This window comes from Dysidea avara, chromosome 9, assembly GCF_963678975.1.
Source record: "Dysidea avara chromosome 9, odDysAvar1.4, whole genome shotgun sequence".
NCBI lineage: Eukaryota > Metazoa > Porifera > Demospongiae > Dictyoceratida > Dysideidae > Dysidea > Dysidea avara.
In genome coordinates, this window is record NC_089280.1 from 11,193,983 (window position 1) to 11,310,928 (window position 116,946).

Consider the following 116,946-nt stretch of genomic DNA (forward strand, 5'->3'; position numbering starts at 1 on the left):
TGAGTATAATTGGAATGTTGGTGTATGTGTATAGTGCATATTAGTTGTGGGAAAATGGCAGGGTCCTGGATTTGAAGAACTGGCCCAGACACATACTCAGCTTGAATAACAATATGTACACACATATGCTACACACACACTATACATATTTGACATGTTAGTCTGACTATATGATTACATGTTTTTAGTTAGCTGTGCCTTACCATATGCTGCATCCCTTTCTGTATGTGCAGGGTGGATACTGATGTTGTGACTGTTGGCGGGTGAATTTATGGTCAATGGACAAATCATGCAAATGGTGAATATGCATGTGGTACCAAGACCCCACTACTATATTATGAACTCTTGGTGGACTTCATAGCCAAACACTAGTGTATCTGGCTTCTTGTGCTATTGTAGTCATTGTTTTTTTTATTTTATGGGATCATCATAATGTAAACATTTACTATTAATGCTATCATTAAAGAGTTTCTATAATTGTGGGTGATTGCATGAGGGTCTAACAAGTGCTGTGACTGAAAGGTGATGCGCTGATGCTGGCTTTTAGAGAACACTGAAGTTTCACTGGCACTGAATGGCTGAAGCGGGATTAGAGACGTGCACGGGTAATGTAGCAGTAAATTACTTCAGCTGTATCCCAACACTACAGCGGGTATGAAACAGCTATATGCCAGTACGGCCCTGCATGGGGGAGTAATGCTATAACGAGTCAGTGGAGGCATACCATGGCGAATTTAAAACAAATCAGTGACTGGACTCACAATTAAACCCAGAGTTGACAGCACAGTGTCCATCAAATCAGCCAGCTCACTATGGGTAATGACCTTGCCCACTTCCATGCTGTTTGGGAATTGAGGTGGGTGCCTCACACCTCGGCGTCATGGCGGCAAGTTTGAATCTTCAAAGAGCACAAAAGCGATCTCATAAACTAACAAACAACTTTTAGCGAAATTAATGTACAGATACATAGTGTAAAAAGTCCCTGATAGCCACAGCCTATTTACAATACGACTTCATGGTTGAAAGAAAATCGCCCCAATGGGATGCGATGATGAAGAAAATGAAAAAAAAGAACGATGAAAGTGAAAAACAACAATAATTAACACATCTATAACTCAAAAGTTAGCTATGATACAGCAAGAATTCACATCACTAGTTATGAAAGTACCTCTAAATCCCCCAAATCAACATCTTCATGCAAGTTTAGAGTTAGAATATCTTCATCTCCTTCATATTGTACATTGTACCACTCTTCTGTACCTACAACCTTGCTTAAAAGTTTACCACAATACCACTGTTCAATTCCATTCTCGTTCTGCCACTTATACATCATATTCTTACCAACTAGGGATTCTTGTGCATAGCTAGCCTTTCCTTGCACTGGCCTTTCATCACTTATCAGCTTTGTATGATTTTCAATCAGCTTACCAGCTGAATATACTGTTTTCCATTCTTGGAAAACAAAAACAGGTCTTTGTCAACAAAGCTTTTCTGGTCCAAAACTTGTTTTCTAAAGTTCAGTTGTGTCTTAAGTGCAGTGACCTTGGCCAGGGTTGGCTTTAGCATTCTGGAGGCCCTAAGCAAAGCCAAAGTTAGAGGCCCCTCCTAACAGTCAAAGTATTGCCCATTTGTAGGGCCTATATACATTTATAAGCTTGCTATGCAAAACAGCATGGACTGCACAGTTCTATGTAGTTACGCTAGCTATACGTGTATGTATGGCTGCTGTTTTTGCAGCTTTATTTCTATCCTAGAAGTGTTTTTGTAACTTATTATAATATACAGCTATCTTTCCAGCTCTATAGCACTGTACGGAAATCTTCCAGCCCTTCAACTAGCTGATCTTGAGACCTTTGCAATCGAAGAACCAGTGCTACATCTGAGTCTCACCTGCTCAATCACCTTTATCATGAACAATACTTTACTGTAAACTTAGTGACAATTTCCATCCAGTGTAGCTACTACAGAACCACTCAGTTGCACCAAATCAGAGGTGCCAAACAAAGGATGCGCCAAAGCAGCGCAGTCAAGGAGCGGCAATGGCGAACAGCCAAACTACAACAAACCACAGCTAATACACTGTACACCTTTTCCTAAGTAATGTACAACTCACATGAATTGGTCGCAATAAAAACAGACACTATAAGAAATCCATGTCTCTCCTATACTCCAAACCATCACAGCACTGTCCCTCCATATTTGTTTTTAAATACTTACTATCACGTGAATCAGCTCTGCACGTGAGTAGACCAATAGAGAATGTTCCTGCGTGCTTTTGTTATGACGATGTAAGTACTTGTTCTGTAATGATAATAAGCTGATAGAAGGTTATTCATAGCCTGGGAATACCTAGAATGGCTCTATAAGGGAAAAGTGAATGCAATTGGTTGTATCAAGAGTATATAAGAAGAGTATAAGAGTATATAATTATTATATACTCTTGGCTGCATGAATAGCATTTGATTATAGATGTACATGCAATCTGTAAGCCTGAGGCCCTCTTTTTGGTGCTCAGAGGCCCGAGGCCCTAGGCAGGCTGCCTACCCTACCTAAGGTTAAGGCCGGCTCTGACCTTGGCTGTGTTAGATTTCTGCTTGGCTACCCCACTGGTGATTTCTGCCTTAGTTTGCCACAAACCATAACGAATTATATCTTTTGTTAACTTTTCTTTTCGTTTCAATCCTCTCTTATGGGCAACATCCAAGGCACATGGTTTTTCATAAAGTGCTTTGATAAGTCCTTCCAGAATATCCTGTCTTCATTAATTAAAAAGCTTCTTAAACTCTGGAGCCTTTTTTCTGGCTGTCTGAAGCAGATGCTCTACTTCTTCTTCTGATTTTGAATTAAGCCATTTCATTGTTTTATTACTGGAAAATAACACCTTGCTTCTAAAGACATTGTAGTGGCATTTGGCTTCTCACTTAATAGACGATCAAGCTTGCCAAAATCTCGTTTGCTCACTACATTGGTTTTAGGCACTGACGTAGTCTCAACAGTAAGCTGAGCACTGGGAGCATAATGTACACCACCAGGTAAATGGTCTTGTACTAATCTGGAGGGCAGAGCTGAAAAGGCATGACACAATAGACACAATCCAAAACTACGTAATCGCCATAGCAACAGCTTTCCGCCACTTTGAATGGGGCCAGTATCAATTATTACGATTGCGCTACATTGAAATCCGATGATGAATAAAGCTCGAACTGGGTGGTATTGTCGAACAATTGGCCTGGAAGTCTTCGAGGTTGTAAATTGGTTAGGGGCAGGTGGTTATCAGGGTTGAACAAGGCGCGAAGCATCGACAGCCCAAATTGCCTTGTTGGCCCACACAGGAAGCACTGTGAAGCAAATAGATAGTATTTTAGTATCCATTACTGCGGTAAATTATTTGTGATAGTAACCGTAGTAGCGGCTGACCATCCAGGCGCTCCTTGTACAGGTAAACAAGGGAATTAGTGTCGTCAGCGCTTCGCACCTTGTTCATCACCTGATAATCACCTGCCTTTAGCCAGAACAAAGAATTTGCAGCATTAAAAGCTTTCATGGACTATTGTTTGACAATACCACTTAGTTCGAGCTTTCTTCATCGCTGAATTTCATGCAGTGCAGTTAGTGATTATTGAAATTGGCCTCATTCAAAATGGCGTCCCAAAAGTGGGCGTGGTTTTGGATAGTGTCTATACCTCTAGCACTTCTTGAGTAGTGGAATCATACTCAGTGGGTATTATCAAACGATTCCAAATCTCATCCTTCTTTGGTGGGTAATCTGCGTATAGCTCAGCATGCCCCTGTAACAATACACTCGCATCTTGTGACCATGTATCAAGCTTTGTTATTAAAGTATTGAAGTAAAAGTTTATTTCCAGAATGATCACATTTGAACATTCAAGAATACACCAAAGTGGACCAGTTATAAACCTTGTTAATCAGCCCCAATGCACAACATCCAGCTACAAGTTCAGGATCTTGTATATCACTGTACACAGCCTTAAGCAATTGATTAGGGGTCTGCCACACCTCTTTGAAAAAATATGCAACATATTCAGCAATGTAATATAAAGCTCCAGCATCATAAAATACAATGTTGAAACGATTACCTCAGAAAGAAACCAAAGGATTCTTCTTATTTCCTATTGATGTCAAAAAGGTGGTAAATAGTTGATATACACCGTGCTGTTCACTTGCATGTTTAGAGAGGGCCTTACATGCTGTTCTGACAAGGCAAATAATACCAGATTCAGATCTTCTAAAGGCATTTGAAAGAGCTGCTGCACCAACACTTTCCTCAAAGTATGTTTGCTCCCACTGCAGCAAGGTAGATTATGCTGTATCTGCCATTCCCACAAGCAGATGTAAACCACAAAAGAAGTTGTTCAGTGTGCTAATGCTCTGCTGCTCATCAGTGCTCATTTCAGTCCAGTTATCAATTACACTCGGCAAAACTTCTACACGATACCCTTCCAGCAAAGCATTAAAGTTTTTCTCAACAACGTACCGATCTGACATTGTGTTCTTGATTTTTGACAAGGTGGCATTACCTGACCCTGATTGTGCTACTAATTCCATGTCAGACAAAATTTGCTTAAAAGTACTCAATACCTGAGTAGCTGTTCTGCTGAGCATTTCTGCTAAGCCGAGAGAGTATGTAGTATCTGATGTAGACACTTGAAAGGAATAGTAATGGTGACCAAATTTAGAGGTCCCGTCACTATGGAGAGTGAGATTACCTCCTTTCTGTAAATCTTCACTTAACTGTCGGCAAGCTAATCCTTTCATTTTAGCATACATTTGAGTATGAGTTGAAATCTGCGGCAATTCTTTAATTTCAAAAGCTGTAATATGTTTAAGAACACACCTGATGACAGGGTCATCATTTTTGATCCCAACATTTAGGCTCAGAAGTTCAATGCAACACTGTCTAACATTGTCTAAATATTTCCTCTGGTGTCCTTTTGACTCAAATGTATGAGATTCTAGCTCTTGTAGTCTCTCGAGCAAACAAAAATATTTATTCTCTGAATCATGTAATGACCCTTTGAACATTTCTACCTGTTTATTAAAGTCTTCAGCAACCACCTGTAAATGATCACATTTCTGAGTGATGGTGTCATACTGATTTTTGGCAATAGCTAATCTATTCTGATAAGTTCTAACACGTATTTTAGCCTGATCTAAACTAAGGTGTAGTTTCTCCTGATCTTTAACCTGCTTTTTAATGTGACAATCTTTTCATCTCTGCGTTTCAACTTCTTATTGGTGTTATGCATACTCAACTTGCTTAATTTTACATTGAGATCATCTGTTTTTGTTACTTCCTGCTCTAATTCATTTTGAACTTTCGACAGTTCACAAGCTAGTGCTTTATTAACAGTTGTTAATACCTCGGAATCATACCTGTCATCACATGTCTTCACTTTTGGTAAGATTCTCTGATTGGCGTTAGTAAAGAATTACTGTGAACTTCACCATCTGCTCCAAGAGAGCTATAGGACTCATCATTGTGCTCTGTGGTTGTAATGAATGGCTCATTAGTTAGTAAATTTACATCATCATTATGGTGGTTTCATTTCAGCTGCTTCACTTTACTTTCTATCCTATATATAGATGATTTCATCACTGTTAATGATGGCAAGGTGGATCTTGGACACAACACAGTCATCCAAGCATGGGAATTATTCCAAGAGAAGTTATTACTTTTCTGAAACTGATTCAGCTCAAGTACAACACCTTTAGTAATTCTTCTTTGATCAACAATTGGCATCAATGCAACTGTATCGAGTGCCAGCATCTCCTCATATAGGCCAATCTCTTCACACAGTGGTCCAGGACTGCTGACATCCATGCTGTGAGAAAAAGCATGTAAGCTGCAGTTACACTTACTGTGGTGCTAGCAATAGACAAGCAAATTGCAAAGGCCAGATGCACTAATTAAAGCAATACAGCATTTTCCTACATCACTATCTCACTGATATCTGATATGAGAAGAGTTATAAACACATCTTTTGTATAATCATTACCTTCCATAGCTAAAACATACATAAAAATTACAATATAGCAACGTGGAGTACGTACACATTTTTATCAGGCTTTAAGTGACATGAACAAGTTAAAGACATTCTAATGAATACAAAACTAGCCGAAACATTTAGAATATACCACTGTACATGCCTCATAACACTAAAAAACCGGCACTAACCATACCTTAGATTTTAGGCTTGTACAGTTGCCAGATTCGAAATCAGCAATGTCAGAAACCTATAAAACAGCTAATTCACTCAAACTCCAGCTGTAAAGCTCTGGAAACGCCAATCGCTTCAACATGTGTCAGGTGCCACGACCATAGTACAAAATGTTTCTTATTACTCGAAGCCTAAATTTTATACAGGTAATTTTTAATTCGTATTTTTGAAAACCTGAAATACAAAAAGGAATTACGTGAAATAAACTTTGTTTGATTCAGCGAACATCGTAGTTTAACTGTAGAATATAGACCAGTGAACAGAACAAAATTGGAGCTACACAAGATTACATCTAGGGTATGCTGAAATTAGGAAGTTGGAAATCTCTACTGTTACCTACTGTTACTCACTGTTACCTGTAGTTACCTACTGTTGCCTGCTGTTACCCACTGTTATATACATACTGTTACCCAATGTAACCTACTGTTACTCACTGTTACCCACTGTTGCCTGTAGTTACCTACTGTTGTCTGCTGTTACCCACTATTATCTACAGTTACCCACTGGTACCTATTGTTACCTACTGTTACCCAATGTAACCTACTGTTACCAATGTTGCCTATACTGTTACCTACTATCACTTATAGATGTCTATATGTCTCTATGTGTTATGCTGTCTGTTTTCACTAGGTATAGTACAAGCTTCATCCCAGGGACACTAATATAGCTATGCATTATCATTAATGTACTATTTTTGCATAAAATATAGAGTTTTTGATTCATTAAAATATTGAAAGTCTCTCAGTGGCTGGGGGCTGTGCCCCCAGACTCCTGCTTCTGGTAACTCAATACTGCTGTTGGAGCTCCCCTTTAAAAAATCCTGGCTACCCCCTTGAAAATAGTCACCATACTGTAGTGAGGTCATAAAGTGCACTGTGGCTATGTGTGGGACTCACATGTATACCTCTGTACTTCACATGTTTACTCTTACTACCTCTGTATATCCAATATACAGAGGGTAGTAAGAGATGGCTGTTTAAATGCATACTCTGACTGGTATGCATTTAGAAGTTGCTGAGCTCTTTCCTTAAGCTCCGACTCTCTAGACTCATCCTGTAGTAGACCAATAGATTTTTAACACAAATGGATGCTTGTATATATTGTTTTGTTTAGTAGATCTAAACCAAAACAGCCAAGCTGTAAAAAAAAGAGTGCGGCCCCCAAGATGAAAAAAGATGTGAAATCCAAGGTGGTGGCCAAGAAATGGCTGCGATGGTAGGTTAATGGCAAAAATTTTAATTATGACAATTCAGGTGAATTTGTGTTGCCTCCTCCACTAGGATTCGGCACCAAATTCATCTGAATTGTCATAATTAAAATTTTTGCCATTAACCTACCATCACAGCCATTTCTTGGCTGCCACCTTGGATTTCACATCTTTTTTCACCTTGGGGGCCGCACTCTTTTTTTACAGCTTGGCTGTTTTGGTTTAGATATCACTTCTTTTTGTATTGCAAGTCACAAAGCTGGCCATATGGCTTTGATGCTGCTTCCTTTTAACTTGTAAGGAATTGTGGAAGAAAGGAAGTAATTGTGTGTATAGCTTTTGTCTGATGAAATATTTGTATATTTAACATTGAATGATGATTATCACATACTGTAGTTAATAAGGTGACTTCTTACATAACTGAACTGTAGCTGACACTCTCATTGTTTGTAGCTGAACTGTTTTCAGGGTGATTTGATCCTAGCTGAGCTCTCTACAGGATGATTTGTTTCTAGCTGAACTCTCTACAGGGTGATTTGTTTGCAGCTGAACTCTCTACATGGTGATTTATTTGTAGCTGAACTCTCTGCAAGGTGACTTGTTCAAGCTGAACTCTCTACAGGGTGGCTGAATTCTCTACAGGGTGATTTGTTTGCAACTGAACTCTCTACAAGATGATTTGTTTCTAGCTGATCTCTCTATAGTGTAACTTGATTGTAGCTGAACTCTCTACAGGATGGTTTCTTTGCAGCTGATCTCTCTACAAGGTGACTTGTTTCTAGCTGATCTCTCTACACGGTGACTTGTTTCTAGCTGAATGCTCTATAGGGTTTTCTGTTTGCAATTGAACTTTCTACAGGATGGTTTCTTTGTAGCTGATCTCTCTACAGGGTGACTTGTTTCTAGCTGATCTCTCTACAGGGTGATTTGTTTCTAGCTGATCTCTGGATGACTTGTTTCTAGCTGATCTCTCTACACAGTGACTTGTTTCTAGCTGAACTCTCTATAGGGTTATCTGTTTGTAATTGAACTCTCTACAAGATGGTTTCTTTGTAGCTGCTCTCTCTACGGGTTGACTTGTTTCTAGCTGATCTCTCTACAGGGTGAACTTGTTTCTGGCTGAACTCTCTATAGATGATTTGTTTGCAGCTGAACTCTCTACATGGTGGTTTCTTTGTAGCTGAACTCTCTACAAGGTGATTTCTTCTAGCTGATCTCTCTACAGGTTGATCTGTTCATAGCTGAACTTTCTACAGGGTGATTTGTTTGCAGCTGAACTCTTTATATGATGGTTTCTTTGTAGCTGAGCTCTGTACAAGGAAACTTCTTTTAGCTGATCTCTCTATAGGGTGACTTGTTTGTAGCTGAACTATCTGCAGGGTGATTTGTTTGTAGTTGAACTCTCTACAAGGTGATCCTTCTAGCTGATCCTTCTAGCTGATCTCTCTACAGGATGACTTTTTCTAGCTGAACTCTCTACAGGGTGATCTGTTCATAGCTGAACTCTCTACAGGGTGATATGTTTGCAGCTGAACTCTCTACATGGTGGTTTCTTTGTAACTAAATTCTCTGTAAGGTGATGTCTTGTAGCTGATCTCTCTACTGGATGACTAATTGTTTCTAGCTGATCTCTCTATAGAGTTATAACATGTTTGTATAGCTAAACACTTTACAGGGTGGTTTTTTGATTGGTTGCTGAACTCTCCAGCTACACAGTGACTTGTTTGTACCACAGAGTGACTTGGTTGTAGCTGAACTCTCTACAGAGTGACATACTTGTAGCTGAACATTGCATAAAGTAACTTGTTTGTAGCTGATGTAGATGAACTCTCTACTGGGTAGCTTTTTTGTAGCTGAACCCTTTACGCAGTGACTTGTTTGTAGCTGAATTCTCTACAGAGTGACTTGTTGTCTTTACAAGGTGACTTGTTTATAGCTGAATTCTCTTCAGTGTGACTCATAATGTTCTGAATCTCTACAGCAACATATTTGTAGCTGAACTCTCTACAGGGTGACTTGCTTGTAGCTGAATTGTCTATAAGATTAACTGCTGAACTCCCTACAGAATAACTTGCAATGTAATATAATTCTATAATGGAGTAAGTTATAAACGTAGCTGAATGCTCTATTAGGGTGACTGTTCTATTAGAGTATCTCGATCTCGCATATGCTACACGTAGTTGGCTTTGGAATCAGAACTCAGTGGTTTGTACTCCGATTCTTCTGTACTACTGCAAGAACTTTCTATGATAATTATTCCAGCTACACACCGATTTTCAGCTCACTGCTCTAAGCGGTTTGCCTGGTAGGCGTGAAAACTAACAGTTTTTTATTCATAAAAATCGATCGCATAATTGTGACACAGGTTGGGTTTTGTGTCGTATCTCGATGGCCTTTAACTGGATTCCTTTCAAACTGCAAAAAGGCACTCCTACGATAGTTACTCCATCTACATAGCAATTTTCAGCTCATTCCTTCAAGCGGTTTACCCTGTGGGCGTGACAGACCTTCGACCTTATTTTACACAAATAATCGAGGGCTACATTTCTATGTGAGAGGGCTACAGTTGCCCCTTCTGGGCAATCACAAAAATGAGGTATTTCAACGTATGCAAAGACCAAAAATTCAAAAGTACACATATCTCAATTTTACGTAATTTGTAGGTGTGATTGTCAACAATAATCTCTCCAAGTTATAAATAGATAGAGTATATAGGTCATAAGATATGACATTCTTTAAATCCCATGATTTGTGTGATTACCGAGAAGGGGCAACTGTTGCCCCTCTCATTGACAATGTATTGGAAAATTGCAACTTCAAAATGTCATATCTCCTGACTTATATATGCTATCCTTTTAAAACTTGGAGAGGTGACTTAAGACATTGACACCTACAAATAATGTAAAATTTAGGTTGCTAGGGGCAACGGTTAATTTTTTCATTATTATGAAATTTGTCCATTACTCCTTGTTTACAATTACTGTATCAGATGAAGCCTTCCATGGACAAGTCTAAACAACAACACACATGTACACAATACAGTATAGACCTATCCAACACATATACACATCCTGTAATATTCATAATTTAGGAACAACCAATAGTGACCTGAATATCAAGGTATCCTGATTATCTGTTTGTATGTGAGGTCCTCTAAAAAATTATAGATGGCCAGCATTTCGTGCTTAAAATGTCTCCTACTTATTGCAGGGATTGAACTGCCCATTTCCTTTTGTCATTAAGTATCTTGAGCATCTTCTCCATGTTTTTCAACACACTGAGAATTGTATATACTTTAAAATATGTATAGCCACATCCATAGCTATATAATAGCTAAAATGTTAAATTAATCTTGATTTTTCTTGAGATGGTCTAATTGCAAAGAGTGTCCCATATTTACCTAGTTACTAAAGAGAAAGCTGTACAGTAGCTAATTTCATGAATAAAAATTACTACAGATGCATGCATATCTATAGGTAAAGCAGAATGGAATAATAGATTAGATATGAGAATAAAATAAGAATAATAGGTAAATTTTTTGAGAAGTGCTGGAAAGAATAATAGGCAAAATTTTGGCACATTTATACACAATGGACATTTATACACAACAGACGTTCATGCACAACAAACACTGATCGCAACAAATATCGGTCGCCACAAATATCGGTCACAGCATACTCAACATTCATACACAACATCTATACACAGCAAACATTGATTGCAACAAACTGAACATAGACATTGATATGCAGCAAGCATTGGTCGCAACAGACACAACGTTCATACACAACAGATATTCATACACAACAAACACTGATCACACTGAACATTGTTCACAACAAACATTCATAAACAGCAAACATTGAGCGCAACAAACTGAACATGCATTCACAACAGACATTCATATGCAGCAACATTGAGCATGGCAAATGCAACAAGCATTCACAACAGACATTCATATGCAGCAACATTCAGCATGACAAATGCAACATCCATACACAACAGATGTTCATATGCAGCAAACTTTGATTGCAACAAACACAATATTCACACATTACAGACTTTCGTATGCAACAATCATTGCACACAACAAGTATTGGTCACAACAAATGTAACATTTGTGCACAACAGGCGTACATACACAACAATTCTTTGTAATGAAGCATCGGCCGCAACAAGCACACCATTCATGCACAAAGAATACTGCATTAATGCACAAAAGGCATGTACCCACAACAACATTAACAACAGACATATTCTGTGACACCAAAACCACAAATTACAGACAGCAACAACAATGGCTGCAGCGAGCACAACATTCATACACAACTAATACTACATTAATACACCACAAGTAAGTACATTCACAACAGTCATGTTTTGTAACAAGGACATCACATAACTATGAACATCCATGACAGCGTGTACAGACACAACATAACAGATGCTTAAAAACCTCAATGTCCCACCTTGATTGCAAGGAGAAAAAACACAAAATACATGCAGTAAAGTTTGAATAGGTACTTTTGAGGCATAATTGATTAACAAGTGTTCAACTCTACATTTCAACAATCTCTGTAGTGATGCAATAATCACTTTGCCATTTCTTGAAAATGGCAAGGCCTTCCAAATGTGCGATCCAGGTTAAACTTGGGAGGCAGTTGTAGTGCGAGACCTGCACAATGAGAAATTATAGAATAAATTTCGTAATGGACTGCCTGTACAACGAACATGTGTGTATACTTTGGGTGACAAGCAACTATATGATAAATTGGCATCATGGCAGTGACAATTATACATGCACCATGGTTTGTGATCCAATGGGTAGGGAACAATGTTGACTGTAGATATGCATATTAGTTGTTAGCTATTAATGCTCCACATAAGATGGAACATTCATATATAATTTAATCCTCTACAGGTAGACTGATGAAAACAGGTGAAGACCGATTTCGCCTTCCAGGCGAGAGCTAGAGTAGTGAGTCTCGTCTGTGTCATACTGGAGGCAGTACTAAGGAGAATCAGTGTTATATTCAAGTACTTTGAATGATGGATACAAAGTGCAGCTATGGAGTTAAATGTAAGAAGGAAAGAGTGCTAAAGAAAGTCAATGCTGGGTTGGAATAGTAATAACAGTAATGAGTCAGTCCTTTACTGCTAAGTTTCAAGTTCCATAGTTCCTGCAGTAATGTGAAGATCCTAGTTTAATGAGCTGCATAAATAGCATTTAATTACATAAATAGCATTTTAATTGCTAGATAAATGTATGTGTGTGCTTTCATTTTTGCAAATGTGTTACAAGTAGTCCATAGATATGGGTCCTCATTTTACCCTGCATGGGACCTTGTGCCTGGGAAATCCTATAACTAACTTAAAGCAAAGCACAACTTACCATGAGTGATGATAGTTGTGAATAAGACAAAGGAAAAATCTGGGCAATATAACGTGCAGTAGATTGGGATAACTTTTCAACGATTTTGTCAATACAGTCAACATTTACGGTGAAGACACATTAGGCAATGGGGATTAATTTGCACTAAAGTGGTAAATCCTGGTGGTGGTGTTTTTTTTTTTGGAAACACAGTTTAATTGTAGCATTGCAGCCCAATTATGCTGCGAGGTTGCCCTGCATCATCATATGTCATTAAACTGGTGTCCAACCATGCCTATCATCACATTGGCATTATATTACATACTTTGTTACACCACTGTGTTCTATAGACATTTAACTACAAATCTTTAGTAGGCAGCTAACAACTGCTGGGCAGCATCGAAACAGGGTCAGTGTCTAAGCAAAGCACAGCTTTGAACATGCCCCTACAACCTTTGTAATGACCGGCTAGCATGGCTTTACACATCCCTACAGTCTTACCAGTGGGTGTTGCCCATGAAATAAGCTCCCCACTATCAGATTGTGGCTTACATTATAATCCTTTAGTGGCCGTGGCTCCCTGAAAGCAAAAGGTACAGTGTTGTGCATATCTGCTGGCTGCAATACACGAGGTGTCAAATGGGTGTGGCTTCACGTATGTCTAACCATAGCCCATAATCCAGGGACATGGCTCATGGAGGAGCTATGAAACATAGTTTATGAGGGTACATTTGTTTGCATGAGTAGCCTGTTGAAATGGCATGGCATTCTAAGCATTGGATGACATTAATTTATTACGGAACCTGGTGTTCTTGATGTAACAGTCTAATCACATAACAAATTTACTAAATAATGCACTGTTGTGGTAGCTACTTACCTGTAACTGATTTGTGTTTTGCAGTGTGGGAGATGTAGTAGAAGCCTGAGGAGTGGTTATTAGTACGGTTTCTCGGTTACAACAAGGGCGACGTACAGGCGACCTTAACCGCAATGGGCTTGTTTTAGGTTTGAAGGTGAAACACCGTTATCGACTAGCATTGCATAGATAAGCGGCTGCGAGCTAATGGACTGGAACCCATGATTACCTAACAAACTTGATACAGTCGATCTCAGGCTGCCCACGAACGTAACTGAACATCGCGCACACATGATTGCTCGAATACGTGAGCTTACCTTCAACCAAGGTCCTTCTGCTATCGCAACTCACACGCGCGAACCACATCTGCAGGCAACCTGTAGTCAACGCAGTCTTTGAGAGACGGCCTACACAAGTGAACGTGGGTTGCATGGATTCTTTGCTGCTATGCTTCATCTGCGCCACAATCATAGTAGTGTTTCATGAGTCTTAATGCCATTGAACATAATCTAGGTACCACTTAGCTACTAACGGAGACACAGTATAATGTAACCATAGATAATAGACACCCCTACCTGGATTGGAAGCACACGTATAGTGCCCATACAAAACTACTGTTCTATCTGCGTTTTGCGCTTGAAGTTTTCAAACACTCTTTTTCATTCGAAGATTCTGTTTTACTGTCTGGATACAGCTCGGTTGCTTTAACTAGTAAGTTTAGTAGATTGTTTCTTGGGTGGCGATTGGCTACTACTGGTATAGGCGCTCTCCGTATAAAAAGTATTTGAACATGTTTGTGAAAATGGCGGGGTGAACAAGTTTAGTTTAAGGCTGATGCTTATTACTAACTAATGCTACGTGTACTGGTATGTGTTTCATGGTATATTCGCTCCAGTTTAGTCAAGTATCACCTTTTGCGCTTGTCAAACTTTTAGTTAATACACATCAGTACACCCACTATGAATAGGCCAAACCTTATATTCCATAGCGGTAGGTTTACTACTCACCAGTAAGCAAAACATGTTCTTATAAAATATACTCCGGTACTGTGTACAGTATAAGGGGCGCGAAGCGCGGATAGATTAGGTGGCGCTTAGAAGTTTCCAATCCAGTATGGGGTGTCTATTATCTATGATGTAACTTAGCTGGTTTTAACTTCACAAGCTTAGGTCCTCTACTGCCTGAGGAATATTTAAGGTTCAGTGATCCTGGCAAAGCACCAAACAATCATAACGCGACAGTAATAATAATGATGAGCAAAGCCTGACCTGTTACTATATTAGGATTGTGGGATTTAATTATGATGTGCACTTATGTAACCAGGTGACAGATGGTCACACTTGGTGTTACATTTAGACAACTCACCCAATGAAAGCTAGCCTGTTAACTTTTGTTTGTTGCTGGGACAACAAACTCCCAGCAACAAACTACATAACAAGTAGAAGAAAAAATTTGGAATTTTAAATTAGATTAGGGACAGTATAAAATGCTGCAATAAAAAAGTAGTGAAACAAGCTGGATCGGAGTAGTACGTAATGTCCAAATACTGTAAGAAGTGAATATCCCTACTGTGCTACACTCAATGCACAGTAGGGATATTCACTTCTTATTGTTTTAAAGTATTTGGACATTACGTACTACTCCAATCCAGCTTGTTTCAGTACTTTTTAGTGCAGCATTTTACACTGTCCCTAATCTAATTTAAAATTCCAAATATTCTCTTATACTTGTTTGTGAAGTTTTTTTTGCAAGCTCATGACCACTAAATATCTGTTGAGTTACTCACAGCACTATTATACTAGATTATGACACATGCAATAACAACTGATCAGTGGGCGTGGCTCTACATAAGCCTGCAGACAATAATGGACATGGATTCGTGCATACTTACGGACTGATGAATGGGCGTGGCTACCATATGCATAGTCATTTACAGAAGTGGGCATGGATTCATGCATACCTACACACTGATGAATGGACGTGGCTACCATGTCTACAGACTGTAATTTACGTAAGTGGGCGTGGCTCAAGAAAGAAGCAGAGTTACGCTATGACGTATAGTAACACGTCCACATTTAATTTAGCATGTGGGGTCAGACTCGAAGAATCTGTAAAGCAGGACCTGGATGACCCGACTCGGTTTAACATTGTTACTAACAAAGACTTACACATTGCTATATGTTTCACCGTAAGTAGCTCTCTCTGATCGATATCAACAGTGAGTCACATATGCGTGTGTTCTTGGTGCAACCGGCGACCACGTGTATTCGAATAGTTTGATGCAATATACACTGTATAGAAGCTGTACTGTAGTCTATTAACACTCAGCGGTAGAACCTTGACTGATGGCCATGGTAAAGAAAGATAAAAGGTAAGACAATAGCGCAAGCGTTGTATGCTTATCAATATACCAAAGGTTTTTTCTTATGCGAACTAGAAACGTTTCTGCGAAAAAATTAGGGCTGTAGCTGTAGCGACTTTTCCGTTACGCTTGACTGAAGGCGTCAGGCAGGCAGGCAGGCAGGCAGGCAGGCAGGCAGGCAGGCAGGCAGGCAGGCAGGCAGGCAGGCAGGCAGGCAGGCAGGCAGGCAGGCAGGCAGGCAGGCAGGCAGGCAGGCAGGCAGGCAGGCAGGCAGGCAGGCAGGCAGGCAGGCAGGCAGGCAGGCAGGCAGGCAGGCAGGCAGGCAGGCAGGCAGGCAGGCAGGCAGGCAGGCAGGCAGGCAGGCAGGCAGGCAGGCAGGCAGGCAGGCAGGCAGGCAGGCAGGCAGGCAGGCAGGCAGGCAGGCAGGCAGGCAGTAGACCTGAGCCTATTATGCTCAAAATTTTACCTATTATTCTTTCCAGAATTTCCCAAAAATTTCTCCTATTGTTCTTTTTGTTATTCTTGTATTCAGCCTATTATTCCATAATTATTCTCATTCAGTGGCTAGTCGCTTAGTTTTCAAGATGCTGCTATAAGTAGTTTTGTCCGAAGTATTAATAGCCATATATGAAGCATTCCACCTTACACATCACGGGCATACGCAGGAATTTTGAAAAGGGGTTTCCACTACAACTAAGAGACTGTTATATTCGAGTAGTTTATATTATCTGACTGCTCTATTAGAGTATCTCGATCTTTTCACCGAAATCATACTTCAGAACAATGCTGTAAGCGTTGCTATCATGTTACAAACTATTATTTAACTAAGGTAAAAGTTTAAAATATGTCTTGTTTCCATGACAGATTTCATATTCTGGAAACCTGAAGTTTCTATTTCTTAATGTTTCAAGTAGTATGTAAAATCCTAAGGGGTTTCCTGAAACCCCTGGAAACCACCCTCGGTACGCCCCTGCATATCATTTTTCTATCCATAATAGTTACAGCAGACTTAGAATAGCTATCTACAGTAATAATTCAAGTGTATTTATTATTAGTGTATTATAATAATATGCTGTAACTACTGTATAGCTACTAAGTTAGGTAGATAATAATGCTCAAAGCCTTGAAGAAGATACACTGGTATAAGATGCACAAGTTTCAAAATTGCAGATAATGACGCAGTTAAATCCCTGATGCTGGCTGCAGATTGTTAACATGAAACGATCTGACTGCTCTATTAGAGTATTTGAGAGTTCTATTAGAGTATATCGATCTTTTAGAGGCTTTTCAGCTCCTTTCAGCCAGCACTCCTGTCAGCTTTATATCATTTGTAGTAGCTTAACTCTTTCTGCTAGGTAATCTAGAAGAGACACGCCCCCTAATTCCACCGATTATTCCTGTGGTTGTCCGATTATTCTAAAATTATGCCTGTCACCATTCTATAATTCCAGAATTCTCACGAAATTGGTGACCTATTATTCTCAAGATTATTCCGGCATAATAGGCGCAGGCCTAGCAGGCAGGCAGGCAGGCAGGCAGGCAGGCAGGCAGGCAGGCAGGCAGGCAGGCAGGCAGGCAGGCAGGCAGGCAGGCAGGCAGGCAGGCAGGCAGGCAGGCAGGAAGGCAGGCAGGCAGGCAGGAAGGCAGGCAGGCAGGAAGGCAGGCAGGCAGGCAGGCAGGAAGGCAGGCAGGCAGGCAGGCAGGCAAGCAGTAGAAAATTCTGTTGAATATTTTTTTTTCAAAATTCTGTAGCAACTTGACACAAACGTTTCGGGTCGATCTTAAGACACTATTGGGCTTGGTTTTACCAAACCAATACTGTCATGTCGTTGTGAGGAAAAATCATGGCAGGTTTTTGGGTTATAATATATCACGGATCGCCCCCACACCTTCGATGTCCCTAATATACAGTACTATCGTACTGTATGATAAAGAAAGGGATGTAGAAAGAGCTATAGGAAAAGTGACCATTTTAACAACACCACATCATCAAAATTCTGAGGAATTCACACACTAGTAATGGGTGGGCTAATCTTATGATTGTGAGAGATAGTGTGATTGTGATATGTGAAATGTAATTGTGGGTAATTATGAGCAATTGATCACAATTTCTTGCTCAATTAGCAACTTATTATTACTGAACATCAAAACCTGGAAGCTTTGTGATTACCAAGCCAGTGCTCTAACCTCTTGGTACAGTAAGGAGATTAATTAGAGCATGTACACACACACACACACACACACACACACACACACACACACACACACACACACACACACACACACACACACACACACACACACACACACACACACACACACAATGCGCATGCACCTTATGTAAACTGATGGTTGTTTCAATTTCTTCCAGTTAAGGCCACACAATAGACAAATTCCATAATAAGGCTTTATAGCATATAGAAATAACCGTTGCTCCTAGCAATCTGAATTTCCCAATATTTTTAGGTGATAACGTCTAAAGTAACTTCTCCAAATTTTGAAAGGATAGCATGTATATGTGATAAGATATGACATTTCTGAAAAGTGAAGTATCCATTACGCTTCATTGTCGGCTATGTTCAATCCGTTACACAGCAATACAAATCAAGAACTGTTTGAAAAGCACCTCTGCTATCAAAATAGCCACTATGAAAAGTATGGACGATTTCCGTTACGAAGGGAAGCCATCACGTGCTACCACCAAATCAACACTTTTCACTGTCAGCAAAGATGAATGGGACACAAAGGAGGACACTGGTAAGTCCATGAAGAATTCACTGTATGTACTGCGGTATTCCAAAAGGCACCTGTCGGGCATAAGCAACGTTGAACAGTGAAAAAATCAAGCCCGTAGCCTTAGCCGTTATCGAGTTACGCTTGTCTGAAGGCATCAGTCAGTTACTCAGTCAGTCAGTAGAAAATTCCATTAAATATATATTTTTTTAATTCCGCAGCAACTTGTTGAAAGCATTTCAGGTCGATCTGAAAGCTTGTTTGGGTTTAGTTTTACCTAACCAATACTGCCTCATCTTCGTCAGGAAAAATTAGGCTGGTTTTTGGGTGATGTTATCCTGTAGGCCATGCCTACTCCTTTGTGGTCCCTACTAGATAGTCTACTTTCATACATGTGTTTCGTGCATACCATTCCATTAGCAGTTCATTTCCTGGTATAGCAGTCCACATCTCATCTACAATGGAGAACAGCTCACTGAACTACCCACATGTATATTCCAATATGTTGGTGCAATAACACTGTGAAATGCACATACCCGGAGATTGAAACTGTACTGTGCTGTGGCTGCTATAGTATATGGAAGGATAAAAGTAAAGCAATACTGCACGTATTGTATGACTATCAATATGCCAAAGGTTTCTTCTTAAGTGAATTTGAAATGTTTCTGTTAAAGAAGCAGGGCCATAGCTGTAGCCTCTTTTCTTTTTTTTGCTACAAACGCATCATGCAGGAAGGCAGTAAAAATTTTTTTACATTCTGCAGCAACTTGACAAAAACATTTTGAGTTGATCTGAAGGCACTTTGGGCTAGACTTTCCCCAACCAATACTGTCATGTCATCATGAGAGGAAGTTTTGCTGTTGTTGCATGATGATTTTATGGCTTCTTATATGAAAGTATGTACTGACAATGACATTCAGAGAATGCTGTGATATTTGCAAGGCTTAAGCACCGACACGTAAATTGGTTATCAGAAAAACCATATATCAGCTGTGTTGTTTGTATGTATATCAGTATCGGATCAGTACCACAATGAAAAAAGCAGCAGATACAGATACTGTATGTGTATTTATTTAGAAATACATGCTCATGTGCACCAAATAATGTTTACCTTGAGTTGCATTTCAACAAAGTTATTACTGCTTCAGTGTAGTTGTTGCAGCAATGCTACCACTATAAACAAGCTAAATTGGTCCTTCACAATCAAATTTCTAGAAAAAAATGCTACAAAATAGACACGTTGTGCTATATCGGATCGACTACGTTTATCAGCTTCAAAATATTATCCAATATTGGTTATTGGAATATCAGCAAAATCTCATATCAGTGCAACACTAGTAAGAGATCTGTACACAGGTGTACATGTCTTACTGGGAAAGACACCTAGCCACAAATTTGACAAATTACACACTTTGTGGGTTACTAACAGACTACAAGTTCAGGAGCCATTATCTAAAATAACTACGAGACAGCTTACATTTACAACTATAGTGTAACAAGAGTTCAAACATGACCTCATACTTTTAAACAAACTACTACACTAGACTACACTTACGGTACTACTTAGCTCCAAAGCAATGATCACTCGCATCTAAAATACAATCGAAAACTAAGACACCAGCAAATCATGTGCATATCCAGGGCAAGTCACATCCTCTTGCAATTTGTACTATGATTAAAAACGTGTATTGCAACATGTACGTATATAGACTCGTACATGGCTACAGAGCAATTTTATATAGACATATGAGACACGTACATACTAACACAGGCAAGACACAAGCAAAACGCAGACAAAATGCATCTAGGGCAGTACCTTGGAATTGAGCTGTAACATGCATCTAATGCATGCATGTGGTACAAAAAGTAATGATTGGTGGCACTGTTGCTATTAGCCACAGAAAATGTTTATGTGTCCACTTAATTGCCATGAAGAGTTCATCTTTCTTCTTATTGATTTGTTTAGAGGTAGCTAATTGTGACTTGATGTTGCCATTTTCTTTTAAAATTTAATAGACTAGATCTATGGGTTGTGCTTTCCAAGCCTCCTTTACTTTTTGTGATTGGGGACACGGAGGAGCCTCCTTGGTCTTGACAATTGCCTTTTGAGGATAGAGGGACCAAGGTTTCATGACTGAGGGAGAGAGTGCCAAAGAATACCAGTATGCAGAAATCATCAAGGAGAATTCTACTCTGGAAAACAAGAAGTGGTCAAAATAATAATTGCAGCCTGTACACTCAACGTTCATTCTCATAGGTGCCTGATCAGTTTGCCTCCAGGCATAGGTGTAAGCTTACATCCACTAGTAAGGTATCCTCCAAAGCAGCAGTGGCAGCAACAACTCACCATACCTAATAATGATGATGATGATGATGTGAAGAATCTGAACACCACTAACAGCCCAAGGTCTAGGGGAGGGATGGCATTTGACATTAACTTTGATGATAAGAATGTCTCTAAGAAGATTCCAAAGGGATTAAAGAACAAGCAGAAGACATCCAACCTGACGAAGGAAAGCTTGCAAGTTAAACTTGATTCAGCTGAGCAATGTAGAAAAGTAAAGCTTGCATGCATTGTATTAAAAATGTTTTTAATGTGTCTACCATAGAGGAAGAATGATATAAGAGCACTTGAGCAAGTGATGGATGCTCTGGAAGCCTTTCAGAAGGCACAGACTGCAAAGGCTAATGCTGATCTAAGCATGAAAATGGTTACTAATGAATAGAACAGGGAGAACCATTTCCGTGAGTTGAGAAATCGTCTTAAGGAGAGAAGATGGTAGCCATTGAAGCTAATAAAGTAAAGCCCCTCCATCCACCACCATGGCCAGTTGCTGAAGAGTAGTCAAACCCTTCCTCCTCGCAAATCTAATGGGAACTACTAGAGTCCAAACAGTTTGTACATGTTGTGCTGTACACAGACTGAGCTCTGCAGGAAGCTGACCAAGACATAAACATATATCTAATCCAAAACAGCCAGCTGTAAAAAAAGTGTGTGGCCCTCAAAAAGGCTATGGTGAAAAAAGATGTGAAATCCAAGGTGGCGGCCAAGAAATGGCTGTGATGGTAGGTTAATGGTAAAAATTTTAATAACAACTCAGGTGAATTTTTGTGCCGCTTGGTCTTGGCAAAAAATTCATCTAAATTGCCGTTATTAAAATTTTTACCATTAACCTACCATCACAGACATTTCTTGGCCGCCACCTTGGATTTCACATCTTTTTTCACCATAGCCTTTTTGAGGGCCGCACACTTTTTTTACAGCTGGCTGTTCGGATTAGATTTCACTTCTTTTTGTATTTGTATACCCCAAAGCCGGCCTATCCGGCCTATGGCTTTGGGACTTTTTTAACCTGTCTTTTTTTCTTTTCCACAGGAAGAAGAAAAGATGAAGCATATGTACTTTAAATATTTCTGATTTTATCAGTAAATGTACAAATTATATATATAATACATATATTTATTACAGAACTCTCCATGGTGGTTTCTTTGTAACTGGACACTCTACAAAGTGACTTCTTCTTGCTGCTCTCTCTATAGGGTGAATTGTTTGTAGCTGAACAATATACAAGTAACTTCTTCTAGCTTATCTCTCTACAGGTTGGTTTGTTTGTAGCTGAATTCTGTGCAGGTGATTTGTTTGCAGCTGAGCTCTTTACAGAATGGTTTCTTTGTAGCTGAACTCTCTACAAGGTAACTTCTTCTAACTGATCTTTCTACAGGGCAATTTGTTTGTGGCTGAATTTTCTACAGGGTGATTTCTTTGCAGCTGAACTCTCTACATGGTGGTTTCTTTGTAACTGAACTCTCTACAAGGTAATTTCTTCTAGCTGATCTCTCTACAGGGAGATTTGTTTGTAGCTGAACTCTCTACAGGTGATTTGTTTGCAGCTGAACTCTCTACATGATGGTTTCTTTGTAACTGAACTCTCCACAAGGTAACTTCTTCTAGCTGATCTTTCTACAGGGTGATTTGTTGTAGCTGAACTCTCTACAAGGAAACTTCTTCTAGCTGACCTCTCTACAGGGAGATTTGTTTGTAGCTGAACTCTATACAGGTGATTTGTTTGCAGCTGAACTCTCTACATGATGGTTCTTTGTAGCTGAACTCTCTACAAGGTGACTTCTTCTAACTGACCTTTCTACAGGGAGATTTGTTTGTAGCTGAACTCTCTACAGGGTGATTTGTTTGCAGCTGAACTCTCTATATGATGGTTTCTTTGTAGCTGAACTCTCTACAAGGTAACTTCTTCTAGCTGATATTTCTACAGGGTGATTTGTTTGTAGCTGAACTCTCTACAAGGAAACTTCTTCTAGCTGATCTCTCTACAGGGAGATTTGTTTGTAGCTGAACTCTATACAGGTGATTTGTTTGCAGCTGAACTCTCTACATGATGGTTTCTTTGTAGCTGAACTCTCTACAAGGTAACTTCTTCTAGCTGATCTCTCTACAGAGAGATTTGTTTGTAGCTGAACTCTCTACAGGTGATTTGTTTGCACCTTAACTCTCTACATGATGGTTTCTTTGTAGCTGAACTCTCCACAAGGTAACTTCTTCTAGTTGATCTCTCTACAGGGAGATTTGTTTGTAGCTGAACTCTATACAGGTGATTTGTTTGCAGCTGAACTCTTTACATGATGGTTTCTTTGTAGCTGAACTCTCTACAAGGTAACTTCTTCTAGCTGATCTCTCTACAGAGAGATTTGTTTGTAGCTGAACTCTATACAGGTGATTTGTTTGCAGCTGAACTCTCTACATGATGGTTTCTTTGTAGCTGAACTCTCTACAAGGTAATTTCTTCTAGCTGATCTCTCTACAGAGAGATTTTTTTGTAGCTGAACTCTCTACAGGTGATTTGTTTGAAGCTGAACTCTCTACATGATGGTTTCTTTGTAGCTGAACTCTCCACAAGGTAACATCTTCTAGCTGATCTTTCTACAGGGTGATTTGTTTGTAGCTGAACGAAACTTCTTCTAGCTGATCTCTCTACAGGGAGATTTGTTTGTAGCTGAACTCTATACAGGTGATTTGTTTGCAGCTGAACTCTTTACATGATGGTTTCTTTGTAGCTGAACTCTCTACAAGGTAACTTCTTCTAGCTGATCTCTCTACAGAGAGATTTGTTTGTAGCTGAACTCTCTACAGGTGATTTGTTTGCACTTTAACTCTCTACATGATGGTTTCTTTGTAGCTGAACTCTCCACAAGGTAACTTCTTCTAGCTGATCTTTCTACAGGGTGATTTGTTAGTAGCTGAACTCTCTACAAGGAAACTTCTTCTAGCTGATCTCTCTACAGGGAGATTTGTTTGTAGCTGAACTCTTTACATGATGGTTTCTTTGTAGCTGAACTCTCTACAAGGTAACTTCTTCTAGCTGATCTCTCTACAGAGAGATTTGTTTGTAGCTGAACTCTCTACAGGTGATTTGTTTGAAGCTGAACTCTCTACATGATGGTTTCTTTGTAGCTGAACTCTCCACAAGGTAACTTCTTCTAGCTGATCTTTCTACAGGGTGATTTGTTAGTAGCTGAACTCTCTACAAGGAAACTTCTTCTAGCTGATCTCTCTACAGGGAGATTTGTTTGTAGCTGAACTCTTTACATGATGGTTTCTTTGTAGCTGAACTCTCTACAAGGTAACTTCTTCTAGCTGATCTCTCTACAGAGAGATTTGTTTGTAGCTGAACTCTCTACAGGTGATTTGTTTGAAGCTGAACTCTCTACATGATGGTTTCTTTGTAGCTGAACTCTCCACAAGGTAACTTCTTCTAGCTGATCTTTCTACAGGGCGATTTGTTTGTAGCTGAATGAAACTTCTTCTAGCTGATCTCTCTACAGGGAGATTTGTTTGTAGATGAACTCTCTACAGGTGATTTGTTCGCAGCTGAACTGTCTACATGATGGTTCTTTGTAGCTGAACTCTCTACAAGGTGACTTCTTCTAGCTGACCTTTCTACAGGGAGATTTGTTTGTAGCTGAACTCTCTACAGGTGATTTGTTTGCAGCTGAATTCTCTACATGATGGTTTCTTTGTAGCTGAACTCTCTACAAGGTAACTGATGTCTCTACAAGGTAACTGATGTCTCTACAAGGTCACTAGTTTGTAGCTGAACTCTCTACATGGCGGTTTCTTTGTAACTGAACTCTCTACAGGGTGACTTCTTTTAGCTGATCTTTCTAGAGGGTGATTTGTTTGTAGCTGAACTCTCTACAGGTGATTTGTTTGCAGCTGAACTCTCTACATGATGGTTTCTTTGTAGCTGAACTCTCTACAAGGTAACTTCTTCTAGCTGATCTCTATACAGGGAGATTTGTTTGTAGCTGACCTCTCTACAGGGTGATTCGTTTGCAGCTGGACTTTCTACATGATGGTTTGTTCATAACTGAACACTCTACAAGGTAACCTCTTCTAGCTTATCTATTTACAGGATAACTTGTTTCTAGCTGAACTCTCTACATGGTGATTTGTTGGTAGCTAAACTCTCTACAATTAGATTTGTTTGCAGCTGAACTCTCTACATGGTGGTTTCTTTGTAGCTGAACTCTCTACAAGGTAGCTTCTTCTAGCTGATCTCTCTACAGGATGACTTGTTTCTAGCTGAACTCTCTACAGGGTGATCCTTTCGTAGCTGAACTCTCTACAGGGTGATTTGTTTGCAGCTGAAGTCTCTACATGATGGTTTGTTTGCAGCTTAACTCTCTACAAGGTAACTTCTTCTAGTTAATCTCTCTACAGGATGACTTGTTTCTAGCTGAACTCTCGACAGGATGATCTGTTCATAGCTGAGTTCTCTACATGGTAGTTTCTTTGTAGCTAAACTCTTTACAAGGTGACTTCTTCTAGCTGATCTCTCTATAGGGTGATTTGTTTGTAGCTGAACTCTGTACAGTTTGATTTGTTTGCAGTTGAACTTTCTACATGGTTGTTTCTTTGTAGCTGAACTCTCTACAAGGTAACTTCTTCTAGTTAATCTCTCTACAGGATGACTTGTTTCTAGCTGAACTCTCGACAGGATGATCTGTTCATAGCTGAGTTCTCTACATGGTAGTTTCTTTGTAGCTAAACTCTTTACAAGGTGACTTCTTCTAGCTGATCTCTCTATAGGGTGATTTGTTTGTAGCTGAACTATCAGTTCTCTACATGGTAGTTTCTTTGTAGCTAAACTCTTTACAAGGTGACTTCTTCTAGCTGATCTCTCTATAGGGTGATTTGTTTGTAGCTGAACTATCTGCAGGGTGATTTGTTTGCAGTTGAACTTTCTACATGGTTGTTTCTTTGTAGCTGAACTCTCTACAAGGTAACTTCTTCTAGTTAATCTCTCTACAGGATGACTTGTTTCTAGCTGAACTCTCGACAGGATGATCTGTTCATAGCTGAGTTCTCTACATGGTAGTTTCTTTGTAGCTAAACTCTTTACAAGGTGACTTCTTCTAGCTGATCTCTCTATAGGGTGATTTGTTTGTAGCTGAACTATCTGCAGGGTGATTTAAACTCTCTACAAGGTGATGTTTTCTAGTTGATCTCTCTACTCAGTCTGGATGACTTGTTTCTAGCTGAACTCTCTACAGTGTGATCTGTTAAGTTTCTACCTGATCTCTCTATAGAGTTATATCTTGTTTGTATAGCTGAACTCTTTTACATGGTGGTTTTTTGATTGGTTGCTGAACTCTCTCTCCACGGTGACTTGTTTGTACTACAGAGTGACTTGTTTGTAGCTGAACTCTCTACAGAGTGACTTACTTGTAGCTGAACATTGCATAAAGTAACTTGTTTGTAGCTGATCTAGATGAACTCTCTACTAGGTAGCTTTTTTTTGTAGCTGAACCCTTTACGCAGTAACTTGTTTGTAGCTGAATTCTCTACAGAGTGACTTGTTGTAGCTGAACTCTCTACAAGGTGACTTGTTTATAGTTGAATTCTCTTCAGTGTGACTTATAATGTTCTGAATCTCTACAGCAACATATTTGTAGCTGAACTCTCTACAGGATGACTTGCTTGTAGCTGAATTGTCTATAAGATTAACTGTTTGTAGCTGAACTCCCTACAGAATAACTTGCAATGCCAAAGAAATTCTATAATGGAGTAAGTTATAAACGTAGCTGAATGCTTTATTAGGGTGACTGTTCTATTAGAGTATCTCGATCTCGCATATGCCACACGTAGTTGGCTTTGGAATCATAACTCAGTGGTTTGTAATCCGATTCTTCTGTACTACTGCAAGGACTTTCTATGATAATTATTCCAGCTACACACCGATTTTCAGCTCACTGCTCTAAGCGGTTTGGCTGGTAGGCGTGAAAACTAATAGTTTTTTTATTCATAAAAGTCGATCGCATAATTGTGACATAGGTTGGGTTTTGTGTCATATCTCGATGGCCTTTAACTGGATTCCTTTCAAACCACAAAAAGGCACTCCTACGATAGTTACTCCATCTACATAGCAATTTTCAGCTCATTCCTTCAAGCGGTTTACCCTGTGGGCGTGACAGACCTTCGACCTTATTTTACGCAGATAATCGGTCATAACTCCGTGAATGTTCATCGGATTCCTACCAAAATTGGTACTGAGATTCGCCTCAATGAGCCCTTTAAGTGTGCCAAATTTCAGCCCGATCCAAGCACGCATTCGTGTTTTATTGCGGATTTTGCAAAGTGTGTGAAAAGAAGAAGTAGAAGAAGAAAAAAACGAAGAAAAAAAACCCAAATTTTGGCCGCTCGTATCTTGGAAATGGCTGGAGCGATTTTCTTCAAATTTGGTATGTGGACTCCCCTACCTCGCCGGCATTTCTGTAGCAACTTTGGTTTTAATAGGATAAGGAATCACGGAGCTACAAAGGTGTGAAAATCGCGTTTACTTTCTTCCTGTAAATATACTCACGGTGTGGCGCGCCGGCTACTTGGGCCACACGACACACTACCGTGTGTCTGATTTGGTTTGCAGAAATTTGAGCAGTTCTCAATCCTGAACTCAGTAAAACAAGCTGAGTGTTCTCTGTATCTGTATTATAAATAAGATATTTCCAAGTTAGCTTGCATAATCATAATTGTGTTCCAAATAGAAGTGATACATCATGTGAGCAAAGTAAATCCTGAAAGACGCTTGGTATAACTTTACCAGCTGTACAACTCACGTTGTCCCAGAAATCAACCCAATGGTGCTATTTACCTTTACCAAACCCCATAGGAAAGTGCTTGTTTAAGAAAACACCATTAGGCCATAGTAAATTAGCACAAGCCTAAGCTTAAAAAATAGCTGTAATCCATAGATATTTCACCAATCATTCTTTGTGTGCTACTACTACCACCTTTTCATCAAAATGATTAGCATGTACATGTACAGAGAATTAACTGATGTCAAGTTTAAATGAAAATCATAAGATGATCAGTAACTACATTAATCCCTGAAATTGAGCTGAAATGTTCTTAAGGTGCAAATTGCTCCAATAATTGTCCCCTTCTGTAGATTAGCAAACAGTTTTGGGGAGAACTTTGGGATCTTTTTCGTGTAATCAAGACATGCTGTTGAAACAACACCGGTGCAACAGGCACAATCATAACTTGCTTTCCATACATGAAAATCAACTGCCAAGTCATGATACTTTGTCAATTTCTCCACCTCCTTTAATGCCACATTAATATCAGCAGGGCAAGATATCTCTATGAAATAAATTTGCTTCTCAAACACCACAATGTCAGGACAATTGCTGGATTGAAGACGGTCAGTAAATAAACCAAAATCCCATAGTATTTTCACAGTAGAATATTCCAGCACTGGGGATGGCTTGTGTGAGCACCAAGACTGACCAGCTCTTGGAAATAAATAAACTCTGCCAATGTGTATGGCACCAGCAATCAAATGGAGGTAGGCAGTTGGAACAAGCTGACAACAAATGCACTATAGTTTGTTCTGATTAACCACATAATCTGCAATTCAGTAATGGTATACTGACTTGTGTATTACTTTCGCCTCAATGACTCTGGTTGCTTGCTATCACTTAATTCTGGATTGCAACAATTGTCAATTCAGTTTCGAATCTAGGTGCTGTTGAAGCCACATTAAGCTTCTCTGCTTATCCACATCCTCTGTACCAACAAAAGAATACAAACGACCACGAAGAGACTTTGCCAAATAGATGAAGTTAAGGACTCTAGCTGCTTTCTACAAAGTACATTCTGCATAATAATCACAGCCATTACATTCAAATGGCACCCCTAATGAATGGCAATACTCCCCAGCCTGGGAAATTATAGAGTGACCGCTGGTAGAGAATTATCCAATTCTCTACTACGCAATTTCATCAAAATGATTAGCATGTACATGCAACAACAAGTACAGAGAGAAAAGCTGAAATTTTGTTCAACAGAACATAAGATAACAGTACAATTAAATTGCTCGTAAAATGTGAATAGTTCCAATAAGTGCCACTTTTTCTAGGTTAGCAAATAATTTTAATGTGAACCCAGGGATTTACTTCACATGACTTAAACATCTTGCAGACACTGCACCTATGCAGCCAAACACAATATCGTTACTGGTATTTCATGTATTTGTTGAAAATCAGCAGCAAGATCACTATGCTTCAACAACTTCTCTTCCTCTTTCAATGCTACATTTACATCTGCTGGACATGATATTTCCATAAAGTAAATTGTACTCTGTTGGTAGTCAAGTAACACGATGTTGGGATGATTGCTGCTATGATTATGGTCACTATGTAAACTAAAATTCCACAACATCTTTGACTCCAGCACTGGAGATGGTTTATGGGAATGCCAGATCTAGGAAAGGAGTAACCCTCATCAGGTGCCAATGCACAGCTGCAGCAACTTAATTTTGGTGATGAAGGTAAGCAGTGGGGGCAAGCCGACAACAAATTGCTGCTTGTCCACATACACTCTACAATGCAGTGAAGGAACTGATTTGTGCATTATTTTTGATTCGATTACTCTAGTTGCTATAACTTGATTCTGGATAGCAAGGATGGTTGATTCTGTTTCAGAATGTAGATGTTGTTTGAGCCATACAAAACTCTTCTTTCTCCACCACGTCAGTGCCCATAAAGCAAAAGAAACAATCGTGAAAGGGCTTTGCCAACAGAGATGAATTTAGAGAATGTAATTGCTTCCCACGAAGAACATCACATATAGAATCACAACAGGAAAAGTCAAGTGACACATCCAATGAAGAACAATAGTCCATAGTTTGGTGAATAATAGATCATGGCAGTAGTAGAGATTCATCCACCTCTCTGCAAAATTTTACCAACTTATCAATAGAATGACACAAATGACATGACAGTGCCACAACTCTCCTAATATACAAGTTTTCTACATTTACAAACCCAAGAACCTTGTGGTTAATAAAGCCATTCAACAGTACTCCTGGGATGGTGATTACAGGATTCTCTTGTTTCACTACTTTCTTATCACTGAAACCCTACTTCATCTTTAAATTAAATTTTTGTTATCTTTTTTTGTTACAGAATAGTTATGAAATACACGTGTGGATGTTACTGCTGTATTACATTATCTCAATCTCGCCGCTAAGCTATGCAGTAGATCAAGCCAGTGGGTGTGCAACAATACCTTGTTTCCTATGGAGCTAGATCGGTGTCGTGGCACGTTCTATTTTTCAATGTTATACTTATTTAAGGAGGCGTGGTACTTGTTTTAAAAGTGTAGCTTAGCTGCTACCCAATACTACAGTCCGTTAAGCATCTCAAATAGTTTTGTGGTGTCTAAATATACTTCTTCAAGGAAAGTGTCAATACAGAAAATTAATGCTTTTGTATGGTTTTCATGAAGAAAAGAGGACCATTTAATTGGAGACAAAAGGAATAGCAAAGCACAGAAGGAAGCGTGGTGTATTTATGTGTGATATAATATTTAATGATGTGATAGGCCAGTATGTGCATGATAATTTTGGTTGTTGTAACCGTTGTTGTAAGTTGTTCAATGATTCGCGTGCTGGTTATACTTTGCTGATTGTCATTGTGATTAATGACTCATGAATTAAATGAACCGAACCCAACAGTAGACATTCGGTAGAACTACAAAAGGCACATCCTACCAGTGAGCTTGCTGCTGTGGCATAAAATGGTGGCCATGCGCTGCTTTGTTTGGCCTCTAGCCTTGCTGGTGTGGTCAGGCAGGCAGGCACACAAATTTCAAAGTTATAAAAAATTCAATATCCAGATGACTGTTTTCTTGTGCTGATTTTTACTGAATACTCATCCCTCACTTAGCGGATAGAAGAAAAGCCAAGGCTTATAAAAGATAGTAGATTTGTGAGCTAATTGTGATGGGTGCATCTAAAAGTGGCATGTTCAACCTCACAAATGTGCTGGCCATATGCGTGAGATTTGCATGTTTCCTTAAGATAGAATATAAGAGATGAAGTTGTTGGAAGGAGCAAGAGGATTGAAATTTTATTGTTATTCCTTTTTAGAAGTAAAATTGTAATCATAGAAGTTCACAGGAACCTCAGAAACTGTCCTTCATAAGTAGGCTAAATGTAGAGTGTACTTTACATGGAGGGTATTTCAAGCACTGCGTACAAACTTATTTTCACCAGCTATCACTTGGACTTGCCAATTCCAAACTAATGCATATGCACAACCTTAGTGTGATCTATTTTTCCTCAAATATCAGCTCAACAAGTAAGCTGTAGCTGGTGATTACTATTCTATTAGACACCAGCTGTCAACTATTTGTTACAGAAATTACATGCAAACATTTAAACAACAGTAAAAAAATTTTCCCCAAGATGGAATTTTTGGGATTTTGGATATGTTATTCTCCATTAAGTTTCATACAGAATGATACCAAAACTTCTTTTATACCATTTTTTTCCAGGTACATGGCTTTTTTTACATTTGACTACCAGACTACAAGCTTAAGAGATCGCTACTATGTGGACTCCACAATACTGTTATGCAAGTCAATTACATAGTGCTTTGGATTATCCGTGTTGAATTTTCCCATTTTCACTAAACACACAACTGATTGATGCTATCTTTGCATATGTGATTCACTCATACCTCTTCTCCGAATATCCATGAGCATAATACACCAAATCAATACCCGCAGATCTCGCTCATAAAATTATGCGTAATTTTTTGTGAGCTATGCTACGTGTTCATTCCTATAACTTCTTCCAGTACTGTTATTGCAAGCGTATCATTACATGCATGTTGCTGCAGGTGTATCATTGCATGTGTATTGTTGCATGTGTGCTGTCGTGCTGTGTTGGCATGCATGTTGCTGCATTTGCATTGGCATGTGTGGTGTTCTGCTTTTAGCAGTAGGAGTATGATCTGTTCACTTCCATACACACAATGCTACGAATTACATAATTAGGACATCAATATTTGATCCTGTTTGCAGGGATCTCCAGCTGTTTGCTTGTGTTTTGCTACATCCTACCAGGCAACGTAATCCCATTGTATTTTGTCAATTGTTGCAATAGTGATACATTTACTGCAGTTTATTCCCACATATAAATAAATTATTTCCAGCTACCCATATACTGCATGCGTGTGGTCAGCAACTGTGTTTCTGGGCTAGATGGATGACTTGACTTTCTGCTCTTTGTGTTGCCAATTCGCTTTTGTTATTAGTGGCCTTCGCAATACACTTTTTGGTATGATATGTGTTTGAACTAAGAGCTACTTATCATTTCATTTCACATAAATCACATTCTGCTGCAACAAGCATCATTACTTATGACTGTTACATATTCCTAATGCGCATAATTTCACCATGCATGTACCCTCCTTTCTGTTAAAGCATAAAAAATTTTATAGGTATTTGCCCATTGGATATAAGCATTGTTTCCCTTTATGTGTGTGCATTACTAACTAATATGGTATAGTGTTGCTATAACAGGGTGATAGGGAACTGAGGAAGTTTGGGGAGAAATTTAGTGAATGAAGTGCTAATTATCTGTGCATGGCCAAACCAAGCCAATTACACTAAACTTAACTTATATGATTATCTAATCAAAAACAGCCAAGCTGTAAAAAAAAGGTGCGGCCCCCAAAAAGGCCATGGTGAAAAAAGATGTGAAATCCAAGGTGGCGGCCAAGAAATGGCTGTGATGATAGGTTAATGGTAAAAATTTTAATAACGACAATTCAGGTGAATTTGATGCCAAGACCAAGTGGCACAAAATTCACCTGAATTGTCGTTATTAAAATTTTTACCATTAACCTACCATCACAGCCATTTCTTGGCCGCCACCTTGGATTTCACATTTTTTTTCACCATGGCCTTTTTGGGGGCCGCACCTTTTTTTACAGCTTGGCTGTTTTTGATTAGATATCACTTCTTTTTGTATTTGTATACTGCAAAGTCAGCCTATGGCTGGCTTTGGGGCTTTTTTAACCCATGTGTTTTTTTTATTTACCACAGGAAGAAGAAAAGAACTTATAGAAGATTTTTAATACTTCAATTATTTTTGATTTTATTAGTAATTATACAAATTATATACATATATTTATTACATGCCCATTATTCCCCACAGGATATTTTTTAGCAGCTGATCTCTCTACTGGGTGACTTAAAATATAGCTGAACTATATACAGGATGGTTTCTTTGTAGCTGAACTCTCTACAAGATAAATTCTTCTAGCTGATTTCTCTACAGGGTGATTTGTTTCTAGCTGAACTCTCTACAGGTAATTTGTTTGCAGCTAAACTTTCTACATCCATGGTGGTTTCTTTGTAGCTGAACTCTCTACATGATGGTTTCTTTGTAGCTGAACTCTCTACAAGGTGACTTCTTCTAGCTGAACTCTCTACAAGGTGATTTCTTTGTAGCTGAACTCTCCACATGATGGTTTCTTTGTAGCTGAACTCTCTACAAAGTGACCTCTTCTAGCTGATCTCTCTACAGGGTGATTTGTTTCTAACTGAACTCTCTACAGGTGATTTGTTTGTAGCTAAACTCTCTACATGGTGCTTTCTTTGTAGCTGAACTCTCTACATGATGGTTTCTTTGTAGCTGAACTCTCTACAAGGTGACTTCTTCTAGCTGAACTCTCTACAGGGTGATTTCTTTGTAGCTGAACTCTCCACCTGATGGTTTCTTTGTAGCTGAACTCTCTACAAGGTGACCTCTTCTAGCTGATCTCTCTACAGGGTGATTTGTTTCTAGCTGAACTCTCTACAGGTGATTTGTTTGCAGCTAAACTCTCTACATGGTGCTTTCTTTGTAGCTGAACTCTCTACATGACGGTTTCTTTGTAGCTGAACTCTCTACAAGGTGACTTCTTCTAGCTGAACTCTCTACAGGTGATTTGTTTGTAGCTAAACTCTCTACATGGTGCTTTCTTTGTAGCTGAACTCTCTACATAATGGTTTCTTTGTAGCTGAACTCTCTACAAGGTGACTTCTTCTAGCTGAACTCTCTACAGGGTGATTTCTTTGTAGCTGAACTCTTTAGATGGTGATTTCTTTGTAGCTGAACTCTCTCCAAGGTGACCTCTTCTAGCTGATCTCTCTACAGGGTGATTTGTTTCTAGCTGAACTCTCTACAGGTGATTTGTTTGCAGCTAAACTCTCTACATGGTGCTTTCTTTATAGCTGAACTCTCTACATGATGGTTTCTTTGTAGCTGAACTCTCTACAAGGTAACTTCTTCTAGCTGATCCCTCTACAGGGCGATTTGTTTGTTATTGAATTCTCTACACGGTAGTTTGTTTGAGGCTGAACTCTCTACATGGCAGTTTCTTTGTAGCTGAACTCTCTACAAGGTGACTTTTTCTAGCTGAACTCTATACAGAGTAATTTGTTTGCAGCTGAACTCTCTACATGATGGTTTCTTTGTAGCTGAACTCTCTATAAGGTGACCTCTTCTATAGCTGAAATCTTTACATGGTGTCTAGTTTCTACCTGATCTCTCTACAGGGTGATTTGTTTGCAGCTGAAATCTCTACAGGGTGGTTTGCTTGTAGCTGAACTCCTTACATTGTGTCTAGTTTCTAGCTGATCTCCACAGTGTGATTTGTTTGTAGCTGATCTCTCTACAAGTTGATTTGTGTGTAGCTGATCTCTCTGCAGGTTGATTTGTTTGTAACTGATCTCTCTACAGGGCAATTTGTTTGTAGCTGAACTCTCTATAAGGTGATTTGATCTCTCTGCAGGTTGATTTGTTTGTAGCTGAACTCTCTAAAGGGTGATTTGCTTGTAGCTGAACTCCTTACATTGTGTCTAGTCTCTAGCTGATCTCTCTACAGGGTGATTTGTTTGTAGCTGATCTCTCTGCAGGTTGATTTATTTGTAGTTGAAGTCTCTACAGGGTGATTTGTTTCTAGCTGATCTCTCTACAGGGTCATTTTTTGTAGCTGATCTCTCTGCAAGTTGATTTGTTTGTAGTCGATCTCTCTACAGGGTAATCTGTTTGTAGTTGAACTGTCTATAAGGTGATTTGTTTGTAGCTGATCTCTCTGCAGGTTGATTTGTTTTAGCTGAACTCTCTACAGGGTGATTTGTTTCTAGCTGATCGCTCTACAGGTTGATTTGTTTGTAGCTGAAATCTCAACAGGGTGTATTGCTTGTAGCTGAACTCCTTACATTGTGTCTAGTTCCTAGATGATCTCTCTACAGGGTGATTTGTTTGTAGTTGATCTCTCTGCACACTGATTTGTTTCTAGCTGAACTCTCTACAGGGTGATTTGTTTCTAGCTGATCTCTCTACAAGTTGATTTGTGTGTAGCTGATCTCTCTGCAAGTTGATTTGTTTGTAGTCGATCTTTCTACAGGGTAATTTGTTTGTAGCTGAACTGTCTATAAGGTGATATGTTTGTAGCTGATCTCTCTGCAGATTGATTTGTTTTAGCTGAACTCTCTACAGGGTGTTTTGTTTCTAGCTTATCTCTCTACAGGTTGATTTGTGTGTAACTGATCTCTCTACAAGCTGATTTGTTTGTAGCTGATCTCTCTGCAGGTTGATTTGTTTCTAGCTGATCTCTCTACAAGTTGATTTGTTTGTTGCTGATCACTCTAAAGATTGATTTGTTTGTAGCTGAACTCTCTGCAAAGTGTTTTGTTTGTAGCTGATCTCTCTACAGGATAATTTGTTTGTAGCTGAACTCTCTGCACAGTGATTTGTGTGTAGCTGAATTCTCTAGAGAGTGATTTAATTGTAGGTGAACTCTCTACAGGGTGCATGACTTGTTTATAGCTGAACTCTCTTCAGTGTGACTTGTAATGTTCTGAATCTCTACAGTGATATAATTGTAGCTTAATTCTCCACAGGGTGACTTGCTTCTTGCTGAACTGTCTATAAGATTAACTGTCTGCAGCTGAAGTCCCTACAGGATAACTTGTAATAGAATTCTATAATGGAGTAAATAAATTAGCTGAATGCTCTATTAGGGTGACTGTTCTATTAGAGTATCTCGATCTCGCATTTGCTACACGGAGTTGGCTTTCGAATCATAACTCAGTGGTTTGTAATCCAATTCTTCTATACTACTGCAAGGACTTTCTATGAAGATTATTCCAGCTATACACCGATTTTCAGCTCATTGCTCTTAGCGGTTTGCTTAGTAGGCGTAAAAACTAATACTTTTTTATTACTAAATATCGATCGCGTAATTGTGACACAGGTTGGGTTTTGTGTCATATCTCCGTGGTCTTAATCTCGATTCCTTTCAAACCACCAAAAGGCACTCCTACGATGGTTACTCCATCTACATAGCAATTTTCACCTCATTCCATGAAGCGGTTTACCCTGTAGGCGTGACAACAAATCGATCTTGTTTTACGCAAATAATCGGTCATAACACCTGAACCATTCATCGGATTTGCACCAAATTTGATGCTAGGATGCGCCTTTGGACTCCCTTTCTGTGTGCCAAATTTCAAGGCGATCGGAGCACGCGTTTGCGTTTTATAGCAATTTTTGCAAGTGTGCGAAAAGACTAAGAAAAAAAAAACCAAACTTTGGCCGCTCATATCTCGGAAATGGCTTGAGTGATTTCCTTCAAATTTGGAATGTAGACTCCCCTAGCTGGCGGGCAACTCTGCAGCAAATTTGGTTTCAATCAGATAAGCTATCACCGAGATACAAAAGTGTGAAAATGACGTTTTCTTTCTTCCTGTCAATATACTCACGGTGTGGCGCGCCGGCTTCTTGGGCCGCACGACATATCGTGTGTCTTGATTCATTGGTTGCTGCTATCACGTTGTGTTGCTATGCATATATGGTGCGTTTTATTATGATTAAAGTACCTGGTAAAGGCAGAGTCTGTATACCAGAAGGCCTTATAAAGGTCTAAGATGTTTATATTAACTGCACTAAGTATGTTTGAAAAGTAGGAGAAAGAAGAAAAAATCCATGACTGGTTGGACAGCCTCGAACTTGCAGCCATCTGATTAACGCTCGAACGCTTACAGGAGTCTGCCAGGCAGTCAGGATATTTTCTTCTTACTATTTTCATGTATTTGTATCCATAGGAACCCTAGAGAGTGACTTATTATCTCTAAGTACCCCAAGTGGAACCAAATGGACATTGTTTTATTATGATTAAAGTACCTGGTAAAGGCAGAGCCTATATACCAGAAGGCCTTATAAAGGCCTAAGATGTTTATATTAACTGCACTAAGTAGTTGCTGCAATCTTGTACTAATTGCAACACATATTTGCTTTGTGGTCAACTGTAAATCCAGTTATGCCATATCCACAATGCTTATCTTCGTGGCTTGTGCAAAAGTTACTCCAACAATTTCCTCAGTTGCTCTTTCCCCAAAGTACTTGTGTATAGATATCTGTATGAATGTTATTTGTGTTTGTGCTGTTATGTATATTTTATGGCAATGGTGCAATGTTATGTGGTAGATATTTGCATGAGTGTTTGTTTGTTTGGTGTTGTTGCATACATTTTATGGCTTTGTGGAAAATGTTATTGTGGTTAGAACTAGGAAAAAGTAGGCAATAGAGCTAGGTGCGGTGGAAGGGTGATGTGTATAGCTAGGAAAACATTATATAGTCATGTCTATTTTGTATGCACACATACTAAATCCATAGTAAGTAGTGATTGCACCCCAGGAGGGTGAACTGCTCAAATCCCAGGAGGATGCACTGCTCGAATATGCTGAGTGCACACTGTCATGGGGTGTTTCCACACCAATCAGCATGTTAACTGTTTGTGTGTGAGGTCCCCTAGGGACCTTTGCAAAAATTATAATGACTATTTCTCTGGAAAAAGCAGTGATAGAAAAATTCATGACTTTTGCAGTCTTTATATAATCATACATGTTAGAAGTGATTGTGGGTTTTAGTTTTCTATAACATTTCACATCATCTACTACAGTACACATTGTTACTCTCTCTACACTAACAAGATACTACTAATATACAATGTATTAAGGTGGTGGCTACTTGATCTTTCACATGATTTTAAGATGATAACATAAAGATATACATCATTCATGTGATACTTCGCATGTGAGGATTAGCTAAAGTGATAAAGAGTGCTACTTGGTACCCACACTATGTGCAGGACAAGTTTAGATTCCACATCAACCTCAATAACATAAATCAATGCATTGGGAATGAAACATTAAACATCAGCTCTATCATATGCATATAGTGATGTCACTTTTAATCCTGCAAGTTTAGTGAAATGATATGAACATACAGGGTTAACTAACTGCATGTAAAGATCAAAACAGGTGCAAACTATGTGGTATTGTAGTACCGTCCTTCCATGCAGGGATATGTAACTAGTGTCTGATAGTAAAATAAATAAATTTAATTATTCATGGTAGCATATGTAACAAGCACTGCATAATTTAAGCAATATAACATGCAGTTCTTCATGTGCTACCGCCAAATTGACACTATTCACTGTCAGCAAAGATGAATGGGACACAAAGGAGGACACTGGTAAGTCCATGAAGAATGCACTGTACGTACTGCGGTATACCAAAAGGCACCTGTCAGGCCGAAGCAACGTTGAACAGTGAAAAAATTAAGCTCGTAGCCTTAGCTATTATCGAGTTACGGTTACATCTGTACATGTCTCATATAGACATATGAGACAAGTACAGACTAACGCAGGCAAGACACAAGCCAAATGCAGACAAAATGTGTCTATGGCGGTACCTTGGAACTGAGCTGTAACATGCATCTAATGCATACATGTAGTATAAAGAGTAATGATTGGTGGCACTGTTGCTATTAACCACAGAAAATGTTTATGTGTGCCTTGTTATTGATTTGTTGAGAGGTAGCTAATCATCACCTGATGTTGCCATTTTCTTTTTTAAATTAATAGGCCGGATGGGTTGTGCTTTCCAAGCCTCCTTTATTTTTTGTGATTGGGGGCATGGAGGAGCCTACTTGGTCCTGACATTTTCCTTGGGTGCTTTTTTTTAGGATAGAGGGACCAAGGACACAATTCCAGCTTCTATGTATATCAAGCAATGGGGATAGAGCTCACAAGACTCTGACACTGATGAAAAACTGCTCACAATAAAGGATAGTGGAGTTTTCATGACCAAGGGAGAGAGTACCAAAGAATACCAGTATGTAGAAATCATCAAGGAGAATTCTACTCTGGAAAGACAAGAAGTGGTCAAAATAATAATTGCAGCCTGTACACTCAACGTTCATTCTCATAGGTGCCTGATCAGTTTGCCTCCAGGCATAGGTGTAAGCTTACATCCACCAGTAAGGTATCCTCCAAAGCAGCAGTGGCAGCAAAAATCAACCTTACCTAATAATGGTGATAATGATGATGTGAAGAATCTGAACATCACTAAGAGACCAAGCTCTAGGGAAGGAATGGCATTTGACATTAACTTTGATGAAAAGAATGTCTGTAAGAATATTCCAAAGGGATTAAAGAACAAGCAGAAGACATCCAACCTGATGAAGGAAAGCTTACAAGCTCAACTTGATTCAGCTGAGCAATGTAAAAAAGTAAAGCTTACATGCATTGTATTAAAATGTTATGTGTCTACCAATAATAGAGGAAGAACAATATAAGAGCACTTGAACAAGTGATGGATGCTCTGGAAGCCTTTCAGAAGGCACAGATTGCAAAGGTTAATGCTGAACTAAGTATGAAAATGGCTACTAATGAATAGACAGGGAGAATCACTTCTGTGAGTTGAGAAATCATCTTAAGGAGAGAAGATGGTAGCCATTGGAGCTAAGAAAGCAAAGCCCCTCTATCCACCGCCATGGCCAATTGCTTAAGAGCAGTCAAACCCTTCCTCCTCACAAATCTAATGGGGACTACTACAGTACAAACAGTTTGTACATGCTGTGCTGTACAGAGACTGAGCTCTGCAGGAAGCTGGCCAAGACATAAACATATATTTGGTTTGCAGAAATTTGAGCAGTTCTCAATCCTGAACTCAGTTGGTGTTCTCCGTATCTGTATTATAAATAAGATATTTCCAAGTTACCTTGCATAATCATAATTGTGTTCCAAATAAAAGTGATACATCATGTGAGCAAAGCAAATTCTAAAAGATGCTTAGTATAACTTTACCAGCTGTACAACTCACGTTGTCCCAAAGATCAACCCAATGGTACTATTTACCTTTACCAAACCCCATAGGAAAATGCTTGTTTAAGAACACACCATAAGGCCATAGTAAATTAGTACAAGTCTAAGCTTAAAAAATAGCTGGAATCCCTGGATATTTCACCAATCATTCTTTGTGTGCTACTACTACTACTTTTTCATCAAAATGATTAGCATGTACATGTACAGAGAATTAACTGACGTCAAGTTTAAATGAAAAACATAAGATGATTAGTAACTATATTAACCCCCTGAAATTGAGCAGAAACATTCTTAAGGTGCGAATTGCTCCAATAATTGTCACCTTCTGTAGGTTAGCAAACAGTTTTGGGAAGAACTTTGGGATCTTTTTAGTGTAATCAAGACATGCTGTTGAAACAACACCGGTGCAACAGGCACAATCGTAACTTGCTTTCCATACATGAAAATCTACTGCCAAGTCATGATACTTTGTCAATTTCTCCACCTCCTTTAATGCCACATTAATATCAGCTGGGAAAGATATCTCTATGAAATATAAATTTGATTCTCAGACACCACAATGTCAGCTGGTCAGTAAATAAACCAAAACCCCATAGCATTTTCACATCAGACGATTCCAGTACTGGGGGTGGCTTGTGTGAGCACCAAGACTGGCCAGCCCTTTAAAGTAAATCTTAAGGATTGCAACAATTGTCGACTTAGTTTTTGAATCCAGGTGCCACACAAAGCCTCTCTACTTATCCACATCCTCTGTACCAACAAAAGAATAGAAACAACCATAAGAGACTGCCAAAATAAGGCTGCTTTCTACAAAGTACATTACATTCCACATATAATCACAGCTATTACATTCAAATGGCACCCCTAATGAATGGCAATACTCCCCAGCCTGGGAAATTACAGAGCGACGTGCTGGTAAAGAATTTATCCAATTCTCTACTACGCAATTTCATCAAAATGATTAGCATGTACGTGCAACAACAAGTACAGAGAGAAAAGCTGAAATTTTGTTCAACAGAACATAAGATAACAGTACAATTAAATTGCTTGTAAAATGTGAATAGTTCCAATAAGTACCACTTTTTGGAGGTTAGCAAATAATTTTAATGTGAACCCAGGGATTTTCTTCACATGACTTAAACATCTCGTAGACACTGCACCTATGCAGCCAAACACAATGGTATTCCATATATTTGTTGAAAATCAGCAGCAAGATCACTATGCTTCAACAACTTCTCTTCCTCCTTCAATGCTACATTTACATCTGCTGGACATGATATTTCCATAAAGTAAATTGTACTCTGTTGGTAGTCAAGTAACACAATGTTGGGATGATTGCTGCTATGATTATGGTCACTATATAAGCTAAAATTCCACAACATCTTTGACTCTAGCACTGGAGATGGTTTATGGGAACACCAGATCTAGGAAAGGAGTAACCCTCATCAGGTGTCAACCCTCATCAGGTGCCAACCCTCATCAGGTGCCAATGCACAGCTGCAGCAACTTAATTTTGCTGATGAAGGTGAGCAGTGGGGGGCAAGCCGACAACAAATGAACAATGGTTTCCTCTGCTTGTCCACATACACTCTACAATACAGTGAAGGCACTGATTTGTGCATTGTTTTTGATTTGATTACTCTAGTTGCTATAACTTGATTCTAGATAGCAAGGATGGTTGATTCTGTTTCAGAATGTAGACATCAGTGCCTATAAAGCAAAAGAAACGATTGTGAAAGGGCTTTGCCAACAGAGGTGAATTTAGAGAATGTAATTGCTTCCCACGAAGAACATCACATATAGAATCACAATAGGAAAAGTCAAGTGACACATCCAATGAAGTACAATAGTCCATAACTTGGTGAATAATAGATCATGGCGGTAGTAGAGATTCATCCACCTCTCTGCAAAATTTTACCAACTTATCAATAGAATGACACAAATGACATGACAGTGCTACAACTCTCCTAATATACAAGTTCTATACATTTACCAACCCAAGAACCCTTGTGGTTAATAAAGCCATTCAACAGTACTCCTGGGATGGTGATTACAGGATTCTCTTGTTTCACTACTTTCTTATTACTGGAACCCTACTTCATCTTTAAATCAAATTTTTGTTAACTTTTTTGTTGTTACAGAATAGTTATGAAATACACGTGTGGATGTTACTGCTGTATTACATTATCTCAATTTCGCCACTAAGCTATGCAGTAGATCAAGCCAGTGGGTGTGCAACAATGCCTTGTTTCCTATGTGGAGCTAGATTGTTGTCGTGGCGCGTTCTATTTATCATTGTTATAATTATTTAAGGAGGCGTGGTACTTGTTTTAAAAGTGCAGCTTAGCTCCTACCCAATACTACGTACAGTCTGTTAAGCACCTCAAATAGTTTCGTGGTGTCTAAATATACTTCTTCAAGGAAAGTGTCAATACAGAAAATTAATGCTTTTGTATGGTTTTCATGAAGAAAAGAGGACCATTTAATTGAAGACAAAAGGAATAGCAAAGCACAGAAGGCAGAGTGTGTGTGTATTTATGTGTGATATAATATTTAATGATGTGATAGGCCAGTATGCGCATGACAATTTTGTTTGTTGTAAGTTGTTCAATGATTCGCGTGATGGTTATACTTTGCTGATTGTCATTGTGATTAATGACTCATGAATTAAATGAACCAAACCCAACAGCAGACATTCGGTAGAACTACAAAAGGCACATTCTACCAGTGAGCTTGCTGCTGTGGCATAAAATGGTGGCCGTGCGCTGCCTTGTTTGGCCTCTAGCCTTGCTGGTGTGGTCAGGCAGGCAGGCAGGCAGGCAGGCACACAAATTTCAAAGCTACGGCAATTTTTAAAAAATTCAATATCCAGATGACTGTTTTCTTGTGCTGATTTTTGCTGTGTATGATATTTCCATGATGAATTTTAGATGCGACTTTTCTAATGGCATGCATCACTTCAGAACTAAACAGTATGACTGTACTGTTTGATTGTATCATATAGTATGGTAGTATTGTAACTATTGTTATCATACAGTACGATAGTACTGGACCACAAAGTAGGCGTGGCCCACAAAAACAAATCACCCAAAAATCAGCTTCAATTTTCCCTGACAACAATGAGGCAGTATTGGTTAGGTAAAACAAAGCCTAAACAAGCTTTCAGATCGACCCAAAACGTCTTCAACAAGTTGCTACAGAATTTTCTACTGACAGAGTAACTGACTGACTGATACCTTCAGACAAGTGTAACTCGATAACGGCTAAGGCTATGGGCTTGATTTTTTCACTGTTCGACATCACTTCGGCCCAAGAGGTATCTTTTGGCATACCGCAGTATGTACAATGCATTCTTTATAGACTTACCAGTGTCCTCCTTTGTGTCCCATTCATCTTTGCCAACAACGAAGTGTTGATTTGGCGGTAGCATGCTATGGCTTCCCTTCTTACAGGAATCTTTTGTATTTTTCATAGTGACTACTTTGATTGCAAAGGTGCTTTTCGAACAGTTGCTGATTCGTACTGCTGGGTAATGGGTTGAACATAGCTGACAATGGCCAAAACCTGCCAAAATACGCAATGAATGTCTACCATGCTAAACTACATGTGAGTTACTTTGTTTAATTAGTTCGTGTGCATTCAGGCTGCTAATAATTCGTGCAACGTGTGTTAATTATGAGTCCTAGTGTATGGCTGCAAGCTAAAACTAGAAAGTTCCATAAATCATTTAAAGCATTGCCTTGCTCATGCTATATGAAAAATGCACTCAGCATTTGGCCTCAATGCTAATAAAGCACTCGGCTTTGCCTTGTGCTTTATTAGCATCTCAGCCACACGCCTCCTGCTTTATTTTTCATATAGCACTCACGGCAATGCTTTAACATATACTAACAAAATTCCAGTTACAGGGGCCATTAATTGTCTAAATAACTAAGACAAACAATTCAATAGATACACACCCCTCAGGAATGATGTAAAACATGTAATAACTACCTCAGCCATTATTCCTTCAGGGTTGTTTATCCACTGAAGAGTCCTAGCACTCTATGTCTTACCAATACATGTAGGCTATTATATATTACTTTTCTACTTTTTTCTGTGGTACCTAATTGAACTTAAATTTCTTACTTTTCCTTATACCAGTAGTTGATAAGCTTTAGCAGTTTAGAAGTAGTAGATTGCCTCTACATATTTGGAGTGAGAGGGGTTAATTAATGGTCTTATGGAGCCATAAAGGTAGTATGATGTGGTACGTCACCCACATTACACAATTAAAAACGGGAGTCACACAAAAAGTTGAACAGCTACATATACTAGATGAATAAAAAATAAAATTTTAAAAGGGGGATAGGGATCGCTGAAAAAAGCCATGAAACAAGAAGCAGTGGCGGATCTACAAGTTTTCAGGCGGGTTTCAGATTCCACTCAACTTACAGCCGACCGAAGACCAAAAAAAGAAGAAGAAAAGGTCACTGCCAGTAGAGAGTCCTACTATAACACACTATGTATAACTCGTGGTGATTTTATCACCCACACGATAAGTCGTCAATAAATTTGGGCACACGTCCCAAATTTATTGGACTCGTTGTATTGATTGACTTGTTTCATGGCTTTTTTCAAATTTATTGGACTTTCAAATTTATTGGACTCGTATTGATTGACTTGTTTCATGGCTTTTTTCAGCGATTCCTATTCCCCTTTTTTAAAATTTTCAATTTTTTATTCATCTAGTTTGTGCACTTTTTATTAATCCAGTAATAGCTTTGTTGTATTGAAAATGATAATTGTTGTAGATAGCAATTTACATTAGTGGCTGTCAAGTTCAGTGTAAGCTTTGTTGTTATCAGACAAACATAACTGCATTATTAGAGTATTTATGTGACTACTGTTGGCTGTGGACAAGACACATTACACACATTCCAAATGTTGAGCAGGTGTTATCACATGATTCACATCATGTGTGTTAGGACTCTTAGTCATTGTAGTATCTTCATGCATTGTTAATGAATATTCACCAGATGGGATGATACCGAGCTAGCTACTTGTCACAAGACATATGGAACTCTTGACAAGGATATAAGTTAAATATTCAGTGTTTGTACATTGATCATTGCAGCCAAGACCGTACACAATAAGAATCATGCAGATTTTCCAGGGATGCATGGACTACAACTATTATACTAGAATAATTATGGTACACAGTAGATCTAATAGACATTTATGAATGCATATGGCTTCCCACAAACAATATCTGGCATCTACAAATAAATTAAATTGTTTCACATATACTACATCATAATACAGTTACTGTACAGTAGCTAATCTGCATGCACACACAACAACAAAGTCAGATACTGTGTAGCTGTGCAGGGGCGGATCCAGAGTTTGGAAAGAGGGGGGGCACCTTTCTGAAAAACAGTTGAAGACCAAAAAAACTTGCTGAAAACCAGTTGAAGACCAAAAAAAAAAAAAGGTCACAACAATAATAGCTAGTTATCCTTACCAACTATATCACGTCTGTTATCAGGGGTTAATCTAGGGGGGGGCGGGGGGGGGCACAGGCCCCCTCTGGGTTAGCTATTGCCCCCCCCTAGGTTTATACCTAAAGCCTTGAGAAATGGAAAGGTTTAATTGATCCCAAAGTTGTTTAATCCAATGGTCAATATTCAATGGCATCACAGTAAAATTTCACCAAAATTGAGTATATTTACACCTAAATTTTCAAAATTTTCCTGGGGGAGCATGCCCCCAGACCCCCCTAGAATCCGAAGTGACTTACTTCGCCCCCTCTAGGTTTATATTCTGGGTTGAGCCCTGGTTATGTAAAATAAAATCCTATTTATAGCTTCATAGGTAAGCTACACTGCCTCATGAACATTGGGACTGCTTTATTAGAGTAATTGACTGCTCTATTAGAGTATCTCCATCTTGTATGCAATTTCTTGAGGGGGGGCATTTGCCCCAAATGCCCCATCCTGGATCCGCCATTGCTGTGTAAACCATGGGTTATCAGGTTATCAGCAGCATGAAGCCATGTTGTTTACACAATGCAGTCAGACAATTATGGCTCTCACAAATAGACTAATATACTGACTCCACCCACTTTTGGTTTTGAGTAGAAAGAAATATCAAGGGAAATATGGTATATAGAAACTACATTCATAGCAATGACTAATCTCTGGTATCAGCTAGGGCTGAGTGATACTGCAATTTTAGTATCACAATCGATAATAAAGCCACTATTTATGATACTGAATAGTTCGCGATACTTACAAATAAATCAATCATAGCTGGTGCTACATAGTGTATTGCTCAGTATTCCTGCACGAAGTCTTTAAAGGTAGCATCAAACTAGCCACTATCATCCTTGTTTACAGTAACAGTTATTGTAACACATGCTTTGAGGTTGTTATGGTGTTCGCACCTCTCTGCAGGGGTAACCAAGTTATCACTTAACTAACGCTACAACAAAACCCAAAGGAGCTCACACAACGGAATCCTGCAATTTTATTGTTATGTAGCTTATTTAGTATACAGAACTGCACCAACAGTGAATGGGGAAGAGAAAATAGAACAATTTCGAGGTGCAGGGTGGTTGGCAATCTGTGGAATACAGGTTTATTAATTGGTCATGGACACGCAGAAGGGCTTAGTAAGCATGGCTACATAGTTTTTTTAGAAAAGGTGGATAACTTTTGCTGTACATGAGAATAATACGAACAAAACGGCTAATTTCAGTCCCAAATACACATACTGTTTCCTTTTCACTTGATACTTACTAGTGGACCAATACTCATTGCAAATAATCACTAGAGGGTTGTTCTGAGTTGGAACCAGCACTTGACAGCCAGTACTGGGGGCGGTAGGCAAGGGCAGTCCATCTAGCCCTGGGAAAAAGCTTTGAGTTGGAGGATGCTTTCCAAGGTGGTTTTTAGGCGTTCATTCTATTAGAGTTTTTGCAACAAAAAAAAAACAACAAAACATGCTATCCCTATTATCACTTCTTATTAACTCTTGCTATTATGAACCCACTATCGTGGTTCATGATATATACATTTACACAATGTACCTGAACAACAGTATTCCTGCTGCACAGCACGTGTCAGTGGTGGTGTCTCTGTCGCTGTCGCAACCACGGAACGAATTGTGCTAGTAAACCAAAAGAAACAAGCACAACGTGTTAAATTAGCTACACTGGGTTTTAAAATGTCGTTACCTTGTAGTTGTCTAGTCCATAACGTACTGACCATGCATGTACTGACTGACATGAGGCACCGATAACCGGAATATTTTGGTTGCTATGGAACTGAAATATCCGTGAAATTCCGTATAAAACGCGTGTCTACTAATTCTGCGGTAAACAGCCTAACCCACGGCTGCACGGTGTTCCCAGAAATGGACAAGTGTGCTCATCGTTAAAATTATCAGGAAAATGACGATCCTTCAAAGCATTGCATTTTGCACGTGATCAATTCAGTTTTCGCTAATTCTGATTGGTAGCCTTGTGCTTAGCAACAGAAACGCTTTGTGCGCCGTAACGTTACAGTTGTGTTCTCGCGGTGGTTACTGTTAACCAAAGTCATTTTATCACAAAGAGTTCATTTTAACTTCTATAGTGATCGGTGATTTGTTGAGACTGAGCCAGTCTGAGGTAGAGTCATTAGATGTAGCTATAGTATCAGCATAGATTATAGGTAGTCGGGGAATATAATCTATGCTATCAGTGGTAATGATGTAGCAAGTGTTGTGGACCGATACACGATTCTTTTTTTTTTTAAGCTATCTTGTATTATTCACTTCTATTTTTTTTTTACAGATTTATAATTGTGATCAAACTCAAGATGGGTTGTACTTCATCTAAAAGCAAGGTTACTCCGGTCGGGGTCACCAAGGCCAGAGCCAAGATCAAGGGAGGTACTCCAACTACCTGTATAACAAAGGTAAAGGAGGCTTGGACCAAGGACACATCAAGCGAGACATCAAGGCAACAAACTACCACAACCATACCAGTTTCTTTATTTATCAAGCCACATGTGTAGAGCTCACAAGACTCCTCTGAGTCCTTTCCAAGCCTCAAGTCAGATAAAGATGCCAAGGTATCCACAGTAAACAAGCCATGGCCAGAGGACAGTGGAATTCATATTACCTCGGAGGATAGCTCTACTGATAGCAATGAAGTGGTCCAGGTTATAAAACCTTAGCTACTTGTTTTCTCTCTGTTCAACATGTATTCTCTAGGTTTCCAATGTGTCTGCTCCACAACTGGTTGTAGAAGGTGTAAATATAATCACTGAGAGACCAAGCTCAAGGGGAGGGATGGCATTCGAAATTATATTTGATGATAGATGTGTCTTCAATTGCAAGAAGATACCCAGTAGTCTGCAAAAGAAGCAAAAGGGATCCAACCTGACCAAGGAACTTTTACAATCTAAAATTGATGCAGCTGAGCAGCGTAGAAAGGTAAACTAAAGTTTACATTGTACTTAAAATGTTTTCAAACGTTCCACTATTGTAGGCTCTGGAGGAAGAACGACAACAAAAGATACAAGTGAAACTTGAGCATCACCGTCAAATTATGGATGCTCTGGAGGCCTTTCAAAAGGCACAAATTGAAAAGACTAAGGCAGAGCTTGATATGAAAATGAGTACTAACAAGCAGAACAGGGAGAACCACTTCCGTGAATTAAGGAATCGTCTTAAAGAGAATAACAACAAGGTGACGGCAGCCGTTGAAGCCAACAAAATCAAGCCACTTCATCCTCCACCATGGCCAGTTGAGCACTCAAACTAGCCACACCCCTCCTCCTTCTCCTAATGAAAAGAATTTTTCATGATTTTGTGACTAGTTTTGTAACCCGACTTAATTATGTGTGTGTGTGTGTGCATGTGTGTTTGTGTCTGTGTCTGTCTTCATATTATAATGTGTCAGTTTTTAAAAGAAATTCAACTTAAATATTCTATACTATGCAAGTATCGATATGTGGTATAGGTTTTACCACACATGTGGGCATGTACATGATGACAATTTTACTCTGGATATATTATGATCATAACTCTAGTAATGAGCCTGACATGAACCTGATGAGACACAGCTATAATGATTGCTTTCTAGCTTTATTCTTTCTAACTGCAATTGGATTGTAGCCACAAAAATATGTCATGTTATAGCTCGAGTATTTGTAGTGAGGTGAATGAACAGAACTTTCACCTCACTAGGGTTAAAGTGATGATGTTATCTAATTGTCTACCATAATTCTCATTGATGAGCTGCCATGTTTCAGCATGCACAAGTAAATTAACATGTAAATGACTATCACATCATGCATAGAGTTGTTACATACAAGTATATTTATAAGGATATTCAATAAAAATTATACATAAGACGTTGAACAGCATAAGCGACTGTTCTATTAGAGTAATTCATCAATAGGTATACAGTGTAAGCTCTCTTATCCAGGCAGTCTGGTAACTGTCTGTATCGTAGAAATGTCTGTAACTAAGAAATACATGCTATGCTGACTTTAATACTATACAAGTAATGTTGTCAGTTGGTTAGCAGAGGAGGAAGTCACTGCAGAGCAGTCATGGTCACTCATTCCCTGGGATGTTAAATGTATTATCACCTAACAACCAAGTGGTAGCTATTACTAGTAGAATAAACAAGCCACCTAACAGGTAAACAGTCAGCAACCTTTTAGACTCCCTCCTTGGCATTTCATGTAAACCAAACTTCATTATGGTCAATAAACTACTTGGGCTGTCTGGATAATGGAGGTGCCTGGATAATAGAGGTCCATTACACAGTATGATCTATTAACTTAGTTGAACAGAACTCCGGTATAAATGAATGGGGTTCATAAATTTACTCGTGTTATCTGAAGACTGCAATGGATGTATTACTGTCACCTCATGTATGGGTATGATTTGAAGGTCATTTTTATAAGTGCCATAGTAGGGATGCCACGATAGTTGTGACATACGTTCGATGATATGATATAAGCTTCTTTTTCATGACATAAATATCTCCTAATAATGCACACTTTTCCATTCATTTTTATCAAATTTGATGCAATAAATATGTGAAAAATCAACAAATAAGTATGAACAATGTTGGATGTTGATGTCAATAACAAATACTTGAAGTGGCTGTACACTCAAATAGTTAGTTAATATTGTTGATATTTAAGTATATTATTTTTGCATGTTTGAATCAAAATAGCCAGCTATACAGTTTCATAAGTAACAGCTTCAGTTGTGAAACTTTAAGAATTGCTCATGACGTGACATACGACTATCATGACATAAACCTCTATGACATGTGACATAAAAATTTCTATGTCGTGGCATCCTATGCCATAGTTCAGCATGCACAAATACCACATCACATACATAGCTATAAAGTACCTGTAACTCATCATTTATACATGAGGCTATTCAAATTCATGTACAGTATACAATCACATAAAATTTATAATACATTATTTTCTATCTGCATTATGAGATAACACAATTCTGATTGTTGGAATTACTGGCAGGATTGTTCTTAGCAAGATTAGCACTTCTGTTTTGTGCCTTTTCAAATCCAGCAGCTTCAGATTCTTTCCTGTAGGGAAACATTTTAATTGATAATTCTCAATATTGATGACAAAATACTAATTATATATTTTTAAAGGTTTACAAAGCCGCATCTCTATACTGTTACTCTATACTAGCTGTTGAAATATTTGTAAGTATTAAAACCAAATCATGTTGCCAAGAAGTCACTATGAAAGATGATCGATTTTAGGTTATAAGTGCATCCATCCCATTTCTGACGGACACTAAAAATCCATACACGTATTTGAGGTAGAACTAGGTGACAAGACTATGTCAACAAAGATTTTTGCAAGAACTAATGGTAAATGTGTAGACACAGGCTATTAACCAAACAGTAACAGAGGTAAAGTTTATTATTCACAAGTATGTACTCTCGTATATACAAAAACTGGACATAGCTCCCAACTGGACAACTTGTAACATTTTTCATGCTGAAATGGTGCTGAATGATCACTGAAAATTGCATCTATAGCTGATATGAAAATGACTTTCTGTCTATAATTTAAAAGTGCAAGCTATCCAAGCACCAAACAATTGAAACACTCTAATAGTACAGTTATGTAATACAACTTAAAACTGCCGTCATGCTCCACTTGATCGTCAGAATATGTTCGCTGGCGAGTATCTATCTTGAAGATATGTACTTCCATCATCACCAACAAGCAAGACTCCATAATCATTGCATATGATTCAAATATAAAATGATATTTGATGGCGAGGACAAAATGTGACCCAAATGACCTGACTTGGTTTTTAATCCTGGTATGCTACAAAGTAGTCATGTCAATCTTTACAGAGTAACACACTCTCTATACCATAGGATATGACACAAACCTTGGATAGTATTTGGCTATTTACAAGTACAAAATTATTTTGACATGCATACAAACACAGTGATAGACAGTGAACATATAGTAACAACTTACTGTGCTTGAGTGTTCATTTTTCTTTGTTCAATATTATTACGTTCTTCAACTGTTCTCAACAGTTCCTGTAATAACTTTGCCTCCTGATCTTTTTGTTCTTTAGTCTTGATATCCTCTGTGGAATTATTTTTTAGATCAACAACATACACCAATGGCTTATCCATACACCATCTAAACATGTATATACAAAGTTACAGTGCTTCATGAACACCTACAAACTTTTTCACTGTAAATTTTAAAGTACCACTATGTGCATATAATATGGCGGCTACTATGCAAGCTGACACCAACTATTGCACCATAATCATGACTGGGCCCAGAAGAGGGCGGAAGCGTTTTAGGCACTACTTGAAACTATTACATTAATTGCATAGTTCTTTTGGAATACCATATATACATAACCAGCTAATGATGGGGATCACTGGGAATCATTAGCTCTTTTGATTACGCTTCATGTGAGGATTGAAATGATGTACTTTGTTTTACAAAAGCACTTAGTATGTTTTCTACGAAAAAACGGATGAAATGCTTTCACACATACAGTAGCAATTCTAGCACTAAACAAGTATGTATATTCTTAACATCACAATGATGCCAAACTTTGTTACATAATCCACATATTTTAGTTCATCCCAAACCGAGGGCTTTGCTTAATTCATTTCAATGGCACTTGAACTGCTTCTATCCTCCTCTGAGCCCAAGAGTTAACAATATGGAGAAAAGAGTATCTAACACTGTATAGGCCTTGATAAGATGATTGTGTAGAAGTTCCGTGTAGCACATAGACTTCTAGTACATAGACTTCTAGTACACAGTAATTTGCTTGTTCCTTTATCGCAATTAGTTTAGCTACTCAGCAATGAACATTCAAGCATGTAAAGATGTATCTCCTACTGAATCAGTAAATCATTTAAGGCTGAGCAAGAACATACAATGGCCAGTGTTCCTTTAATTACAAAACGGTCAAAGGTTAGTTACGCTTTATAACATGACAACACAGTTGAACATTCCCAGCAGCACACTACCCTCTGTTATTGGTTTCTCAAAAACACTTCTCACTGAGTTATCCTCAACCATGCTCAAATACAACATTGGCACAACTTGTGTTTGGGATGATATTTGTGATTAAATGTGAAAATATACTACCCAATCTATGTTACGCAGAAAGAAAGCTGTTTAACTTTGACTTGTTATTAACTCTTTTGTTGAGACATGCTCATGTGACATGGCCAACATATTAAGGTGGTCTAATCAATTAGGTCATGAAGTTACTACTTTGGGACTTACGTAAAATAGTCACCATACTGTAGTGAGGTCATAAAGTACACTGTGGCTATGTGTGGGGCTCACATGTCTGATATAGCCACTATACAGAGGGTAGTAAGAGATGGTTATTTAAGTGAGCACCTGTCATATAAAAAATGTAAACTAGTACAATACCATTTATGGCTGATAAAGCTCTTAGTTCTCTTCTCAACAAATATTCTTTTCTTTCAATATCTTCTTCTCTTTCTCTGTAACACAAGAGAGATGGCAATGGTTACAGGTTGTGCATTGTGAGTTTTACATCAAGTTTAGTTCCATTTGTCTTCTAATAATATCATTCTTCTCACTCAACAGTTGAAACCACTCCTTCATCCGTCTCTCTTCTTGTTCCTTATTACCTGTGTATACAATTGAGTCTATATCAGCATGCTATTATATATCACAGCGTAACTGTTCTGTAGTGTACATTGGTTGGTCTAAAACTTATGATACATACGTATATGCACACATGAGATTTGAATTACAGTACATAATACTTGTTCATCCAGTTTTTATACATGTGTGCACTGTGTGTTATACTGGAGTGACTAAATAATGCTTAGCACTTAACTTTCATTGTGCAAACCAATTCATTTCTCCCTGATGTAGTCAAAGATTTAAACACATACTAACTACAGTTAGGAACTTATGGAGTATGGACATAAAAGTGATGGAAAGAAATACTTTAAAACTGATTTGAGCCAGCAGTACTGTGGTATAGTTACATGTATATACAGTGGCCCCTCATTATTGGGCCCTGAGTGTGTTCAGATAATTGAAAGTTTGACAATACAGAGCCTTGTTCAATTACTCTAACAGAACACATACTTTAGACAAAACACTCTAATAGAACAGTCACTTCCACATTTCAAAAGTTTGGATAATCGATGGCCAGATAATAGAGGGACCACCGTACACATACATTAGACAACTTACCTTGATCCATACAATTACGCAAATCAAGTTCAATGAATGAAGCCTTTTCATCTAGTTCTTTTAGTTTTACCTGTAGTTGCCTTAGCTCTGTAACAACAAAATCACTTCTACTCTGCAAAATGCTCTAAACAAAAACGACAAAATATATAACTTAAAGGGAAAAACTAGTATGCAGTTGTGTACCTCCTCCAGGTCTACACTGTGAGAACTCCATGCAGAAGGACTCTACAGACAACACATGCAGTTAAAACATCTGTTCCTTGTTTAGAACATAACCCATACTTCATTTAAACAGCACTATACACTGTATAATTATAAGCGCACACACAACACACACACACTCACGTACACACACACACACACGTACACACACACACACACACACACACACACACACACATACATGTACACGCACGCACACACACGCACACACGTACATGCACACACACACACACACACACACACATGTACACGCACACGCACACACGTACACACACACATGTACACACACATGTACACACACACATGTACATGCACACACACACACACACACACATGTACACACACACACATGTACACACACACACATGTACACACACACACACACACACATGTACATGCACACGCACACACACACATGTACACACACACACACACACACACACACACACACACACACACACACACACACACACACACACACACACACACACACACACACACACATGTACACACACACACACACACATGTACACACACACACACACACATGTACACACACACACACACACATGTACACACACACACACACACATGTACACACACACACATGTACACACACACACAGGTACACACATCTTGTGAGGCAAACAAGACACACACTACTACTTACTTGAGTACTGTCAGGACTTTGTGTACCACTCCTACTAATAGGTGTGGTGCTCACATTATTCTTCATAGCTTTAACAGTGTCACTACTATCGTCTGTATCTTCTGATTGTACAGGAGAACGATTCCGTATAGGAAGAGGATTGACAGGCTTAACAGGTTTATCAGCTGGTGGATTGTCAGCCATTCTCAAAGCTGTTGATGATGGGATCTTTGAAACAGGCTTTGCTACTGGCATTCCCGGCTTCTTTCTTCTATGCTTTTGTCTAGGTACAGCGGCAGCCTGTTTTGCAGGTGCTTTAACATCTTCCTTTTCACTTTCTTTCCCATCACTAACATTTTTGGTATCATCAACTGCTGTTTTATTATCGTCACTTTCTTGGCTCAGATCTTCATTATTATTTTCTTGTTTCATTACTTCATTGTCTTGTCCACAAGTAGAAGAACTACTAGGAGTAACTGCTGGTTTCTGCTGTTGCACAACGGTGGCCTTCTGAACCACATGGATATTAGGTTTTTGGGAAGTGTTACCAGTCACTCGTACACCACCTCCTGTTTTCACAATCCTCTTGTTGGTACCAGGTGAAGACTCTGACTGGTATGCATTTAGAAGTTGCTGAGCTCTTTCCTTAAGCTCCGACTCTCTAGAATCATCCTGTAATAGACCAATAGATTTTTAACATTCAAATGTGTGTTTGTATTATTTATTAGATAGTGTTCCTTAAACTACAACTTAACTAGTCATGTACCACGGTAGTGGTACATAATAGGGATCAGGCAGAAATTTTTCAAAACACTCTAATAGAACGCACGCCAAAAGCAGCCTTCCGGGCTTTAAATTTTATTTCTAAAACATTCTAGACCTTTCTTTTGTGTTTACAACACTAGCCAACAAGTATTAAAAGTAAGGGAAATGGTTTTAGGTGTTTTTTAAAATTTTGAAAATGGTTAGATTCTCCATCTTCTTCTTTCTTTCTTCTTTCTTTCTTGTTTCGCGCGCCTACAGCTCGTAGGAAGTAGATATCAGCCCTAAAAACGTATGGCGTATTTAAAAAACATTCGTACCCAGGTCTGTGTGGTATTAAAATCTTCCCTCTCTAATGCGATTGCGAGATATAGAGCAAGAATCACTCTTCGAGACGTCATTCGATCGAGAAGCCATACAGATGATAATATAGAATTGTTTAAAATTCCATTGCTTTAGCTCACAGGACTAAAATGCATCAAGTTGTATCACACTAAACATTAAACATAACTATTGTTCACTGAAACTCGGGTTTTAGACTTCCTTCATTACGAGACAGTGAAGGGGGTGTGGCCCGCACCTCGTCACTTAAACTATTACTGTACGCCTTTCGTGTATACTTTCTATTATATTCTTCAGCTGTTTACCAGCTAAGAGTCGACATAACAAGGCTTGTAAGCTATTGGAACACACTGGTAAATTTCGAATTGAAAAGGGGTGTGTCCCTTCCGTACGCGATTGAAAAATAAAAAGCGGGATACTCCGTATACTCAGCACTTTAATTGGAGTCGACCACGTTTTGTCAAGCGTGTGTTTTACTCGTGTTGAGATTTCGCACCGCTTCGTTGCAGTAAACGGTCACACTAGTGGATTTATCTACTCGTCAAAGGAAAGTGGTATTGTTTACTGTATTGTTAACTGTATTGTTAACTAATTGTTTATTAAACTTATTTATGTAATTGTTTATTGCCAGTTGATATTACAATGGGTTTCTTTATTAAACAATCATGTACTGTTGAACGTATATTTAAGAAGTAGTCCATGTGCATGGACATGAAAAAAATCATGAAACTAGTGGGGCAAAAAAATTATTAATTTTCAACAAGTAGAATAGGGATCAAAGATTTGATTTTGAAAAAAACTGCGTAAACAAGAAGTAATAGGGATGATAATCCACAAAATTCTATGCATCATCAGTTCAAAGCAAGTTATTTGAATAGTGTACACTCAATTTGCGATTCCTATTTCAACTTGTGGTTAAATTTTGTTAAAATGTTGAAATAGGAATCGCAAATTGAGTGTACACTATTCAAATAACTTGCTTTGAACTGATGATGCATAGAATTTTGTGGATTATCATCCCTATTACTTCTTGTTTACGCAGTTTTTTTCAAAATCAAATCTTTGATCCCTATTCTACTTGTTGAAAATTAATAATTTTTTTGCCCCACTAGTCTATATACCTAATCCATGACAGCTATAGTCATCAATTCACATATGGATCTCTGGTGGGATAGTTAACAAAACATTCTTGACTGCTCTATTAGAGTACTGTATTTTAATGCAGGTGACTGCTCTATAGCGCTTGATATCCCTACTGTGCTCAAGATACCATAAAGGAAATGCACAGTAGGGATATAACACTTCTTATTGTTTTACTGTAATTTAATATCGTGCACTACTCCAGCTTGTTTCAGTACGTGCTATGGTCCCTACCCTAGTTGAAAGTTCCAATTTTTGTGTACTTGTTTGCTAACTTTTTTTGTAATATATTATTATGACTGGTGAGGCCACGCATACCGCGAAAGAAACGGCACCATGCGCCCCAGCTTTATTAATTATTGTCTGAAAGGTGAAGTATCCATTACACTCTGTTGTCAGCTATGTCCCGTTCCGTTACACAGTAGTATGAATCAAGAACTGTTTGAAAAGCACCTCTGCAATCAAAGTAGTCACTATGAAAATATGGACAATTTCCGGAAGCCATCACATGCTACCGCCAAATCAACACTTTTGCTGTCAGCAAAAATGAATGGGACACAAAGGAAGACACTGGTAAGTCCATGAAAAATATATTGTATGTAGTGCAGTATGCCAAAAGGCACCACTTGGGCCAAAGCGACATTGAACAGTGAAAAAATCAAGCCCGTAGCCTTACCTGATATCGAGTTACACTTGTCTGAAGGTATCAGTCAGTCAGTCACTAGAAAATTCCGTTAAATAATTATATTTTTTTTAAATTCTGTAGCAACTTGTTGAAAGAATTTCGGGTCAACCTCAAGGCTTATTTGGACTTAGTTTGCCTAACCAATACTGCCTCATCGTCGTCTGGGAAAAGTGAGGCTGGTTTTTGGGTGATGTTTTTTCATGGGCCACTACTCCTTTGTGGTTCCTACTATACAGCACTTGTACTGTATGATCAGAGAATTTTCTCAACAGATGCATGTTCTATTAGAGTAGCTGAACAAAAAGCTCAATATAAATGAAAGGTTGTTTAAATTTATTTACATGTACAGACTTTTCAGCTCCTCCATATTAGTTCAGATAATTGACTCACCACTGTACCAATAAAATAATATTACTGATTGTACGTACATTTTTAGTTAATAGTACATCTCCTTCACTAGCTTTTCTTATCAGGTCCTGAGCTCTCTGCTTCAGTTCTGCTTCACGAGATGACTAATGGAGTACACTTCATGTCACTACCATACACAGTGTCATTACTCTACCTGTGCTGAGGGCATCAAGTTAGGAAGTGATGGCAGTTTTCTTCTACGATTTAGGCTTTGTTCAGGCTGATTGACTTGCTACATTAAAAAAAGAAACAACTATGAAATAAATCACCCTCTTTTCCCACTGCAATGTAACAAGTAAGAGTATTTACGTACACATGTGCAGCACTAAAAATCAAGGTCAAATATTTACCATGAATTTCAGCTACTTGTGAATGGCATATGTAGCTTTTACCTCACTGACGATGATAATTCTTGTGATAGCCAGCTGAAGCCATGGCATATTAGCATGAATCAGCACCTACATACGTGGTACTGAAGAAAGAATGAGATACATAGAAAGTCCATGATACATGTGTGCACTGAGTTGGCAAAAAGGGACATCTTGGGCCGAAAAGACATCTGTCAGTCAAGACCACAGTTGAGTTAAGCTTGGCTAAAAGCATCAATCAGTCAGTTACTAGAAGATTCGGTTATTTAAACTTCATAGAAACATATGGAAGGATTTTAGGCTGTTTTGGGCTTAATTGTGCTTAGCCAATACTGCCAATTAGCTGGTGGATTGATATTTTCGGGCAGAAAAGCCTGAACATCCAAGACCCCTACTACACAACAGTTTTCCACAGGTCTGGCTCTAATCCAAGAAAGTAAAATAAATCGAAAGTTCATGGTCACATAGTGTACATTATAAAGAGATTTTGAACACAGTAACAACACATACACCTGTATTACTTCCAGGACACTTACACTAATCTCACTGACAGTATTATCAAGGTTGATAACAGCTTGAGGGTCGGTAGTAGTGTCATTACTGACTACCGGCTGAGGTGTCTGGTATTGTGGAGGATTAAGTACTACTACTTGGTCTGCCATGTTGTCTTCTATTGTTTTCTTTTTATCTGGAGATTTTGCATGAATGTTTGCAAGTACACCTTTGTCTGGTGGAACATCTTGAGGTGAATTAACAACAAGATTTGGCACATCTTCAGTACTGGGTATGTCTTGTTGAGTTTCTGTTTGCTCTGACTTACCACCATCAATTCGTGGAAATAGTTCATCGTTGTTACTTAAAGGTTCTTCTTCATTGACCACCTCATCTATTCCATTCATGTCAGCAGCCTGTACTTTGGGGAAAAGTTCTTTGACTGTTTCATCATTAGTAGTAGCTGCAGCAGCAGTGGCGCTGTTAGCTGAGGTGTCATTATGATTTTCCATCATGTGCCGTGAGTATTTTCTTAGCCGGTCAGAAGATGGGGACCCACCAGTTCCTACCAGACTACTGTCAGAGTCTAACTTGGACATTGTAATTTTATCAAATTCAGCCATGCCTTTCTGTGGCAAAGGTTGAATACTTTTATTGACAGCAAGAGAACTGACAGCTGACGGAATGTTCTCATTAAAATACGAGTGCAATTGGTACACAAACGATGCTATAGCCAGTTTGTCTGGTACTGTAGCACTGGCCATATTGTCTGGGTCAATTGTACATGATATGCCAAGTTCTCTAGCCAGTAAATAAGCCTGTGAAAGGAAGAATGATGTACTGAAAATGTGCATATTGCTTACCCTTTGATTGTTCTCTTTTATGTTTAAGGCTGATAGTTCATCATAGTTTCTGAATGACAATAACAATTATCACAATATAGACACCTGGGTACCAGCCAAACATGTACAACCTGATCATCAAGGTCTCCATGTGGCAGAGAGCAACATATCATACTCAAATTTATGTGATTTCCAGTGTATTTATGCAACATTACATCATAACTGCATGTGTACATATAACCAAGAGTTAATAATAGTAGGGAGGGAGAGTGTCTAACGCTCAATAGGCCTGTATAAAATGAGCGCGTAAGACAATCTGGCTTCTTGGCCAGACGTGTTGATTACATGAGGGGAGATGTGAAATGAGGCACGCCGCAGAAGGACGTTATCGATACTACTAGCTGTTCACGAATCAGTCTCGTGAGCAACGTGCGAGGCAACGTGTGCAATCAAACATGTCGATTTGTGATGAACAGCCCTCGGTACTGGCCGAAATTGAAGCAGAAACAGTTCAGCCTAGCAAGAAGAGCGTCAGAGAAGATCAATGAGGAAAAGCGGAGATGAAGTACGCTCGGAAGCATCACGAATCTACCGTTCAGCCACGTCCCGAGGTAAGGCCCAAGAAGAAGCGTCAGTCGAGGAGTGATGAGCTGGAAGTAACCAAGAAGAAGTGTCAGACGAAAGCAATGGCAAGGAAAAGAAGCGGCGCCAATGAAACAGCCTGAAAAATCCCAACCTAAGAAAAAGCTCTAGATGAAAGTTATGAACGATTTCTGTCTGGTTCTTCCATCACTCACTGGAGTAGCCATCTTCGCATCACTGCTTTCTCACCAACTATCGATTTTGCAAGACCATACAAAATGTGACATAGCGTGTTTATTGCGGTCATCAACACTATAGGAAATTACAAAGGTATACGATAATAAGCGGGGTGCTCTACGCGCTCATTTTATACAGGCCTATTGAGCGTTAGACACTCTCCCTCCCTACTATTATTAACTCTTGATATAACCATGTAAGTATACATACTGTAGCTTTGTATACTGTGCAGTCATGTGTGTATAGCTTCTGACAGTCATTTGTGGTTATTGTTTGTGCAGCAATTGCAGAAGAAAATGATCTTTGCCTGTGGAAGACGTGGCCCAGGCTACGGCTGCTATATTGTTTAAGCTTATGCACTGTATGTATGCACGTGTACTTATTTCTACAGCAACTCTTCGGTGGTTACTGTTTGAGGAAGCAATTTTCACAAGTGGAGGACGTGTTCCAGAGCCAGCTTCATGATTCCTGTAGCCATGTACGTGTGAGTGATATTCAAAATATTTTTGCCATTAAATCTTATCCTTTAAGATACAATTAGTCTGTGATGAATCTCATATCAACATTTTGATGTATGGTGAAGTCATAATGATGATGTCATAATGATGCAAAAATTTAAATTGCATTTTTTTCAGATTTGTTTAAAGGAAATAATATTTGGATTTTACTTGTACCACAGTACACAATACGTACTGTACCTACAAACTGCATGCTGTTGAGTAATTACATGCGTGTATTTAAACGGTCAAATGGGTGTGGGGTGATTCCCTGGGAAAATTCAGTACATAAACTATATCATTACTCTGAATGTCTACAGTGTCAAATGGTTATTCTTATAGCAGGAGCCAGAATTCAGAAAATTCAAGCTGCTGTGTACGTAGATGTACAAACTGTAGATATTTAGTGCAGCTTCTTATGGCGTAGTTGTATTATGGGACTAATATTTTGCATTACACTGGTATTTATGACCTCAACCTCTAATACATTATGTTAATGTTTTTTGTCTATCGTAGACAAAAAGATACTTTGGGGCCCTTAATTTCTAACTAAGTCTGGATTACATGGAAGTATGCATGTACACACAAGTAGTGTGTTATGTGCACTACACGTCCACAGGGTAAGTATGACTTAAAAACATATAAACTATTCTAATACAGCATACTGTACATTAGATTTCTAAACAGCTTTACAGTTCATGCAACAATTGTGTGTGAACGCAATACGTAGACACCATACTTACAACATATCAGGCCTGAAATGATGGATGATGGCCAGAAACCCGAGACCATTCCTCCACGAAGTGGTCATGTTGGTTATCTTCAGTCCTCTGTATCCAATAGTCATCCTCTTTGCCCACTCTGTAGTGACCAACATGAAGTAGATCACAGGAAAGTATTGAACAGAAGGAAAGTTTGGCAAGGTGTGGCGGATTAGCTATGACAAGACCTTCTATTGAAAGTTAGTGGAATGTAATTATGTACTGTTAGGCTTGTGGTAGCAACAAAATAGCATAAAAAAAAATTAGCTCAATCATTAACTGAATTTGCCAAACTTTGCTGCTGTGTACATGTATATACTTACTGATCAACTCATCCTGGGACTCTATCAAAGTCGCTTCCATCTACGCAGTTAGTAAAACAGTAGACAATATACACACAATAAATTGTACTCAAATCTACGTGCAGTGTACACAACATTACATACATGGTACCAGTAATACCAGGAACCCAATAAATCTTATGAAATAGGAACATTCAAATAAGTACACTACTAATGTTACAGGCAGACATAGCATGTTAGCGACATACATCAGTAGTTACTAAAATTTGCTGGGTGAAAGTTTCACAGTTAAGGCTTACCAAGACTATTCACAGTAAAACTTTAATGTAAAATTGTAAATAACTATTTCAGTTCAGGCTGGAAGGTTCCTTAGAAACTGCGAAAAATGCAAAACTTTCCTGTTTATGGTACATACTATGTGCAACAGAGATACACAAAATGGGCCACTGCTCCATCATCTTTTGAGAGGGCAGAGTAACTGCTTCAATAACAGGATAGCCTTTCTACGTTTGCTAGTGACACAAAATTTCTGTAGTTGCTTTTAATCCAGTGATTTGATGGCCCTATGCTACCATCCTTCTGTTGTGCCATTACTTTTTTTCCACAGCTTCACTTTGTGGTGCCAGTCAGTATGTAACTCCATTTAATGCCCTAATAAGGAAGCTGCTAATTATAGTACAAAGCCGCCATGTTTGAATTTCACTGCATGAAGTTATATGCTTTCTTGTCCGTAGGACTCAATGCACTCCTAGTTGTACAAATCGCATACCATGCTCTTAAATGTACTGTAATATGAGCCTTGAAGAACACATGTACCTCAAATTGATAGTACTAAGGTACATATGATTGCTGTGGCTCATAATAGATATAATTGGACTACCCAAGAACATTGAAAAAGCATAAAGAATAAAATAACTTTTATACTGGGATACTGAATGAACGTACATAAATTTGTAAGTGGAGTCTGTTGGCCAACCACACTACTGAATACATTATTAACTACATATACATACTTACCACAGGGGTCACAGGTCTACTATTGTTGCTACTACATGAAGACGACAACACACAACATTACTGCAGCAGCAGCAGAAGTGATGATCACTACTCACTTCCTGTCATCAAATGATCCTCCTCTAGATCTTGATGACATGCTCACATCATCCTCCAGTATCCCGATGATGGATAGTTTAGAACAACTGAGGTTACTAGCTATACTCTGCATGTCATCATCACTACATGTGATTGTGGGATTCAGCTAGAAGCAGCTAGCACACAACCAGTGCAGTGCCAACATGTACAGTATTACTGGGGTGTACAAGTATGTGTACTATAAACTACATGCACACCACCAAAATGTATATACACTGTACAGCTGTACAACAGATTGTACACACCAACACACACACACACGTGCACGCACAGACACATGCGCGTGTGCATACATACACACTCACACACACGTTTTAACTTTATCTGCAAAACAAAATGTTATGTATCTTTTGTTGTTGCAGAAATAGTCATGTACACATGGCATTTACATGCATTATATACTCTATACAGAAACTATGTACATATGTGCACATCACTGTACCCCAGATGTATTATTATATACATACTGTATGTACACAATATACTCTACATGTAATATACACCTGGCATTAATGATATACTGTGATATTCACAGTTTAGCCACGCAACACAACATAGTTCACTTACGTTGCTTTTCCTTCTTTTAGGAAAATCGATGTGAGATTAACCTCCAAAGTGACCACTCTGATCTTCTTAGAAACTGGTTTGAGCTTAAGCAACAAGCTCTGATCAAGCCCGAGCATTGATGCATACTCCGCCATGTTGATCATGGTGTTAGCAAGTATTTTTCTCTTGCCTGATTCATCAGTCTGTGCCAATAACAAATACAGTACACAAATATTATATGTATGACTGTCTCTGCAAAACCCTTCCCAATATCCAAATTTCTCTTATTTTCTCAGCATTATCTACAGTGTCCAAGGAATGGATCACCAAAGTTTCAGCTTATTGTGGTGAGCAGTTTTGGAATTATAACACTGGACAGTAGAAACAGCAAAGCACAGCAACTATACTGAAAATAAACTACATTAACTTTTAGTCTGGGATTAGGCCTAAAATTGTTCACCATATATTGACAAATCAATGAAGGTATACATGTAGTTTTAGCCCTGTGGTCACTAGTGCATACACGTATTAAGGCTTTACAACACAAGTGCTGAAGGTCTGTAGGACACCTGGTCCTACAATCTGTCTAAAGTTGATACAGAAAGTATGTTTGAAAAGGTGGTATATAGGCAGCTACATTGAGGACAGTTTTGTCCATGGTAAACAATGCATGTGACATGCATACCATTGGGGCTACAGAAACAAAACAAAGATTTTCGAACTCTCCCTGAGCAGGCAAATAAGACACTGGATGGGTTTAATTGATTTGGAACTGGCTTCCCTGAGTAATGGCTCAATTAAAACTTAAGTATTATTATTATTTTATGGTCAGGGCTCAATCCAGGATATTAAGCTAGGGGGGGCAAAGTAAGTTGTTTTGGAATGTAGGAGGGGCATTTGGTTTTAGTAGTTTAATAGGAATATGAGGATCACAGGGGCGTTGGAAGCAATCTGTTACTGGTCCGGCTCAGATTGTGAGAGAGTCATGATGACTTGTTCAGTGGGCAGTGTGCGAAGCACACTCAGCGAAATGCGAAGCATGAGCCCTCTAGGGGGGTCTGGGGGCATGCCCCCCCCAGAAAAATTTTGAAATTTAAGCCATTTGAAATTGAATTTGGAAGCAATTCTGACTGAAATTATTAATGATTAGCGTTAATTGAAACCTATTATTGACTGCTTTATTGAAGTATTACACTGACTGTTCTATTAGAGTGTCACGTTGAATGCTCTATTAGAGTATATCGATCTTTTGTTACTAAAATGTGGTCCGGCCAAAACCGGACCAACCGGACCGGTTCCGACGCCCCTGCTACTATAAGTCACACTCCGAATTGCGAAGTATAAGGTTTCTAGGGAGTCTGGGGGCATGCCCACAGGCCCTCCAGGAAAATTTTGAAAAATTAGGTGTGAATATACATGATTTTGGTGAATTTTTACCGTGATGCCACTGAATATGACCATTTGATAATACAACTTAGGGAAAGATCATCAATTTTCACTTCTAACTAAACTTATAGAGAATACTGTAGGTGAAGGCAAGCTAGTTGGTAACTTTGCATTGACTGACACATATACTACACATGACACATACAGTAATATTCTACAGTAAATACTAATATTAATTAACAAAATTCTGGTAACACAATTACAAGTGTTCTTAATTAGTGTGACTGTCAAGGGACAACAGTTTAGTTTTTAAATTTTATCATGTGGCTTTGAAGAATACTAGCACTGCAGGATGTCTAGACAGCTGAACCTTGCAAGGAAGCTGTTTGTAGTCTGTGTGTGGTTTGTCAACAATGTTAATTTTATTTGAGTCAGCATTTCCTATACATAAAGAGCATACCCACAGCCATAGTTTTCTTTTTAGTGTGAATCAAACTGAATTGTTTAGTGTGAACTTTAGTGCCAGTGATGAGTGGTATTCTCAAGTTTTTACAGACAAAAACAGCTTATACTGCAAGTTCTAGTTCCTCTAAAGATGTAGAACCTGCCAGTGATTCTTCAGATTCAGAGCTTGATGAATCTGGGCCACCCAATAAGAAAACTTGTAGAGACAAGTCTAGACCCTTGAAAAGCAAAAGGAAGTATTCAAAGAATTGGGAGAAAGATTTTTACTGGTTAGTTTATGATGAGGACATTGATGGTGCTTTTTGCAAGGTTTGTAAACAAGTAACAGCACAAAGGAACACACAACATACAGGAGGAGTTTGGGTTTCAAAGCCATTTACAAACTGGAAAAAGGCAACTGAAAAGATGAGGGCTCATGAAAAAAGTACCCGTAACCCTTCATACTACAGCCACTCAAGCACTCCTTATTACATCAAATGAAGGCTCAATTGCTCACCAAATGCAGAGGATAGGAATGGTTGACAGAGAGAAAAATAGAAATGCTATGAAAGCACTAATAAGGTGCACACACTTTCTCACCCGTCATCACATTGCTCATACCACTAACTTTTCTGAGTTGGTTGATCTAGTTGTTTCTTGTGGTTCTAGAGAACTTCAAGTGTTTTTGGATAATGCCGCAAAAAATGCAGTCTACACGTCTCACAGAGCAGTGGCTGATTTTATAGAAGCGCTTGCTAAATGGGTTGAAGAATCTACATTAAAGAGGCTTCAAAGTGTACCTTTTTTTAGTGTTATGGCTGATGAGTGCACTGACGTTACTACTATTGAGGAGCTGTCAGTATTTTGCCGTTGGGAAGAAAATGGTGTGCCAGTTGAATGTTTTCTAGAAATCATCCCTTTAAAAAAAGCAGACGCTGAAAGCATATATTTGGCAATTGTGAAGTGTTTGAAAGAAAAGAACCTGCAAGTCAGCAATATTGTTGGAATGGGCTTTGATGGTGCTAGTACATTTTCTGGCAAGAAAACTGGTGTTCAGGCAAGATTAAAGAAACATTCGCCACATGCTTTATTTGTCCACTGCCACTGCCATATGCTCCAATTAGCTTGTGTGCAAGCTGCCAATAGCACACCTGGAATAAAGCATGTATATATTACACTGACAACACTATGGAAGTACTTTCATTACTCACCGAAACGAGCAGAATCATTGAAAGCGATTCAGAATGTGCTTGAACTACCTGAGCTAAAGGTCATCAAGCCATCTGACACCCGTTGGCTTGCTCATGAACGATGTGTGAAGGCAGTGAAGGCAAGCTACACTGCACTGGTTGTTACCCTGGATAGCAACTATGAAAATTTCCATGAACCAGAAGCATTAGGACTGCACAAGGCCTTATCTAAATTCACTAGCATTGCTGCTATCTATCTGCTTGATTACATCTTACCAAATGTGGCAAAACTCAGCAAAACAATGCAAACAAAGCAGCTTGATTTATCAGCTATCTACTCTTTAGTTGAGTCAGTTCTGCAGTCATTGGATGATGCCATTACTCCTGCAGCAAATTGGGTTTTGGAACTTTTAGACTCTGAAGATGACATTAAACAAGCAACAGGAGAAACTATCAGTATAGAAAAAATTCAAGCATTCCAGGAGAAAGTTGGCACACCATTCGTAGCCCTTTTAAAACAAAACATTTTGAATCGCTTTTCTTCTTGCGATATCCTCTCAGCATTGGCTATATTTGATCCTAAGAAAGTTCCAAGCTCGAATTATTCTGAATTCTCTACTTATGGAAAAAAAATCAATTGAAATCCTACTTCATCACTATGGAACAGAAAAACCTGCTTTGACTATAAACGATGAAAATACCATGAAATCCCCATTAATAAATGAAGAGGTGCATACTGAATGGATCACATTTCGTAGGCTATTTGCAGAGAAACCAAAGGATGACATTGCTTTACAACTTCAATATCTAATCACCGATGACATGTTAATTACAATGTTTCCTAATTTGCATACATTAGCTACTGTTTGTGTGACAATTCCGGTCTCTACTGCCTCTGTCGAACGGAGCTTCTCCCAGATGAAGCTCATCAAAACACGACTTCGTAATTCATTGAATGAAGTCAGTCTATCACAGCTGATGAAAATAGCCATTGAATCACCTGAAAAACTTGACGATAGCCATTTAGAAGAAATTTTAGACATTTGGAATAAGAAACCACGTAGGATTTCTATTTAAGCATTTTATTATGTTATGAATTTGTTCGACAGTTTGGGTTTATATAACACATACATGGTACATGTAGATACATTTCCCCTAGGATTATACCTAAAGTTTTGCTACGTAACCAATGACATGATTATGTATCAAGGTTTAGGTATAATCCTAGGGGGGCAATAGCTAACCCAGGGGGGGCGAGTGCCCCCCCCCCCCCTAGATTAACCCCTGATGGTGGATAGAAATTTATGAATTTGAGCAAAACTACAATGGAACTTGTTAATGTACTGTAGTTAAGTATACTTGCAAAATCAGGATACCTTCAGATGGTCACAAAGACTTCAATGTGTTTTATGTGTTACACAGGTCCCACTTTAAAACTTTTCATACTTACATGTACACTTGTACAGTACACAAAGCTATGTGTACTATTGCTAATAGCTGTCTACAGTATTTTTAATTGTCACTGTAAGTTAGTACATAAGCTTACATCAATCACAGCAAATTCCCATTCTTTTGTTTCAAATTTCTTGTCTTTCTGTCCCTGCAAAATAATAAACAAGGTAAGTGTTGGCATGCCTACTCATTACAGTGAACCAGTACTGAGATACCTGTGTGCTTCTCAGGTGCTGTCCTATGGCAGGGCTAGTAACCTGCAGGAGGCTGTACCACATCTCACAGGGGCACTTTCACCCGTTATGTGAGACATGGACAGTTGGCACTTGCACACATAACACACTCACTCAGGCACGCACGCATACACACACACACACACACTAATGCACACTACACTCACACACAAATTGTTCGATACTACAGTACATTAATGGGCAAGAACAAAAATATTTATGATGAAAAAGTTAGACTACAGCTATTCCGCGTTAAAAATTTTTCAACCTTCAATAGTGATAAAAATTTAAAGGACGGACAATAATATTTTACTTTATTTTTCAGTCGAATATAGTACGGTACACACAAACACATGCAAGCACACACAAACACACACATAAAGCATAGCCTACAGCAGCCATGTGAAGCACAGCTATTGCCGCCCATCCAACCAGCACTGGGATACCTGTGCACCACTCAGGCGCTTGAGCCTTGTGCAGGCAAACCCTCCTGAGTTAGGGCTAGTTACCCACAGGAGGATTGTCCAGGTCTCAGAGAGAGAGAGATCACAGAACCCGAAGTTCTACAATGACCCCCAACACCGCTAAATGAGACATGGACAGTTGGGCATTTGCTTCCCCAGTATACACCAGGTACCCATTGATGTAACAGCTGGGTGGGGGACACCAGGCCACCAGGCTCCCAACATACAGTTGGGTAGACTGGAGCAATGTGAGTAAAGTTTCTTGCTCAAGGAAACAACAACACAACACATGCGCACATACAGTGTACACTATGCACCTTATACAGAGTGATGGTTATGTCAATTTCCTCTAATTCAGGCCAAACAATTACTCCTCGTTTACGATTATCAGGTGAAGCCTTCCATGGACGGACCTAAACAGCAACATAAATCATGTACACAATACAATACACATATCCTGTATCACACATTGGAGAAGAAACATAATTGAGCATATGATGCACATACACTATATAGTATGTACATGCATGGCAACAATGGAGTGCTGTCCAAATTAAGCAAGTTTCTGTACAGCACTATCCAATGGACGGGACTTTCAAACACAGTACCATATTTAAGGTAAGTAGGGTAATACCAATTCTTTAAATGGGACAATACTGTAATTGTACAAACCAAAGTAACCTACCTGAACAAATTACCGCAGCTACCTGCCTGCTTACATCCCATATTTAGGTCAACAGTTACTTGTGATCATGAACTTCTCATACGCAGAGGTAGCCTTGGTACTCACAGGGAAATGTACTGTACATTATATAACATTTTTTTAGCCAAAGGAGGGACCGGCACTCCTTAACTCAGCAAGTTTAGTTAGTGTGTATGATAAAACATCAATGTAACATCACAGGAACATTGACATGTCAAATAACTGTATACTGTGTAATACAGATTGTCTTATGAACATCAGTTTTTAAATCACTGTTTGCAATGAGCTTGTAAACAGATACTGAATTTCATGTACAGTGTAAAGGCCAGAGGAGGTATGACATACATTAAGCGCTGTTAAAAAGAATTCATGTTAATTGCATATATTGATATTTAAACTAGGTAATGATTAATTTAGCTAATTTGATTTTTCGGGATTAATGGAGCACATTTCAAGTGTTATTCTCTTTCCATCGTCGCTGTTGGTCCTCTGTTTTGTGCAGTTCGCTCTTCATCATTACATTTATATCAAACCACCGGGGTTCAGCAGGGTTCACTGCACCATTCAATTATGTAAGATAAGCTTTTGATCAGCACCTAGTTTTATTGAAACCCTAGTTTTCAAATTTACTCAATACAAATGGAACTAGCTCACATCATCGAGTCACATGTACCTCCTCTGTGTAAAAGCTGTTAAGGTTTCCACATACTGGAACATTTCATATAGCATTAATTTCAGCAGAAAACATTAGTGGCCAATAGAAAAAGAATACCCTAAAAGACAACATAAATTCACAAACTTAGAATGAATCAGTTGACTATTCACACATTCAAGCCCATAATAAGGTGAAACTGAATCACTGTTCAGTATTGTGTGTTTGCCATTACAATAACTGCAAAGGATAGAAGCTGTTTGCTGTATAGCCAGCCTTAACAATCACTAAATACTATTTTTTTAGAATAGTGAGACCACATGGATTTCCAAATACAGACAGAAAGAATCCCTTTGTTCTATATATGCTAGTCCCATAGAATGCAGCATGCAAAGCTTACACTCAAATACAGGTCAATAAAGCAAGGATGATGACTGGGTCACCAGCTTTAGTGTATTAAGCCACATGATCATATACTGTATACCAAGCTTGCAATAAAGCGTAGGCTGCAACTCAATAGCACTGGTAGTATATCAATAGTTACTTTTAGACCGAACCTAACACAAGCTATTAAATGCAGTGTCAGGTAGTGAAATTCACTGCACAGATCATCTATTGTAGGCGCACTACATCCCACTAGCTAGGTACCCATGAAAAGGCTTAGAATAGTTAGTTAGAATCTCAACATTAGACCTCAGTTGAATACAGGATACAATCCTACACCAGTAATGACTTGATCCTGGTCTCCAAGCATGTACCAAGGAGGCACAACAGTGTTAATCTATCTATTTAGTAAAACACTTTGAAGGAATACCAGAGATCTCACGCTCTACTTAGCAATATTAGGTCACATATCAACACTGCTTACACTAGTGAAATGTCTTCTGCCCCTTCTTGACCAAGCGACTGACAATTTGTGAGGAAGCCTGGAAGTCACGACTCTAATACATTAGAATACGCCATTTATCTGGCTAACCATTTCTCCTTGACGCACTCCACGACAACTGACTGGAAATTAGCCGTGTATTGGTATTTACTGGCCCTCTTGCCAGCCCGCTTGACTTTCTTCATCACCGTAGCCATGACTCGGCTACTTCCGCCCAAGCCCAACTCTTAGTAAATGCTGATGGGTCACGTGTTTGTTTGGGACCTGGATTTTGTATCGTAACACATTGTAGGATTTCTAGACGCCACCAGGTAGACTACCACCAGGTAGACTACCACCAGAAGGATTTCAGAGGCCTAAGTTCAGGCGTCGTTGTTTGAGTAGATTAACAAGTTTATTGTGTTTTGTACGAGAAATAAGTGGGTGTACTCATCAAACTTAAGATGGCAGGAGGACCGTACAATTATTCCTATATATTCAAATATATCGTAATAGGTGCGTGAGTTAATTTGTGAGGTGGTTTTGTAGCTCCCGTCAATGACTTTGTTTGCGGGTGCGCGTTAATTAGAATTGATGCTATTTTGTTGATTTTTCAGGTGATATGGGTGTTGGTAAATCATGTCTACTACACCAGTTTACGGAAAGAAAATGTGAGTACAAATTTTAAACCTACAAGTAATAATCTTAGTGTGAGTTTTTGATATTTTTGAATATTACTGGTCAATGTATTGCTGTTATGCTTTATTGTTATGTGAAGTTTCTTATCCCACTCAAGTCATGTCTGATTGTCCACACACAATTGGAGTAGAGTTTGGTACTCGAATAATAGAAGTGTCTGGGCAGAAGATTAAGCTTCAGATTTGGGACACAGCTGGTCAAGAAAGATTTAGGTAATATGTCAATAAACTAAATATATCAGATTTAATGTGTGCAGCTTGTTCGGATACCATGTACCGTATGCAATTTATAGAACTTTGCGTGGATGAGATCAAAGAAAAAGTGTACTTTAAATTTCATAAAGTACACTTTAGGGCAAACAGTGCTTTATTGCTCACAAAGAGTTGTAATAAAGCACTCTTTGTGGTGCAATTAAGCCCAGTTTCCCATGTGCTTTAGTGCAGGCTATTAGCCTGTGGCGCTTACGCCAGTACGACTAATCACCCAAGCCAATGAAGGCTGACAGCCCTCGCTGCGCTGAGTGGTCAGTCACCCCAGGCAATACAACTACCACTGGATTGCTTTTATAGACCTAAATGCTTCGATGATGGGTAGGAGAAGGTAACGTTGCTGTTACGTTTGTTAATGTAAACGGACAAGTCCTGGAGATATCACGAAAATACTTCACCATGTGTCGCAACAGAATCAATTGTGGGTTGTGACCAAAACCTGCCAAAATACGCGATGAACGTCTACTACGCCAAACTATGGTGAACTACGAGTGAGTTACTTTGTTAAACTGGTTTGTGTACATTCAGGCTGCTAATTTGTACAACACATGTTAATTACGAGTCCTAGTGTATGGTGAAGCTACACAACTAGAAAGTTCCATAAATCATTAAAGCATTGCCTTGCTCGTGCTATGTGAAAAATAAAACACTCGGCACTTGGCCTTGATGCTAATAAAGCACGAGGCGAATTCATATAGCACTCAAGGCAATGCTTTGGCATATACAAAAACTGTTAGCCAGTGAAAAATTATTGGCACATTGTCAGTATTTTTTTATTTGTTTTGATAAAGCCATAATCCACACACCAGTATACATACATCCAGACATTGTAGTGCTATCACACTTAGAGCTAGTAAAAAGGATAACACCTGTTAATAGAGGGAGTTAGAGTCTTTATACTAAAACTTGCAATGTTGTTTAATGATTACTGTAGACTAGTTAGCTACTAACACATTTTCCACATTGTAGGGCTGTCACACGTAGCTACTACAGAGGTGCAGCTGGTGCTTTAATGGTCTATGATATCACAAGGTACAGAGATGTAGTGTATGTGTATAGCATAGCTAAATGGCTAGAGCATTGGCTTAGTTCTTGAAAGGTTTTAGATTCAATGCCTGGTTATACCAAAGCAAGTTGGTGTTGTTGTTGCTTCCTTGAGCAAGAATTTTTGCTCCAGTCTACCCACCTGTACAGTATAATGGGGGACCTGGTGGTCTGATGTCAAATGGGGAAGCAGCCCACCCAGCTGTAACATCAATGGGTACCTGGTGTTTACTGAGGAAGCAAATTCCCAACTGTCCATGTCTCACTTAGTGGTGGTGGACTGTGTTTGCTGTATCCACAAAACTGAGTGGCATCTCAGTGCTGGTTCGTGGGCTACAATGGCTTTGTTTTACATGGCTGTCGGAGGCATGGCGTGTGTTGTGTGTGTGTGTGTGTGTGTGTGTGTGTGTGTGTGTGTGTGTGTGTGTGTGTGTGTGTGTGTGTGTGTGTGTGTGTGTGTGTGTGTGTGTGTGTGTGTGTGTGCACTGCTTGGTATATCCATAGCAGAAGCTGTCCATATCACAAAACAGCAATGCAACATAGATAACCTTGACTTATTGTATTGAGTGACACAGGATTAAATTGTGGATTTTGTTTACGGTTAGGCTAGGCTCAGTGTAGCTGCTAAGTTTCAGCTAATTGATAGTTACTAAACTACGTATATTCTAAGACTAAAATAATCATTTGGGCAATGAGTGGATGTGTATTTCTATCCACAGCCATTGAGCAGACCACAGAACATTATATATACCAGCAAGAGTACATTTTATTATGTACTCTTGATACCAGTAACCAAGTTAGTAGGCTTCAGGTAGACTCATCAGTTACAGTATAATTAGAATCGTTACATTAATCACTGAATTGCTAGTTAAATCATTGATCTGCATTATACTAACCATACACAGAAGTGACAGAACTACATAGTAACTTACAGTGTGATCCATGTTAGCTTAGTGCACCTTGCTATGGAATGCATGGAACAGTTTCTAGATGTGTGTGCGTGTGTGTGAACACACTGATACTGGTAATATCATTGTTTTACACATTATTTACAGGCGGAGTACCTACAACCATCTTAGTAGTTGGTTGACTGATGCTAGGAACCTAACTAACCCGAACACGGTGAGAAAATCAGCTAGTGAATGCTCAACTAAGACATAGCTACATTTCAAAAACCTTTTGTGTTTTCGTAGAATAGTTATTGTGTGCTTTGCTAAGAAATTCATGGGGGGAAGTCATTTATGGTTTCAATTATTGCAAAGTGATTTCCCCTAAAATGTTTACTATAATAATACACCATTGTACTTTATGTGAAGTGTGTATAAATGATATCTCCTGAATTAAAGTGTTTGTGCATAGTGTGTGCGTACATACATCTGTTTTATATGTGTGTACATATGTTTGTATAAGTGTGTGTGTGTGTGTGTGTGTGTGTGTGTGTGTGTGTGTGTGTGTGTGTGTGTGTGTGTGTGTGTGTGTGTGTGTGTGTGTGTGTGTGTGTGTGTGTGTGTGTTAGGCAAAGCTTCTTTGTACTATTAATGTATATTACTGTGACTTAACTTCTTATAGGTAATATTCTTGATTGGAAATAAATCTGATCTTGATGGACAGGTAAACATAAGGTTTTGTATCGTATCATTATTATTGCATACTGCTACTAACAGAGAGATGTAACGTATGAGGAAGCTAAACAATTTGCAGCAGAGAATGGTACGTAGTTGTAGTGTGACATGAGTTTTGGGTTTAAACGTTATGTTGTTTTTTTTCTTCAGGTCTGCTTTTCTTAGAAGCAAGTGCAAAAACGTAAGAACATATACTGTACTTGTAGAGATTTGTTAGTTATGGTTGATAAAAATATAGATAATGTATGCGTTCCTAATGGATTGGAAATGCCCGTTATCCTAGTTATGGTGCGCCAATACATTGGGAAATTTGTTGAGTGGCTGTTTGGCTTTCTCTCGCTTGTTTGAAGGCGTGGACATTCCTTTTACATTGCTTATTGTGTTGCATTGTGTACTGAACAAGAACACAGCGTGTCTGTGGACATTGGGAGAAATATTGTTTGCGACAGGTGACAATGGCAGGTACACACCAGCTAATATTTCAGCAGCAGTACTATTAATCAACTTCTCGTCACCGCATTTGCACAACCAAAGAAATGTGTGATATATTGAAATAGATTTTATGCCACAGTACCGCTCAGCTTTAGCTAAACAATTGCACAAAGTATTGCCCGTTTTCTGACATTTTATCGAAACAGTGGAAATACACAGCAAAGCAGTTGATATCTAGTTAGCCTACTACACTCTACCTGCTACAAGTGGTGTAAACAACAGCAAAGAAACAACACTGCACTTTCTGTTTCTTCAGGAAATTTGCAAAACCATTTTGAAACACCATATTTCACCTTTGAACCTGAATTTTCTTACGCTGTTGCTTACTACTCTCCAGCGTCCCTACCCAGTCCAGCCTCCAATTAGTGTAGGTGGTAACTAACCCAGCTGTAAACAACAAGCACTAATTTGCTGGTTGCAAGAACAGTGAAATCTTCCAGCTGTCGAGGCCATATAGTGAAACGAGGATGGCCCATGACATCACTACATAAATAATATGGGCATTTCCAATCCATTAGGAACGCATACATTATTTATGATAAAAATATATGTCATCAAAATCCAGTAGGAATTGGAGAACATTACAGTGTTTTGGAGATGTGAGCGTATTTTCATTATTCATACAGTGGAATAGAAAGCTCACTTTAATTCCTGAGACATTCTGTCCAGCTTTTATAACTACCTGGCTTAGACAGGTTCTACAGTATGATAACTAAATTGGCTATTCCTCAACTAGCTGTTTGTTAGAGGTAGCTACCATCCACTTCAATACTGTACAACAAAACATTTTTATTTTTGATACACTGGAACAGGTTTAACTAGTGATGAAATTTCTTTGCCTTAATGGGCTGGTGGCGTGTTAAGAGGCTATATAAATTTTGTTGGACACTTTAGAGGGGTGGCCTTTCTATGCAGGTGGCTGCTAAGACAGCTTCCACTATGCCGAAAAACCTGTTGTGTAGCCTCAATGACATAATCAAGTACACCTTAGTGACCTGACTGCCCATATGTCCACTTTCTTGGCCATAGTCAATATTGCTACAAATGTGCTTCTTGTGTTGATTCATGCTTACATTCAAATGAAATTAGTTTAAAGGAGTGTGTGAAAACTTAATACTAGCGCAAATTGATCTTGTCAGGGAGGTGGATTCTTACTATTTGTAATCTTGATTAGTGATGGTAATGTAAAGTGCTTGCAGCACATTGTGTTGTTTTGCTTTGGCTCACTTTAGTGGAGACAATGTGGAAGAGGTCTTCCTGGAGACAGCTAAGAAAATTTATCAAAACATTCAAGATGGCAAGTAAGTGAGACCGAATATAGTTATCTATTAATTACTCTATGAATACAAGACTTAACAGATGGGGAAAAAAAGTAATCCCAGTAGGCTTACGTAGTTTCATGCTATGTAGCTCTGAAACTTTAGAAAGTTATCTATATAGTTTTTTTTTTTCCATGATACATTAATATTTTGTGGTTTCTTGTAGCATTGACTTGAATGCAGCAGAAACAGGCGTCCAACTCAAACCATCAGCGACACCACAAGAGAGAAGAGAGCCTCAGAAAGAGCCAAGTGGTTGTGGCTGTTAACAACATTATTGCTCATGTCAATCGTTTGAATGTTTAGTAGTATATTGTTGTGACTGGCCCAGAAGTATGTACACAATAAATATGATATTATAGGTATGGTTTTTTTTTCTTTTCTGTAAGTTTGAAAGAGATTTGTTATTGTTGTAATGCCATATTGTTTTATCTAATAAAGTTAAAAAATATAAAGTTATATAAAAATACAATAATTTATCCCCACTAACAAAAATTGTTAGAAGAGATAGGACAATTTAGCAAAGGCTGGAGTAGTGGATATACCTGATGCATTATACAATACTGAGTGAATCTGACCACCACTAGTAACTGGTTTGGTCCAGCCACTGATAAATGGGTCTTCATAGAATGAAAACCATTTCTTTATTGCCTGACTCATTAGGGAGATGTCACCATTATAACCATCTAAATCTGCCAGGTTGATAGTTTCATCAGGGTCAACTGCTACACCATATAGTTCATCATGACCAGCTAGTTAGTCTCATAATGAATTTGGTGTCATTCATTCTTGCATACCGAGTCTGTCCATACTCACCAAATATAGGCCTGGTCTTTGTGTGGACACTAGAATTACCATGGAGTAATAAATTTGCATAACTTTCTCCAGCAATGTTAGCATGTGGGAGGAGTGTGTAATTACCAGCGTAGTGTAGTAGAGTTGGGGCTACATCGATAACTTGTACGACGCCTTTCTCCACTCTCGGTTTAATGGTACCCTTGTGTCTGAATATCATTGGGATTTTTAGTGAAGTATCAAACATATTGAGAGGGTAGGCTGCATTACCCTTACCCCATAAACCATGGTGACCTGCGCTAAAGCCATGATCACTTGCAAACACTACCAAAGTCTGCTCATCAATCTTGTGATTTTGCAGTGCCTGCAGAATCCTTCCAATGTTCTTATCCATAGCAGTGACAGCAGCATAATAACCTAACTGACATTGGCTGTTGTTGAGACATTGTCATGTCAGCCCCCCTGTGTGATGTGCATAAGGATTCAGAGTCTCTTGTTGCATAAACTTGAAGGTACAATTTGAGTACATGTCTACAATTTCTTTTGGGTGCTCACTATCAGCTCTGCCATCTCCACTGACATACGGTGAATGTGGTGCAGTGTAGTGTACTGAGATATAAAATGGTTGAGCTTTATTTGCCTGCTGTCCTATAAACTCAATGGCATCATCAGTGATAATGTCACTAATGTAACCTTTAGGGTTGACACACTTCAAATCTTTGACCATTGGTGGGTCTATGTAACTGCCACCCCCGGACTGGTGAACAAACCAGTGCTTGAAGGAATGCTGAGCTATGGGCTGGGCTCCCAGGTGATATTTACCACTAATTCCACACGTGTAGTTGTTCTGAGTTAGCACATCCGTGTAGGCTACTTCTTCGCTCGTATACTGGATGCCTTGACCATCACAGCCATTCCCGCCACTGATCCAGTCATGCACTCCATGTTGGCTGGGTAGTCGACCAGTAAAGTAGCTTGCCCTACTAGCTGAGCACACTGGAGTGTTGCAGAAGGCGTTATCAAATCGTATTCCTTCAGACGCCAGCTTGTCAATATTTGGAGTGATGACTTCCGCGTTGCCATAAGCACCAGCTGCCCATTGTCCCATATCATCAGCTAGGATGAAAACTATGTTAGGAGGCTTTCCCAGCACTGCCGTAAAGGAAGCGATAAGTAGAAAACAACACGACAACATTTCTCTGCAAAAGTGTTGCTATGTCACGCAGTCACGGTGCTCGGTAAGTCACGTGCCGGTAACCTTACAGGAGTGTGAAAACTCCAAAAGAAGGCATGGAATCAATGACAGCAACTTTGTTTTTTTTATATAGTCTTTAGTTAATCAAAATCCAACAGTGTGCACTGAAGAGACAGACCCTGACTTCCCAGCATATTAATCCACCACACTGTGAGCATGTTGTACAAATTACGAATCAAATGTGACCCAATTTTATTTGTAGGAAAATTCAATTGCAAAATTTCAGCATTTTTTTCAAAATTAATTTTTTTTGCACATCACTTTGGCTAAACCTTCTTGTTGTGAAGCTTGAAGCATAGGAGATATGGATGACTTTATCAGACCATGAGTCATTTTGCAATGTGTGAGTCACCAATTAGCGGCTAACTTACGAATGGGGTGACCTGTTCAGGTGATAGCTAGAATGATTAAAACTACTGAAATATTATAGACAGTGATAGCTACATTGAAGAAAAGGACCAGGAGCACAACTAACAGAAGTCTCTTTATAGCTACATATTTTTATACAGTAGGAATGGAATTATTTGTAAACAAGGTGATTTGTCGCCATTTGTCACACCTATAATCAGTAATTAATCACTCACAGAATTCAATGCATTGCTATGAAAAGTCAGTTACTTTGTAATGTATTAGACAGTAAATTGATCATATCTCAAGAAAATTGACCAATGTGCCAAAAAGGATGGTTTTCCAAAATTGGGTCACAAATATTAAGAAATAACCAATGCATGCGTGCAGACAGCACATTGTACTTACACTTGACAAGAGCACCACTAAAGTTTCTTGGACAGAGGTATATAGGAGTAGTTTGTGTGCCCTAAAACTTGTCCTTAAATATGCCAAGTAACTGAAGCAATGCTATCAAAGATGAAAAGAGAAAGGAGATGAGCACTTATATAAGAATTAATGAGAGGTGATCAAAATAATAGAAACTTTTTACTGAATATACTCCTAATAGAATAGTCAGCTGCTTATATCTTGTAGTGAAAGGTACTAAATTATATAGTATAATAAAACTCCTTGTTATCTCACCATTACATATGTTGCATCAACTACAGCAATCAAAATTGCAATAGCATCGGCTGAGCTACTTTTTATGAACCAGGCTATTCAAAACCTACAGTAGCATATAACTTCCAACACATCAGTTATGCAGTATTGCAGCTAAATAGTCATGCATATAGCTATTCAACTATATAGACAAATTTGATGACTTTTATGATCAGTTTGAAATCAGTATTACAACAGTATAGCGTTGAAATGCATGCATTCAATTTGTTAATGATGGTGCATCTGCAGAAAGTATCGAGTAGTCTCTATATGACAATGACTCTGGCTGAAAACTGAAATTCTTTAAATTTATGCATGAATATTTTACTTGTGTAATTTGTTTTGATATGATACAATTCATGCACAAGAATAAATATATCAATAATGGCTATACAAAAACGGGTTTTGTTTTTAAAAGTCACATTGGAATGGGTGAACATTGTTTAAGATGTTGACTGCTTTATTAGAGTGTATATATGCAAAGAGCTTTCAATCCTAATGATTACTGTCTCCTTATTTCTTTGGCCTTCCATATTTTATTGCTGCATGCTATATTTTCATTTAAATTGTATAGAGTTTCCAGTTTTAATTTAGCCAGTGAGAGTGGTTATATCTTCAATGGACAGCTACAGAGCAAATACATCACATTTGGTCTATACGAAATAATAAATTGGATTGAAATTGTGGAGCATTTGTACTAGTAACAACATGGCAGTTTCCTACCTATAAGAGACTACATGACGGACACATGCATACACAGTTTAAGTACGTATTGTCACATTGGAATAAAAGGTACAGTCTTTTGTGATCAAGTTTACAGGTGGAACTAGATCTGACTGTTTCTACAACCTTGGCAATATTAATTTTATGTTTTGAAGTTCAAGATACAGTGTCCAGCACTAATATGAAATTGTATGTGCATTTCATTCCTTGCATGATAACATTTCAATTATATTTAATGACATGTCATCAAATGAAGTTGAAAAGTGGGTGGCACATTGAAGCTGTTATTAGGTAGCTGGGCATCAGAATAGCATAATAGTTGAAAATAATTATTATAGCTATACAGACTCTATGTCTCAGTAATGACACCTTAATGTTATCTATTATAGAATATCAAGTTCATACATATCGTACATATGCAATTTACTGAGTCAGCAGCTGCATATTTGCTTGAGAATCAATCACGAGTACTTTAAATTACTCCTGACACTGACATCATAATTCGAGCTTGCTAACAATTGCAAATCAGCATTCTCTTTTCTAGCTAGCTAGCTATAGTTAATTCCTGATTTCCGGCATGCATGCATATGTGAAGCTATATGGTGTCCTACAGACTTTCTAGCACTTGCCTGTAAAGCTTCAACAAAAATTATTCTTCAAATTATAAACACATATATTAGAGTATAAACTCAATATAAGCTCAAAAGTTTACAGATAGGAAAGTTTAGCAAATGCTGGAGTAGTAAGCATGCCTGATGTGTTGTATAACACTGAGTGCATCTGACCATCACCACTGACTGATTTAGTCCAGCCACTGATAAAAGGGTCTTCATAAAAAGAGAACCAATCTTTGAGGGCTTGATCCATGGTGAATAGCTCATTCATGTGGCTAAAATCTGCTAAATTATTGGTCTCCTTAGGATCGTGATTTAAGTCGTACAGTTCCTGTGGACCTGTTAGTCTTGAGACAAACTTCTTGTTTTCCATCCTTGCATACCGAGTCTGTCCATACTCCCCAAATATTGGTCTAATTGCAGAGGGTTTACTAGGAACATTAGCAAGTAGCAGATCAGCAAAACTTTCCCCTGCAACATTAGCATGTGAAGGGAGAGAGAAATTACCAGCATATTCCAGAAGTGTTGGAGCTATATCGATGACCTGTACATTAGCTGTTTCCACTCTCGGTTTAATGGTACCTTTGTGCCTGAATATCATGGGGATTTTCAATGATGTGTCAAACATATTGAGAGGATAAGCAGCATTACCTTTACCCCATAAACCATGGTGACCTGCATTAAAGCCATGATCACTTCCAAATACTACCAAAGTCTGCTCATCAATCTTGTTATCTTCAAGTGCCTGTAAAATCCGTCCGATGTTTTTATCCATAGCAGTGACGGCAGCATAATAACCTAATTGGCATTGTCTGTTGCCAAGACAGTGTCGTGTAAGTCCTCCTGTGTGTTTCCCATAAGGATTTAGGCTCTCCTGTGGCATAAACTTGAAAGAACAATTAGCATACATGTCTACTATTTCCTTTGGATGTTCAGTGTCGGCCCTTCCATCTTTCCCAGTGTATGGTGAATGTGGTGCGGTATAGTGGATTGAGGCATAAAATGGCTCTGAACTAGATTCCTGTTGTCCTATATACTCAATTGCATCATCAGTAATGATGTCACTAATGTACCCTTCTATGGTAACACACTTGAGATCCTTCACCAGAGGTGGATTTATGTAACTACCACCCCCAGACTGGTGAACAAACCAATGCTTGAAGGAATGCTGTGCCACTGGCTGATCTCCGAGGTGATATTTCCCGCTGATTCCACAAGTGTAGTTATGTTGAGCCAGCACATCCGTGTAAGCTACTTCTTCACCACTGTAATTGATGCCATGCCCATCACAGCCATTCCCACCTCGGATCCAGTCATGCACTCCATGTTGGCTGGGTAGTCGACCAGTGAAGTAACTTGTCCTGCTAGCTGAGCACACGGGGGTGTTGCAGAACGCGTTTTCAAATCGTATTCCTTCAGATGCCAGCTTGTCAATGTTTGGAGTGATGACTTCCTCGTTGCCATAAGCACCAGCTGCCCATTGTCCCATATCATCAGCTAGGATGAAGACTATGTTAGGAGGCTTGCTCCACACCACTGTAAAGGAAGCGATCAGGAGAAACCAACACGACAACATTACAAACGGATTGCTATTCATACTAAAAGTCACGTGAATTTTGCGGACAGAAGTAGGCGAGGGAAACCGGAAAACTTTAGAATCGGTACATTATTGTTTTGTGGTACGTAGTGCACACATAAGTGCAAGACATTCGGAGGCAAATGCTCAAATTATTAGATTAGCTTTACTAGAGGGGGCTGGGCTGGATACACGTGATCACCCAGATGGGGGTGCGTATTAATTAGAATCACACAGAACCGGAGGACAGGAGCTAGGGCAGAGGCGTCAAATGGATGAGGAATTAGAGGCTTACGTGAACAAGCGAGAAGACAGTCAAGGTATAGTATTCATAAGATTTTACTACGTGCGCGAGTTATTGGTCTGTATAAATAAAGGTGTTGTACATGTGTTTGGTGTTTTAACACGAGCCCGAGCAAGAGCCACAAATTAAATTTAACGAGGCTATGTTTTAGTACCCCATATGAGTTTAAGCCTGCTTTGTAAAAGATAGTAGTATCACAAAAGTAAGGAGATACAAAAAAGGTGTATGCTGATGCACAGGTTGCTGCCACAAGGGGGTGTCACGTCGGCTCACGCTGTAGGTAGATCTGCAACCGTGGTCAAAGTCTTGACCGGGGAAAATTTCACCTTGACCCTTGACTTGCAGCGTTTATCATCTTTGACCTGTGACTTGAGCATTTCTTGTCGAACTTTTGACCTCCACTTATTTCTCTTTTCCTATACACACCTGCGCTTGTAACCTAGTATAATATTTTCTTAGTGCGTGCTACCAGCAGCTGGAAGAGAAAAATCATTATAATTATGGCGATACGCCTGTTGGAACTTTAAAACATCTTGGAGATCCTTACTTCTTGTGAGTTACGTATAATTCCGTAAACTTGATAATAGCTACGTATAGTTTTCGATTGTGGGTTTCGAACCTTCCGTATCATCTTGACTCTTGACCCACTGTAAGAGCTATTTTGTGGCGTTGACTTAGAGTTTGACCGCAGTCGCAGATCGACCTACAGCAAGAGCCTGAGTGACACCCCCTTGTGCCAGACCATCAGCATACACCTTTTGTGCATCTTCTTCCTTTTGTCATTTCACCCTTGTATATGCTGAGTAAAGTCTAATAATAATACATACATACACTATTCCCACCAGTCATGTGTGTAATTTCTGTACATTCACCTTGCAATTAATATTGTGTGAATGGTACACAGCTAGCTTATGGTGAGAAGAGCATGAGTATGTCTGCCATTGTAGGTGTAGATCCCAGTTATGTATGTACATATGTGCACAAGTCGTGGGCGTGTTTTCTAACAAAGTCAAAAGACAGACTAGACGTCTTTTAAAAAGTCAACAACTTACAAGTATAATCACAAAAGCTCTTCAGTTAGCAGTTTTGATTTTCTTTTCTGATGAGGATAAAGTTCAATTCATCAGTATGCCATCTCCTTGATGGTCATAGACAAAAAGATACACAGTCTAGACAAACAATCAAGTTCAAAACCTGATAGATTATATATTTCCAACTTATAAGAAAGGCTCTATTAGAGTATGTTATGTGTAGTTGAAATGTACTCTGATGTGTATGTATGTAAAATGTATTACTCTCATACATGTAGTCGGTCAAGGAGTTGATGGTGATCACTTGTATAGTCAGGACAGTTCACATAGTAGTGGTACCACACAACTTCATGATGTCACTACTCAGTCTCTGGTGTCACAAACCAGTTGGGCTAGTTCAGCAGCTGATAGTATCCATGACGATGATCAGCCACAAGAGAACCACCGAAGATTTGTCCTTGAGTCAGACCATTTAGCACTAAAGAACAATGGAGAGTATGTCGATATATACAATATGTGTTTATGCTATAGCTTGATGGAGGGAATAATATGTGTACTATCAATATTACTTTTGCATTTATTGTCTCTGTGGTTACTTTTGTAGCACATACGAAAATTGTCAGGTTCACCACAAATTACTCATATTGTATGGTACATTTAATCACCATTACCATGGTCAGCTTTGTACGTATATACTTCATTATGCAAAGTTTGTTTTCATTGCTGTAGTTACCAGCTCATGTTGAAGACGCTGGCCACACTGGAAGCACAGAGAATGAAAGTGTTGCAGGTACGTGTGTGCAGTTCATCTGTGTCTTAATTTTTCCATAATGCAGAAAGTACTGTGTAGTAGATAACTGCTATAATGTTGTATTTCAATATTACAGGACATTGATATACTGATATCAAGAAAAAGGCAGGCACTGAAGAATCCTGAAAGTTTCTTTGAATCTTTGATGAATGGGGTGGGTGTAATGGGATACCATGCATACTGCACATATGTTGCTATTTGGAAAAATTTTCTTTGATGTCTGGGGTTACTATCTGCTATAGAAACCTGTGTCAGGATTACTCTGTGGTCTAGCCTGTGTTGTTCACTACATTCATCAAACAAAAATTGGCAAAGCCAAAAATGAAATGATGCCCATACTGTGTTTCTAGACAAGAGGGGTGTCATTGGTGTTGATCAAGGTGTGGATTCATGTTGCACTGACACGAAGGGTAAATCTTGATGCTATCATTTACACTTTCTCTCGCTCCTTTAATTTACGTATCTGCTTTGCTCAGGGAAGTTTTCTAAGCACTTATAACATGCCAACAAGGTTCTATACCATTCAGAGCCCCTCAGATCAGATGGTGTGGCTCACAATAATTACCTTGGCTGCAAGAAACTCATTGTAACTATTACTTTTGTAGGTGAATGATAGAAAAAGTTGTTCTATGTAACTATAGTAGAACTTCCCATACTTTGTATGTATTAAGCCTATGAGTCTGCATTATCAGTAACCTCATAGCAATATTACAATATTATCCTGTTCATAAGGCATGCTAGTGTATGGTGCAACATTTATCACCTTACAGACGTCTGACCCACTCCCAACAAGACAAGAGGTAGCTACAATTCCTGATATCAACCTGACCAAGTACACGAAGGGGTTGAAGTTAAACTCTAAACTACTTCATCATAAATATGGTACTAGACAGAAGGCAGAGAACAGGTTAGCTAATTGCTGTACTCTGTCAAGTCTATAACATGTACATATTACTGTATAGACACTTCCAAACACTGGAGGATCCTAACCTGGTAAAATACATGTACTGTATCACACTTAATTGTGTCCCTGATGCATCCTAGCATTCTGTATTCAGTTATGGTCGCCTTGCTATCCAGTCAAAATGCATTGCTTGGTGTGTTAATTTTTGAGGTTTAAAATTTATTGGGAATTCAAAGGAAAATGTTGTTTGGTTGAGCATGTTTCTTATCAAGTCTGTACGATTTATACAGGACAACTAACACTGAATGTATTGCAGCTACTAAGTCTGTTATGTAGATTTTACCATGTATAAGACTAAATTTTTTGCAAAATATGTATACACTCGAGCAGAAATTTCTGCATCCACAATACAATAGTATATAATGGGGAGGGTACTCTTGTCAAGACAAAACCCAATAATATAAGGAATGTTTGGAAGTTAGGTCTGGGTTTGGCCTGAAAATGCTGGTTTACTTGACAATATAGATATACATCTGTACGCAAGAACTTTGCTGACTAAAAGATCAATTTGCATAATATCACTAAAATTTGGACCCTGCACACACAAGACCCCAATATACAGTATAAAGTCCAGCTTTAACTCTATCGTCTCCATGACAACTGTTTGACTGTTCCAGGATCCCACTGATAAAGTGAGAGGTAAAGTGGCTAATGAATTAAAGACGAGGACATTTAACCAATTATGGACAGCAGAAGAACAGGTACACACTGTACTTCAACTTGTTTAACAAGTTTATGTGTTAACCATGGAGTGCAGTTAACCATGGAGTGCAGTTAACCATGTAATACAAGTTTATTTGTTAACCATGTAATACAGACTAAACTGGAACATTTACTGGAGGTTTATCCTCCAGAGGACATTGAGTCAAGAAGATTTGAAAAGATTGCTGCAGCTCTTGGTAACAGAACAGTTAAACAGGTGAGGGAGTAACACTTGTAATTTCTACAAGAATGTACAGCTGTGTAGTCAGCGGCTGTACTTGTATTGTACAAATTCTGTTTGTATACATGGAATTTTAGATGCCAGTTTGATATATAAGGAAACTAACTAGTACTAGCTCTCGTAATGTGATAAAATTTTGATGTACTGCGTGATGCTACATTGTGTTGTGTTTTATACAGGTTCAAAGTAGAGTACAGAAATATTTCATCAAGTTGGCTAAGGCTGGTTTACCTGTACCAGGCCGTAAACCCAGTGTAGCTCTGCTTACCAACAAAGTGAGTAACAATGGAACGTGTTAATGTGGTCACTTAAAAATGAGTGCACCTGTCCAGGGCTCTAGGAACTATCCACGATACATAGACTAGAACGTCAAGATGCTGTACTTTTGTTTGGTCTTAGGCCATATTACACAGCTTCCATTATACATATCACAGCAATTATGGACCTAAAATTCTGTATCCCAAAGTATCAGCAAGTATTCATAATATATATACTGAGTAGAGTATCCTACTCTCATATACCCCTGTAGAAGGATGTATCGTGAAGTTATGATGTAGCAACAAGATGTTGTGGTTTGTGACATACGTATGAGTAGCTGTAAAAGTGCAAGAATCATTAGCACCATTTCACACTTGCGACACTCAGGATAGCCGTATTCGCGATTGGCCTAGCAAGAAACGCCTACAAAGTGGTCTTAACCCTTGAAGGAACAATTGTAGTTCGGTGAGAAATACTTAGAAGCTGGAGTTAATTTGGTTGCTAGCGACATTGTTAGACACGCATTCAATCGATACCATGTTCACAACTAATGACATCATTAATTATACAAAGAAAAGCGGGTGTACTCGGAAGTGTTACATCATAACTTCACAATACATCCTTCTACAGGGGTATATGAGAGTAGGATACTCTCCTCAGTATATAAGTATTATATTATGAACTCTTTGTATCAGGTATAGAGAGTTTCCACTGTATACTAAATATTTATTCCACTTGAATGTATTGTGTGTGTACACTGAAGCATTGTAAGTGTGACTTCTATCCCACTTGTAGTCTAAGATAAAGAGGAAAGAGAAACTACCAAAGAGTAAGTTATCAACGTTCTTCTCATCACTGGAGCCCAAGGTATACATGGATGATGAAGAAGATGATGAACAGAGTGGTGATGAAGAGTCCTCACCATCTGTAAGTGGTCTACACTGCTAGGATGTGCTCTCATATATACAGTACAGTATGTGTATTTTCCAATCTCATACCAAAAGTAATCCCTGTAGGATTTTTTTTGGGAGAAGTCTTGTACAATTCATACGTATGTTTGTTTTGCAAAGATATTCCTATTTTTGGTCCCAACATTGTTTTTCTGAAGTTCCCTAAATTTAATGCGAACAGTACACTTAAAATAGCTAGCTCCTAGCACAAGTATGTTCTGGAGTTTAATAGTGTTATTACAGGAAGATGAAGACACTGAAGGAACCAGACAACCCTATGTTGATGAGGACTACATGGACTTTAGGAGCAATGAAGAAGCTGTTGGATATAACTACCTTGATCCTAACTTCTGCCCTGCTACATGAACACTCCAATAATATTTCATCCATAACTTCACTGTAAATAATAATTTGTACAGTATAAACATAGTACTTTATTGGGCTCTAATCAAGTCTCCACTGGTTAACACAGAAACCACATGAAACATAAACACTTATTAATGCAACATCGATTGTGGTTGTTTGTCCGTATAACATCGTATATTTCCCTAAGTAACAATCGATCTATTGTGTTGGCGATGAGGAGATACTGGGACTGGTTAAAGTTAACTCTACTCCTTGCATTGCTGTGTTCAAGTGGCGGGAAGTCGGAGACAAGCGAAGATAATGATAGCGTATCAGAAAATAGTGAAGATACGAGCGACGCGAGCGCTCCTACGAGAGCACCTACCGTGTTCTTAGCAATACTAGCCCGCAACACGGCTCACACTCTGCCTTACTTCTTCTCCTACATAGACAGGCTGGATTATCCCAAGGACAGGATGCACGTCTGGTAAGAATCATGCAAGAATTTAGCGAAAACTAATTTTTCGAGGTGATATTTTAGCGAACATTCGTACAGATACATTATAGTTTTTTTGTGCTACATTGGTGCACATAGCTGTGTGAGCATATGAATTGTTGTAATATCTCTCCTCTCAGGATACGCACAGACAACAACATTGATAACACATCTAGTGTGGTAGAGGAATGGGTCAACCATGTCAGGTCACTGTATCATCAAGTTGACTTCACTAACACATCAAAATATGATATTGATGATGCATCCACACCATATGAGTGGAGTGATAAACGTTATTACAATATAATTTACCTGAGACAGTACGCTTTGTATGAGGCTCGACGCGTCTGGGCTGACTATTTGATGGTAAGTAGGGAATTATGGGATCTGGTATTTTTTCTTGGTGTGTTACCCCTTTTTTTGCAGGTCCCAATTTTGGTATTAATATAATTCTGATGAGATTTATGCATCCCACGCAACTTAACACTTAGAAGCTTGTTAATCAAAAAATCTAAAATTTTAAAGGAAAGACTGTAAACTAAACATTTTATTTTGATCTATATGGTTTATGTATGTAGTACTTTAGTAGACTGGTATTGAGACTATACAACTAAATTATGAAATTCTGTAAAGATTTTAGTTAGGCCTCTCATAGCCATCATAAAGTACAAAATGTCATGGGAAATATGCTATACTGTGGAGTTTAACGTTACCGCGAGATTTATTAATTACATAGCAATATTCCTTTGATGTATGAATTATGTTGTGCTACTGTACATGTGTGATCAAAATCCAGAAAATTGTATAGACAACTCAATTATTGGTTACTCTACAGTGGTTTTGCCTGGAAGTATACAAAAGGAGTTATTGAACTTTAGTGTTGGAAGCCATGCACAATTATGCAGATATAGAGGAGGTTTCATGTTATCAATTTTTAAATCACATCTGTGATTGTATTGTGATCGTTAACCTCATTTTTCTCTGATGTAGTTTGTTGATTGCGATAACTTCTTGGCTGACTCACGAATTTTGAAAATTCTCATGGCAGAAAAGAAGTACGTAAGTGTGTATCTGTGTGTGTTATATGCTAACACAAGCCAATTGGGAAATATGCAGCACACAATTTAATTGATGGTTATAGTAACAATACAGAAGCCAAGAAATTTACATGAGATCATCACTTAACACGTACACTCATGCACTTTGTACTAAATATTGTTTACAGGAAAGTTATGTGTGGAATAGTTTTGCAGATTTTGTGATTACAATGGCAATTACAAAACTTTTATATCAATTAGCTAGCTACTTGCCTTTATGTACTTAGACATCAGGATGAATAATTAGCAACTTATAACTTTCTGCCAGCATACAGAGAAGTGTGTCATTTGCAAAACTTTTCCCACGTGTGACTTTCTCTGCCTATGGTAGTACCTACATGTAATTTGCTGGATATGTAGTACACAATTATGCAGATTTTATATTCAACTTATGCTGTGGTTGTTTTAAGTGTATTTTTGTGCCAGTGGATGTAGCTGGATAATTGTCTTGCAGAAGTGTTATGTATGTGTGTGTGTGTGTGCGTTTTTGTGTGTGTCCGTGCGTGCATGTGTGCATGTATATGTGGGTGTGAGCGTAGCTGTCTCTCGCTGGTGATCATGTCTCCTATTCATTTAGGCCTATCATTGCACCAATGTTAACTGCTAACAGAGATAACTCATATTACTCTAACTTTTGGTGTGGTGTTGATGATAGGGTAAGGACTATAACCAAACTTGACACACACACACACACAATGTACCACACATGTGTGTGTTAGTTACACGTCTGTCTTACCTTTGTAATAGTTTAAACAGTAGTTATACCTGTAGATTTGGTTGTTAATATTACTCCAAGCATAAAATATTTTTTAGTATGCATTGTACCATAATTTTAACTGATGTCCTTGATAATAAATATGCAACTCTACTACATATGAGAGCATACCATGGCCAGCTGTGAATATGTATTGTTTTTAATGTACGCTTAAGTTGAAAATCAGTTCATTTTCTCTTCTATGCACACATCACATGATAACTGCATGTGAAAACTTTCTGCACACAACTGGAAAAACTGTGACAAATTGTATACACTAAAATGTTCATGGTAGTTTTTTTTTACCCAACCTAGTCAGATCAATTGTACACGATCATGATCAAGTTAGTATATACACACACTAACATGTTACTATATTATAGGGGTATTACAAGAGAACTGAGGAATATGTTCCCACCCTACGTCGTACAAGAAAGGGAACTTATGAAGTTCCGATGGTCCACTCTACTTTCTTAATCGACCTCAGATTAGAGGCATCCACCAAGTTATCTTACTGGCCACCCTCCCCAACTTATGACAGTGACATTGATGACATGTTGTTGTTTGGACACTCTGCAAGGGAAGCAGGTGAAGTTTGTTTGTTTTGGTTTTCATTAAAGTTGTGAGAATTTGGTAGGCATGCTATTAGGGTAGTTTGTTATGCTGATTGCACCAGTGAAACCCAAACTGTACGAATAACCTTTATTGGTGGCAATAATTATAATAGTACGGTAGGATGCACAAAAAAACTTTGCAATTAAGAGATGAATTTTCATGAACTCTAAGTATATGTCATGAACCATTCATGAAATAGTTTTTATGACCTTGTCATGAACATTCATGAACTGGTTAATTGACTAAAGTTGCACATAGCCGCACAGCTGAGTTCTGTTGCTTCTATTCTGAAATTCATAGAGACGAAGTTCATGAATCGTCCTTAAATTTCACCAGTGCCAATTAATATTCGTGAACTATATAGTGCCTGCCTACGTACTTTCATGAACTGGTGCGTATAATGTCATGAACAATTATGAGCATATAAAACGGTCCAAACTTCATTAAAGCTGTTATTTGTGAGGGGATGTCATGGTTTTAAGCGATTTTGCAAAACTACAAATTCTTAGCTTACATTGGAAGAGTATACAGTATCAGCTATTGTAGAGTGTTTACTTTAAGAAGATGGAATCCAAGTATCCAAGCAAGGTGTTCGACTTTTCTTAAAGCAGTACAAGGAATAATTGCTAGAAAATAGGCTTATGAGAATTATGCCCAAAATTTTCATCATTATTCTATTCCGAAATTCTTTTAAAAACTTATCATTATAGTTTTTATTATTCCCAAAAATACTCATTATTCCCAAGATTATTCCTAATTTTTATAACTTTTTCTTCATTTTAGTAATTAAATTGTACAACAAGACTTTGAAACAGTAAAAAGTACTAAATCTAGCTGTGTCAATTCGTCAGAAAAGCTTTTTTTGCTAGCAAGATGCTTAGTTACCGGTAGTATGAGTAATGAATTATTCTGCATCGATCATTCTATTAGATTAAGTGACTGCTCTGTTGCGGTATCTCAATCCTAATATATTTTTATGCCAATTATGCTCTAAAACTGCATCAAAATGCTTGAATAATGCTCAGTTCTTACCCCATCATTTTTCCCGAAATTATTCTGGCATAATTCCTGCATCCCTACTAGAAAACCAAGATCTAGAATGGTGTGTTGCCTTACACCTGCTGTTCAAAGAATAATAGAGCAAGCCATGGAGGAAGATGATGAAACTACAGCAACACAGCTGCAAGTTAGACTGGCTAGTTATGGGGTGTACATATCATTGACCACCATCCTGCGGAATAGACGTCTATTAGGATGGGTGTATCGTTGTTCTGTATACTGTCAGTTAATATGTTCTGTTAATAAGGGAAAAGGCTTAAGTGGACACGTAACCACCTACATGATACACTTGATGATGCGATTTGGACAGACGAAACTAGAGTCCACTTACGTAAAAGCACAATGTCATTTCTGCTACAGAAAAGAAGGATGCAAGCCTAAACCAAAGCCCCGTCCCAAGCATCCCATAAAGGTACATGTGTAGGCTAGCATTAGCAAGAAGAGTCCTACTAATGTCTGTATATTTGAAGAAACAAGTTGATGTTGTGCTACTTCTAAAAACCAGGCACCATGCAGCTAGCTAACTCATCTGGAATTAACTAGACAGTATATGCTACTATGAATTAACCAACTATGTATTACTATTTTACAATAGTGTAGTTTTGGGTTGTGCAATAATATTATTACCTAATTCTCGTATTTCGTAATTCATGAAATATTCGTAATTCGTTCAATTATGCACTGCTAGGGAAGCGTTTGTTAAACAAACCGCTTTTACCAACATATTACGCTCAGAAGTATCTTCTAAACTGTTTTATAGTGTGACCACCGTGTTTTTTTCCCACAAATTCTCTCGACAAAGCCTCAAACTGCTTTTCATTTTCGTTTGCGTACGTAACGGATACGCCCCCTTTCAATTCGAGGCGATAGGCTATTCCTGGTAGTGTACGAGGCCTCCACCATTGTTTTTCAGTTGCTAAATGCCTGAAAGCCTCAAGGGGAAGGTAGTCTGAGGAAAGTCGCCACACCCGTATTTCAGTCCACCGAAAAGAAACTACAAAGTTCACCTGTGCAGAAGATTAATACAGACTTCATTTCACTTTTACTTCTTACGTAAAAGCTGCTTTTACCATTATTTAATGATTTTGCTCACGTGGGTGCGTATGGACAAACATAGGTAGATAGGTAGGTACACACACACACTTTTACGAAAACAATTTCAGTAAACCAGGCGTGCGCCCACAGCCGGCTGAAGGCCAGCTGTGGGCGTACACCTGGTTTAAAAATGGATGCTCTGCTATTCTGCCGAATTCTTCAGAGAACATTTCTACCCTTCATTCAGGACAAGTTTCCACCTCCAAGCTCTCACAAGCTGATGCAGGACAATGACCCTAAACATTGCTCTCGCTATGTTCAATTTTTTAATGAAGAAAATGGGATCAATTGGTGGCATACACTGCCTGAATCCCCTGAATTAAACCAATGTCTGACATAAGCTTAAAGAGTATTTGTGTCAAGAAATTAAGCCTACCACCAAACAAGAGTTTTTGATGGGATTTCACAATTTCGGCTTTCTATAGATGAACGTAAGTGTCAGTGTTATATTGAGCACTTGAGGAAAGTCATTTCAAAAGTTGTTGAGGTGAATGGCAATGCTACTGCCTACTAAAGAAATGCTTAATGTACAGCACATGTATATATTCATAGCCATTTGTGACCCGATTTTGGAAAATCAGTCTTAATACCATGCTTGAAACAATAAGACTTTTACATTTCACTGTGTCACAATGTAGGACGTTATACACCTGTTTGAATATTTCACATAACTTTATGTATTTCAAGATATTGACTACCTTTTCTAATTATTGTAAGGCTGACTGGAAGCTTAAAAGTGCTTTGTTTGGTCATAAATATTTGCACTGTCAAATGTGACATTAAGACTGATTTTCCAAAATCCGGTCACGTTTATGTTTGTAATATTTTTTGCTACTTTCATTATTATTTTAAAAGGTTTACTTTAATATGGATCAACAAAGAGGGATAGGTAACAGAGCAGTTGCAATGTACTGCAGAAAGCATGGAAGATTTTTGTGTTTGCTGAATGAGATGTTATATTTGAGGGAAATGTCCTTTATAGAATTCCCTTAGTCCAATTCAGTTTTAAAGATTTCACTCTTTCAATCTTAGTGGTCAAATGCAGCGGCGGAGGAAGTAGTTGATATGAGGGGGGGGGCTGGGCTGGGCTGACCCAGACTTATTTCTATAGTTTGGTAAGGTGAGACCAAAAACAAAAAAAAAAAAAAAAAAAAAAGGTCACAACCAACTGACAAGAGCTTTCCACCTCACCAGCTACCATTTCTAGCTGATAAACAACATAAAAATCCTTACATAGCTCGCTACACACTGACTACTTCATTAGAGTGACTGCTCTATTAGAGTATCTCGATCTTTATCACGGTTTTCAGCCCCACTCCAAGAAAGATAATTTCGGTGTGATATCATTCTGAGGGGGGGGCTTTAGCCCCCTAGCCCCTCCCTTTCCGCCGCCTATGGTCAAATGTTTCTATCTTACCAATAAATGAAGCCTATTGCTGTGTTTGTCTTATTCACGTTAGAGACTTTTCCACAACATTAAAGGTAGTGTGTTAGTAAAGTTAAACTATTTGCAAAAATTACGTTGTTTGGACAGCATTAGAGATTACTTACATACATCAAAACAGTATTTGTATGTGCATAGTATTTACATTAAAACACAAGTACACAAAAATTTTTGGAATTTTCAATGGGAGTAGGGACCATAGCACATCGATAAAAAGTACTGACACAAGCTGTGTTAAATCACAGTAAAACAATAAGAAGTGTTATATCCCTTCTGTACATTTCCATTATGGTATCTTGAGCATGCTAGGGATATAACACTTCTTATTGTTTTACTGTGATTTAATATCGTTCACTACTCCAGCTTGTTTCAGTACTTTTTATCGATGTGCTATGATCCCTACTCTAGTTGATTTTTTGTGTACTTGTTTGTTAGCTTTTTAATATAAAATCAAATTATTATGACTGGTGAACCCACGCATACCGCATCAAATGAAAGAAATGGCACCATGCACCCCAGCTATCAATTTTCATCTGAAAAGTGAAGTATCCATTACACTTTGTTGTCAGTTACGTATGTTTAACTCGTTACACAGCATTATGAATCAAGAACCGTTCGAAAAGTACCTCTGAAAGTAGCCACTATGAAAAATACGGACAATTTCAATGCCGAAGGAAGCCATCATGTGCTACCACCAAATCTACACCTTTTGCTGTCAGCAAAGATGAATGGGACACAAAGGAGGACACTGGTAAGTCCACGAAGAATGCATTGTACGTACTGCGGTATGCCTAAAGGCACATGTCCGACTGAAGCAATGTCAAACAGTGAAAAAATCAAGCCCGTAGCCTTAGCCATTATTGATTTACGTTTATCTGAAGGCATAATCAGTCAGTCAGTCAGTCAGTTACTTAGTCAGTCAGATACTCAGTCAGTCAGTCATCAGTCACTAGAAAATTCAGTTCAATAAAATTCCATAGCAACTTGTTGAAAGCATTTCAGGTCAATCTGAAGGCTTGTTTGGGCTTAGTTTTACCTAACCAATACTGCCTCATCGTTGTCAGGGAAACGTGAAGCTGGTTTTTGGGTGATGTTTTTTCATGGGCCACACCCAAACCTTTGTGGTCCTTACTATACAGTACTACCATACTGTATGATTAGAATGTATTCTTATGTGGTTAAGAACCAGCAACATTTGAAACTTCTTAAATCATTTCTTAATTATCATATTATGAGGAATTTTGTGTAAATAAAGTACAAAAGTTTCACCGTATTGAATTATGTCGTTGGTATTGCAATGCCCCCAAGTGACACTACACAATGTATCGCTGATGTTAGTAAGTATATATCTGTCTAAAATATATGAATCATTTCATGTGATTTTAAAAGTCCCGAACAACTTAGAAATCTCTTAAATTTCATACTTTTGAATCAGTTCAATAAGCTCTCAGCTAAAGCTTTTGCTTTGCATAAGACTGTAGTATGTGACTTGATTTTGAAATTCACTGACGACACAAGGCCCATATCTGCTCAAAGTCGACATCTGATGTGTTTGGCCATACTGCTCCTTTAGGCTTTCTGTTGTCCATCCTCTCTGCCCCAGTGTTTTTTCTTCCACTTAGGCTACACTTTGCAAGCTCATCACGTCCAAAAACTGCTTCACAAGCTAGGGCTACTGTTGATTCTTTTAGATTATTGATATCAGTCCCAGGATGGTGAGTAGTAATTTCTTGGACGGGCTTTAGTTTCGGTGGAGTTGAAAAGGGTTGTAGGGGTAAAGATACAACTGGTGGAGGTGCAGTTGCAGCTGGTTGGGATAAAGTTGCAGCTGGTGGAGGTAAAGTTGCAGGTAAAGTTGCAGCTGGTGGAGGTAAAGTTACAGCTGGTAAAAGTAAAGTTGCAGCTGGTGGGGGTGAAGTTATAGCTGGTGTGGTCAGTAGTGGATTCCATTTAAATGATGGGCCAGGCCATGAGGAGTTGAATTCTAGATCATTGGCACTATTTTCTAACTCACTTAGCAGATCATCAGATGAAAATGATTGGCTGTTTGCCGAGTATGCACTATTCTGCTTTGGAAAAGCTATGTTTGTGTTGAACGTTGCAGAACTATAGGTTGTTGCTGCAGGTGCTGGACTGGGGGAATCGGCTATACTGCTTTCTGCTCTTGAATTTGTTGCTGTTCTTGCAATTGTTGAAAAGTGGGTGGTTGTTGTACTTGTTGAGTTGCCTGTACAATGGCCATCTGTTCTATAGGCACAGGCTGGGTTTGGTCAATGGACCGTGGATTAACAGCCGCCTCAGAAGTGCTTTGTTGTACAGGTGACTGCTGAGGTTGATAAGTATTACCGTGAGATAAAGACAAAGAAGTACTACTGCTTGCATACTCATGTGGAGGTACTTGCAACTCTTCTTTGGGCAATTAGCTCCCGCAATGTACAGTAGATTGTTGCTGGATATTAGTTTGCACTAATGATGAAAGAATGTTAATCATCTGCTGCTGTTGGTCTAATAGTTTTCCAAAGTCAACAGCTACAATAGAGTTGGAACATGTAATATTTATGCATATTCAAAAGGTAAATTGCTCACCTTTATAGGAATACTCTCCTTCTCTGACATTCAGTCAACATGACTACTGCTAATGTTTCTCTTAACACTTCATCTGCGTTTATATTTTGATGCATCTACAGGTTACACAAATATGCACTTGTCTTGGAGATATTTGTCACAGCTGTAGTGCATACAGCTCCTGATCCATGTCCAGCATTGGTTAAAATACTGTCACCTGTCTATAATTTAAATGATGTTTATGAACTAAAATATACACAATATGCAGCTTTTAGACGTTTAGGAGTTGCCTTCTGCTGCTTTTTCTTTGATTTACTCTCCACATCTATGTAGTTAAAAATGCATATGCATTATGCACACACTTAGTCTAGTACATCTTGTGTAACATAAAGTCAACATTAAAAAAAAGAGATTCTATTAAGTTCTATGCGGCATATTCAACATGCTTATTTAAGTAGATATACGTACAAAAGTGATAGCTGCAAGTTGTTAATGTTAACATGTATTTACATAAAACCTTTTGTTTCTCTCTTTTTCTCAAGTTTTTCTCAGCCTTTTGTTTGCCTACAAATTGAGAGTAAATGATTTGGTTGTCGATATGATGCTAGGGTGATTTTTATATACTACTGCCTTCATTTTTATATACTGCCTTTATATACTACTGATTTTTATATACTACTGCCTTCATCTTGTACAACTACTGCCTTCCAATGAGTAATGCTATTCTTTTGTTGCCATGGAAGTACTACTTACTTCGTAACCTGGCACCAATGCTGAGGGCTCAAATGATTCATCTATGTAGTCTGCATCAACCTAGATTTCACGACCATCCCATCGCTTGGAATTATTTCCTTCATACCTCACACAATGCTTGTTTTCTATCCTGGCTTGACAGACTCCTGCAACTACTTCTTTACGTTGCTGAGACTGTTGTTCAGTGGTCTCCTCTTTGTTGTTAAACATAATTAACTGTTGTTGCTGCTCTTGTTCTATTATATTCGTTACTGCAGCAGTTGTAGCTGTTGGTAATGGCTGGATGACTGCTGATCTTCTACTGGGAGTGACATTGCTGCTAAAGTGTTCTATAATGATGGTTGACTGATTGATTCACACAATTTACTGCTTTGTTCTTGCTGCAGATGTAATGTTGTTCTTACTGTTGTTCTTGCTACTACCTGCTGTTACTCTTGCTAAATACTGACTACAGAATACTGTTTATGTCTGATCAGGAATGAATATAAGATTCATTGCGGTAATGAAGACATCATGAAGCTTATGTATTCATTGCACCAAGTGAAGCAAAATGAAGCATGTTTTCACGAAGCTTTCATTGCAAATTCATTGTGATAGTCTTCATGAAGTGGCGCACATCTTCATGAAAGTTCACAAGCAATACACATACCCAGGCATGCAATGGCTTCATTTTCACAACAGTCACTCTAGTTCTTGAACACAGAGTGAGCGCATGCTAGTTTATTTGAAGACCAGTTTGTGAATTCACCAACTGTTCATGACAAGTAAGCCTTCATGAATGTTCATGAAAGATTTCGTCCATGCCGCAAAGTTTTGTGCACTCTACTGGTACTATAATCAATTTTCTGCATAATACCAGATCAACATGTAAAATATCACTAACTTGTTTTGTTGTATGTATGTCTGGAATGTACATGCATACACATTTTAACATGCAGGGATGACCATGTATGTCATCAACAAAGAGATATATGGATTTCTACCTCAACCATACAACTACCAAACAGTGGAAGATGCAATAATTGCTTTTAACAGTTTTAAAGTTGATGCTTTAGGTAAGTGTTGTTGTGAACCCACCACCTGTAAAAGCTAGAATTGAGAAGTGTTTGTTACCAAAACTCGAAACTTGTACCATAGCAACATAGTTGAGGGGAGGGAGGAGACTCTGTGTTAGTTTATGTGTATTGTAAAGTGATGTGACCATACAAAAGACCATTCCATAAATCTGGTATGCAAAATAATTGTTATTTTTTGATTAATTATCATGAGCTAAAAACGCTACTTATAAAAATTTTAACACAACATGTGCATGCTTCAGGTCTCACTTTAAGTGTTTACCATATATGCATGTGCATCCAATTATTTTCATTGTAGTCTTGGAGCTATGCATTCAAATTGGTTTCTGTGATACACAGGAAGTAGGCTGACATTGAGTCAAGTGCAGGTAGCTGGCTATACGATAAGGCCTGGGCTTGCACTAACTTCATGTGGCGGTAGGTAGCTATTTATCTTAATAGCACTGCAGAGACATCAGGGAAGGTCGACTTTCTGAACATAACTTTATTCATAGGTGATAGATAGCTGCATGTATATACCATGTAATGGTTTGTGTGTGTTCGTGGACACAACAACAACCCTCTAAAATATTGGATTTACGGTACATACTGTAGTTTTGCATCATACAAAGGATAGGTGTGATTGTTCTATTAGAGTATTATCAACATGATGAGTGTTCTATTAGAGAAACTTCTCAATTCAAAACAATGTTTAGGGTTTACTGTGTCCTGTTTGATCTCAACTGTTTATTACTTACATGTTCATTTCCTTAGTGGATTTCCCTCCATTGGTGACTAGTGAGTATATCACTCCTCCAGTTGAGGTACCTAGTGATATGTTAGGATTTGATCATGTGAGTATTGTGATGATGAAGTGATGATGTAACAACATGTTGATGGTATAGGTTTACATGATTAATTTGGAGAGAAGAGAAGATCGGCGGATGCGTATGACTGCAGCATTGAATGAACTTCATATTGACTTTGAATGGTTCAAAGCTGTGGATGGAAGGTGATGACTGTTGGTTGACATTGAATGACAGACTGTGTACCTTTAACGGTCTCTGAAATTTATGATATATTGACCTCTGTATAATAGTATATTTATTGTGGTTAAGTTGAGTAGTGGACTGTACATCTGTACTCTGTGTGTTTTAAGAAATTATGTATAGCATGTATTGTTTTATTATCATTTAGGGAGCTGAATGATTCTTATGCCGATGAATTGAATATTAAGATGTTACCAGGCTGGAAAGATCCGTGGGGAGACAGGTATGACTCTATGATAAACGTATGAATGTTACCTAGTTTTTTGGCTAATAAAAGAACTACCTACACAGTTTGCGGCCATGTGAGAACCATTTGTAATTAAGATAATGATCTGTCTAATCAGCGGCACATGCACTTGATTGCGTTGATAACTGTAATCAATACTAAATAGGATTGGGGATAAACTTTTGTAGTATTTATAAATTCTTATAATATGCTTCATTTTGAAATAAATTCACAAAATTGATATTTCACATGATGTAATTATTCAGCATAAGCGTGTGTAGAACTAGTACTGGCACATAATTTAAGCCATTGGCCGCTAAAGTTGTTGTCAGAACTACTACCATCTCCCATAAGATAGATGTAAGCTGCAAATATAGACATTATAGGTATGTATGTGCCCTTATACTGTTGCTACAGACAACATTAGATACGTTTCCTGTTTCCATTATCAAAACAACATTCCTCTACTACTTCTCTGGTGTTTCCTGTGATGCAATGAAGTGCCAACTCTTATACAGTAAATGATTTTTAATTTTACAACCTGTGTGTTTTCATGGTTGCCACCATGGGTGGCAGTCTTGTTACCTCATGGTGGCAGCTTTGTATACCTTCTCATCTTGAATGCTAAATGCTATAGTTGGTAAAATGTTGTAGTTATGCTTGTATACTGCATTTAGCTATGATTAATATTTCAGACTTTAAATGTTGTCAAGTAATTTATGTAACCTATCTTGTGCTTATTTGAGTAATTTGGATAATTTATGTCACTGTATTGTTATAGACCAATCACCAAAGGAGAAATTGGATGTTTCTTGAGTCATTATTTTATATGGGAAAAGGTAAATATCATGTTATTTCAGTTTACAAGTAATGACTATACGTACATTTATTGTTGTAGAATTTGTTGTTAACTGTACGTACTTTACTAGAAAGCCACATATTTAGTAGTCGGTATGTACATATTTACACACCTTAGAAATTAGTATAGTTTGTGCTGTTTCTTGTATTAGATGTTGGAAGTATTAATGAATTGTGTTTGTTGTAATGGGAATTTAAATTGCTACACTTTGTTGTCCTCCTCACAGTGATGTATCTCAAGATCCTGTGATATGCAAGATCTTGAGGTTGGCAAGATTGCTTATCTCCTATAGATCCTGTGATATGCTTCAAATTTGTAACTGGCCCTAGAGACCAGAGGCATCCAGAATTGTATACTTCAGATGTGCCACTGCCAATGCACTTGCCTTTTGTTGTAAAACTGTCAGATACTATCTATCTGAATGTGAAAAATGTTCTATAGAAAACACACAGACTGTGTAGCCAGTAAAGCTTACCATAGTATAGGAAGATTTTTATAGATACATGTTTCATGTTGTATAGATGGTTGACGAAGGATGGAGGAGTGTACTCATATTTGAGGATGACATAAAGTTCGAACCTTACTTCAGAGACTGGATGAATATGATGTTAGGAGAAATTAAAGACAACGAATTAGAATGGGACCTCATGTGAGCTATTGTTTAGATAAATCAGTGTGTAAAGTGCAAGAGAATTATCAAACTGCATTTTTATGTCTGTATCAATCAGTAATAATATTGTGCACTTATCCATACAGTTATATTGGCCGTAAGAGACTGCATATTGATGAAGAGTATAAGTTGGATGGTCTTGAGACACTGATCACCCCCAAGTACTCCTACTGGACACTGTGCTATATGATATCATTATCAGGAGCTAAGAAGTTACTAGCACAAAACCCGCTACAGAAGATACTGCCAGTAGATGAATACTTCCCCATAATGTTTAATGAGCACCCAATGTAAGAGTATTGAAGTGCATATACATAGTAATACCATTGGAGTCAGGATAGCTCATAGGTATTGCATATGTAGCAGTATGGCTGAAACCAACATCATATTAATTTTTTGTGACCTGCTGAACAAAAACCTGACTAGTTTGCATTTTTGAAATAAATCTCATTGAAATACATTTACATGGAACCATGCTTACTATTTGATTGTTAATATAAAACTAACCTGTTTTGTTATTGTATAGCTATCCATTTATGTAACTTAATAATACTAGTGGAGCACCCAAAATATAGCCCTTAGTGCATGCCTTGGGTTTTTATTGTAGCAGATACAAGGGCGGCTCCAGGAACTTTGGTGACTGGTTTCCAAACCTCAGTACACTTAGAGTTTGCTAAGCCTAAGGGAGTCTGGGGGGCGATTCCCCCTTCGTATGTAGTCTGAACATATGCTGTACTTATACTAGTACGTATTGGCTGCTTCTGCTGACACAACATCAGGGGTGACAGTAGTGATGGAGCAGACCAAAGAGTATAAGGGTGGGACAATGTGAAGTTTGAATCATACAACTAATATAGATGCCATTCTGGGGTCTGGGAAGGAAAAGTTTCATATTGTACACACCTTTAGATAGAATTTTAGACTAATTTTCTGTGTTGTTACTGGTATGTAAATTTGTTAGCTATTAATAGTTTTCAAGCAATATAAGTCTGACTGTTCTATTAGGGTACTTGAACACTCTATCAGAGTATCTCAAAATGAACATTCAAATCAATTAAATGGCCAGTTTGTGGAAACCTCAGAACCCCCTGGATCTGCCCCTAGGATATGCATGATCATCTGGGTCAGATCCAGGACTGCTATCTGGGTCAGTGCGTGCAGTACTGATCCGGTTTCAGCACTGGAGAGTGAGCAACCAGCATGTAAATATTCACTGTAGTTCAAAGAAAGGATAGTTAGCTAATGCCATACTTTATTTTGTTATTACAGAGAGGACTGGGCGAAGTACTTCTGGCCGAGAGATCTGATCACATATTCAGCCAATCCATTATTTGTTAACCCAACACATTATGTGGGGGATGAGGACTACTTCAGTGACACTGAACCACTACATGTGTTCAAGTCACTAAACCAGAAACAGAAAGATGAAATGGAGGCAAGAAAGAAGAAAAATGTTGAAGATAAGGAGGACTACATGAGATCAGTACATTCTGAATTGTGATAACTGCACATGTTGAATTAGTCAATACATTCTCTGTACATTTCATAGTAGTTTATAAGTTGTGTTATACAGTACACAGCTATATAGTGCTGTTGATACAATTCATCCAGTTTAGGTGGCTACCTCACAAATGTACAGTAATAGGTTGAGGAACATACACAAGTGCACTATATATGTAGTTGAAAATCCAGTCATGAGTCCCTCGACAAATTGCCACCATTTTGACTTTGCTAGACAGAAACGTTTTAAAGAGCTGATCATACAATCTTAATGTGACATACAAGAACTCTATACAAAGAATACCTAATAATCTCAGCATGTCCTAACTATGCTTAATGTTCAAGTTCAACTGCCAATCTGCCTTGTTAATGGCTCTTCTGTGTACAAAAAATAATTATACATGTAAGTGCACAATATTATATAAACAGCAATAAAATTTTATTATGTGTGATAAGCAGAACACGATTAAGACTAAAAAAACAGCCATGCGCATGTACAACCAACTACATTTAAATATTCAGGTGTTGAACCTGTATTATACATGCACTCTATCTCACTGAAAAAGGAGTGACCAGGTGTGCAGAGTACGTACCAGCTAGCATGTGGGAACATAATTCACTCTATATATCACTTACGTAACAGGCCATAATATAATATTGACCTAAATGTAAGTATTGATATTGGCAACTATGTATGTAGTAGAATAGCCAATTACAGGTTTAATAATAGCTAAATTAATAGGCCCCCACCATTTATCATGTTTAAGAATGTGTAGCTCTTCCTGGAGCTGTAATGCTAGTATTATAATATTATGCCATACTGATCAGAAAGTAGCGAAATATTTGCAAAAATTCATTAAGGATGACATACACTGGAGTATATTAAAGAGATTAGCACAAGCACCAAAGTTGATTTCATATCCTCAAAAAAGTTGCTCACATCTACTCAGAAAGTGCAAAGTTACATGGGAACTGAGCATTGCATAATAAGTTGCTGCAAATTAATTATAATGGTGTGCCAATGGGACGTCATATCTGGTTCTTGCATACCAGGTCAGTATATATAGTTAAGCTCTAGTTCAAAGTTAAAAATTTAGGATCTAAGATTAGTTATTTAATAGCACTTACAATGACAAGCGGTGATTGCAGAAGTGTATCCACAGACTCTAAATATTTGACTTGGGAGATCATCTCCTGAATCAGGTGAAATCCTGTATAACAGAAATTGAAAACAATAATTTGGTATGTGTAAAAAGCATGATTATTTATTTCATATGAACTAGGATTGCAAACTTGTTTTCAACAATCACTTGGTGAAATTTTAGTTTTTTCATATGCAAAAATTGTATGAAAATACCTTTACACAAGTTTTTCTGCACAATTATATATCTTAGAGATACTAGCTGAAGTTTCCATAAAATCAGGATGTGTAGCATGCTACAGCTAGAAGAATCTGGGGGCATGCTTCCCCACTTAGAAAATAGCTACCACAAGATTGAATCTGGAAGTTGTTTTAACCATGAGATAGTAGTGCACAGGTTAAGAAGAATAGGTTTAGTTTCAGCTTACAAATTGGTCTTGTATATATTATGTTCAATTAGACTGTTCTATTAGAGTATTTTAATTTTTAGCATAGTTTCCAAAGTATAACTTTGAACCCCTCTTGGTTATTACCCTTGCTCTTTCCATCTTTTCATTGCCCATGAATACATAAGATCCAATTGCATCTGTACTGCAGCTTCTAGCAGCTTCTTAGCTTCCACATGTAAAATTTTTGAGGGGGGTGCTTTGACATCCCATGCACTCCCTCTAAAGCTTCCCTTGGCCATTCATAATTATTTTTGACAAATCATTGCATACACTTAATACAACAAACATGAATCTTACTCATTCAGTTGTTGTAGTGTTTCATAACAACAGCCCAAGTGGTAGTTTATCCATGATGTGATCTGTGTGAGCGAGTCATCAGATACAGTACAGCTATTTTACTAACAATTTTGTGAAAATGTCTTTGAGGATGTAACTAAAGTATATGTATTGCATTCAATCTGCTATTGTGGAGAATGATAACAGATAAAATCATTTTGTCCTTCTAGCTGACAATTATATGGCCGTCATCCTACATATAATATTTATACAAATTATGAATCTGGGTTATGTGGCAAGAAATATAGCACACTACATGTATATTACTTTGGATGTGTAAAATTTAAAATTCCTAATACTTTTCTTTCCTGCACTATGTATGTACTTAATAAAATTCATTTTCTCAAAGCTCCATAAGACAACCAACAGATTGCAAGATGCATCCACTACTTCAATACTAATAAAGCATGATAGAAGAAAGGAGGTTTGAAATTGTATGCAAAATAATTGAACGAGTTTACATGAAATTCTATAGCATTAACATTTTCGCTTCTTATCATGCAGCTACATTGTGATGACAACACGTGTGTGTATTGTGTAATACTTACAGTTCGGCAGTTGGAGGTGCAGTGACTAGAAGTATGGTCACAAGTCTATATTGGAAACACATACACAATAACAAGTAACTTTAAAATGCTAAATGACACAATGGGGTACATTTCCCTTGAATCACTTTAATATAATTAGTTTACATTCCAGACCATTCATGTAGTTTCTGATGCACTACAAATTACATGCCACAGTCTTGGTATAGTAGCAAGATTTTTGTGAAGTACTTCGTAGTGGGGGATTGCCGGCCAATCATCGATGGATAACTTAACAACCAGTATTGTATAGATATACACAGCTACAGAGTCACTATGAAAACTTTAACCTTCCTGTGTGTGAGGGCCGGGTATATGGTCATTTATAATGAGTTAGACAGGTCAATTGACACTCATTTTTCACTAGCAGGTGGCAATAATCAGTGTGACACCATGACATTAGTGTGTCTATACCAATGATATTTGCCTTACCCAGAAAGTAAGCTAAATATAGTTTTTCATTTTGCCAAATTTTGTTTGATGACTATGTACAGCAACAACCATGGTCTAGACCACAGGCTACTCTGGTTTTTAACCCAGCAACAGGTTTCTATTCTAGAAACTTCATTACATCAAAAGTGAATTTCCAAAGGAAAAAATTTACTTTAACTATAGATCTATAAAACTACTAATGCTTGTGAGAAGCCAATGTTAAATGCTGAGATTTCATTTGTGTGTGGTTTCTTACATTGGCACTTATCTATATAGACTGAATGAAGCCTAGGATTCTAGTTATTGCTGTGCTGGGACATTTTTGCATTCAACAGTGAAGTTTATTTAATCACTGTAATATCTGGCTTTAGCCTTCTCACTTTCAGCATAACTTCTATAATATGCATAACACAACTCCTGACCAATTGCAAGGACCAAAGACCAAGCAATGTTTTACAGTCAACTAAAATAGCAATAATGATTTTACTACATTAACATGCATGAAAGAGTTACTCACCACACCAGGATGAAAGTTATCAATGTCATTAAATGCAACTAGACAATAAGTCCCACGAGCATTTTGTTTGCAAAAGAAGTCGAGAATTTTTATTTCAGCTTGGTCCTATAAGAAGAAATAATAATGTACATACCATACTGTATGAGGTGATTCATGTTACATTCTGTATACATATGACACATACAAACTGCTTTTATTTACGCAGCATAATCAACCCAGCAATTTCAACTGTAATTTTAACTATCAGTTTAATTTTCAGTCAGACACTGCAGGTGATTCACACAAAGGTACAAAAGGAAGACTCAATAAATCAATAAACAAGCCACCTTCGTTATAAAAACTAACTACCAATGTAAAACAATGGACAGCTGATAAACTGACTATTTATAGTACAACAAAGGAATGCTCTCTTACTAGCATTGTTACATATTTGTTAGCATGTACTTGTAACAAATCATTGCTCTCTGTTATACAAGCTGCTTAAGTTGAGTAAACAAAGCACAGTAGACTAAGAGCTTATGTAGACATACAAATATCACATGGACTGGATGCAGTCACCATTAAAACACTATAATAGGGGCATCCTATATTAACAACAAATCCCTTCATCTAAACAAACTATAGGGTGTTGGAATAAACAAAGACTCAAGAACTGCTAGGCATGCATCAAACTGAAAAGAGGTAACAATATCTGGATATTGTGACTCCACAGATATACGGGGAGTTGCTTCAGCAAATGATAGCAAGCAAGACCAGAAGAGATGCACTTCTTGTAATGGTTGATTGTCATTATTATAGTGTCACTTTTATCACATTTCCAAGATTCTAGCTAATTATCATTTGTTTAATTGTGACCGGATTTGACAAAACCAGGCTTCCACACACATCCAATTCTTCAACTTTAACCAGTTGTAGCTTGGCCACCAAATATGCTATTGACCTACAATTTTCACAAAATTCTTTTACTGCATGGTGCAATAACTGTTCAAAATTTGAACGTGATAGCTTACTCCCATATTGAGTTATGGTTCTTCAAAGTCACAAATCTGGATGTGTGTGGAAGCCTGGTTTTGTCAAATCCGGTCACAATTGATGACATCTTGACTCAAACAACAAATGGGAGAAACCATAAAAAATTTTAAGTCCTTGTTACTTTGAAAGCATCACTAGTGTGTCATTTTTACTGTTTTTAATTGCAGATATATGTCACACATCCACCCCCTTCATATAAGTCCCCTCTATAGGATTAGCAGCTGGTGCTTATAATGCAATGAGCTGTTGTTCCCATATGTGGTGGACCACTTCCTTTGACAAGCAACATCAAAGAATTTTTTCTATATTAAATTTTAGTGCAGAGAAATATGTAGACATAATTATGTTGTTACAGTATTCCTCTAGTATGAATTGATAATACCACTACACATGACTATACATGTAAATGTAACTGGTAAACTGGTCTGTGTAAAGCAGCCTTATAGCCTTCCTAATTGTTATGGCTTCACAAGCCATATATTGCCTAGTGTACTAATATATTATATGTATAAAGTAGCAACTTAAGATCAGCCTGAAGCTGTTGTCTAGCAGAATAAAGTGGCAAGATTCATCAACAACATTGAAATTTGAGTTATCAAACTGATATATGAAAATTAAGGCTATATCTATTAGTTGTCACTGTTACAGTTTGTATTTTACCGACTTATCATTAGCTACATTATCAGTGTATTTGTTTTCTCAATAGCTGACGGAATCAGAACTAGACAGCATGACACATGTACAGCTAGCCCAATATAGCATAGCTCTATGCATATAGCTACAGTACTAAGGAGTTTAATTTAGCTACAGCTGAAAAATGAACACACATATGCAATGTATGCAGAAGCTAGGTTATAGGAACCCAGGGCCTTGTACACTGTTCACCCTCCAATGCCTAACTGATAAAGCTGATAAACTAAAAGGGACTTGGTACATATCAGATTTAATCACGTGAGCTATACATAAAATCCTTACAGAAGAACTGCCTTCACAAGCATACAAATCTGTGAAGACTTGTTTTAGGATTGTATCACATTCCAGCCTACAGAAGGCAGCAACTTGTGTATTACTCGTGTATCTTCCTTCATCCGCCAGGTAAGGTAGACACTGCTCAACACGAGGGCTCTGTGCTTCCCGGTAAGCTTTGCTGCAAGCGTAGCTTTGTCGCTTACGCAAACGCCCAGGAAGATCATCTTCAATATTCTTGAGCTGAGTGATCCGATCTGGAATATAAGAAATCTTCTTGTTCAGTTTCAGACGTTTCACTGCTTCGAGGAATGGCGACGGTAGATCATTAGCGTAGACTCTCGATACACTGACTGTTATGACCAGCAACGCGCAAGTTAGAAGAAGACGAGCCATTTCTCACAGTTAAACTGAAATCAATGCTTCTCAGTAGCTTGTTTACCTTTATCACACAAGTGCACGTTGAATTTCTAGGTTGCCAAGGTGTTAGTCCCGCGCCGCCCGCCGATCATAATAATGAAAAAATTAACCGTTGCCTTTAGCAACCTAAATTTTACATTATTTGTAGGTGTCAAGGTCTAAAGTCACCTCTCCAAGTTTTAAAAGGATAGCATATATAGCTAAGTCATGAGATATGACATTTGAAGTTGCCGCAATTTTCCCATAGCTACATGTCAATGAGAGGGGCAACAGTTGTCTCTTCTGGGCAACTCATGTATAGATCTATGAAGTTTAGAGACTGGCAGCCCTGATGTCATGGCCATTTTAACTTTCAGTGCTGCAGTGATATTGTAGATCAGTTAGCTTGTTAATAGTAATGCATGTATGTAGCTATATGCAGAAATGTATTCTCTGGCTCTTTTGCAAGCCCTCTATATTGGTCAGAGATCATATCAGTTGAGTCTGGCAGAAAAGCCAGTATTCAGCTGCTAAGTTTGAAGCAAAAAACCTCAGTATTACATGCACAGTACTATTAATCTTGTATCATACTCCTCTTTAATTAAGATTCACATACCCTAGTTGCACTATGTTATCATGTTGCACTCCATGCATGGCTAAGATATCTAATCTCTGGACATGCATTGGTTGACACACTTCTTGGGCTTGTGACTGTTTGCTTATTATACACTCAGTGGGGCTTAGTAAAATTTTATAGAATATCTTTTATTTTGTGTGTCATTCATTCTTTCAGCAGTACCAATTGAGGCATATGCCTAGCAACAGTCCACTATGAGTGAATTTCACTTCTTTAGAATGCTGAGCTCCAATCAACCATGGTACCAGTAATGAAATATTTCCATATACAATATCACACTTCTACATTGTCAAAGGATGACTTCTCCAAGGAATGGATGAACTATACCTGCATATGCAGTATTATATATCACAACAGTGACTTTTGGAGCATCCAAATCCTTCCCACATGTACAGAGCATCATTATATAGTAAGATGCTTCCCACGTCATGATTTTGAAAGCATGCATGCATTTGCTATGTAAAATTTTTGCCAGTCCTTCTAGTTGCTGATGATGATCACATGATCTCATGTACATAGCTATGTAGTAATCCACATACCTAATTACTAGTAAATTTGGAAGCTCTATAATATATGTATTGAAGACTACAATTACTATACAACAGGTTGTGGCTCAACCATTTGCATTCATTTTCAACAGTAAGTAAACAATCCGAACAAAATTTAGCATTATAGCTACCTAATAGCATTTAAGGTTTGTTTTTGTCTGGCTACTATAAAAGATATTATCATTTCTAATTGCCACTTGAACACTTGCTATAGCTACTTATCTAATGCTGTTTACATGCTATAATTATGTGCATGCATGCAGAGATTGACAATCCGTCATCTATATCTCGGTATTATTAGTGCTAAACTCAACTTATACTTAGAAATTCCTTAATTCTCCACTTTTCATTAGTTTTACCACGTGACCAATCAGTTGCAAGGCCTCTTAGCCGGAGCCATTTTTCAGAATTCAGCACATAACGTATGTACAATACTTATCGGCTTCTCATAATTAGAGAATAATGAGACAATAATATGGTAATAATGGCTATTTAATGTGGGTGCTCAGACGTGATGCAGGTGGACAGGAAACTACATCCTCATTTGAAGTGGTCTTAATCTTTTAAAAATCATAGTACATAACAGCTCTCAACATTATACTTTTAAAAATGATTTTTCAATAAAATAATGGACACATTTATTAGTGTTCTTCCTGTATGATGCACCAATGAAAATGAGATCAGCTGCCATCATGGTGTAGTTTTGTAGGGTTTAAGGTTAACTAATTACATCACTCTCTGTGGTATGTAAGTCGATATTATTGTATGTATAAGTTCTAATTTCACAATTGTGTTGAGAGAATCAGAAAAAGGAAGTAGTCCTAGCTGACATACACTATGTATTAATATCAGAACTTGAGTTAAAGCACATGTGACTATACCAACTGAAGTTGTATTACATATGTGTGTTTGTGACCTAAATAAATTTGTGTACATACAGTAGAGTTGATCATTCAGCTGTATACTAGCTTGCACAACTGTAATTTTATGTGTTGGATCATACACTCGTGACTTGAAGCTGCATGGTATGTACATGTGCTCAAGTATACATAATGATCATGCATGATTGAGATGTACATAGCTACGCAATCTAATCAAGGTGGTTATCTCATCAATAATTAAAGTTCATTAAATAGGTTGCATCCCTTGAATACACAAGTAGCTAATATCCAGTCATGAGTCACCCTTCGATTTGCCATCATTTTAGACAGAAAAATTTATAAAGAGTTGATCATTCAAATATTGTAATGTACAAAAGGCTTATACAAAAATACTAGCATGTCCAAAATGTTCAAGTTTAACTGCCAGTCCACCTTGTTAATGGCTCTTCTGCATATGAAAAAATGTACACATAAGTATGCAATATAAGTTTAATGGGTAGACAGCAAAAAAAGTTTTGTGGGTGACAAACAGAGCACAAAAACAACCACAAACAACTGCATTTATATATTCAGGAGTTGAGCTGTACATATATATTGTATTATATACAGAAAATTAAAGGAGTACAGCTACTGTTCAATCAAACTGAAAAAGGAGTATCGGCACAATCAGACATGCGGGAACGTACTTCACCCTAACACTTATCAGGTCCTGTCTAATATAACAATAGCCAACTAATGCAATTGGTGGGTGCCCATATATATATTAGTGATGCATAGCTAAATTCTATATGTTTTAAGCCATGCATTTATAAACTTTTATATGTTTGAGCATGTGTCCTGATTAACCAAATATGCCTTACTAAAAAAGTAGTGTAGATTTATAAAAACCAACATACGCTAATAGAGTAAAAGTAGCTATTTGACATGATTGTTTTTTTTTATCAACGAGATACTGTACAAATTGATTAGCTATCTTTTATATTCGCTATATCCTTCAAAACGTTGCTTTGCATAGCATGAACATTATCTACTAAGAAAGCACAAAATTCTTTAACAAAAACATGAGATAATATAACTATTGCACATTATTATGCAGGGGCGGATTTAGGATTACAAAAGGGGATGGGGGCTAACCCTAGGTACTAATCTCTCATAATATGAAGAAGTGAGAAGCACACCTCACTAGGGGGGTCTGGGGGCATGTCCCCCAGGAAATTTTTGAAAAATAGATGCTAAAGTACTGCAATTTGGAGACGTTTCTACACACAAAAATGCTTACAATTTGCCTATAGATATTTTATATACTGCAGGGTATAGTTCTGCACAATTGTTAATGAAAAGCTTTGGGCAGGTTCATATGACCAATACTCTCACAATTGCACAACATCTTAGAATAATAATGTGATTGAAACCAAAATTTGAATGATATGAGATTGAATGTGAGAGCAATTTCAGTGGCATGTATATACTTGAGTCAAGTACTGCCATACATAATGACTGTTCATGTAGATGAATCAGTTATTAATGAAGGCCTTTTAAATAGACCAATGCACTTCATTGTATGAACAGAAACTATGTATCTGCTGAATGTTCCATTAGATTAGTTCGGTGACTGCTCTATTAGAATCTTGTGCACATCCAAGTCTGATCCCAGTGATCTAGGCCCTTGTTGTATAACCTTTAGCACATATCCAGTGATAATGCATTGAAAAGATGGTTATAAGGTGGATTTAATGAGTATTTGTATTGTTAGTGATCATTATAACTATGTAATAGCTGAAGTCTAAGTTATTTAGACCCTTTATGTAGTTGTTTTACCTTAACATTGTTGACAGCTGCTTGTAACAGAGAAATGTAGCGTTCATTAGTAGAAACAAGCCATTACTCCACCCGTTACGGGTTTAAAATTAATTTTCAGGTGGCGATGCATTGCCAACGCTACCAGTCCGGTGTGCGTAATAAACATGAAAAGGGTCTAAGTAAACATGAAAGGGTCTAAGTAAACATGAAAAGGGTCTAAGTAACTTAGACACCTCCAAAATCCACCAATTCACCACCAAAAGGGTATAAGTAAACATGAAAGGGTCTAAGTAAACATGAAAAGGGTCTAAGTAACTTAGACGCCTCCAAAATCCACCAAATTCACCACCAAAAGGGTCTATGCTAAGACAAAATTTCATTATAGTCTTCAGCATATTGATCACTGAAGTAAAGTCTAAAGTGAAGGGGAAGGGCTTCAGTCCCCATAAACCCTCTCCCAGATCTGCCCCTGTAATATGAGTATGAGCACTACATACTGGTACAACTAAAACTAAAAGGCCAGTGCCAAATCATGACAGTGTAAAAGTGGGTCCACACATTTTGTTCTAGCATACCAGCTCAGTATTATAGTTATAAGCTCCAGCTAAAATAAATTTTTAAGATTTCAAAAAGTATATATCATATGTATTTCACAATCAAGGTTTATTTTAACGACACTTACAATGACAAAGGGTGATTGGAGCTATGTATCCACAGACTCTAAATATTTGATGTGGGAGATCACCACCTGAACTATATATAGGTGAAATCCTGTACAATAGAGAAACACATTTCAAGTTGCATAAACTACTTATTTTGTGTATGTACTAGTAACTTATAATTAATTCCAGCAATCACTTAGCTACTGAAATAAATTATTTGTTTTATAATTGTTGTAAAATAATTTTTAATAATATGAAATATTTTACAGAATTTTTTGCAGAGTTATGATATTTACCAAAGTTTCTGAGCATTAACTGTGTGATTTGCTGCCTAATCTAGTAGCTGTAGTGGCCAGTGCTGTGAAATTGAGTTACTCTAACAGAGCAATCATATAACATTTGTAAAATAAATTTCTTCTCTTTTAATCATCTTAACTTGTTGAAATTGTCCATATCTTGCATGGATTCTGCTTGTGTAAAAGCAGGTTTTGTAATTTTCCCACCCACGTGTTTTTAAAATACACTGTGTAATCAATGTGTTGTGGTGTTATACTACTATTCGTACTTGTTTGCTTTTTCTACAGAACAAGAACTGTTCTTGGGTGTGTGGTCCACAATAGAGTGATGTGTTACAACAAAAAACTGCTGCCAAAAGCCAGACTAACAACTTACTGAACCGTTATCACAAGTAACTAACACAAGTAACTAGCTAAAGCTAGGTCCTGTGGAAGTGATTTTTAAATAGTTACTGTTTGTGAAGATGTTTTTATTGAACTTTTACTACTTTCTTCAGGTGAAACAAGCTCTATTGTGGCCATTATCTTTGTGTCACTATAGGAAGAAACATGCCAAAAATACTTTGGAATCCACAGACCCTAATAAATTTGTATACAGTATCACTACCAGGGGCAGATTCTGGAGCTGGCAAGGGAGGGGCACAAACAGGTTAAGTTGTAGGTGATTGATGAGAGCAGTTCTTGTCCTATATATATTTTGTGCAACAACACAAAATAATCACCTCCTGCCATTTTGGCCTTTGCAGATGATTCAGAAGTCTTAAAAGCTATTTTAAGGCTATGAATGTCTTATACACCAGCAACATGATAATTGTTTTTAGAGGCACTTGACATGCACGAATATGGTGGGTGATAGCTATGTACTCTGACTTTGGTTTTAGTAGTAACATGCATATTTGTGACTTGATTTGGCCTGACAAGGTTTAGTGCTTCAATCAAAAGTATGGCTCCTCCACAACTACTGAGGTGGGGGGCATTTGGTCCAAACGCCCCATCCAGCATCTGCCATTGACTACATCCAATAAATATCTATATAGCCTACAACTTTTACTGTATTGAAAAACATGGTGGTGACCACTGGAGCATAACCTCTATCGCTACAGCATTCCACACTACACCAACAGTAAATATGAAGGAATTCACATTCACTTTTTACAGTGTTTGACTGGTTTTATGGCTCTCAAAAATAGCATTCAAACTTTTGAATGATTTCCTATGACTACTCTGTAATCTTAAAATACACAACAAATGATTGGTATTAGCATCATTGCAAGAGTCCTTAGGACCAGCAAGTCCCATGTACTGAATAACAGATAAAAGCATGGTAAGAGAAAGAAGTTTGAAAGTGTATAATAAAAATAATATACCTTATAACCCTGCTACTGCAACCCAAGGTAATACGTATTATTATACAATTAAACCTTGAACTAGAATACATTTAGTGTGTTGTACCCATAAGCTGACTCAATACTTTGACACCAGTGAGCATAACATTATAGAGGTTTCAGTGTAGTAAATTATATACTAAGCATACATGTAGGTCAATATAAAACTTACCACGTTATCCTCAAAACCGGTAAAGGAAGCCATGTAATAACAAGTGCTATATAATATGGAGTGACATAGAAATGAGTCATATCAGTAACTAAGGCTAATGGGTACTATAGCATCTCTGCATAATAACTTTTCTTATAATCACTTAGTCCGTAGAGTGATGAAAGGGTTTACCAACTATTTAACCGTCTACTATCAAACACACTGTATGAATGTAATTAAGTTTGTAAGATAAGCTAGAATTGAAGGATATGAAGCTGGACTTCTCACCATAAACTTACCTTCATATAGACAGTGAAAAATATCATTATGCGTAATAGCAAACCTCGATTTAGTGTTAGGACAAAAATAGGGTTGGGTTCATCTTTGGTTTATTCTTTACCTTGGCAATAGAGGTTACCAGGGTAACAGGTACACTTTTATGTGTCATTAAAAAAGATTTCTAGATTTGCAACATCAACTTGGGTGAATATATCTATTCCTGTTGGCTACTTGCTTGTTTCGTGAACATTGATCCCTACTTGCTCATAAAGAAAGTTTGGAAATAGACACTTGGAAAATTAGGTACTTAAAGTTCTATGAAAGCTTTAAATGGTTAAGGAAACTGTATCATTTACGACAAATCTTAATACAACACAAATGACATGCCATATCTTACTCATTCAGTTGTTGTAGTGCTTCATAACAACATCCCAAGTGGGTGTTTATCCAAAATGTGATCTGGGAAAGTGATTGAACAATTTTGTGAAACTATTTTTTGCTGATGCACTGTATAAAGATGATTTATCAGGGCACACAACAGAGTGTGTGCAGATGTGCAACAGACAAGTGTGTATAGATGCCAATTTTATGCATCCAGCTGTAGCTCAATAGTGCCTGAATGGAATTTAACCAATTTTTCTGTGGAAACACCCCCAGAGTAGACTGAGCATCTCCTTTTACAAATTTGAGTCAAATCTGCCCAAAGTTCATCTTC

The 116,946-nt window shown here is 38.1% G+C and overlaps 6 protein-coding genes, 3 long non-coding RNA genes and 1 pseudogene across 11 annotated transcripts; 6 read left to right on the plus strand and 4 right to left on the minus strand.

The window, feature by feature from the left end:
• Positions 1-19,145: 19,145 nt before the first annotated feature.
• Positions 19,146-47,727, minus strand: LOC136265636 (uncharacterized). Its single transcript, XR_010705640.1, has 3 exons — positions 47,513-47,727; positions 47,366-47,445; positions 19,146-19,223 (listed from the first exon to the last, which is right to left on the minus strand). It is a non-coding gene; the product is annotated as an uncharacterized lncRNA (long non-coding RNA).
• LOC136265635 (stathmin-like) lies at positions 47,617-49,197 on the plus strand. Its single transcript, XM_066060539.1, has 4 exons — positions 47,617-47,947; positions 48,113-48,482; positions 48,535-48,756; positions 48,812-49,197. The coding sequence occupies exons 3-4, from the start codon at positions 48,613-48,615 to the stop codon at positions 49,085-49,087; spliced, it is 420 nt and encodes a 139-aa protein (XP_065916611.1). The 5' UTR covers positions 47,617-47,947; positions 48,113-48,482; positions 48,535-48,612; the 3' UTR covers positions 49,088-49,197.
• A 1,495-nt stretch (positions 49,198-50,692) lies between these two features.
• On the minus strand, positions 50,693-71,728 carry LOC136265628 (EH domain-binding protein 1-like). The gene is made up of 20 exons (XM_066060529.1): positions 71,547-71,728; positions 71,439-71,496; positions 69,533-69,628; positions 68,613-68,666; positions 64,068-64,249; positions 63,461-63,583; positions 63,366-63,396; positions 62,370-62,409; positions 62,029-62,146; positions 59,991-60,039; positions 59,172-59,945; positions 58,422-58,499; positions 58,288-58,371; positions 54,952-55,602; positions 54,243-54,284; positions 54,060-54,183; positions 53,386-53,482; positions 53,259-53,332; positions 51,819-51,933; positions 50,693-50,899 (listed from the first exon to the last, which is right to left on the minus strand). The coding sequence occupies exons 1-20, from the start codon at positions 71,651-71,653 to the stop codon at positions 50,791-50,793; spliced, it is 3,006 nt and encodes a 1,001-aa protein (XP_065916601.1). The 5' UTR covers positions 71,654-71,728; the 3' UTR covers positions 50,693-50,790.
• On the plus strand, positions 55,696-62,228 carry LOC136265637 (uncharacterized). Its single transcript, XR_010705641.1, has 3 exons — positions 55,696-61,266; positions 61,320-61,905; positions 61,961-62,228. It is a non-coding gene; the product is annotated as an uncharacterized lncRNA (long non-coding RNA).
• Positions 71,670-77,335, plus strand: LOC136265634 (ras-related protein Rab-14). Its single transcript, XM_066060538.1, has 10 exons — positions 71,670-71,951; positions 72,053-72,106; positions 72,232-72,346; positions 73,373-73,435; positions 74,503-74,569; positions 75,017-75,058; positions 75,112-75,157; positions 75,220-75,250; positions 76,794-76,862; positions 77,047-77,335. Exons 1-10 carry the CDS (start codon positions 71,900-71,902, stop codon positions 77,147-77,149), a joined length of 642 nt encoding a protein of 213 aa, XP_065916610.1. The 5' UTR covers positions 71,670-71,899; the 3' UTR covers positions 77,150-77,335.
• On the minus strand, positions 76,998-83,052 carry LOC136267476 (uncharacterized; annotated as a pseudogene).
• Positions 82,940-88,629, plus strand: LOC136265630 (ZZ-type zinc finger-containing protein 3-like). 3 transcript variants are annotated; one of them, XM_066060532.1, is made up of 12 exons: positions 82,944-82,996; positions 83,053-83,213; positions 84,507-84,723; positions 84,958-85,018; positions 85,116-85,193; positions 85,810-85,946; positions 86,002-86,032; positions 86,621-86,704; positions 86,821-86,922; positions 87,126-87,221; positions 88,000-88,131; positions 88,398-88,629. In XM_066060532.1, exons 2-12 carry the CDS (start codon positions 83,165-83,167, stop codon positions 88,518-88,520), a joined length of 1,110 nt encoding a protein of 369 aa, XP_065916604.1. In that variant the 5' UTR covers positions 82,944-82,996; positions 83,053-83,164; the 3' UTR covers positions 88,521-88,629. The 3 variants fall into 3 exon arrangements, with proteins under 3 accessions (XP_065916606.1, XP_065916603.1, XP_065916604.1); XM_066060531.1 differs by having other exon boundaries at positions 82,941-83,213; XM_066060534.1 differs by lacking the exon at positions 87,126-87,221 and having other exon boundaries at positions 82,940-83,213.
• A 4-nt stretch (positions 88,630-88,633) lies between these two features.
• LOC136265629 (procollagen galactosyltransferase 1-like) lies at positions 88,634-104,114 on the plus strand. The gene is made up of 13 exons (XM_066060530.1): positions 88,634-88,986; positions 89,136-89,361; positions 89,986-90,050; positions 90,670-90,748; positions 91,230-91,434; positions 99,316-99,432; positions 100,207-100,286; positions 100,338-100,444; positions 100,630-100,704; positions 101,489-101,546; positions 102,088-102,215; positions 102,323-102,526; positions 103,506-104,114. The coding sequence occupies exons 1-13, from the start codon at positions 88,634-88,636 to the stop codon at positions 103,735-103,737; spliced, it is 1,929 nt and encodes a 642-aa protein (XP_065916602.1). The 3' UTR covers positions 103,738-104,114.
• On the minus strand, positions 103,977-109,685 carry LOC136265632 (uncharacterized). Its single transcript, XM_066060536.1, has 6 exons — positions 109,203-109,685; positions 107,196-107,300; positions 106,211-106,255; positions 105,624-105,685; positions 104,865-104,947; positions 103,977-104,114 (listed from the first exon to the last, which is right to left on the minus strand). Coding segments are annotated over exons 1-6 (684 nt in total). The 5' UTR covers positions 109,590-109,685; the 3' UTR covers positions 103,977-104,112.
• Positions 109,686-113,993: 4,308 nt separating this feature from the next.
• LOC136265640 (uncharacterized) lies at positions 113,994-114,879 on the plus strand. Its single transcript, XR_010705644.1, has 2 exons — positions 113,994-114,278; positions 114,705-114,879. It is a non-coding gene; the product is annotated as an uncharacterized lncRNA (long non-coding RNA).
• The last annotated feature ends 2,067 nt before the right edge of the window (positions 114,880-116,946 follow it).

Coding starts and splice junctions, on each gene's coding strand:
- LOC136265635 (XM_066060539.1), top strand. CDS start 48,613: ATGGCATTCGAAATTATATTTGATGATAGATGTGTCTTCAATTGCAAG. Junction 48,757..48,811: donor CAGCTGAGCAGCGTAGAAAG/GTAAACTAAAGT, acceptor CCACTATTGTAG/GCTCTGGAGGAAGAACGACA.
- LOC136265628 (XM_066060529.1), bottom strand. CDS start 71,653: ATGGCTACGGTGATGAAGAAAGTCAAGCGGGCTGGCAAGAGGGCCAGT. Junction 58,500..59,171: donor ATACTGTCAGTGAGATTAGT/GTAAGTGTCCTG, acceptor TTTTTAATGTAG/CAAGTCAATCAGCCTGAACA. Junction 58,372..58,421: donor ACTTGATGCCCTCAGCACAG/GTAGAGTAATGA, acceptor GTACTCCATTAG/TCATCTCGTGAAGCAGAACT.
- LOC136265634 (XM_066060538.1), top strand. CDS start 71,900: ATGGCAGGAGGACCGTACAATTATTCCTATATATTCAAATATATCGTA. Junction 72,347..73,372: donor GCTGGTCAAGAAAGATTTAG/GTAATATGTCAA, acceptor TCCACATTGTAG/GGCTGTCACACGTAGCTACT. Junction 73,436..74,502: donor ATGGTCTATGATATCACAAG/GTACAGAGATGT, acceptor CATTATTTACAG/GCGGAGTACCTACAACCATC.
- LOC136265630 (XM_066060531.1), top strand. CDS start 83,165: ATGGATGAGGAATTAGAGGCTTACGTGAACAAGCGAGAAGACAGTCAA. Junction 85,194..85,809: donor TTGAATCTTTGATGAATGGG/GTGGGTGTAATG, acceptor ATCACCTTACAG/ACGTCTGACCCACTCCCAAC. Junction 87,222..87,999: donor TAGCTCTGCTTACCAACAAA/GTGAGTAACAAT, acceptor TCCCACTTGTAG/TCTAAGATAAAGAGGAAAGA.
- LOC136265629 (XM_066060530.1), top strand. CDS start 88,634: ATGAAACATAAACACTTATTAATGCAACATCGATTGTGGTTGTTTGTC. Junction 88,987..89,135: donor AAGGACAGGATGCACGTCTG/GTAAGAATCATG, acceptor CTCTCCTCTCAG/GATACGCACAGACAACAACA. Junction 102,216..102,322: donor GAATTAGAATGGGACCTCAT/GTGAGCTATTGT, acceptor TTATCCATACAG/TTATATTGGCCGTAAGAGAC.
- LOC136265632 (XM_066060536.1), bottom strand. CDS start 109,589: ATGGCTCGTCTTCTTCTAACTTGCGCGTTGCTGGTCATAACAGTCAGT. Junction 107,301..109,202: donor CTTGTGAAGGCAGTTCTTCT/GTAAGGATTTTA, acceptor TTCTTCTTATAG/GACCAAGCTGAAATAAAAAT. Junction 106,256..107,195: donor ATAACTTTCATCCTGGTGTG/GTGAGTAACTCT, acceptor TTTCCAATATAG/ACTTGTGACCATACTTCTAG.